Below are 144,179 nucleotides of genomic sequence, written 5' to 3'. Positions count from 1 at the left end.
ACAAGGAAGTACTATTAGGGACCATCAATAAGAATTTCAGAAACATATTTTCAACTACCTGTCGTGAGCCCACGTCCGCGTATCCCCATATGCTTGCTCCATACATAGCAACGCTAATGCATTTCGCTTTATAAATATCTAAGAGTTCCACCGTTGGGCGTCTACCCAATTTCCTGCTGAAATTAGATAGAGCAGATAGGGTCCTAATGTATAGCAGTCTCCTTGCTTTGATAGCCTGCACCCATGAACCCGTACGATCAAACAATATCCCCAGATAGGAAAATATCTTTGTAGTTTCTATCCGTTTTTTATCTACATAAATAGATTTTGTCTTTATGCACCCTGTCCCACAATTCATTATAAAAGTCTTAGAAGAATTAATTGTGAGACCTCTCTCAGACATAAACTTAGCAAAGCTGGAGACCACACTTTGCAATCCCAACGGGGTGCGGGCCATTAAGACCGCATCGTCCGCGTATAATAATGCGGGAATAGGGCACTTACCAACATTAGGTACGTCTTTACATTCTTGGACTAAAACTTTTTCAATGTTGTTTATATACAGAGTAAAAAGAAACGGTGCAAGGACACACCCCTGCCTAACACCACGTTTCTCATTAAAGTGTCCCGTGCATTCTCCAGCCGTCCCAAGCCGTACACGTGCCCTCGCCCTTGAATAAAACTCTCTTATAAAGGAGATTAAAACTAATTTGACGCCCAATTCCTCTAACATAAGCCACAGCCTATTATGGTTTACACAATCAAATGCCGATGATAAGTCGACAAAGGCCAAATACAAGGGCCCCTTTTTTGCCTTAATGTAATTATTCAGTAAAATATTTAAGTTTAAGCCCTGCTCAATAGTACCTAATTTTTTACGAAAACCAAATTGTAAGTCGCTTATCACCGACCACTCTTCTGCACAATCCTGGAGCCTGTTCAATATGACCGGACCTACTATTTTTACTGTTGAATCTAACAACAGTAAAAATCTGGTCGATAACAGGCTGGGTCGTTCCTATCCCCTTTTTTAAATATTGGGACAAGGATGGACTCATACCATGTTGGAATAAAACCATTCGAACTTGATGCATTAAATACTTTTGTCAATAGGGGGCCCCATAAGGCAATATTAGCTTTAAAAATATCAACAGGGAGGAGGAGCCTAGCGCGCAACCAAGATGGCCGCATAGGCTTACGGCTCTCGAGGGCCTCCGCAACCTCCCACGTCTATCCTGACTAAATCCTGGTAAACTTGATGGGCTTTTGCTGATACATCCGCGCTGAGGTGCCACCCGTTTTCCAAATTCAGATCGGACGCCGGGAACCCGAATGGTCGCCCTCCGAAGATTGCGGCCTGCTATTGCCTAGGTCCCGATCTCGAGTTGGTGAGGTGCCCGGGTACGAAGTGAACAACAGCGGCATGCTGAGCTTGACTTGCCGCGTACCCCGCACTTTCACTTTCGTTTTCAAGTCTGTTTTTTTTGGGATCGGCTGAGGGACCTCGGTGTTTCAGAGGAGAGCGGACGGCGGAGTGTCTGGCCTGATTTTCTGGCTATACACGGACTTCCTGCCTGCGACTGCAGTGTTCGACTGAATTGGCCAACTGGTCCCTGTCCCTGGCGTCGGCGAGTGCCAACCTTGGTGGCCTCCGGACGATGGCGGCTAGACTAGACGGTGACAAGTCGAAACCCAAGTCAACCCGGAGGGGATCCTATGCACAGGCCAACAACATGGATCGTTATGCGCAGCTGAAGGGATCCCCCAGTGGCTTGCATAAATCGCCTGAGAGGACTAAAGAGGTTTCGGGCCCATCGTCAGAATTGACCCTGCAGGACGTTATGGGCGCCATTGAGGAGATGAAGGCTGCTGTGGGTCAGCGGTTTGATACCCTGGCACATAAATTGGACGCGGTCCTGATTGATGTGAATTTGGTCAGGGCAGACCTGTCCAAAACCAACGATCGGGTCGACTCCTTGTCTCAAGCCTAACTGTGGATGTGGCCGCCCTGCAGACGGAGGTCCGCAGGTTGCGGCTTGCCAGTGACCAGACGGATCGTCGACTTGAGGACTCTGAAAGCAGGGCTAGAGGGAATAACGTTCGTATCATCGGAGTGCCGGAAAGATCGGAGGAATCTGCTGCGGATCTTTTTGTGGAGGATCTGGTGATCAATCGTCTCGCGCCCAAGGGATTGAGCAAGTTCTTTGCGGTGGAGCGAGCCCACAGGATTCCGGGTGGTGCGCCCAAAGTGGGTGCTCCCCCGCGGCCTATAATTGCCCGACTTTTTAACTTTCGCGATAGAGATGCTATCCTTCAGGCGTCGAGGGTGGCAGGGCCGCTGAAGTTTGAGAACTCCAATGTCAGCTTTTATCCGGACTTCACGCAAGCGGTCCAGAAACAGCGGCTGGGATTTCTGGGTGTCAAACGGCGCTTGAGGGACATGGAGCTGAAATATGCGATGTTATTCCCGGCGAGGTTGCGGGTTGAGTTCCAGGGTCGTTCCCACTTTTTTGACCGGCCGGAGGCAGTTGGAGACTGGTTGGATGCCCTGCCGCGGGGACAGGACCGAGACAGTCGGACGGCGGAAAACGAACGGGATGTGGTGGAGCGGGACTAGAACTTGGTTCCTGGCGATGGACTAGACTGGCGAGGTTTTGTACCTTGGCTCAATTGCACTCTAATCTGGCACATCATGCCCTTCAAATGCCTGGGGGTTGTGGGGAGCTTATTGGGGTCCTTTCCTCCTTCTGGGGTTCTTTTTGTGGTATATGTTAGGGCAACAGGCACACTGCAAGTTGGGGGGGCTGGTTGGGCTCAAGCAGGGGTGCAGGGAGGGGGGAGTTGTGGTTCTGGGATTGTGGGGGAGGGGGGTTGTTGGGGATGGTTGTTTTCTTGTTTTGCAAGGCAATGTGAAGTTTTCTGCTGACTTCTCCGGGTTGTGCTCTCCGGGATGTGGGTATCATGTGCGGGAGTGGGATGGGGGGTAGGGGATTGAGAATCCTTTCGTGGAATGTGAATGGACTGGGGGACAGGATCAAGCGCGGGGTGGTGTTGCAGTTCTTGAAGCGAACCTCGCCCGACATTGTTTTCCTGCAGGAGACACATTTGATTGGGAACTCCTTCCAGGCCCTAAATAGTAGGGGCTATCACCTTGCCGCTCACTCTGGTTTCACTTCTGGCTCTAGGGGAGTGGGCATTCTGGTTAGGGCCTCTCTCCCATTGGAAGTGGACGAGGTGCTTCACGATGATAGGGGGCGATATGTGGCACTGGTGGGGAGATGGGAGGGCAGGACTATGTCGCTCGTGGCTGTGTATGTACCTCCGGGGTTACAGACGGCTACATTTGCTGATTTGGGGCGTTTGGTCCTGGGACTCCCTGGGGGGGGTTCTGGTGTTGGGTGGTGATTTTAATGCCGTTGTCTCCGGGTTGGAGGACTGTCACCCCCCCCCCAGGGATCTCCCTAGGGATCAGGCCTGGTTGGGTGGCTTTTTGGACACTTTGGGACTTGTAGATTGCTGGAGATTGATGCACCCGGGACAGGCGCAATACACCTTTCACTCGGGGGTCCATGGGAGTCTCTCGAGACTTGACTACATGCTTATGCCGGCGATCCACGCTGGAATGATTGGGGAGGTGCGTCATTTAGCCCGAGGTATCTCTGACCATTCCCCTATATGGTTGCAGCTGAGGGTTATCCCTGGGGCAGAGGGGAGAGTGGCACCCATTAGCACCTGGTATCTTCGTAACCCTAATATCCGCGCGGAGCTGGTCAAGTCCACTGATCACCACTTTACTGATAACGTGGGGTCGGTGTTGTCGGCCGTCTCCCTATGGGAGGCTTATAAAGTGGTGGTCAGGGGGCAGGCCTTGTCCCTTATCTCCCATACTAAGAAGTGCGAGAGAGCAGAGGTGGTCCGCCTGGAAGCTGAAATAGCTGCAATGGAGGAGGACTTGGAGAGTGGAGTTACTGAGGAGAAATTGCATGTTCTCAGCCTCAAACAGTCAGATTACAGAGCGCTAGTCACGGAAGCTGCTAAAGGGATGAGTAGAGAGCAGCAAGGGCGGTTGTATGATGTGGGGGATAGGGCCGGAAAACTGATCGCTTGGTTGGATAGGAAGGAGAGAGCTAGCAGGGTGGTGCCCGTCGTGGAGAGGAGTGATGGAGTGCGTGTGACTGACCCGGTTGAGATCGTTGACTGCTTCGCGGCTCATTTCCGCGGAGTATACTCTCCGGTCTCGGTGCGATCGGAGGAGGATTCCCATCGCCTGCTTAGAGACATTGCATTGCCAACCCTATCGGAGGCAGATGCAGTATTGATGGAGGCGAAGTTGTCGTCAGATGAGATCGCTTTGGCCACTCGTTCGATTGCATCGGGTAAAGCGGTGGGTCCTAATGGTCTTCCCATCGAACTCTATAAGTTGCGTCCCGATAAGATAGCGCCGTATCTTCGAGACATGTTTTTGGCGGCACGTGCGGCGGGCTTCCTCCCCCCTGACCAACGCCTCGCCAGCATAGTTGTGATACACAAAGAGGGGAAGCCGCGAGATCGCTGCGCCTCCTACAGGCCCATTTCGCTGTTGAACGCAGAACCCAAAATTCTGGCTAAAGTGTTGGCTAACCGACTGGTTCGGGTCGTGGGCGACTTGATTCATCAGGATCAGTCTGGTTTTATACCCCATCGGAATACCGCTCTAAATTTGAGGCGGTTGCACGGCGTGCTTGCTAGAGCGGAATTCATACGTGAGCCGGCCATCTTGGCATCTTTAGATGCTACTATGGCGTTCGACACTTTGGAGTGGCCATATATTTGGGCCGTGTTGGCGAAATTTGGGATCGGCCCGGAGTTTATTGGTTGGGTAAAATTACTATACGCTGACCCACTGGCTCAGGTGGTGGTGAATGGTAGGGTGTCGGCTCCCTTCGCACTGGGGAGAGGTACGCGGCAGGGGTGTCCGCTATCACCCCTTCTCTTTGCACTTTCTTTAGAGCCTCTCGCCGCCTGGTTGCGTTGGGAGCCGTCGTTGCGAGGCATTAGATGGACGCCGGAATTCGAAGACCGTGTCTCCCTTTACGCGGATGATATCCTTCTGTATCTCACGTCTCCCCGGCGGTCGCTAATTGTATTGGTGGATGTACTGAATTCTTTTGGCCGCAACTCCGGCCTGGTCATCAACTGGGCCAAGTCGTGCGTCTACGTCCTCTCGGGGGATGCCCCCCTTCTGCCGCGGGATTGCCCAGTTCAGATTGATACCCTGGGGTTCAAATATTTGAGAATCTTTATCTCACTGGATCCCGCGGTTCGCTATGAGCGAAACCTTCTACCTCCCCTCCAGCGATTGAAGGCCGACGTCGCGAGATGGCGACGACTTCCGCTCTCGCCGCTCGGACGGGCGGCATTGTTTAAAATGATGTCGCTGCCTCGTTTTTTGTACGCTTTGCAAAATACTCTTGATGTCGTGCCGGCCCGTTATTTCCGGGAGGTGGAGGGTCTTCAGCGCCAACTGTTTTGGGACGGGCGGCCGCGGATTGCTCTCGCCAAGTTGACGCTCCCTTGGTATGATGGGGGGGTCGCCCTCCCCGATATTAAACGATACTATTGGGCGTCTCAGTTGGCGGCGGTGAACCACGGGATATATGGTCCTGCCTTAAACCCGGCCTTCGAGATGGATAAATTCCTGCTTCCGGGTGGGGACTATAATAGGGCGCTGTACTCGGTGACCCCGGACACGCGGTTGACGGGACCCACGCGGGTGGCGGTACGTGTGTGGCACGTGGCGAATGCTGCGATGGGGTGGAGGGATCGCTTGACTCGGGGGACGCCGTTGTATGCTTCTGGGCGGTTGGGCTGTTTGTGGAGATCGAAAGGCTTTGAGAAATGGGATATGATTGGTATATGTAAGGTGGGTGATCTGTGGGCGAAGGGATCTTTCAAAACGTTCGAATTGCTCAAAATTGAATATAAATTAAACGATAGAGAGTACTTCCGGTATGCTCAAGCCTACCATGCGCTTTGTTCGGTTTTTCCGGATGCTACTGCTATCCCCGAGTATTCCCCACTGGAGGATAGAGTGTTGGATGGCTACGTGCCCGACAGCACTATTTCCCTGATTTATAAGAAACTCATTAACGATCGTGCAGACTTGCTGCTCCGTTTGAGGGAGGCGTGGACGGGCGATGGCTTGGAACTGGATGATGAGGACTGGGTATCAGCGGTGGCCTCCCCGAAAGAGGTGGCGATCCCGGCCCGCCTACGGTTTGTACAGCTGAAGATCCTTCATAGAGTGTATGTTACGGGGCCCGGTTTGCTGCGTATGGGTTATTCGATGGATGGATTGTGTAAGCGTGGATGTAGCCTGCCGGGCACTTTTCTTCATATCTTGTGGGAATGTTCGGAGGTTGTGCGATTCTGGAACGGTATCCACACCGTAATGGAGGAGGTCACGCACGTTGCCCTGTTGCCAGAGGCTAGGAGGTGTTTGTTGAATGTCTGGGAACCGAATGATTGTAATGCGGCACAGACGCAGTGGGTGACCTTGGGGTACATGGTGGCTAAGCGTAACGTTGCACAGCTATGGGGCTCCCCGAGGCCGCCCACGATCGATGTATGGAAGGAGAATATGGACTGGTGTATGTTTAGGGAAAAGACGGTGTATGTGGCGAGAGGCAAGCCAGGGAAATGGACTAGGGTATGGGGTCCGTCGAATCTATATCGAGGACTTATCTGCACCCCGCCTCTGCCATTAGAGGTCGATATTGCTTTGACCCCCCTAGCCCCGCGTTCCGCGGGAGGGCGTGAGGTGTGTTCCATGCTTTGTTTTCCCATTGCCCCCCTCTACAGCTTCCGGACAGGAACTGCTTTGGACATTATATGTTATTCCCCGTCCTGGGAAGAGCACGCTGCTATTTCGGACTCTCATTGCCTTGAGTGTGTTTTATATTTAATACAAAATGAAACTGTTGTTTTCAATTGCTCCTGGCCTATGGCCACGGCCTGTTATATGTGCTTACGAACTGCCGGGCGCTTTGCCTCTGGTTCATTTGATTGTGTGGCGTTACATTGCGGGCCCTCGGGCTCTATAGCGGCCGGCCCTGGTGGTTGTAGGCCCTTGTTTGTCTTTTATTGTGTGCTAACGGTTTCGAATAAAAAATTTAAAAGAAAAAAAAAAAATATATATATATATATCAACAGGGACGCCATTCGGCCTGCTGCCTTACCTCCAGAACTTGCAGCAATAGCCAGTATTACCTCATTAAGCTCAAAAGACATTACTTTCCCCAGGGTCCCTAGGCAGTAAGCCTTGGTCCTCTGTAATGTCCCTTAATACTATGTCACAGTCACCCTCAATACCCTCCATTTCATGTGACTGTGGGGTTGTTGCATCATACAAAAGCGAGAAGTGCTCTATCCATCTGTTCTCAGGGATAGCCACCTCAATAGTAGATACACATTTTGCTGTCCTGAGGAGATGTTATTGCAGCCTACTTTCAAAGCATCATTGGTATCATCCTCAAAAAGGTACAGGTCTTCCACCTGGATTTGGAGGCACTTATTCAATGCAAAGTTGGTGCAGGAAGGCTGTGGGTCAAGTCAGTGCCAGATTGGGTGGGTGCTGTATGCAGCAAGTAGCAACTTATACTGCAGATATGGTGTGGACTGCTACTCAAGTGTGAGAAACACCGTTTCATTATCTCCTTGGCTTGAAGTTTGGTGTCTCAGGTACAGTGACATGATTTGTGGGGCCCCCGCCAAGGTGTATTGTGGACAACAACTTAGAATGTATTACCCTTTTTGGGTTCATTGAAGCCCTCGTAATGCTTAACGATATTGCAATTCATGTTATTTTTTTTAAACTTTTTTAACTAGAAACCACATGTAGCAAGCCCAAAATATGGGCGAATTCTGATACATTCGGTATATCGGTGTCCTGGAAGGGACATAAGCATAGACAATATCAGTTGGACACAGTATACAAAACATTTGTCAAGAACGAGTCATTGGTGTATAATAGTTCTGGGGAGCCGTCCCACAGCATCCAGGGCCACAAACAAAAATTTGAATTGTCCATTAATGTACAATCGATGGTAAAGTAGGGGCATCGGAGTCGAGTGTTAAAAGGAAATCTTGAAAGGGCTGCCAAAAATCCTGTGAGCCGGAGGTAGTAGGTTGCCATGTCTCATACACTTCACTTGTAGTGTCACACTATATCATACTGGTTAGCCAAGCCTTAACAGTTGGGTGAATACCGCTACCCCAGTGCAACGCTATCTCCCTGTTAGCCAACAATAATGCTATGGCCACAATCTGATTTTAGGACATCTGCGACATAGCCCAGAAGCGCTATGAGGGGGAACTCGGTCCCTGTCATTAGGGAGAGGTGCTGGAGTACCTCGTCCCAGTACATACTAATATGCAAACATGTACAAGTCAAATGTGCAAAGGTCGCAACAGGCGTGTTGCATTTCAGGCAGTGGGAGGATCTAGCGGGGTCAAGCAGGACTAGGAAGCTAGGGGTGACGTATGCCCTGAGCAGGAACTTAAAGTGAAGCAGTTTATGCCTATGGTTGGGTGAAACTAATTTAGACTGCACAGCAGTAATACCACTCCCTGTCAGATAGGTAATGGCCCAGGTCAGTCCAGCATTTCTCTTGAGTCTTCCCGTCGTGGGTGACTTTCATGGACATGCATGCCTTGTAGAGTTGGGAGATCAACTGCCCCTCTGAGTCGGCTATCAATAATGTCAATGAGGGAAAGTCGTCAGGGGCTAAGGAGTACGTGGGTATGCGTGCACTCAGAGTATCATGTAAGCGGCGCAGGAGAAAATGTTCCATATGTGTAGCATGTGCAACCCTAATGTCAGTATGTGAGAGTATATGAGAGTATATGACCATTGGGGAATAGATCACCCAGCATTTGAAAGTTATGCTTACTAAGTGTGCGTTGCACCACCCTCTCCTGGATCAGAGGAAGCAACAGGTTATTCACGAGTGGAAGTGTAGGTGAATATATAGGACCCGTCCCCCGGAGGCAGCTGAGTTTCCTCCATGCTTAGCTCGTGGTGGACAGGGTTTGTCTATCAGTGGGGTCAAATTTGATTCCTTGCAGTAGTATTGACGACAGCGAAATGTCCTCCGCTTGGTCCAGTTCAGGGATGACATATGGCAAACGAGTGTCAGCATGGAACCAGTGGGATGTGAACTGACACTGCTCCACTAGGTAGTAGATTTGAAAATCAGGGGCACTGAATCCAACCCTATCATAGGGACGCACAAGTGTATCCCACCTCACACAAGGTGGCCAACCAAAATAAAGCGCTGCAGCAGACCCTGGAGGGGAAAGAAGAAGGTATTGGTCAAAGGTATCATTATGTTAAAAAAAAAAAGATATAATGGGCATACGCCTGGGAGGCAGCAAAAGCTTGACGCAATGCAACACAGCATACGATCTACGAAATAGGGGACAAGACGGGTAGACTTTTGGCCTGGCTAGACAGACGGGAGAGGGCTAGTCGTTGGGTGTCCCATCTAGATATGATTGACGGCACTACCACTGCAGACCCACAACGAATAGCTGACACGCTTGCGGCCCACTATGAGAACATTTACACACCAACAGCAACAGCTACCATAGACAACAACCTGTCCTTTCTCTGTGACATTCGCTTACCCACTTTATCGCATACAGTGATGCAAGACTTGGAAACAGCTCTGACGGAGGACGAACTGACGCTGGCGGTGAGGGCACTCCATACAGGGAAAGCTATGGGGCCGAATGGGATACCAGTAGAATTTTACAAAAAGGCAGCCACATTAGTGGTGCCCCACTTGCTTAATATGTACAACGACAGTCTAGCCGAAGGCATGTTACCGAGGGACCAACGCTTAGCCACCATTGTAGTCATACACAAACAAGGTAAACCACCGCAGGATTGTATGTCATGCCGTCCAATATCCCTAATCAACGCAGAAACCAACATTTTGGCAAAAACTGTAGCGCTCCATCTGCAACTGCACCTTACCACACTCATACACCCGGACCAATCGGGCTTTATGTCGGGCCGTAACACTTAATCTCAGGTGTCTGAATGGGGTAATGTCTCGCATGTCTACCATACAAGAAGAGGCGGCAATCCTTTCCTTAGACGCACGTATGGCGTTTGACCTGGTCGAATGGCCATTTTTATTTGCGGTGCTTCAACGGATGGGTTTCGGCCCTAAATTCCGTGCTTGGGTTCAACTCTTATACACTAAACCCCTGGCGCACGTGGTGGCGAACGCGCACATCTCAGGAGAATTTCCACTGGGCCGGGGCACGAGGCAGGGCTGCCCCCTATCGCCACTCCTCTTTGCACTGGTGTTAGAGCCGCTCGCGGCATGGATAAGGCAAGATCGGATGATCCGAGGGTTGAAGTGGGAAATGGTCTCGGAGGACTGTATCTCGCTTTATGCGAATGATGTTTTGCTCTACGTAGCGTCCCCAGCGCGCTCAATCATTAGCCTACTGGAAGGTTTCCGGATACACGATAAATTGGGAAAAATCCTTGTTATATGCTGCTCCGAAGCTTCTGCCAGGCTGTAAGCTGCAGTTTGTGACCAGGGGATTCAAATACCTAGGGATATATATCACGCCCCAACAAGCACATTTCATTGAGGAAAACCTCACGAAACCGCTTACAAAGTTCTGCCGTGATGTGAAACACTGGAGGTCTTTGCCACTGACGTTGCTGGGTAGAGCCGCCCTCTTTAAAATGATGGTGTTGCCAAGATTCTTGTATGCCCTACAAAACACTCCGTTTCTGGTCCCCCCGGAATATTTTAAAGCAATTGATGTGGAAGTCACTACTTTACTGTGGGACGGGAAACCAGCCCGTATAGTGATGCGCAAATTGAATCAAAGTTGGTATGATGGGGGGATTGCTTTGCCTAATATAAAAATGTATTATTGGGCAGCACACCTCATGATTATAAACCAGTGGATACACGCATCACAGGAATAACCAGCTTTTCGACTGGACAGGTATATCCTACCAGCTGACCGCATTCTGAGAGCCCTATACACTAACGAAAGGAAAAACACCCTCATGAGTCCGACGGCACACATGATCAAAATATGGCATACTGCGCAGCGGGCACTAGGGTGGGATGGAAGGTTGACACAGGCTACACCACTTTAGGAAACACAACGACTAGGTAAACTATATAATACTAAGGGATTCAAACAATGGGACCTCATTGATATATCTAAAGTGGGAGACCTTTGGGTAAAAGGAGGGGTCGTTCCCTTCACAAACCTGCAAGAAAAATGCGACATGGCACCGACCAAAATTTTCAGATACACGCAGATAAGGCATGCGCTGCTAAACACTATACCAATAGACACGCAGCTACCGGAGGCCTCACCACTCAAAGACAGACTTCTCACTGACCACATGATCACAAAAGCCATTTCCCAAACCTACCGTAAAATTATAAACAACCATCTGGACCCCACGACGGCCCTACGGGATCGATGGCAGGACGACTCAGACTGGCAGGAGGCATTGTCTTCTCCACGAGAGGTGGCAATTTCCTCCAAACTTAAATTAATACAGTTAAAGATCCTTCATCGCGTCTATTATACGCGTATAATGATGCATAAATTGGGCTGAGCGTCCGACCCACTATGCCTACGACACTGTGGACTACCAGGCACATTCTTTCACATAATATAGGATAGGATAGGATAGGATAGGATAGGGACTTGTATAGTGCACGAATGCCGAAGCGTCTTTGCGCTGGTAAGCACAGAGGGAAGACACAATCCTTAAATGCGATCCTCTTGGAAGAGCCGTGTCTTTAGCAGTTTTCTAAAAGCTTGATGATTTTCTGTTAGCTTTAAAAAACAGGGAAGCTTATTCCAAAGTCCAGTGGCACACAATGAGAAAGCTCTAACGCCCCATCTGACTTTCCTGATCCGATTGATCTTGATAAGACTCCGAGTGCTGGACCTTAGCACACGGCCAGAAGTATAAGGGATAAACAATTTCTGAACATCCTTGGCTCCCCCCCCAAAACAGCCTTATGTACTAGGCATATAGACTTAAAGTGTATACGTTGTTGAACAGGGAGCCAGTGTAATGTTTTGATTCCCGCTGAGATAGATTGATCTCTTGGGACGTCCAGTAATAGTCTCGCCGCAGCATTCTGTAGAGTCTGCAACCTCTTTATCTGTGTCTTATTTATCCCTAACAACAAGGCGTTGCAATAGTCCAATCTGGACAGCACAAGGGCAACTACAACGGTCTTGCGAAGATCTGGTTCGATGAAAGGGAAAATCTTCTGCAGAGTCCTTATTAAAAAGGAACAAGATGACGCGAGGCTGTTGACATGCGCTGAAAAGTTAAGCTGGTTGTCGAACAGCACGCCCAGATTTCTTACTTTGGGCACGGGGCAGGGACACTCCCCGGCCCCAACCGGCCACCATAGTCCGTTCCACAGGGGACTCCCCTGGCCAAACTCGATAATCTCCGTCTTCTCGGTGTTTATCTTCAAGAAACTATCCCGCATCCAGCTCATAATTTCAGACAGGCAGCTATGGAATTTAAAAGCCATGTCATTGGATTGTTTAACCGCGGAGATTATGAGCTGGGAATCATAAGCATAGGAGACTATCGTGAAGCCATGCTTTCTAATGAGCTTGGCCAGAGGAGTCACATAGATATTAAATAGCGTTGGTGATAGCTCTGAACCCTGCGGAACACCACATGGCAGATAGAAACTGTCAGACTGCAACCCGTCCCATAGCAAACTTTGCTCCCTACCTTCCAAAAAAGAAGAGAGAAGGGACAGCAGAGACCCCTGAATGCCAATTTCCTGAAGCCTTCGGATCAACACCGCATGGTTTACGGTGTCGAAGGCAGCCGACAGATCCAACATCACAAGGATTGCCTTGCCTCCCCTGTCCACTATACTACGAATTTCCTCTGCTGCCACAAGAAGTGCTGACTCCGTGGAATGTTGTGCACGGAAACCGTGCTGAGAGGAGTCAAGCAAATTGTGGGAGCTTAGATATTCTGTCAGTGATCGATTTAATTCCCTCACCAAAATTTTGGCTGCAATAGGCAGTGCGGCGATTGGACGGTAATTCTTCAGTATGTGGGGGTCCAGTGTAGGTTTTTTTAACAGCGGTCTAATTATTGCCCTCTTCCAGCTTAGAGGGTAGCTACCGGACTCGATTACTTGATTGATTAGAGAGGATAGTTCTCCTGCAATCAAATCTGCAGCAAGATGCATAATTGAAGGGGGGCAGGGATCCATGGGTGAACCTGATTTTGTTAAAGTAACCAGCCTACATGTTTCCTCTCTTGTAATACGGGCAAAATTCCCTAAGGCCAATATGGTCCTTAGTACTGGTTGTCAGCCCCTGGCCACGACTCTCCGAACTAGGGTCCAAACTAATGAAATCCTTGTAAATTACCTGCACCTTATCCTGGAAGTACACGGCAAGTTTTTGACATGTTTCTTGGTCTGGCCGATAAGTGTTGTCCTGAAGGGGCTTAGAGAGGGTAGCTATTGTCTTAAAAAGCTCCTTGGCCGAATTCCCGGCTTCCCTGATCTTAGTCACGTAAAAAGCACTTTTAGCTGCGATTATTGCATCTCTATATGCTAGTAGGGCACAATTGTAGTTGCCTTTACCCTCAATGCTGTAGTCCACTCTCCAAAGGCGCTCCGCCCTCCTACATGTGCACTTTAGGGCCTTGAGTTCACTATTATACCATGGCGCGGATGGCTTGGTTCTCCTCGTGCCGAGCAACTTCTCCGGTGCTACTTCGTCAACGGCGGCCGCCAGCCATTTATTGAAGAGTAATGCCGCCTCAGAGTTATCCCTGCTATGGGTAGGACGTGAACATCCCAGCGCAGCAGTTAGATTGTCCGCATTCACCTGTGACCATGGTCTGATTTTTTGCTTCGCCGGTTTAGGGCAAGGGGGGGATACTAGTAATCCAGCCCTGATATTAAAATGAACTACAATATGGTCAGACCAAGGAAGAGTCGCGATGTTAACAATCTCCAGGTCCATATTATCCATAAAGATGCCATCTAAAGTGTGGCCCAATTTATGAGTAGAACCCTTGACTATGGCAAAGTCCACAGATCATGCCGTACTGTGAAAAAGTTATGGGTGTAATGTCGCGGGCGGGGGAAGCGGAAGTCCCACCAGAGCCAAAAAGGTGCCTCCTCAATATTTGGGAACCAACAGATTTGAACTTAAGGATGCAGGATTGGGCGGCGCTGGGGATGACAATTGCAAAACGTAATATAGCCCAGAACTGGGGCTCAGGACTGGCCCCCACAGATCGGCACTGGAGGGATGACATGGACAGCGCCATTGTGGTGGAAAGAGCGGTATACATGCACAGGGGATGCCCCAAGAAGTGGTCTAGAATATGGGGCAAATGGAATGAATTTAGAGGAAATATATGTGAGCCCCCTCGGGCAGAATCGGTCTCGGATGTCAGTGTATAACAAGTGTTTTCTACTAATGTATTGGCATTCGGCTAGGCAATTAACTGTTTTGCTGAGTGTGTTGCGGGGACAAAAGATGGTTAGACTTTCACATGAGCAACAAAGTTCTAGAGTATACTGTATGAGAAGATACCTGTACCTATACGTATTAAGCTGTAACGATGAAACAAGTGGATTATATTTTACTATTTTTGTAAAAATCAATAAAATGTTTATAAAAAAAAGATATAAAAAGCGGGGCAGGATCAGCATTTTAACAATGGCTATACGACCTGCCATTGAAATGGGGAGACTCAACCATTGTTCAATTTGGACTGTGAGTTTTTCGATGGCAGCCGTAGGACCGTAATTCATACGGATGATTTGCTCCTTGTCGCAGTGGAGCATGATGCCCAAGTATTTAGTGGCGTTCCCACACCACTTAAGCGGATATTCGTATGGAAGCAGCGAGGTCGCATCTGTGAGGTGGAATATCTCAGATTTTGTCCAATTCATATTGAGTCCCAAAAATCCTCCAAACCAGATGATCTCCTGAACGACATGAGAGAGATTTTCCGCAGGGTGGTGGATGAACAGTAAAATATCATTTGCATACATGGATATTAAGACCAAGTCCTGGGCACACGTTCAAGGATGATGATTTTGAGTGTCAATGCACAAATGTAGTACTTGAAACGGAAGGAATTACAAAGGTTGACACCAGTAGTTCCATATAATAGGTAATGTGTATACAAGTCTTGGAGTATGTAAAATAAGTACACCAGCCGACACGTGTTTTGTCACCTGGGTGATAGCCCGTGACTCTTTAGGGCTGACTGTTGCGCTTATAACGTGCGAGATTGCTAGACCGGTGATAATTCCAACCCGGTCGATACGGGTATAAATTAACCTCAGGGTACTGTAGTAACGAGCGATGGGGAGGATGGGTGGATCCTTATCCCATCAGTAATGGTTACAGAGAAAGAACAACGGGCGGGTGCGTCCGTGTTCGGAGGGTCCTGAAAAAAGCAGGATGCAAGCAAGGATCCATCTCGCTTACTTAATTTTCTGTGTGGGTCCGTACTTACATATATGCAGGGGTTATCCGGGTTTTTCCCCTGACCTGGAAGCACCGTAACCATATATTCTTTCTCACACTCCTCCGTTAACTAGCCTGAGCGCCATTCTTTCTGCCTATCCAAAACCCATCGCAGAACCGGAAATACATGGATTATAGCAGGGTGCCCGGGGGAAAGCAAAGACTGCTATGCACATGTTTTTCCTGGGGATAGAAAACCAATGGCTCCATGGCAATAATAAAAAGCAGCGGCGATAGGATGCAGCCCTGTTGCGTACCCCTGGCCACCGAAAATGACCCAGTGAGGGAGCCATTCACCCAAAGCCGTGCCACCGGTCAGGAGTAGAGAAGCATAATCGGAGAAATGAAGCCCCTAGGAAGCCGTAGTTTCTTCAATGTTGCTTGGAGAAAAGGCCATTCCAGAGAATCAAAGGCCTTCTCCACATCGAGAAGGGCGACAGACGCCGGTATCTCTGGGGAGATACTGTTGAGCACCGCAAACACGGTGCAGAGATTGAAGGACGTGGACCTATAGGGGACAAACCCTGTTTGGATCGGCAAGATGATCCAACCCATGAATAGCAACAATCGGGTGGCAACCACTTTGGCCAAGATTTTATGATCAAAGTTTAATAACGAGAGGGGCATGTATGAGGTGGCAAGGGTCTTTACCGGGTTTCAGCAATAGTGTGACAACCACTTCTCTCAGCGAGGGTGGAAGGGTGGCCTCCTCGAGGGCCTACACGTACATATCTAAAAGATGAGGGACAAGGGTATGTTTCTACACCTTGTAAAAGACACCCGTTTGCCCAGCAAGACCTGGAGCCTTTGAGCCATCCAATGAATCAATTGCCTGAACAATGTTCTCCATGGAGATAGGCTCTCTTAGGAATTGACGCTGCACAACAGTGATTCACCCCATTGCAACCTCCACCAGATACTCCGCTCAGGCGTCTGCTCCCGCTCTAGTATGGCGGAGTACAACTGAGTACAACTGTTCGTAATATTTGAGGAGTTCACGTGTAATGTCGATATTATCAGTGACCTGTTCCCCCCACTCAGCTGAAGTTCAGGTATAATGTCAGGGCCACGATTTGGACGGAGGAGGCAGGCCAACATATGTACCGGGTGCTAACCCTCCCCATACTGGTGTGCCCAAGCATATTTGCACAAAAAGGCGGTCTCCCTCTCAGCCTGGGTGCAAAACTCATCCATCAAAGCTAAGTGGCAGCTCAAATGGGCCCCACATTGCTGTTGTGCATCAGCCCTATCATTGTCTCTCAGTTCATTTTCTAGCTGTGTAATGCTATTTCAAATGTCTCTGAGGGCCCCAGTGTGTTTCGAGATACATACACCCCGAATATATGCCTTAAAGGCATCGCATAGGATGGTCTGACGAGCTACGGAGACGGAATTTAGCTGGACGTATTTCAGTGTGGATTCATGTAGGTCGGAGAGGAACACCGCATCCTGGAGAGCAGAACTGGGAAGGCACCATTTCCTTACGAGCCCCGTGCCATATGGGATTTGCAGTACCATTTTTATGCAGGAGTGGTCTGATAGTGTGCTTGGTAGATACTGCGTGTCCCCCAGCCAAAAGGCAGCATTGACCGATATGAACCAGTAATCTATATGCGTCCACACCACATGGGGTGCAAAATAGAATGTGTATTTATGTGTAGTGGCATTGTTATGACGCCATGCATCTTTTAGGGAGTATGTGATGCTAATATCTTGAAACACCAGCCTGGCTTGTTGTTTGCCAACGTTAGGGACGCCTGTGGAATCCCTCGTTGGGTTTTGTACCATGTTAAGGTCTCCCACAAGTATAATAGTATGTGTGTCAAATCGCACCATAACGGATGAGAGTTCATTAAAGAAAGGTGGGGGTAGCTACGTTGGGTGCATATACATTCACGAGCAGAATGTATTGGTCGACCAACCTGCCTGCAAGTAACACATAGCGTCCCTCCTTGTCAAGGATTCTGGCTGTAAGGTTGAAAGGGGCACTCTTTGAATGAGTGTACATACCCCCGGTGAGTATGTATTACTTGTTAGACCATCTGAATTGGGAGCACACAAAACAGCAAAAAGCTCAAACTCTTTTATTTGTACCAGTCAAATAGTACCAAAATAAAACAAGCATTGGCATAGCCAATAGGTCTCGCCTTTGGGACCTTATAAGTGTTTAGCCATGCAACAGTTGATTTTGCACCAAGGATATTGTGCTGCATAACTAAATACTTATAAGGCCCCAAAGGTGAGACCTATTGGCTATGCCAATGCTTGTTTTACAAATTAACCACTGGGAACTAGAGGGAAAAAAACAAGTGGCAGAGAAAGGGAGAGACAAAGTCGTGCACACGTACGAATGCACGCAGGGGTGCAGGCGACCAACAGGATAGACATAGAGAGAAGCAAAAGAGACAGAAAGTGCACAGGTTAAAGAGGCACAAGGAAAGTAATGACACTTTGCTGGACAGGCCCTTTATAGGACGCCACTCGAAATGGCATTTTAGCGGACAACCCATTTAAATGAAGTGCATGAAAGGCCTGGACAGCCTTACAAAGACAAGCCCCGTGTAAACACTTCAATGTGCACGCTCTTCCGTTCAGATGACTGACACAAAAACCACTCTGAACAACTTGTAATCAGTCAGTTTTGCATATTTAAATAAAATCATTGCATAGCAATAAAACAAATTCAAATACATTCGGAAAATAAAGGCACTCTAACAGCTTTAAAAACCTTTTACATTTTTGATATTAAAGATGCATTCCGAGATCGTGCAAATTATGCTGCAATTAAAATACTATTTTGTAAAAAATGATATTAAACGAGTGAACAAGTAAGTAAGCAAGTACTTAAAATACTGTGATGAATGCAAAATGCTACTAAATGAGGAAGCAAGAGTGCCAATCCTTTGTTAAGACCTGTGTGGCGCCTACACTTACTCAATGTAAAGGAAAAATGCAAGTGCCTTGAGTAGACTAATGGTCTAGCCATCGTCAGTTCTTTCTGATTGGACGTCCCCCTGGCAACGGGACAGTAACACAGCTCCTTTGGTCAATTCGCAAGTTAAAGTGCCGGTGCCTTGTGCAATCCGAATACTGAAGCATCTGTGAGGTAAAACTCCAGCATAGTTCATGACCAGAGTATGCTTACCTTGTGCAGTTCAGTACTTTACGATGTGGAGGTCCTTACTTCTTTGATTGCACCACAGAGTTTTTTTTGGTTTTTTTTGCAACAGGTGGTTGTCTACGCGGTTTGCTGGTCAGACGAATCTACAGGCTTGTTCGAACACAGACAAACTGTTTGTGATTTTTGTGTGGACCATGATCTTAAAGGTCGACAACTTAAAAGATTTCAGGGCGCCTGGCAATGCCTGGCCGTAAGATGTTGTATTGGAGAGTACTCCTGTCTTACACCAAACCCTGCTCCTTCTTTTTGGACAAATATTTAACAAGCAAAAGTGCAATGCTGGTTTAAAATCAATGCTGCTACTGACACTGACAAATACAATGAGTCACAGATGCCAAGCAGTCTTCAATCGCTAGAAATGTTGGTCTTGGAAAACAGAATCTTCGGCGGAAAATGTTCATTACTTCTCCAGCTGTTCAAAAACGAATGAACAACAAGCATTGGCCGCGCGCAGGGTCGCGAGACGCGATATGTGGTGGGGGAGGGGGAGAAGCGGGAGTTGTGTGTGCGCGTGCGTCATCGCGATCGTTCTGAAAGCGAAAGTGATCGCGATGACGCACACGAGTTTTCAAAGTGCTGCTTGCGGCCGGCTGCGCGCGTGCACGATCGCGTCAACGCAAGCGTTATGGCCAGCCAGCAGCACTTTGTAAATCCCACATACAAAATGTCTCTTCGAGCCAGCGCTGGGGCTCAGCGAGACCTAAAAAAAACACCTTGGTAGTAGTGGCTAACAATATCACCTCTAAATACACATATCTACGTGGATATATTGTAGTTTAAGCAATTAACAATTTTTTGGATTGGTGCTTCATAGGTATCACACATCCTACTACCAGGGGTGCAAAATCAAACCGGACCAAGATCTACTGTCTACATTAAACAGCAAAAGATACCACGGCACTCAGTAGGCAATCCATAGATATTAAAAAGTCCATAAAGGAGGTATTCGTATTGATGAGTCAATCATATGACTTATTGAAGAAAGAAGGATTTTGCAATCTTAAGTACATTCAGAATGAAACAACCAATCTTCAGTATGTTCAATAATGGATAACAGCCAACATGTGTTTTTTCATGCAGGGACTTTTTCAAGGCTGTAAAAATATTTTTACATACATATCAGTCTGGATCTGTAAACATACAGAGACAAATGAGGTAAGTATATATATATGATAATGTAACTTCACTAAGCTTATTAAACCACTACTCAACTGGAAGAATTGTGATAGCAATGATCTTCTGTGCACTCATCGTGATAAATTTCAAAGCAAATTATAAGTAATTAGTAGTTGAAATCCAATCCACAAAGAGACAAATAGCCACCGCGATCATCAAAAGAAGAGGAAGGGGGCATACGTCCCGGATATTTCGACTACAACGAGGCACTAGGCAGGGATGCCCTCTGTCCCCGTTGATATCTTCTCTCCTTCTGGAACCCCTGGCAGCATGGGTACGCCGGGATGGTATGGTCCGAGGGCTGCGATGGGCAGATGGAGTAGAAGATCGAATATCTCTCTACGCGGATGATATTCTGTTGTACTTAGCTTCCCCATACACCTCTATAAGGGTGGTGCTGGACATCTTAAGTCCGTGTTGTACATGTTGAGAGGTCAGGTCCCCCAGCTTCCGGCGAGCTGCTCAATTGTGGTGGCGGCAACGGGGTTTTGATACTTGGGGGTATTTGTTATGTCAGATCCATATCTCTTCTACGAGTCCAATTTAGCTCCCCCATTGGCCAGATTACGCGCAGATGTGAAACACTGGAGGTCCCTACCGCTGTCGCTGCTGGGACGGGCAGCGCTTTTTAAGATGCTGGCTCTACCCCGCTTCCAATATATCCTACAAAATTGCCCGCACAGGGTTCCAGACTCATATTTCAAAGCAGTTGACGGAGAGGTCCGTACGCTGTTACGGGATGGGAAAACCCCGAGGGTGGCACTATAGAAAATGACTAAAAGTTGGTATGATGGCAGCATTGCATTGCCGGACCTGCAACTTTACTACTGGGCGGCACAGCTAGCGACTGTTAATCTGTGGATATACCAACTTCCAGATGACCCAGCATACTCTCTGGACCATTATCAAACTGATAGGTCTGGATATCTGGGGGCTTTGTATTCTAGTGGCAGGAGAAACAGGGGGCGATTCTTTGGACCCACCCTACATACACTGGAGATTTGGCGTAAAGTACACTCTCGCCTGGGCTGGGCAGACATTCTCACAAAGGTAACGCCCCTCTGGCAGACGCAGAAACTGGGCATGCTGTGTTACCAGCCTGGTTTCGACAAATGGGACCTTATCGGCATATTAATGGTCAAAGATTTGATTAATCAGGGGGCTATAATTAAATTTGAGGAACTCCAACGGCAATATCACCTGGCTCGTGGGGAAACATATAGATACTTGCAAATTCAGCATGCTCTAAGGGCGGCCTTTCCGTCCTTTGTGGATATACCGGAATCTACACCACTTGAGGATAGGCTCTTAGATGGGCCCCTAACCTCGAAAGTAATATCACTTACATATAAGAAACTGTGTAATAATCTCCCGGATAATTTTTTGAGACTCAGGGAAAAATGGCAGGATGATCTGGGGTTGATGGATGACGAGGAATGGCAGGAGGCCCTTATGTCCACTCGAGAGGCAGTCATCACACAAAAAATTAGATTGATTCAGTTCAGGATACTGCATCGATCATACATGACAGGACAGACACTAGAAAAAATAGGTTCCAGATCGGATGATCTTTGCTTGCGGGGGTGTGGCCAGAGGGCCACATTCTACCACATCCTCTGGAGCTGCCCGGTGGTACGTGTCATATGGGAGGGGGCCTCGGGGCATATGCAGACAGCCCTCCATAAGGAACTTGTTTTGACGCCGCAAATGGGCTTATTGGATATATGGGAGGCAACGGACCTAACGGAAGCGGAGAAACAATTCACAACGCTAGGATACACATTAGTTAAACGGGAGATTGCTAGGGGATGGGGGGGAGGTAATGCACCACGGGCCCATGTATGGATGACGGAGCTAGATAGATGCATGCTGGCGGAAACGGAGGTTTTTGTAACTAGGGGATGCCCAAAAAAATGGGATCGGAAGTGGGAAAAATTGAACAAATATCGAGGGGAGCCTGTAGTATCCCCTATGGTGGAATTGGAAATGCGTAAACAGAAAGAAAGAGCAGTTTGTATGTAATGTATACTTTGTTTAATGATTCGTTAGATACGAAAGTGGTGTCAGACAAGAAAATGTCGTCAGTCTACAATGTATAATGATGTTAAACAAATTTAAACAAAAAAAGAAGAGGAAGGTTAAGAAAAAGTTAATAAAATTGGAGAAGAGAGTACAGCAAAAGGTTTAATTAAAACTCCTTACCTGTATCTCAAAACAAGTCACCAAGAGTGGAGTTCGAGAAATAATGCAAAACTAACCTAACAGTGTAAGTAAAAATGTAGAAGCGAAGGCTCCAATGTAGTGCAACCTGTAATAAGGCAATGTATCTACGATGAGCCAAGCAATAATAAGTAGCTGGCGAAGACGCCGGTCTGTATCTGTCAACATGAAGTGTAATGGTATCTAGAACGTGAACAGCAAGGTGATTCTCAGACTTATACTCTGGTCCAAATACAACTCATACTTATCCTCTGGTCCAAACACAACTCAGACTTATCCTCTGGTCCAAACACAACTCAGACTTATCCTCTGGTCCAAACACAACACTTTAAGATAAATCTGACTTATATGTGATCCTAGAAGTAGTGCGCCACCCTTAGTCAAATGCTGCAGCTCAAAGCAAATTCGTAACTATTGAAAATATTGCAAAGGTAAGTGGTCCTACTGGATGGAAACACATGGGTCAATAATCAAGGAAAGGGAAAGAGGAGCCAAAGTTCAGTTGTCCAAAAGGAAGGAAAATGAGCCTACCCTAATTATTCAGCAATAAGCTAATGTTCGCTCCATTGTGCGTACAAATCTTGTAGCTGAAGTAAGATGTCTATCAAGGAACCATATCTTGAAGAGAAATAGAACACAAAAAGTAACATTATGTAGAAAATAATGTGTAACAAAGTGTATACATGTCCAATTGACGTGGTATGGTAAATGACCCACCTGCCGTTGAGAAGTGAATTGGTGGCCCACCCGGAATAAGCTGAGTGAACACAGTAAATGACAAAACACTATGGGCCATATTATCAAGAATGGTGATAACATTATCGCTGCTTTAGCGGCAGGAAACTGCCGCTAAAGCGGAGATAAGGGGCTTGATAATATGCCCTTGAGATTTCCAATAGATGCCCAGGTTCTGGTGTGAAGGACATCAAACCTGGGCTTCTATTGGAATTCTCAAGGCCATATTATCAAGCCCGTTATTTTATTTATTTATTTAGCAGATTTGTAGCGCGCATAGCTTCCCCAGCAATGGGGCGTCCCAGCGCGATCAGAGACACGGGAGAGTGGTATGTCAGAAGGGCGTTTATTCAACAGGAGGGTAAAGCCAGGTCTTAATCGCCTTGCGGAAGGTTAAATGAGTCTGGATCTCTCTAGTAGAAAGAGGAAGCCGGTTCCAAAGTAGCGCCGCAAGACAACGAAATGAGCGCCCACCGGCTTTTGCTCTCACAGCCCGGGGGACAATAGCCAGCAGCTGATTGGACGATCTAAGGGATCGCTGAGGTATGTAAGGTTGAAGTAGCTTAGTCAATCCCAAAGGAGCCTGTTGATTAAAAATTTTATGGGCAACACATAGAGTTTTAAATTGAATTTGTTTCTCAACAGGCAACCAGTGTAGTTTGGGTAAGATGTGGGCAACCGACGCGGATCTCGGGAGTGCCACTAGCAAACGCGCTGCGGCATTCTGGGTCCTCTGCAAACGCATGATACAAGATTTATTAGCCCCGAGATATAATGCATTTCCATAATCCAGTCTAGATAGTATTGTCGCCTGGATGATGGTCTGATGAGCTCTAGGGGGAAAGAAGCCCAATATTGGCTTCAGGCCACGCAGTAGGCCAAAACAGGACCCAGCCACAGCTTTGGCCTGCCTATCGAAAGTCAGCCCACTATCAATCCAGAAGCCCAGGTTTTTAACTGCTTCTTTGGGCACAGGGGCTAGCTTAAGACTGTCAGGCCAGCAGTGATCGGACCATAAGTCCCGGTCTTTTCCAAATAGCAACACCTCAGATTTGCTGGCGTTTAGTTGTAGGCAATTGCTAGCCATCCAGTCTGCCACCTCTACCAGATCTTCCCTGAAACTGCCTAAATTGGCGTTGTTCTTTTTGGAGTAGGCAATCACCAATTGGGTGTCATCGGCATAAGACACCATTGACAGTCCCTTCTTCCGAGCCACCTGGGCCAGAGGTTGCATATAGATATTAAACAAAAGAGGGCTCAAGATAGAACCTTGAGGCACTCCCCGTTGTAAGACACACCGCTGGGATTGAAATGGTGGCATCCACATCTGGAAAGATCTTCCCGTCAGAAAAGCTCGGCACCAGTCAAGGGCCAGATCCCTCACTCCAATGGCGTATAGACGCTTCAGTATGATTTCTTGGGAGACCGTATCAAAGGCGGCACTTAGATCGAGAAGAACTAAGGCCGCCGAGCCCCCAACATCCAATATCCCTCGGATTTCCTCCGTCACTGCCAGCAAGACAGACTCTGTGCCATGTCGGGCTCTGAAACCGTTCTGCGACGGGTCGAGGATTGCGTTCTGTTCAATGAACTCCGTTAGAATAGTATGTTCATGTAGTTCTACAATTTTTGCTAGAAAAGGAAGTTGCGAAATAGGGTGGTAGTTACCCGGCTCAGCTGGGTCCAAAGATGTTTTTTTCAGCAGAGGGATGACTTTTGCATGTTTCCATGTTGCTGGAACTGTAGCTGATTCCAGAGAAAGATTCACCAATTCCAGATGACTGGTAAGATAGATGGCATGACTTGACAGAAAGATTTTGGGGCTAGTGGGTCAATTGGTGATCCAGATTTAATTTTATTAAACAGGATCTCCAACCTAGCTAAAGATAACCCTGGAAAAAATAGCAAACTATTTAGGCCTTGGGAGGCCGAGACAGTGGGCCAGATCTTCGTATCGGAATTGGCCGTTACAGGGAGATTTTGATATATTTTTTCCACTTTATTAATAAAGTAGTTGGCGAGCTCATTACATTGGCTGTTAGAGGAAATAGAAGAGGTCTTGGCCACATCACCGTTCTTCACAGTCTTAAGCAAGGAAAATATTGTTTTAGATGGATTAGAGCTCGCTAAGATTTTGTTTCCCACATACTCAGCCCTAGCTCTCCGGATTTGCTTATGATAATGATTAATGGCTGCTCCATAATTAAATTTCCCAGCTGCATCGTACGAGCGTCTCCACGTACATTCCAGCTGTTTGCAATGCTTTTTTGCCTTGGATAGCAGCTCGTTGAACCAGGGTTTGGATTGGTTCCGTTTTATCCTCGACAACTTAGCTGGGATGCAATTATCCAGGCCTGCTGTTACCCAGTCGTGGACTAACATATCCGCTGCCTCCAGATCTTGCGGTAATTGAGGCCTATGGCTCGACCAATATGCCGACAGCTTACTGCTATCTAACTTGTGCCACGGTCGTTTTAGGGCAGAGGTCAAACAATGCTCTCTCGACTGGCCCTGCCAACGTAATATGAAGGTCGCCAGAAAGTGATCTGTCCAACACTGTGGGGCTGGAGGATCTGTCATCAACCAGGTAAGATTCGAGAATAAAGGGTCCAGTAAGGGTCCAGCAGCATGTGTATGCTCCTGTACCCACTGGACCAATTGGAGTGCTTCTAAATCGGCCAGAAAACTCGTGATTTCGGCCTTCTGGACATCATCACAGTGGAGGTTCAAGTCTCCTATAATGCTGAAGTTCGCCGCTTGACTGGCATACAGCACGGTCTTATTTACCAGGTCTTCCCGAAAAGCCCCCGAAGGCCCGGGCGGGCGGTAAATAAGGAAACCGGAAATAGTGAGGTTGGCATTCAGCCTGATTTTAAATAAGGCACTTTCACAGCCCATCACATTCTCCCTAGTGAGAACACAAGAATAGGTGTTCTTTGTGATAATCGCAATACCACCTCCTCGCTTCCCCGGTCTATTTAGGTTCTTCATACAAAAACCTGGGGGAAGAGCCAGCCAAGATTCAGAAGTAGAGTCTTGGGTCAGCCAAGTTTCTGTAAGGAAGAGGACATCGGGGGATTCATCCTCCAAGAGTCCTTATGGCCAGTGGGGCATAGTTTTTGCAGCACCCCGGGGAGTTGGAAAGCACAGCCTTTACATTTAATAGGGCCTGCAAGGGGATTCCAAGAAAAGGGAGAGCATTTGGGTTGTAATCCCAACAACTCGGCGCGTGAGTAGCAAAGGAATGTAACGGGAGACAGCACAGGGGGACTGGCACCTGGCAACGGCCAGGCGCGGACGGGCGCAGACGGGCTTGCCTTTGGCGCACCTTCGGCGCGCCGCCGGCGTGCCCGCTGCGCGCGTCCGCTGCGCGGTCGCGTCTGTGCCCCCTGAAGTATCATTCCCTCCAGAATTACTAGAGCGCTGTCTGCAGTTACCCCCAAGATGGTGGTCGCAGTTCCACCTCCCAATTCCTCAGCAGCTTCGTTTTCCTGCCAGCACCCCTGCGCAAGCGGAAGCAGCTCTTCAACCCTTCAGAGTGAGCAGCAATGGAGATTTCAAGTAAGACGCAAAATTAAATGCAAATTAAATGCTGTAAGTGCTTTTAAAATGAGGACATGAAAGAAATGCTTAAGATCCTATAAAATGATGAATACGGCGTAGTTTAAACAAATAAGCAGCTCGGTATACAAATATGGCAGTAATTCGCGCACCAAGTAACACACTACCTGACTCCTGGCTCACGCCTCAGGAGTCTCTAATCTGCGCAGTCGCGTCAGTGCCCCCTGAAGTATCATTCCCTCCAGAATCACTAGAGCGCTGTCTGCAGTTACCCCCAAGATGGTGGTCGCAGTTCCACCTCCCAATTCCTCAGCAGCTTCGTTTTCCTGCCAGCACCCCAGCGCAAGCGGAAGCAGCCCTTCAACCCTTCAGAGCGAGCAGCAATGGAGATTTCAAGTAAGACGCGAAATTAAATGCAAATTAAATGCTGTAAGTGCTTTTAAAATGAGGACACGAAAGAAATGCTTAAGATCCTTTAAAATGATGAATACGGCGTAGTTTAAACAAATAAGCAGCTCGGTATACAAATATGGCAGTAATTCGCGCACCAAGTAACACACTACCTGACTCCCGGCTCACGCCTCAGGAGTCTCTAAAGTTTCCTGCCGCTAAAGCTGCGATAATGTTATCGCCGTTCTTGATAATATGGCCCTATGTATCTTCATTCAAAATGGAGGGGGGAGCAGGGAAAGTTGGAAAAGAAGGGCATCCTAAGTCCTCAAATGCCAATTACAATTACCTGTTTAGCTAAGGTTAAGGCAGCTCTCAGATCTCAGGTTTGAGATTATATTATTAAATCTGCAATAAATGGCCAGTCAGGATAAATGGACACTGTGCACCAGCACCAATGTAAGGAGAATAACACAGATAATTTTACCTTCAGAACCTTGTGCTAAATTCAAATGGTCCAGGGCATAGTGCTTCTATGAGAAGAGTTGGAAACTAAATATTGTTTCTACCTATGTTGAAACAATAATACAATGGTAAGATAGCAAACCAAACATCTAAGTCTAGGATAATAGTACCAAGGGAGTATCTTACCCATAAAACCGTATCACAGAGTACCTGTCAAGATGCCAATGAAAATTAAGAAGTTCCTACCCAAAGGGAAATCACGTTTCGATGTAGTTAGTAAGAAACTTTGGTTTACTAACACATAACCGATTCCTGCATTCAAGTTGACGATTCATTCAAGTTGAGTTCCACAGGTGTATGTCGAAATTCAAGAGGTGCTTTATTAAAGGCTCTAGGCTTTGGTAGTCCCGATGGGGGGTGGGTTAAACTGGAGAACTAATTGGCACGAATAGCATCCGTTACCACGCATGCTAAAACCACACGTGGCTTAACAACGCAGTGAATGCCATGACTGGGTCATTACCACGAGTTCCATTACAACGCAAGTCATTCCAACGACATGCTTTAGGGAAGCACTGGACTTTGGAATAGTTAAATTAATATTCCAACTCCAGTCGATGTATCAGTAGGTAACGTAATAGACTTGAAATCCAATACCAGTCCAACACCACATTCCCTAAAGCAAGTCGTTGTAATGACTTGTGTTGGAATGGAACTCGTGGTAACGTCGCAGTCGTGGTACTGACTGCATTGTAAAGGCACTACATTGTAATGCGTGCTTTGTAATAGATGTTTCCCAATTGGCACTGCTAAAGCTGACTATAGGGAAGAGAATCTGACTAAATTAAAAGAGGTTCTCATGCTGCGAATGTTCTGGAGGCCATCACATTTTAAATTATGAGGAGGTGCAGGACCTGCAACGAAATTCTATAAGGCATTAGCACCGCTGTTGACACTGATGTTATTGGCTGTGTTTGTGGAAGCGGTTACTTTTAAAGAACTTCGATCCTCAATGAGACATGCCAAGATTTCAGCAATTCCCAAATACATAAAGGACCTTAAAAGATGTTGATCATATAGGTCTTCACTGCTAATTAAGACTTGTAACATGATGCTAGCAGAAATGGCACCTCTAGGTTGTGCCTTTGATCAGTGACTAAGTGCATCCTAGTCTGGCTGGGTTCATGGCAGGGTGGTCAACGTCCACTAATCTTATTATTCTCAGCATCTGGAGTGGCTTGGATTAATCATTGTTTTCAACACTAGACACTGAAGAAGCATTTGACTCTGTATCATTCTGTAACTCTTCCAAATCTTAAGCCACCTAGGTTTTGGAAAATATCAAAAAATTCTAGCCCCATACACTGGTAGTACGAATTAATGGTATATACTTGATGCCCTTCAACATGCAGAGAGGAACGAGACAGGGGGGCCCAATTTCAAACCTGCTATCTGTCCTAATTATGGCAGTGGAGCGCAGGAGTACATTTGTAAGGAAGGAGATCAAGGATTGAGGTGTGTAGTCTGTTGTTTCACGCTGTGTTTCATGACATATTGGTCTACTTGGGTGAGCTATGGACACAATTGCAGTTGATGCTTAATGTGGTAAAATAGTTTGTTGAGATCTCTGGACTCTGAATCAACTAGTCAAAGTCTGAAGTATTCCAAATACAATCATGGAATCAGAATGTGTAGAAAGGCTATTGTTTCAATGGGCTCCCCATACCTTAAGATAGATTGGTTGAAGGGTGTACCAGAGGAGAAACGTCATGCTGGAAAGAAATATGCTACTCAAAAATAATGGGGAGAGGAATATGAAATTGGTAGCTATACCACCCTCCCTAGGTGAATTATAAATAAACAAAAGGTATAGCATAACCATGAGCACAAAAGGAATGAAAGGTCGTCTGCTGCTGTAATCCTCACCTACAATTTGTAGCCTTGCTGCTTCATTAGGTTTTGCTCTCAACCAGACACTAAATAGGTTAGGGTGGTCTCAACCATTTCAAACAGCTCTTTGATCTGAAATCACAGACGGGGTGGATTCCAAATGATGATAGAGATCAATAATATCTAGTAGAATGCTAAAATAATGTTTTAAGAAGTTAATATATTAATTCATCGAGGCCTCCTCCCGCTCAGCGATGACCAGGGCCCGATCAGTGCTGTTGGTGCTCACTCCCATGGACACCAAGCCCCTACAGATTGCCAGGGATGTGCAACTTACTGTGACTGGGGGCGTTGGTCGGTGGAACTCCCAGCACAAATTCAGGAGGCGGATGCAGATGAGGCCTGGCAGAGCAGTCTACAAGTGATGGATGGGTGCGGTGCCTACCAGCCAAAACATGGCTTTTGGACTTCAAAAGGTGAGTGGTCTACTCATTGGTAAACAACTGAACGTTGCGGCCAGCCCGTAATGGGCTGTAGGCGGCTTGCTGTGTATGTGACTTTCTTTATGGTTTGCCAATAAAAAAGATTTGATCATAAAAGGTGAGTGGTGCTGCTGTTCCCATCTACATTCATCTTCAATAGAGCCTAAAGACTCTCTTACCTTCTCCTGTATATGATGCATGGGCCCCCTGCCTACGTAGTGAGACCTCTTCCTCCTCAGCGATCGGGGCAGGGGCTGTGTTGGCACTGTTTGCCCCCAAGGACATCTGAGCCACTGCAGGGCTGTAAGGGAGGCACCAACCCTATTGACAGGGATTGAAGGACGCCAAACACAGAAAACAGGCTTCAATGACATTTGGCAGTGTGGCCTGCAAATCATGGCGGATGAGGCTTATTCGACCATGGCATGGGGACCGGATCTTGTTAGGTGAACAAAGCTGCTGTTTCTCTCCTGGCTCGCCTCCAAGGGCCCCTAGAGACTTTTTTCTTCTCCTGTGATGGGAAAGGTTCCCCCAAATTGGGTTAGGTGTTGTTCCTTACCTCGCTCACTGTGCTCTTACACATGGAGCTCTGCGTAGTCTATAGGGAGTCTGGTCCTCACGTGGGGCTTAGTACTACATCTGCAGTGTAGTCCCCTGCATTGATCCATAAACGGGGACGAAGTGGGTCACACATGCATGTCTGATGCCTGCTTAGTGCACTCGTCCAGGGACTTGCAGGTCTTCATCCTTCAAATACGGACCATTGCTGAATACTGAAGAAACTCTTTGTGGCCAGTGGTGCCTCCTTGCAGTGCACTCACAAGTGGGGCACAGATTTTACCTCGTACTATACACCTACTACCGCTGAGGACCTAAAGGTGGCATTCTTGCAGATCATCCCAGGATTTGTCTGATCTTCACTTTCATTGTACTCATGCAAAAGCCTTAAAATGAACGCAGCACCCTCACCCACTTACCCCTCAGCAATCATTTTATCGTTACTACTCCCACTTATCTATCTCTGAACCTGAATCACACACTGGTAGAAATCTCCCCACCGAACCTGCATGGGAGACGGGACTTACCTGCTTGGCTGCAGATTATTACTCAATACTGCAAGGGGGGATAATTGAAGCTCTGAGTGAGCCTGTCTGACACCCCACCTTATTTTCTCTAGTGGCCTCAGACTGAGATTGACATCCCTTCAGTGGCCTTCATGCATCCTTAACCCATCCAAGTTATTACTGTCATCACACACAGAGGAATGGACTAAATCTTCTTCAGACAAACTCATACTAATGTTTCCTGTCTGGTGCACTGGCACTAGCAGACTTGTATCCTTCCCCTGCTGACTGACCTTGGGCACTGACTACCTCCTGGAAATGGGTATGAACTCTTGAGGAATCTAATGACATATAGCTCCAAGCTGCCAGACGGTTGTGTTAACCTTTACAACTACAACTCCGGTCTGCCATAGCGACCCAGTCCACCTCCTTGTCAGGCCAACCACCCAAACTGGCCGCTGCTGTGATGCCTTACGCCTTGGCTATATCAACGGATGCCTCTGATGAACGAGACTCTATTTTGGAAGCTATCGAAAATGTAAAGTTTTCTTTCAAAAATAACATTGATGTAGTGGCAATTGAAGTAAATCTATTGCGGAATGATCACAGAAAGCTTGCTGACAGGGTCTCTCACACAGAGTGTACACTTCATGATCTACAACCCCTAGCTTAAGAAGTGCAATAACAACTGCTCTACTTGACAGACCTGGTATGCTTTCTGGAAAGCAGATCTGAAGACGCGAAGGGCCGGGCTGGCAGACATAAAATAAGAATAGTGGGCCTAGGAGAGGGCACAGAAGGTCAGAAAGCAGTAAACTATTTAGAGACATTAATCAAAAGATGTATGCCACGTCACAAACGAACACCTTTCTTTTCCATTAAGAGAGGCCACAGGGTCCCAATGCGGCAACCTATTACATGCTCTGTGCCCCGGCCGATGCTTGCTAAGCTGCTCCACTACAAAAACTGGGATGAAATCCAATCCGAAGCCAGGCAAGCTGCCTCTCTGGAAATTGACAATAACTGAATAATGTTGATCGTAGACTACACCATCTAAGTATAGCATCAACTGACCTCCTTCGCTGGAGTAAAGCGCAAGTTACATGATGCATTGGCTTGCATTTCTTGTTGCTGTCACAGGGCTCCCCTCTCTTTACACTGGTTCCTACATGTCTAATCCCAATAGGGGTTAATACACAGTAGCAAATTGTACCTGGCTCGGAGTAGCATCCCACTTAGTGCGACACGTATCTCATTCCCTAAAAGATGGTGCATCAAAGTTGTAATATGTTTAGATGGGGGCCATCTTCCCTCTGCCTCCGGTATTTTTGTTCTCTGTGTTGTTTCCACAAGAAGTGACACACTTTCCACTTAACTCACGTAGTATAAGATAGCCATTGCACCAACTTATCCATCACACATCCCTGAACAAGTGGATTGATAACCATAGGGCCATGCACTCTCTCTCATAACAGCACTATGAAGCCAGCGAACAATATTAATTTCAATACGTGAAACATTAGAGGCATGTCTACTGTGAGCAAATGCTATACCCTTTTCTCTTACCTTAACCACAGAGTGTCTCTCTTCTAAGAGTTACACATCACAGAGACAAAGGCGCTAGAGTTGGAGTTGGCAGGCCTTTTCATGTCTTTGCTTTTGCTGGGACAGTATTAATTTGAATCAAGGCTGTGGTCCCTTTTCTGCCCTCTATTATCATTCTAAATAAGGAGGTAAAGTGTGTCCTAGTCGTGGGGTGACTTGATATAATCCATTCGTCGAGGGGGGTAGAATATATGCTCCCAACGCTAAACGGGCCTCCTTTCTGAATGGGCTATCAAGTTATCTTGCACATCAGGTCATCGTGCACATTGGACCGATACCCCCGTACCCCCTGCAGTATTTGTGTACCATAAGTATCCTTAGACAGATTGTTTGCCCCTCTCAGGCAAGCACCAAAGGCACATAGCCCCAAACATGTTCCAGTTGTTTGGAAAATTAGACCCTGGCAGATATATGATGACAACACAATGCTGGGGTTATGGGTCTACTCTTTCTATTCTCCCCCACATTACCTTCTTATGAGACTCGATTGCAGTGTGTTCTTCTTCCATATGGTCCCTAAACACTCAAATAGATAACCTGGGCTATACCGTCTCCGACCACAATCCTCTTCTACCAGGATTTTACCGGGGACCAGTGTACCCCCCCCCCATACCAATATGGCGGCTCCAATCCACACTGTTAGGGGAATCCGCTATTCAAACCAGACTGTGCAACAAAATCACTGACTATTCAGCCTCCTCCGATGCCATGAAATAGTAAGCATGTAAAGTCACAATCATAGGCCACTGCACGAGTTTCGATTTGGAGCTGCATGTGGTTAAATCAAAGCTGTAAATGACATCTCCCACAAATGGGCTGTCACAGCTCCTTGCACCAAGCGCCCCACCTTACTTGAACAGCTTCAGTGTGTCAGCTATATTGCTCAAGTCGTAAAAACACTGTAGGTGACGAAGCAAGCACTTTGCTAGCTCGGTTGTGCAAACAGGAGCATGCCCGCTACCCCCTATTTCTTCTATTCGGCTTACACTAAACAACGCTGTGTATACACAGCTTGAGATGCACACTGGGGCATATTCTCAAGGACTTGGCACTTTATCGCAGCCAAAGTTGCGATAAATTTATCGCCCCATTCACAAGCTGGTGCTAACAGCCCATATCACCAGTTTACCCCCGATAGCAGCCGCAAAAAAACATCGCCACAGATGACCCTGGCAACTAACGCTAATGAGATGCAGAGTAGGTGTTCCTGTGCAAAAAGCAGTGACTACACCACTTCGCAACATTCTCAACGACCAGCCAGATCGGCTATAAGATCCCAAAACAGGCGATAAGGCGTGTTAGCAGCAGGAAATTAACACCTGCTCTTACCTGGTGTAAAGTCAGACGACAACCGGCACCAGACAACGGAGCACAGCCCAGAGCAACACATGAAGAACAATAGATGCCCTAGACCAACTGAACATGCAGCCCGGAGCCGCAATAGGGCAACAACATCCACCGCCACCACCCCCAGGACACCCCCGCCCCCGGGCCCAAACCCGGGAAGCCCCCCCCCACTCACCCCCTTTGGACAAAGATATTGCACATCAACTCTATGAAATCATGAACCAAAGAAATCCCCATAAGTCGCACAAACACAACAACTAACATACATGTGAGGTCAGAAAAAGGAGAATCAGACATTCATCTTAGAATAACCTAATAATCAGTTTATTACAGAATAAACCCAAAACAACAATTCTGAAGAGTCATGGCGGGTCTTCTCAGGTCATTCTGTAAATCACAGCCTGCAAGACAAAAACCTATATAAGAAGGTGTGTCATGCGCTCATCAAAGTACAGAGAGAGAGAGCGAAAGAGAGATAGAGATAGAGAAAAAGAGAGAAAGAGAGGGAAAGAGAGGGAGAGAGAGAGGGAGAGAGAGAGGGAGAGATAGAGAGAGGGAGAGAGAGGAAGAGAGGGAGAGAGGAAGAGAGGAAGAGAGGAAGAAAGGGAGAGAGGGAGAGAGAGAGGGAGAGAGAAGAGAGGGAGAGAGGGAGAGGGAGAGAGGGAGAGAGAAAGAGAGGGATAGAAAGTGCACACACTGCAGACCCAGGCCTCACTGCTCACCTGCTGCCACCGGTGTGTCTTAAACCACGTGCCAGTACACACTGCAGTCCCCCAGGTCCCTTATCTGAAACAGTTTCCAGAGACATGAATGGCAGAGTCCATACAGTTGCACAGGCCATCATCGCTTGCCCGCCCCTGCGCACACACGCTGCTGCACCCCAGCCCCTCCCGCCGCCCAGCGGTGATTGCCCACCCCTGCGCAACCAGGCCTCACTGCTCACCTTCCGCCACTGACGTGTCTCCAAGATGGCCCACCACGTGCCGGTGGGAGCTCCAAGCCCAGTGCCCGCGACCATGGCACCCTCCACATCATGCAGCCCCGCACCGCAGGCCACCAGGTCACACACTTGATTCTGGGTCTTGATTTGGCTATGGCAGACACCACATCAGTGCACATGGCATCATCACAGGCTGCACCCCCGCTCAGCTCTTGAGGTGCCACTAATTCTGTGAACCGCGAGGGGACGCCGTGTGGTGGTAGGCCCATACTGCCCGCTGGCTCAGGCCTACAATGCAGTCCAGCAGGGATCACACTAATCCTACCAGTCCGGACCGCCAGGATGGCGCATCATTGCAGGCTGTACACCTGCTAAGCACTTTAGGTGCCCCTACCTCAGTGCACCGAAAGACACCGTTCAGTGGCGGTGTGCCTGTGCCTGCCGCAGTGTATCCGGTGCCACCAAGTCTGTGCACCACAAGCCATGGACCCTTTATGATTGATTGATTGATAACCACACGGAGACACCCAGTTAGAGAGTGGAAATGGCGTCCGGCACGTGCGCCAGGCCCTTCTTATTGGCAGGGTCACATGTCCTGTGACACCTGTGCTGGATGGGTGTGGTGTGCCTAGACCTGTGAGCAGCAGATCCCGACGGGGTAGACCTGGGACATGTAGCGTTGTCGTCCCTCCCTGTGAGCGTAAGCGGAGTGGGCTGTCCTGGCGTATGCCAGTCCAGCATAAGGATGTGAACAATGACCCCGGGGCTATGGGCGTGGTCCCATCCTGGGCTGGACAAGGAAGTAACTAATGCATGTGTCTCCGTAGTAGTGTCGGTGCCACCCAGACCGCAATGGGCAATGTGTCACCCTGTGACCCAAGTCCCACAACATGAGCAACATGGACGTAAGGGGGAATCACTGACCCTACATTCATCCATACTTCCACACTTGAAAGATCATAGACATGACACATCTGTGTGAATATGAATGTTTATTGCACATTCAGTGTAGTGTTGCAGCTGGAGCAGTACAGGGCCATGCAAACTCCACTTTACAGTGTTGGCCCGTGGAGGGCCAGCCAGAGTCCTTCAGGGAATGACAAGTACATTAGAAGAGGAGGAGTTCAGTCCGCAGTCTGATAGGTGTGTCATTGGTGAGCAAACAGAATATGGCAGTCCATGTCGAGGTCTAAGGTGAGTTTCGCAGAGTGCATCGGGGGACAGTGGAAGGTGATGATGCAGAGGGCAGAACCAAGCAGAAACAGGCCACATGACGGAGATAAATGCTCTTGCGTCCTTCTGACCACGAAGGCAGATTCATCCGCATCTTCGTCCTCTGCTGTTGCAGGTGCCTCACATGTGGGTGGTGGTGTTATGTCCCCAGCACTGTGTGGCAGTGACACCTCAGGGGCCAGAGGTGGAAAGTCTGCCTCACTGTGAGGCACTGACACATCAGGGGCCGGAGATGTGGATGGGGTGGTAGCAGCAGCATGCATCAGCGCCAGGACTTGTGGCAGCAATGCCATGAGGAGGGTCTTTAGGGCATTGAAGAACCCAGCTACCTCTCGCTGGTGTGCAGCCATGGCAGCCGCTCTTTCTGCCTGCTTCCGCTCCATGTTCTCCATGATCCTCCGCATGTGTCCCAATTCCCGGGCGAGCTCGCTGGAGGCACTCTGACTAGACAGTCGTTCTTGTCGCAGAGTCAGGACTCTAGCGATGTCAGCCATGGTTGGTTGGAGAGCATGGAGCGGACTGTGGGTTTCCGTTAGGGACTGTGAGTGGCCCCTTATGGGACTTAGACACCCATGTATAGCGTCTAGTTTGCCTGCCATGCGGTCGAACCCCACCTGCACCTATTCAGCCAGCTTCTCCTGGCACCCCAACACACAGCATTGGAAGGCCATGTGTTCGTCGTGGGGTTCCTGGGAGGCAGCCGTGGTGGTAGGTGCTGCCTGCTGTGTGTTCTGTGCAGGGAGTGGGTTCTCCTCATAGCAGCAGGGAGGGCTGCCCTGCTCCTGGAAGTGGGCTGTGGAGGCGAAGGTGTGGTGGTCCTCTTTGTCATCAGAGAAGAGAGGTTCGGCCTGCTCTGTAGGAGGTGTTGGATTTCCCCTGCAATGTGAAGGGGAGATGCGGTTTAACATTGTGTTCACATATAGGTTGACGCATTGTACATGTTTACATTCAGACTGCATGACAGTGTACATTGCGACGGTTTGGGGGGAGCTGCCTATTTGATGCGGGACAGTGGACATTCCAACAACATCACAGATGTGTATTTGTACATGTACATTGTCAACTCACATTTCCCTGCAATTCCAAATGTGATTGGCCAGTTTCTACACACAAGCAGCACCAGTTGTGTCCTCTGTTCTGTTGTGGACGTGTTGCGGTTTGAACCACATCGTTGTCAATGTTGATGTGCTCTGGATGTAATGTGTGGGTGCTGCATTTTCGGGGAGTCGCCCCTGCAGCTCTGATTTGGCTGACCCTTATCCCTTCCATGCGGTGTGCCTCTTGCTTCTGTGCTTATACAGTGCTGAGATGTTGCATACTTGGGTACATTGGTCTCTTGGTGGGAGTTGGGGGTCTGGGGCATGGTTTGTCTGCAGATGTGCTCTTTTTAATTGTGCATGTGTGCCATTATGCCCATCTCCCCCCATACTGCCAGTCCCTGGTCGTTACTCACCCTGTTGCCATTGTGTCCGGTCATGTTGAGCAGTGTCCTGGCTCCCAACTCCTGCCACCGTCTCCACACTGATGACTGTGGACACCATTTCCTCCATCTCGTCCAGCTCCTCCTGTAGCGCGGGACTCCCACCTCCAGTCTGCATTGCTGCCTTCCAGTTGTTTGCGAATTTCTGCTTGGTTTTGCGCTTCACATCATTCCAGCGCCTCTTGAGCTCTTCCATTGACCTCCTCAGCACTCCGACTGCATTCACCTTGTCCACGATGGTCTGACATATTCCATTTTTAGTTGCCAGTGACACAGTGGAGGTGACGAACAGTAGTTGATGGTGTTCCACCACCTCCATTATCATGATCTTGTTTTCCTGCGGACTGAAAGGCGTCTTCCTCTTCTTCTTGTCCTTGCCCTTCCCTGACCCCAAGGTCCCAGGCTGGTCCTCCAGGTGGCTTGTGGGGTTCTGGTTGTCCTCTGTACTTGCTCCAGCTACCTCCATTGTGCTTCGCTGTTGTTTGGCTTTTGTATGGGTGTTTTTTTTCTACTTTTATGGTGCATGACGCGTGGGAATTGCAGGCCTGTGTCTGGTTTTCACGGATTTTTGTATCGCGATTGGCATCATCGCTACTATTTTTGCGGTTGTGTTTCGTGTTTTTGCGGGGTCGTATTGATTTTAACACGTTCATTTGACGCGTTATCAAGGGACTATCACATGGTACCGCGTGTTAGGAATACCACGTTAACACAGTGTTGATTTCCCGCAATAGACTTCGATGTGCAAAGAAGCGTTAAGCTAATTTTGCGATGTTTATCACACGTTCTTAAGAATATACCCCACTGTCTTCTCCCATTAGTATACATTGAATAGTACTGCTCACAGCAGTTCTATCAATAGCATTGCTGAGTTTCATAGACAATATACTGTTGCCTCAGATTACATTAATACCAAAGGGGATGATGGACGGAGCGTTTGAGCAAATCAAACACTCACCCCCAGTCAACTGATCTGGGTTTAATCCATCATCATTCTTTAGCTCACTCCACCACCCCAGTTCAGACATGGCCATATGCAAATCAGTCTGACCCTGTGCCTCATGGGAACAGTCCAGCCCGAACCGCCAAGCCATGTCTTCCCTGGACCGGAAACAAGCTTCCTGGGACCGGTTTCGGGTTCCTAACCCTCATCAGCCAGGCTATCTTGAATCCAGTGGCAAAGTGAGCAAGGGACCCACATCTGGGCATACCCTGCCAACTTAGGGCGAACACAGCGATACCAAAGGTGATGATGGACGGAGCGTTTGAGCAAATCAAACACTCACCCCCAGTCAACTGATCTGTGCTTAATCCAGCATCATTCTTTAGCTCACTCCACCACCCCAGTTCAGACAAGGCCATATGCAAATCAGTCTGACCCTGTGCCTCATGGGAACAGTCTAGCCCGAACTGCCAAGCCATGTCTTCCCTGGACCGGAAACAAGCATCCTGGGACCGGTTTAGGATTCCTAACCCTCTTCAGACAGGCTATCTTGAATCCAGTGGCAAAGTGAGCAAGAGACCCACGTCTGGGCATACCCTGCCAACTTAGGGCGAACAAAGCGATACCAAAGGGGATGCTAGCTAAGTTGCTTCACCCTTCGAACGGGCCAGTCTGGGGGTTCCACATTTCAAACACAGCTGCAGTGGATATGTCATTGGGTGTCTAAGCTTTATCTCGATAACACACCCACAACACTTGTGCCATGGCGATTGGAAAGAGTTCGGCAGCCCTTCTACCCATTAGCATGTATGGCTTATCCCCATCTGCATTTATTATGAATAGCCTTCAACTGTTTTCATTTGCGGCTTACTGCCCAGACAAGCACCTACACACCTGCTATTTCCTAGGCTTTCTGAGACACAGGAGCTTCCTAACATCTGCTGATGTAAAGCACTGGTGCTCCACAGGCATTTTGACTATGGCTGATCATTTCCAAGATGGGCATCTGCCGTCCTGTGACACACTTGTAGAACAATCTAACATTTCACTTCTTAGCATATAGGTTACTGACCTATGCTTGTTGTACCCATTGGAAAATTACATTGGAAGAGCCACATACACACACAGTCATTAAATACATCCAAACCACGAGTAGAGGCCAGCAGCTCATCAGCTGACTGAGCAAAGCATTTGGCAAACACACTCAAATCTTAGAGGATCTCCAAGATAAATGGGAAGGAAACAGAGCATGAGAAAGTATTCCATGGAAAGGAATGGGAAAGGATACTGCCCTACCTGGCCGTCATCTCTGTTAAGGGAGGTTCAAACTCATGCAATTTGATGTTCTTCATAGAACCGGACAAAATAAATTACTTTTTCCCTGAGGCAAATGCTTGTTGCCCTCACAGTAGTTGGCACTCAGCAGATTTGCTGCACATGTTTTGGAGCTGTCCTTCCTTGTCTCAATTTTGGTCAACTGCTACAGCTTGCTCAGGTTAAAGGATATACAAACTTAATTACCTGAGAGGTTTTTGCCGTGGGATCATTCAACTGCACAAAAAAGAATAAGCTATTTATCGGACATATAGACTTTACCCTTTTTACTTCATGATTGGAAAGATAACTTATCCCCTGAGGCACCCTGCTTGGCGTCAGCCAGTGACAGCATGTATGAGTGGAGCTTGGGAGCAGACCACTGAGAAGGAAGGAAGCCCGAGTCCTCAGGAAGCAACTGTCGTCGCATGGCTAGGATCAGCTTTTGTTCGGTTTTCAGTCAGGGGCCAAGGAAGACACCAGCCCAACTTGGACGTACTCCTACTTATGACGTGAAATTACTGCTCGTCGATGTGACGCACAACAAACATTGCCTGATCTCAATGATACCTAACTGTAATCTTTCCCTCTGCCAGTGGCGTAACAAAACTTGAGCCCTCCCCTGCATAGAACATGGAAGGGCCCTCTCCGGACTCACTCAGGAGCTCAGGTAGTATGTTGAGGGGTGTTGCAGTGGAACACCCACCGCAACACCCATTGCCCTCCCCTTTCACGCTAAATATAGCATGAAATGGTACCTTATTTACAAGGCAGCGTTAAGCCACGTCCTGAAAAGTGACATTGTGGTGGCGATAGGGGCTTTTAAATATGCCCAAAAATGTATTGGTGTAAATTTTTATTGTAAAATGTAAAAAAGGAGATGTTGAAAAAAAGAATGTCTGATCAGATTAAAAATAACAGTTAGTTGAGGTAACTATAACTGCTGAATTTCTATCGTTTTGTACGAGTGAAATCTGAGCCTAACTATAACGTCCCTGGAACCTTTTTTTAAAGTGAATTTATATATATATATATATTATATATATATATTACCTACTGGCGGTCGCCAGTAGGTAGATATAGTTAGGACCCTGTTTCCATAGGAAATCCGCAACATTCTATTTGGAATAACTTTGGCGCCGGTCGACGAATCCTCGCGAAATTTTCAAAATAGGTGGGGCGCTACGCTCCGCTCCTACCCTGAAAGTCTCGGGGGGATTCGTCAAGCAGGGGCCGAGAAAAAAGGGGGGTCCCAAAACGCGTTTTCCCCATGCATTTTTCCATAGGACCTTTAGACACAGCTACAGCCCGAACGGCTGAACAGAATTACTTGAAATGTGGCAGAGAGGTAGCCATAAGGTCAAGGAAGTGCCTTTTGCAGGTCTGGTGTAAATCTGTTCAGTATTTCCTGAGAAAATAGCATTTAAAAGCATATATATATGTGGGCGGAGCCTAACCACACATCTCATCCTGAGATCTGATTGGCTGTCAGCACTTCATCCAAGAAGTGTTGGCAGCCATCTTGGGACCAATATACATGATAGCACCTCATTAAAAAGCATTGCAGTTAATAGAAGGTTTTAAGACTTTAGTTACATTATAAATCATTTGTTGATGGTACCATACTCATTTTAGGAACTGTGGTATGTTCTAAGGTGATTTCACCATGTGAAAAAGCCTTCTGCTGGGATATCATGATTGAGAGAAAAATATTTTCTCATGCTTTTACCACAGAGGTTTGGAAGGTGATCTATAGGCTAAACTGAGAGCTTATTTTCTGTAAATTCACATTATCTTTCTCAGTCATGTGAGAATGAAGTCTGACATTCTCAGTAAAACATGTACATCCAACAAGGGCAGAGACTGTCAGTTGATTCCTTTGTGTTCTACAGCAGCTTCCCAGAGTGTTCCAAAGAACTACTAGAGCGCTAACAGTCCTACTTATGATAAACGTATGGCACACCTGAAGCCATCTTGCTTGGATTAAAGTGGTAACTCTTAAAACATTTAATTTAAAAAGGAACAAAATGAGGGGGTTCATTTTTCCATAAAAAGTATGATTAGTGATGCAGAAAGAAAAATTAGGGCACATTTTGAGTGACTTCTCAAATCCTCTTCTATTTCATTAAAAAATTCTGACATGCAGACTGAAACATGCACTTTCAATACCAGCAGCAGTTTTCCCTGGTGAGCAGTAGCTTTACTACAGTGATCTAATGAGCAAAAAGAGTGCTAACATTCTGAATTTATGACAAATGTGTGACACATCTGAATGCCTTCTTGATGGAATCAAAGTAAAAAACTGAAAGTATTTCCTACTGAGGAGACTGCAGTAAATGAGGAAATTAGGAAACTTCATAACAAATAAGTCTCCCAAGATGGCCACCAGAGACAAAAGAGCCCAAATGTAGCCCAAATATCACCCAGATGTAGCCCAAGTATAGCCCAATGACAGAATGTCCCAGAATGTTCTTAAAAACAACTAGAGCGCTTACTGTCTTCATTATGACAAAAGTAAGGCACACCTGAAGCCATCTTGATTGGAATAAACTGGTAACACTTAAAACATTTAATTTAAAAAGGAACACAATGAGGAGGTTCATTTTGCCATAGAAATTATGATTAATGCTGAAGAAAGAAAATGAGGGCACATTTTGAGTGACTTCTCAAATCCTCTTCTATTTCATTAAAAAATTCTGACATGCAGACTGAAACATGCACTTTTAATACCAGGGGCAGACTTCCATGGTGAACAGTAGTTTTACTACAGTGATCTAATGAGCAACTAGAGTGCTAACATTCAGAATTTATGGCAAATGTGTGACATATCTGAATACCTTCATGATGGAATCAAAGTAAAAAACTGAAAGCATTTCCTACTGAGGAGACTGCAGTACATGAGGAAATTAGGAAACTTCATAACAAATAAATCTCCCAAGATGGCCACCGGAGACAAAAGAGCCCAAATGTAGCCCAAAATCACCCAGATGTAGCCCAAATATAGCCCAATGACAGAAGTGTGCAAAACACTTATTATTTTGTGTTTTTGCAGTGTTATATAGTGCAGACTTGTCAGGTATTGGAGTGCTTTACATGAGCATTGGTTACATCACACAAGAACAAATTCATTTTGGTTGTAGACATGGGGAGACTAAGTGATTTGACCAGAATCACAGAATGTCGAGCTGAAGCAGAAACTTCAACCTGGTTCCCCAGTTGCAAAGTCTGCAGTTCTGGAAGTAACACCACATCCTCTCCCCTAAGTGCAACATTTAATCAAGTGGTCAACTGGATAAAAAAACATAAAGATAACAAATAATTTAAAAGTGCTTTGTCGCTATTTGAAAACTCAGAAAATATGTCCTTATTTTAGTCTTTTAGAGCACTAACCATAATTTTGATGCCAATAAGACCCTCTCATATATGTAATTTCTAAAGGAAATGCTCTAGGTATTACAGTTTTGATTACATCAAGATGATGTCAGGCGTTCCACACTTTTGTAATAAATATAGAATGTTAGCAATCTAGTTGTTCATTAGGATACTGTTGAGAGGCAGAGGCCAGGGGCACGGACTCTGAAAATTGAAGGCAGGTAGGAGGGTGCAAAGGCAACAATTTAACCACACTGAGCAGGCAGGAAGGGCCGTGGAAGCACAACAGACTATGGAGGGCAGTGGAAAGGGGGGCAGGGGCAACAAACCAACAATACAGGACTTGCAAGAGAGGCTGTTGGAGGGAAGATCTATTACGGGTCAAGGAAGCTAGGGGCGGTCCCCAGATCCCCGGGAGCCACCACAGAACTGAGCAGGAGAGTGAGTCAGGGACAAAAGGGGCACCTTAATTTGAGCCGGGGTGCCTAGGAACGCTTGCTCCAAAAATGAAGAAAACAGACATATGAGACATGGAATTGGAGGCAGAATACAATGGCAGTTTAATGAGAAGATGCAACTTCAAAGAAACCGCAGAATAGAGACATAAAGTACAAAATACAGAATCCAGATAATCATACAGCTGTCATAATATTCTCTGTATCTCAATTAATGTACTGACAGAGAGAGAGAGAAAACACATCTATAAATGCATCATGAGAAACAAGTTACACCAAGGAAAATGTTACCTAGGAACACTCACGTTTACTCTTAGAGCAAGCATTCCTGCAATTACAATACAAAATCTTTTAAATGCAAAAGTAAAGAGAACAATGGTTAAACATAACATGACATTTCATATAGGTAAAATAGAATAAGATACTTCAAGCAAAGCAGAGCAAGACATTTTAAGCAAAGGAAGACAAGAGCTCCCAGCTCTTGGGGAAAACCTGCACTGCCTGTTAACCTACATACAGACGGCGAGGTAGTCCGTCGATATCTGTGGGTGCTCCCTTTTTATATCATTTTGTGGGCTCCTTTGCACGCTACATCTACCTACGTATGCTACCCAAAAGCTTCGTCTGCAGATTTTACCAGACATTTCGTCATTTACCCACTTAATGCTGACAATGGACTGGGTGAAAAGGTCAGTCTCTCAGGCCAATCGCTTATCGTAAGTTCCATAAAGCAAGCAGAAAATAATGGGTATTGTACGGGAATTCAATATATTCATGTATAAAATCTCCTCAGTTCTCCTAACTTGACGCTCTGCGGTTGCCACTTCCTTAAAAGCGGGAAACCTGCCCAGGAAGCAAGTACCAGTCCAGGATGCAGCCTACTGTATGTCGACAGCTTCAGGGGGATGTTGAACTTTGATACCGAGCACGGAGCACTCGGGTAGGGTGGGGGCTACTAGTTTGGATCAGAAGGCCTCGCAGACCTGCCTTCAGACTGCTATACACTAAAATTGCAGAGCTATGGTCAATTTAACAAAGAGGCCTACATATTGAACAGAAGGGCCTACACAGGGGTTTTATGCTGGCTGAGTGGTAAGGATGTCTCAGGATAATTATATAGCAACACAGGACCCGCTGGTCAATTTAATACAGCCTACAAATGCAGCTGGCAGGGCAAGGACAAGGGTCTCATACTTCAGGTGTGGACAGAACGGGCCAGGGGCCCCCTGTGATACAAAATCTACCCTCCTTCAAGGCTATGGCAATGTAATAGACCATTGTGGGCAGAAGGAAGAGGCAATGGTAGTACAACCATACATGCCAACAGACCCGATTCAGCCAGGAAACGTCCAATGTTTTTAAGCTCAAATGGGCTTTATTTGATCTGTCTCCTGTCTACAATATCCTCTTTTTCAATGTAACTCAAAGGGGAAAATCAATACCCCAGTTTTTTTTTCAAAATCTCCCTCTTACCAAGTTCAAAATGTTCGCAAGTATGGTACATTGGATCATGGAAGGAAATGGGATAGGGACATGGACTTGGATAACAGAGGACAGGAGGGACATGGAGAGGTGCACCAAACTGACCCTGCAGGGCAGGCATCAGGGTTTGCAGCAGCACAATACACCACACAGGGCATGCAGGACGGGAGTGCAGCACAACAATCCATAGAAAGCAAGAGGGAGGGGACAGGACCATGCACATGGACAACAGAGAACAGAGGGGCAAGAGGCAATGGTAGCTAGCTGACCATAATGGACAGACAGGAGAGAAAGCTGCAGTATAACAGACCATAAAGGGCAGGAGGGACGGATCAGGGGCATTACAATGGAACAGACAAGCCAGGAGGGAGGGAGTAGGGCTGGGGGCAAGGGGGCAGGGCAGGAGCAGCAAGATAGCCATGGAGGTCAGGCAGGATGGGCACTAGAAGCAAGACACACCATGAAGAGCAACAGTGAGACTGTGATGGCATACACACAGACCATGGAGGGAAGGTGGGAGGGGGTCAGGGGCAGCTAACTGACCACACAGGGAAGGTGGGAGGGGCCATGGCAGCACAGAAGACCATGCATGGCAAGTGGGAGGGTTAGTGGCAGCACAATGGCTATGATGGGCAAGAAGGAGGGTGAAGGGGCATGCACAAAGGACGATGGAGGATAGAAGGAAGGGTCAGGACCTGTGCACAGACAAGAAAGTTCAGGGGAAGGGACCTCACAACAGACCACACGGGGCAGGCAGGAGGAGCAGTTGCAGCACAACAGACCAGGGAGGGCAGAAGGGTGTGGCAGTACAATGGACCATGTAGGACAGGAGGAAGAGGATAGGGGCATGGCATGTGGACAGGCAGGGTGGAGGTGGCAGGGACAGGTTACAGTCATCTGACAATGCTAGGCAGGTGGGAGGGGAGTGGCAGCTCAACAGAACACTCAGAGTAGATAGGAGTGGCAGGTCCATGGGACATGGTGGGCAAAAAGGATGGAGCAGGGGCATGCACAAAGACATCGGAGGGTAGGGGGAAGGAGAATAGGGGCAGCAAGCTAAGCACAGAGTTTAAGCAGGAGGTCAATGATGGGGCATAGAATTGGGCAATGGAGGGCAGGAGGAGTGGACTGGTACATCATACTAAATTGAGGGCAGTGGCAGCACATCAGACCATGCATGGCAGGAGGGAGGAGGCTAGTCCATGGATTCACACAACAGAGGATAGGGAGGAAGGGGATGGGGCAGCAAGCTAACTGTTCAGAGAAGGCGGGTATTAGGAACTTTATTGTTTTTAAAACATTGTGTCTGTGCGAACTACTTAAAATATGAACAAGTATGCAGCATAATCTCACTTTTATTCAGGAAGAAGAGGACGTTTGTGACTGTGACTCCGGGCTCACTTGGCAGAAACACCCCCTGACCCTCCACCCCCTATCGCAAAATGTAATGCCCGTGAAAAGGGTAGGTGAACACAGTGTTATATAGAACATAGTCCTGAGAGCACGATTGAAAATGAAAACTAGATATAGTGTATGGTATAAACTATGCACCAAAAAGTGTGATATAAGATGAACCGGGCGTGAAATATAATATGCAATACATTGTGCGCAATGACAGATTCATGGGAGAGCGCGAGATAGCACAGGCACTAGCGCGTGCTATGCGATATGCGCCTTGGAGTGTAATATGCACAGGGCAGTGTTGTGTAACCTAACTAGTCTCTAAAGTTGTAATATAAAATATGTGCTGGGGAGTGTAACGTTGCATATGCACTGTGACAAAGATATGGATCCCAGATTGTAATATGTATGGCATAGCACTGTGCGTTATAACATAGGCATCGAGAAAGGCACGTTAGATGGGGCAATATAACCCGTGCGAAGACAAGTGTGGCATGACATATTCACGGGGTGGTGTTACAGTGCACATGGGCTAGAGAGTGTCATAGCATATGCACTAGCTAGTGGAATACAACACAGAGGTGTGTGGCACTCGGCAGGCAATGGTGGGTGTAACACAGCATTGGGCTCTGTCAGGTGATGTTCGTCCCCTTTCCAGAGAGTAAAATAAAAAGTATTACACATCCGGCAGTGGATGTGTGTTTTATTAACCGTGAGGGGGGTTTCTTGCATAGTTTTGGTCGAATTTTTGTCGAATCCCCTTTGAATGGCTTGGTGTGCATGTGTATTAAATGTGCCCGTCAATAGCTACCCATGTTTGTATAAATAAACGACAAGGGTGTCTACCAGGATTAGGCACGGTAGGGCATCAGACATGTCAGAGCTTCACTAGTGGTGTAAATACATTCCACGTGGATTCATTGCATGCATAGTCGCCTTTTAATGAATATCACGCAAATCGTCACGGTGATAGGTACGTACGGTTTGAGTGACTGTATAGGACTGTTGGTGAATGAGTGGATGTGTATGTGGATCTTAGAATTACTGTATAGGTTGTTGTAACTGGTATTGGTATGTCCATTGTTTTTAAAATTTTAATTTCTATTTTTGAATGTGTGTATCAAAGGTTATATTAGGGGAAGAGGAGGTCTGCCACTCTATCACAAGGATGATGTCATCAGTGATGTCATCAGTGATGTCATTTGAGATGTCATCAGTGATGTCATGAGTGATGTCACTGACCATGTCATGAGTGATGTAATATGTGACGTCATCAGCAGTGCATTGCGGGCGCGCGAGTTATAGTTAGCTGAACTAACTATAACGGGGGAATTTCAATGGTTTTGTACAAGTGAAAAGTCCAGCTAACTATAACACCCCTGAAACCTATGGTTTTTTCAGTGAATATATATATATATATATATATATATATTCACTGAAAAAACCATGGGTTTCACACACGTTATAGTTAGGAATTAGCATTTAAAAAACGTTGCAAATTCAGTGAAAAAACCATAGGTTTCACACACGTTATAGTTAGCTGGACATTTCACTCGTAAAACACCATTGAAATTCCCCCGTTATAGTTAGTTCAGCTAACTATTTCTCGCGCACCCGCAATCCACTGCTGATGACGTCACATATTACATCACTCATGACATGGTCAGTGACATCACTCATGACATCACTGATGACATCTCAAATGACATCACTGATGACATCACTGATGACATCATCCTTGTGATAGAGTGGCAGACCTCCTCTCACCCTAATATAACAATTCATACAAACATTCAAAAATAGAGACTAAAATTTACAAAATATTGGACATACCAATACCAGTTACAACAATCTCTTCAGTAATTCTAAGATCCACATACACATCCACTCATTCACCAACAGTCCTATACAGTCACTCATACATGTACTCACTCATATGTACTCATACACCTATACATCCTGTTACACAATGCCACTCATCCATTTAGTTACTCACACACATAGTCACTCATGCTAATAAAGAATCAAACATACATTTACTTGCATATACACTTATACACACACCACCACACTTACTTCTACGGAAACTTACACATACTTAGTCTTTTAAACAATCACTTATAGAAACACATACTTATTCATACAGGAACTCTTTCAATCTCTCACTCTCACATATACTCACTTATATACACCAATAGTCACATATACTAGTTTAAAACATAAGTAGTTACTCATAAAGACACTATTGAGAAAGTCATTCACTCACTAACACACCCTTTCACATACTCATCCACCCATACAGTCCTGCACACATGCTGTCTTCAACACATACAGTGTGTCACTCATTCATGCACCTATGCACTACGTAATACCCCCCACCAAACCATGCAGACACTCAGACTGATACTCAAAAAACCAACTAATAACCTATATAGACACCCATGTACCTACTCACCAACCCATGCAGCCACTTATACACAAAGTGAGAGACTGATACAGATATTTACATATTTAAACATTACTCACTAAGCCATGTATTCACTATGATACACTTAATCAGTCAGTTACACAAGAATTTTTTTTTTAAAAAGTCATCCATTTAGACACTTATATACCCATTTATTCTTCCATCGACCTTGAGATATACATATATAAAACATATTTAATTTTCAGAAAAACACACATTCACTGGATGATGTCATCAGTGATGTCATCAGTGATGTCATTTGAGATGTCATCAGTGATGTCATCAGTGATGTCACTGACCATGTCATGAGTGATGTAATATGTGACGTCATCAGCAGTGGATTGCGGGTGCGCGAGTTATAGTTAGCTGAACTAACTATAACGGGGGAATTTCAATGGTGTTTTACGAGTGAAATGTCCAGCTAACTATAACGTGTGTGAAACCTATGGTTTTTTCACTGAATTTGCAAGGTTTTTTAAATGCTAATTCCTAACTATAACGTGTGTGAAACCCATGGTTTTTTCAGTGAATATATATATATATATATATATATATATATATATATATATATATATATATATAATATATATTACCTACTGGCGGTCGCCAGTAGGTAGTTATAGTTAGGACCCCTTTTCCATAGGAAATCCGCAACATTCTATTTTGAATAACTTTGGCGCCGGTCGATGAATCCTCGCGAATTTCTCAAAATAGGTGGGGCGCTACGCTCCACTCCTACCCTGAAAGTCTCGGGGGGATTCGTCAAGCGGGGGCTGAGATAAAAGGGGGGTCCCAAAACGCGTTTTTCCCATGCATTTTTCCATAGGACCTTTAGAACGAGCTACAGCCCGAACGGCTGAACAGAATTACTAGAAATTTGGCAGAGAGGTAGCCATAAGGTCAAGGAAGTGCCTTTTGCAGGTCTGGTGTAAATCTGTTCAGTATTTCCTGAGTAAATAGCATTTAAAAGCATATATATATGTGGGCGGAGCCTAACCACACATCTCATCCTGAGATCTGATTGGCTGTCAGCACTTCATCCAAGAAGTGTTGGCAGCCATCTTGGGACAAATATACATGATAGCACCTCATTAAAAAGCATTGCAGTTAATAGAAGGTTTTAAGACTTTAGTTACATTATAAATCATTTGTTGATGGTACCATACTCATTTTAGGAATTGTGGTATGTTCTAAGGTGATTTCACCATGTGAAAAAGCCTTCTGCTGGGATATCATGATTGAGAGAAAAATATTTTCTCATGCTTTTACCACAGAGGTTTGGAAGGTGATCTATAGGCTAAACTGAGAGCTTATTTTCTGTAAATTCACATTATCTTTCTCAGTCATGTGAGAATGAAGTCTGATATTCTCAGTAAAACATGTACATCCAACAAGGGCAGAGACTGTCAGTTGATTCCTTTGTGTTCTACTGCAGCTTCCCAGAGTGTTCCAAAGAACTACTAGAGCGCTAACAGTCCTACTTATGATAAACGTATGGCACACCTGAAGCCATCTTGCTTGGATTAAAGTGGTAACTCTTAAAACATTTAATTTAAAAAGGAACAAAATGAGGGGGTTCATTTTTCCATAAAAAGTATGATTAGTGCTGCAGAAAGAAAAATTAGGGCACATTTTGAGTAACTTCTCAAATCCTCTTCTATTTCATTAAAAAATTCTGACATGCAGACTGAAACATGCACTTTCAATACCAGCAGCAGTTTTCCCTGGTGAGCAGTAGCTTTACTACAGTGATCTAATGAGCAAAAAGAGTGCTAACATTCTGAATTTATGGCAAATGTGTGACACATCTGAATGCCTTCTTGATTGAATCAAAGTAAAAAACTGAAAGTATTTCCTACTGAGGAGACTGCAGTAAATGAGGAAATTAGGAAACTTCATAACAAATAAGTCTCCCAAGATGGCCACCAGAGACAAAAGAGCCCAAATGTAGCCCAAATATCACCCAGATGTAGCCCAAGTATAGCCCAATGACAGAATGTCCCAGAATGTTCTTAAAAACAACTAGAGCGCTTACTGTCTTCATTATGACAAAAGTATGGCACACCTGAAGCCATCTTGATTGGAATAAACTGGTAACACTTAAAACATTTAATTTAAAAAGGAACACAATGAGGAGGTTCATTTTGCCATAGAAATTATGATTAATACTGAAGAAAGAAAATGAGGGCACATTTTGAGTGACTTCTCAAATCCTCTTCTATTTCATTAAAAAATTCTGACATGCAGACTGAAACATGCACTTTTAATACCAGGAGCAGACTTCCATGGTGGAGTAGTTTTACTACAGTGATCTAATGAGCAACTAGAGTGCTAACATTCAGAATTTATGGCAAATGTGTGACATATCTGAATACCTTCATGATGGAATCAAAGTAAAACACTGAAAGCATTTCCTACTGAGGAGACTGCAGTACATGAGGAAATTAGGAAACTTCATAACAAATGAATCTCCCAAGATGGCCACCGGAGACAAAAGAGCCCAAATGTAGCCCAAAATCAACCAGATGTAGCCCAAATATAGCCCAATGACAGAAGTGTGCAAAACACTTATTATTTTGTGTTTTTGCAGTGTTATATAGTGCAGACTTGTCAGGTATTGGAGTGCTTTACATGAGCATTGGTTACATCACACAAGAACAAATTCATTTTGGTTGTAGACATGGGGAGACTAAGTGATTTGACCAGAATCACAGAATGTCGAGCTGAAGCAGAAACTTCAACCTGGTTCCCCAGTTGCAAAGTCTGCAGTTCTGGAAGTAACACCACATCCTCTCCCCTAAGTGCAACATTTAATCAAGTGGTCAACTGGATAAAAAAACATAAAGATAACAAATAATTTAAAAGTGCTTTGTCGCTATTTGAAAACTCAGAAAATATGTCCTTATTTTAGTCTTTTAGAGCACTAACCATAATTTTGATGCCAATAAGACCCTCTCATATATGTAATTTCTAAAGGAAATGCTCTAGGTATTACAGTTTTGATTACATCAAGATGATGTCAGGCGTTCCACACTTTTGTAATAAATATAGAATGTTAGCAATCTAGTTGTTCATTAGGATACTGTTGAGAGGCAGAGGCCAGGGGCACGGACTCTGAAAATTGAAGGCAGGTAGGAGGGTGCAAAGGCAACAATTTAACCACACTGAGCAGGCAGGAAGGGCCGTGGAAGCACAACAGACTATGGAGGGCAGTGGAAAGGGGGGCAGGGGCAACAAACCAACAATACAGGACTTGCAAGAGAGGCTGTTGGAGGGAAGATCTATTACGGGTCAAGGAAGCTAGGGGCGGTCCCCAGATCCCCGGGAGCCACCACAGAACTGAGCAGGAGAGTGAGTCAGGGACAAAAGGGGCACCTTAATTTGAGCCGGGGTGCCTAGGAACGCTTGCTCCAAAAATGAAGAAAACAGACATATGAGACATGGAATTGGAGGCAGAATACAATGGCAGTTTAATGAGAAGATGCAACTTCAAAGAAACCGCAGAATAGAGACATAAAGTACAAAATACAGAATCCAGATAATCATACAGCTGTCATAATATTCTCTGTATCTCAATTAATGTACTGACAGAGAGAGAGAGAAAACACATCTATAAATGCATCATGAGAAACAAGTTACACCAAGGAAAATGTTACCTAGGAACACTCACGTTTACTCTTAGAGCAAGCATTCCTGCAATTACAATACAAAATCTTTTAAATGCAAAAGTAAAGAGAACAATGGTTAAACATAACATGACATTTCATATAGGTAAAATAGAATAAGATACTTCAAGCAAAGCAGAGCAAGACATTTTAAGCAAAGGAAGACAAGAGCTCCCAGCTCTTGGGGAAAACCTGCACTGCCTGTTAACCTACATACAGACGGCGAGGTAGTCCGTCGATATCTGTGGGTGCTCCCTTTTTATATCATTTTGTGGGCTCCTTTGCACGCTACATCTACCTACGTATGCTACCCAAAAGCTTCGACTGCAGATTTTACCAGACATTTCGTCATTTACCCACTTAATGCTGACAATGGACTGGGTGAAAAGGTCAGTCTCTCAGGCCAATCGCTTATCGTAAGTTCCATAGAGCAAGCAGAAAATAATGGGTATTGTACGGGAATTCAATATATTCATGTATAAAATCTCCTCAGTTCTCCTAACTTGACGCTCTGCGGTTGCCACTTCCTTAAAAGCGGGAAACCTGCCCAGGAAGCAAGTACCAGTCCAGGATGCAGCCTACTGTATGTCGACAGCTTCAGGGGGATGTTGAACTTTGATACCGAGCACGGAGCACTCGGGTAGGGTGGGGGCTACTAGTTTGGATCAGAAGGCCTCGCAGACCTGCCTTCAGACTGCTATACACTAAAATTGCAGAGCTATGGTCAATTTAACAAAGAGGCCTACATATTGAACAGAAGGGCCTACACAGGAGTTTTATGCTGGCTGAGTGGTAAGGATGTCTCAGGATAATTATATAGCAATACAGGACCCGCTGGTCAATTTAATACGGCCTACAAATGCAGCTGGCAGGGCAAGGACAAGGGTCTCATACTTCAGGTGTGGACAGAACGGGCCAGGGGCCCCCTGTGATACAAAATCTACCCTCCTTCAAGGCTGTGGCAATGTAATAGACCATTGTGGGCAGAAGGAAGAGGCAATGGTAGTACAACCATACATGCCAACAGACCCGATTCAGCCAGGAATCGTCCAATGTTTTTAAGCTCAAATGGGCTTTATTTGATCTGTCTCCTGTCTACAATATCCTCTTTTTCAATGTAACTCAAAGGGGAAAATCAATACCCCAGTTTTTTTTCAAAATCTCCCTCTTACCAAGTTCAAAATGTTCGCAAGTATGGTACATTGGATCATGGAAGGAAATGGGATAGGGACATGGACTTGGATAACAGAGGACAGGAGGGACATGGAGAGGTGCACCAAACTGACCCTGCAGGGGAGGCATCAGGGTTTGCAGCAGCACAATACACCACACAGGGCATGCAGGACGGGAGTGCAGCACAACAATCCATAGAAAGCAAGAGGGAGGGGACAGGACCATGCACATGGACAACAGAGAACAGAGGGGCAAGAGGCAATGGTAGCTAGCTGACCATAATGGACAGACAGGAGAGAAAGCTGCAGCATAACAGACCATAAAGGGCAGGAGGGACGGATCAGGGGCATTACAATGGAACAGACAAGCCAGGAGGGAGGGAGTAGGGCTGGGGGCAAGGGGGCAGGGCAGGAGCAGCAAGATAGCCATGGAGGTCAGGCAGGATGGGCACTAGAAGCAAGACACACCATGAAGAGCAACAGTGAGACTGTGATGGCATACACACAGACCATGGAGGGAAGGTGGGAGGGGGTCAGGGGCAGCTAACTGACCACACAGGGAAGGTGGGAGGGGCCATGGCAGCACAGAAGACCATGCATGGCAAGTGGGAGGGTTAGTGGCAGCACAATGGCTATGATGGGCAAGAAGGAGGGTGGAGGGGCATGCACAAAGGACAATGGAGGATAGAAGGGAGGGTCAGGACCTGTGCACAGACAAAGTTCAGGGGAAGGGACCTCACAACAGACCACACGGGGCAGGCAGGAGGAGCAGTTGCAGCACAACAGACCAGGGAGGGCAGAAGGGTGTGGCAGTACAATGGACCATGTAGGACAGGAGGAAGAGGATAGGGGCATTGCATGTGGACAGGCAGGGTGGAGGTGGCAGGGACAGGTTACAGTCATCTGACAATGCTAGGCAGGTGGGAGGGGAGCGGCAGCTCAACAGAACACTCAGAGTAGATAGGAGTGGCAGGTCCATGGGACATGGTGGGCAAAAAGGATGGAGCAGGGGCATGCACAAAGACATCGGAGGGCAGGGGGAAGGAGAATAGGGGCAGCAAGCTAAGCACAGAGTTTAAGCAGGAGGTCAATGATGGGGCATAGAATTGGGCAATGGAGGGCAGGAGGACTGGACTGGTACATCATACTAAATTGAGGGCAGTGGCAGCACATCAGACCATGCATGGCAGGAGGGAGGAGGCTAGTCCATGGATTCACACAACAGAGGATAGGGAGGAAGGGGATGGGGCAGCAAGCTAACTGTTCAGAGAAGGCGGGTATTAGGAACTTTATTGTTTTTAAAACATTGTGTCTGTGCGAACTACTTAAAATATGAACAAGTATGCAGCATAATCTCACTTTTATTCAGGAAGAAGAGGACGTTTGTGACTGTGACTCCGGGCTCACTTGGCAGAAACACCCCCTGACCCTCCACCCCCTATCGCAAAATGTAATGCCCGTGAAAAGGGTAGGTGAACACAGTGTTATATAGAACATAGTCCTGAGAGCACGATTGAAAATGAAAACTAGATATAGTGTATGGTATAAACTATGCACCAAAAAGTGTGATATAAGATGAACCGGGCGTGAAATATAATTTGCAATACATTGTGCGCAATGACAGATTCATTGGAGAGCGCGAGATAGCACAGGCACTAGCGCGTGCTATGCGATATGCGCCTTGGAGTGTAATATGCACAGGGCAGTGTTGTGTAACCTAACTAGTCTCTAAAGTTGTAATATAAAATATGTGCTGGGGAGTGTAACGTTGCATATGCACTGTGACAAATATATGGATCCCAGATTGTAATATGTATGGCATAGCACTGTGCGTTATAACATAGGCATCGAGAAAGGCACGTTAGATGGGGCAATATAACCCGTGCGAAGACAAGTGTGGCATGACATATTCACGGGGTGGTGTTACAGTGCACATGGGCTAGAGAGTGTCATAGCATATGCACTAGCTAGTGGAATACAACACAGAGGTGTGTGGCACTCGGCAGGCAATGGTGGGTGTAACACAGCATTGGGCTCTGTCAGGAGCACGCTGTGACTCTCAAGTGATGTTCGTCCCCTTTCCAGAGAGTAAAATAAAAAGTATTACACATCCGGCAGTGGATGTGTGTTTTATTAACCGTGAGGGGGGTTTCTTGCATAGTTTTGGTCGAATTTTTGTCGAATCCCCTTTGAATGGCTTGGTGTGCATGTGTATTAAATGTGCCCGTCAATAGCTACCCATGTTTGTATAAATAAACGACAAGGGTGTCTACCAGGATTAGGCACGGTAGAGCATCAGACATGTCAGAGCTTCACTAGTGGTGTAAATACATTCCACGTGGATTCATTGCATGCATAGTCGCCTTTTAATGAATATCACGCAAATCGTCATGGTGATAGGTACGTACGGTTTGTCCAGCATGTCCTAGGTGTGTCTATAAATATATATTTTTTAAAAATAATAAAAAACAGTGGCCGGCCCTGGGGATTGGGGTCAAAAAAATATAATTAGGAGACTGGCCCTGGGGGATGGGGTCATCAGGGCCAATAAATTAGAATAAGAAGGGGAACCAAACAGCCCCCCTTCTTAAAAAACTAAAATAAATAAAAGACTGGCATCGTGCCGGAGGCCATGCCCCCTCCGTGCAGCACTCTGCAAACGCGCCCCCAACAGGCATCTCCAGTATGCGCCAGGGAGCTGCGCTGCAGCCAGGTGTTCTGAGGCCAAGCCCCTTTTTACACCTCTCTGCAACGCAGCTCTGTGGCGCTTACTGGAGGTACCTAGTGGTCTAGTTTGACCCTAGGGACCCTTAGGATTCAGGGGGACTCTCAACTTAGAACAGCCACAGGGCGCGTTTACACAGTGGTGAAGGGAGGGGACGGGGCCTGAGGTGACGTGTGCAAACACGCACTATGGCATGTTTTAAATTGGGGATATGATTTCCCTTCAATACTGAGGGCCCCTGGGGGCTAACTAGCCCACCAAGTGCTTCCAGTAAGCGCCACTGAGCTGCATTGCAGAGAGGTGGTCCAGGCCGTGCCACTTTTTACACCTCTCTGCAACGCAGCTCTGTGGCACTTACTGGAGGTACCTAGTGGGCTAGTTGGACCCTAGGGACCCTCAGGATTCAAGGGGACTTAATCTCCCAACTAAAAATGGACACAGGGCATGTTTACACAGTGGTGAAGGGAGGGGACGGGGCCTGAGTTAATGTGTGCAAAAACGCCCTGTGGCCTGTTTTAAGAGGTAGTTTTAATCCCCATGCCCTATTATACACTAGGGGCTTACAGAGGAGGTCATGCTAATCACAGGGGGACCCCAACGCATAATGTTCCCTAGTGTATGTAGGTGTTTTCACTGTATTCTAAGTGTCTTTTAACATAGCACTGGCTCTAGGACTGGTTAGTCAGACTCAGTTACCACCAGTATCCGTCTGAAAAAGTTGAGGGTACAGGATGATTTTGCAACAAGGCTTCTTTCTGCTCTTCTTTTTGTTCTTTCTGCACGTTATCCTTCTTCCTGCACTTATCTTCGTATTTGAGGACTTCTGTTGCTTCTTTCTGCACTTCTTTTGTTTCTTTCTGTGCATTTTTTCTTCTTTCTTCACATGTCCTATCTCTGTAGGCATAGTTAGAAATTAGCATTTAAAAAACCTTTGAAATTCACTGAAAAAACCATGGGTTTCACACACGTTATAGTTAGGAATTAGCATTAAAAAACCTTAGAAATTCAATGAAAAAACCAAAGGTTTCACACATGTTATAGTTAGCTGGACATTTCACTCGTAAAAAACCATTGAAATTCCCCCGTTATAGTTAGTTCAGCTAACTATAACTCGCGCGCCCGCAATGCACTACTGATGACGTCACATATTACATCACTCATGACATGGTCACTGACATCACTCATGACATCACTGATGACATCTCAAATGACATCACTGATGACATCACTGATGACATCATCCAGTGATTGTGTGTTTTTATGAAAATTATATATTTTTTATATTTATGTATATCTCAAGGTCAAAGGAAGAATAAATGGGTATATAAGTGTCTAAATGGATACTTTTTTTTGGAATTTTTTTGTGTAACTGACTGTTTAAGTGTATCATAGTGAATACATGGCTTACTGAGTAATCTTTAAATATTTAAATATCTGTATCAGTTTCTTACTTTGTGTATAAGTGGCTGCATGGGTTGGTGAGTAGCTACATGAGTGTCTATATAGGTTATTAGTTGGTTTTTTATCACTATGAGTGTCTGAGTTTCTGTATGGTTCGGTGGGGGGTATTACTTAGTGCATAGGTGCATGAATGAGTGACTCACTGTTTGTATGTGTTGAATACAGCATGTGTGCAGGACTGTATGGGTGGATGAGTGTGTGCATGGGTGTGTTAGTGAGTGAATGACTGTCTCAATAGTGTCTTTATGAGTAACTACATACGTTTTAAACTAGTATATGTGACTATTGGTGTATATAAGTGAGTATATGTGAGAGTGAGAGATTGGAAGAGTTCCTGTATGAATAAGTATGTGTTTCTATAAGTGATTGTTTAAAAGAGTAAGTATATGTAAGTTTCTGTAGAAGTAAGTGTGGTGGTGTGTGTATAACTGTATATGCAAGTAAATGGATGATTGATTCTTTATTAGCATGAGTGACTATGTGTGTGAGTTACTCTATGGATGAGTGGCATTGTGTAACGGGATGTACAGGTGTATGAGTACATATGATGAGTGAGTACATGTATGAGTGACTGTAGAGGACTGTTGGTGAATTACTGTATGTGTATGTGGTTCTTAGAATTACTGAATAGGTTGTTGTAACTGATATTGATATGTTCATTATTTTGAACATTTTAGTTTCTATTTTTGAATGTGTGTATCAAAGGTTATATTAGGGGGAGAGGAGGTCTGCCACTCTATCACAAGGATGATGTCATCAGTGATGTCATCAGTGATGTCATTTGAGATGTCATCAGTGATGTCATGAGTGATGTCAGTGACCATGTCATGAGTGATGTAATATGTGACGTCATCAGTAGTGCATTGCGGGCGCGCGAGTTATAGTTAGCTGAACTAACTATAACGGGGGAATTTCAATGGTTTTTTACGAGTGAAATGTCCAGCTAACTATAACATGTGTGAAACCTTTGGTTTTTTCATTGAATTTCTAAGGTTTTTTAATGCTAATTCCTAACTATAACGTGTGTGAAACCCATGGTTTTTTCAGTGAATATATATATATATATATATATTCTAAACGAAACAGGATATCACGGAAGCAAATCCACGAGCCTACTCAATCAGGTATGCAGAAGTTTATGTTCTTGTGACAAAAGAACGCGTTTCGACCACGTCCGTGGTCTTGATCACCTGACCCCTTCCTGGGTAGTACAACTTTTAAAAGTTTTACTCGTGGTCAAACATACCACGTGACAGTAAATATAAAGGAAAAATGTGTTAATTAAAATAAGTGAAGATTGCAACATTACGGATTTCATCAATCAAAATAATGCAGATTTTTTAAATGTTAAATTAAATTGAAGAGGATATTCAATCACATCTGGTGTGCCGTAAGTTTAAAGAAAATTGTGAGCTTTGTTTACGATTGTCTGGGAATGCCAGTTTCCCATGTTACCTGACAGGGGTAAGTTATTGGAGTGTGTCCCCTTGAAAAGGGGAGGACAGGTTTGCATATGGGGTCTAGTACCTAAAGGTGTGCGCCCTGTCGTGTGACCAATGCAGTAAAATAAGGGAGGCTGTTGTGTTCACCAATGATGTGCCGTGGGTCTTAACCAGGGTCAGTGCTTTTACAGTGTCCTAGATGTGCTGGTCTCACATACTGTGTGACTGAGGTGTGGTATTAAATTGTGTCCCCTTTGAAAGGGGAGGACGGGCCTGCATGTAAAGGTATAGTACCTTCGTGTGTGCGACTTGCCTTTTGACTAATACAGATTGGGCAATAATCTCAACAAGTTCCGGTATAGTACTATTGTTACAGTTAAGCTAGTAGACTGGTACGGTCTGGGTGATCTCTAATTGTGACTAGAGGTCAGTTTATCAAAGGTAGGAGGATGTCAGGTTCGTCCATCAACTCCTGGTGCGCATACGTTTATTGTAGGTGAGTGAGTCCCTCGAGCACCACCAAAGTTGTCTCCCTGTAATGAAGAATATAAAAACGCATGTTTTCAATGGTCACAAGAATCAACCTACCTAAATACAGCTAATTTCTCTAGCATTCGGTAGGCATTTTAGACAAACAATAGAATAAAGTTAAGGCTTATTATCCAACACATCCAGACTGTCTCAACATTAAAGTGATATATGTATATACACGTGATAAACTGGTGGGTAAATGGTGAATTGGGCAGCTGGGAAAGGGGAGAGGAAAGGGAAAAGGGCAATGGGGGTGCGTGAGGCTTGTTGTGACTGTTTCTGATTCTTACTAATCTATCAAAGATGTGCATGCATCTCCTCATCTAAATTCAACCCTCCTGGGAATTTACTACCGGCTTGTAAAATAAAGCGTGACTCTAGTCTTCAGAGGGCCCCTACTATGTTGCCGATAAGGGTTTGAAAATATGCCCCAAATGTATTGGTGTAAATTGTTATTGTAAAATTTAAAAAAGGAGATGTTGAAAAAAAGAACGTCAGATCAGATTAAAAAAAACAGTTACTCCCTGAGAATATTAATTATTCCCACCTCGGTGCCAGTCTATATGTGTCAGCCACATTTCAAGGCCAGAGGGATATGTAGCGTAAGTTATAGATAGCTCAGGTAACTATAACTGCTGAATTTCTATCGTTTTGTACGAGTATTTATATATATATATTTTATTTTTATTTTTATTATTATTTTATTTTTATTTTTGGGGGGGAATCAAAGGTTAAAGGGATGTTACAGTTAGGTGAGGTGAAAATGTCAGTTAAAACGTACTGTGTTAAATTAACAAAACCACTGAAATTCACTAGTTACATTTAACTCAAGTGACTTTATCTTGTGCCTTAAAGTAACTATAACTTACAACCCTACCGTGCACAGTGTTGTCATCAATGACATCATTTCAGATATTGCAGTCATGTATAGATCATGTCATGAGTGATGTAATATGTGGGGTAATTAGCAGTGTATGGTGAGGGAGCGAGTTATAGTTACTTTAGGGCTCGAGTTACAGTCACTTGAGTTAACTCTAACTGGTAAATTTCAGTGGTTTGGTTAGTGTAAAACAGTATGTTTTAACTAACCTTTTCTCCTAACTATGCCGTCCCTTTAACCTTTATGTTTCTTTCAGTGGATTTCTACGTGTTTAAAAAATAGCTAACTATAACTCTCACTTTAACCTTTGTTTTCTTTCAGTGGATTTCTAGGGCTTTTTCTTACTGAAAAATAAGTTTATTACCTTTACGTAACACCAATCCCATGCCCCGCACGACCGTCTCCAACCCCTCGCAGGCAGCCTACCCCATGCAGTGCCCAGTAAAAGGCCATGTGCAGCTTAAGGTTGGACATCGGCCACACCCTGCGCTCAACCCCTGCTGGAGCCCAACCCCGTGCTGCACATAAGCCATGCGCAACGCGGGGGTGTGCACAGCTGGCTCTCGAACGTATATGGACACACATGGCTGAATATAAGGGGTATTATTTTAATAAGGCGGAGCTGCTGACTTTGGCTAAGATTTAAAACATCAAAATATATAAATTAGGCCTATTGGTTGGATTGTCAACATAGACTCGTAAGTACGCAGGGCCACATCGCTGTCAATTGTTATTTTGCACCAATGGCTGCAATAAATTCAAGCATTCCATCCATAATTTTTTTTTATGCTTTAGTGTGTCACCCTAAGTAGAACCAGTATGCCAAGACATGTGTCCCATGCACATGGCTGCTTAGCTCTAACTAGAGCAAAACTAGACCGTAATTGCTTGTGTTCTGCTTCAGGGAGGACCTGGCTTTGAGGCTATGATCATTTAAAAACCTTTACTTTGTTTATGGTTCCCCCAAATATTGTACGGTTTGGGATAGGAATATTAATTGAAATCCCTCTGGGTTTTGTGGGAGGTAGAGAGAGGGAGTTGCAAGAAACCGTGATAAAGTTATCAGTGATGAAAAGCTGTGCCTAAACCTCAGGATGCCAAAGACACACAATTGATGGACGGAATGCAGAACAAATCAAAACATTCACCCCCAGTCAAGAGATCTGGGTTAAATCCATCATTTTTTTGCTCACCATGCCACCCCAGTTTAGACCTGGCTATACGCAAATCAGTCTTGACCCTGTGCCTCATGGGAACAGTCCAGCCCGAACTGCCAAGCCAGGTCCTCCCTGGACCGGAAACAAGCATCCTAGGACCGCTTTCGGGGTTTCACCCCTCTTCAGCCTGGATAGCTTGATTCCAGTGGCACAGTGAGCCCGGGACCCACATCTGGGCATACCCAGCGTACTTAGTGTGAGAAAGCAAAAGACACACAATTGATGGACGGAATGCAGTGCAAATCAAAACATTCACCCCCAGTCAAGAGATCTGGGTTAAATCCATCATTCTTTTGCTCACCATGCCACCCCAGTTTAGACCTGGCATATTCGAGGTTGGGATGCCAGTTGCAAGAAAGATTCGACAGGAAGATAGTGACACATGGAAACAGCACAACTCTTGAGGGACAGATGTTCATGGCAGGAGGCCTGGATTTTCCGTCTCTACCCTCCTCCTGGATGCAAAGCTTAGCAAAAGACCATCAGTCTAGCTTATTAAAAGCACGTGGGAGGCTAATGGCTTTGGGGTATAGGTGAATGATAACACATTTCTCTGTTGTTTTGCAAGGCGGGGGGTGTTGTAAGCGGAATGTGAATTAAAAGTTATTTTTGAACACATGCAAGATTCTTGGCAACTTCCTCCACACAAAGTAATGTTTCATTTTAACCTGGAAAGGAGGCATGAAACAAAAGAACCGTTGTCTGTTGCCTACGCCCCGCCAGCCAAGCATGGATCTCTACAAGGAACGGGGTGGGGGTGGAGGGGTGTTTGGGTTTGCCAATGCTCCTAGTTATAAGGTTAATCATTTTAATCATTCGAGAAGTACACCAGGGCTAGCTAAGGGCGTGAAGCTCTGACTGAGAGCCAGCAGGGGCACTGGAACAGCTGCAGTAGCGTTTTTGTGGACTCCATTTTGTCTTGGAAAATATTCATTCAACTCGACACATTTTTTTAAAATGCAGGAAAATAATGACCCATCACTAGCCTCATCGAGTTAGTCCATTAATTAACTAGATGAGGCTGCTAAAGCCAGAGAGCCTTACATAAAAACATCTTACGTATAAGTCAATTTTCTTAAGGATCTCAGTGGGTAGCTCTTTCTCATCCAGGCTCCTAGCGGTACCTCTAAAAAATTGTCTTGTTTTGCTCAGCCTAACAAATTGTGTTTTACTGCGTTTAAGCTGCGCCACTTTAAAAAAATAAATACAATGCGGGATTCTGTGAGTCACCAAGCCATACTCCACTCCCCGGATGGTGTATTTGAAAGAATTCCCTATCTGGGACCATTTTGAAAATATATTTAATCCCACCCTATTAACTTGTTTAAGGACATTTCTGTTAAATATCCAAAATAGTCCAAATATTTTGGTATAAAAAGTGAATCCACCAAAGCAAAATAGGAAGCGCCAATGTGGATGGCATGAAAAGAACTGTACGTCAAGCCCTTCATTACAGCTGGACATGTAAAGGAAACCTGCTATGACGTTGTAGGCAAAATGGCAACAGCGGGAATCCTCTGAGTGGTCCCTGACGCTCCTGTCCATCTTCAAAGCTAAATCCATACATTCTCAGGTGCTCCATAAGGAGATCTTTCTTCCCACTGATCCTGTGTTGGACTATCTCTGTGTCAGAGCTCTGTAGTGCTGCACTACTTCCTCGACCTGTCGAAAGGCAACAACTAACTGGAAACCTTCAGAGGTGTTGGTGGGACAGTTATGTAAAACTACGCTCTGGTATTACTAAAACCTACATTTTGAAAGCACCATTTTATTGTAAAACTATTCGCACGTTTTGCAGCATTCTATCTTACCCTGTGTGTAATGCAAGTATAAAAAATTGGCTTACATATTCACAGTGCTTTCCGTCACAGGCTGTGACTTCTGGCACTAAAACTACACATCACTATCCTCCACTACACCAATCAAGATTAAATTATGTGGTTCTCTGGTTACACACAGACCTCTGCAGTGCATTAACTAATATAGGTTTCATAATGTACTACAGTTCATTTCCCACTGAGAAATAACTTTTTAAATTTATTTTTAATTTACGCTGCCCATTATTCTATATGTAGATACCTGAGGTGAAAGACCTAAAAACGTATAGCACATTTTGGGCTTATTTATGAGAGGCTTGCATCGCCAGAGCATCACTTTTTTTGATACTCCGGTGGCGCAAGCATCTCAACCATACCTATGAGGCAGAGCAAAGTCACCCTGCATGGCTTTGCATTGCCTCATAGATATGGAGTAAGACATAGCAGCGCAAGTCACTGCGTTGCCTTACTCTGTGTCAAGGAGGTGTTCCATGGGCGTTGTGTGGGGTTCCCACGCAAAGCCCATGGATTTTGATGCCGACTCATATTTACAAAATCATGTTAACCTGGGGCAGCTCCAAAAACTGACGTCTCTCCAGTGGAGGTGCAACGAGGAGAAATGTTTTCATTTCTCCTCGTTTTTTCCTCTTTCCATGTGTGCTGCATTATGCAGCTCACATAGGAATAGGAAAACGCCCCTCAGGATTGTTTTGGTGAAGGAAGGTGCCTCTTCCTGTACAAAAACAATCCTGCCTACGTTGGTACTAGACAGCAATTTGTGAGGGGTAAAGGACTGGAATGCACCGTATTTCATAAATACAGTGCATTCCTGCTCTTTAACATTGGCATAGGGTAGCTCCGCAAGAAGACTTGCAGCCCTGCCCTATGCCAATTCCTCATAAATCAGGCCCTTTGTTTTTAGCTACACCTTTTGCTACACCCCCCACGCTCAATGACCTTGGGTTTGCTAAACACTGTTTAATATCATTTCCCCACAGTAAAAAATATTTGCTGTGGTAATTGGGGGCTGTTAGAAATGGGGGTCTCTAGTTGGCAATGGTTTGCACCTTTGTCCAAGTAGGGACCCTTCCTTCTAGTCAGGGTCAGAGGGATACACTACTGAAATAATCCCTGCTCACCCCCTTGGTAGCTTGGTAGAGCAGTCAGGCTTGTGTAAAGGATTTGCAAATAACCAACAGTAATACAGTGAAAACACTACAAAAGGATACCACACCAGTTTAGAAAAATATCCAATACTTTATATATTCAAAACAAGACCAAAACGATAAAAATCCAACATACAGTACTTAAAAATATGCGCTTTGTGGGGAGCTGGCATCGATCGGTCCGGACTGCAGTGTGGGATGGGTCAGTGTGTCGCAAGACTTATGAGCAGTGCCCCCAAGTCATGGTGCGGTCACGGTCGTAGAAGTCAGCAATGGCGTCAGTGAGACCAGGGCGGCGAAGTGAAGCGAGACGGTGCGGAGTGCGGTGCCTACAGGTCAAGGTGCAAGCAGCAGCTCGGCGGCCATCATCAGTGAGACCAGGCTTGCAGTGCGAAATGCAGCGGTGCCCTCTGCAGTGCCTTTAGGACACTGAGCCAACGGCAGAGTCGGTTGCTTTCCCCCCTCTGTGGCAACTGAAACCACAGTTCCTGAGGCGATACCCAGATGTCAGTGAGGGTCGAGGCGGTCCCTGAAACTTCAGAACAGGAGGCATGCTCTACTTCAAGTTCTTGGAGATACTCAGCAACAAGGAAAGAAAGTGCAGTCCAGTCCTTTCACTGCCCAAGGAAGAAACAGCAACTGCAGGCCAAACCAACAAAGCAACAACACAGCAAAGTTGCAGTACTCCTCTTGGTAGTTCTTCCAGCTCTTCTTCTTGGCAAGTTCCTTGAATCCAGCGAGTTCGAAAGTTCTGGGGTCTGGACCCCAATATTTATACTCAGTTTATCTTTGTGCTTTTGGGCAGAGAGTGCCTGTGCCCAGCTCAAACCAGTTCCATCCTTTCTGGCACAGCTTCCTGGCAGGACGTGGAGACAGCATTGTCCAAGGCAGACCAGGCCCATTCTGGTGCAAGGAAATCTCCTCCCACTACTATGAATACAGCCCAGGTCTATTCATCCCAGTCCTGACTCATCCAGGAAAGGCAGGACACACTTTGACCCCCCCAGTGGCGGTCTGATGAGAATGCACATCCCCAGTCCCTTTCACTCCAAAGCAAGACAGTCAATCCACAAACCCAGCAGAGGCACACAGGATGGCTAAGCAAGAAAATACCCACTTTCTTAAAGCGGTATTTTCAAACACAGAACATATCAATTATCTTTACTAAAATATGAATTTTTATATTCTGAGTTCAGGCATACTAAGCCCCATTTCTCTATCTTGTCCCAATGGGAAGATATGCTTCTAAGATGTTATAAGTAAACTCCCATTCTATCCTATGGGACAGATAGCCTTTCCATAGTAAAAAATGAAACACACTGTAATTAACTACCAGGACATGTGACACACACCAGTACATGTCCCACCTTCAATATACACGGCACCCTGCCCACAGGGGTACCTTGGGCTTACCTTAGGGGTGACTTGCATGTAAGAAAAGTGAAGATTAGGGCCTGGCAAGTGGGTGCACTTGCCAGGTCGACATGGCAGTCACAAACCCCGCAGACACTGCAGTAACAGGTCTGATAACCCTTTCCAGGGCTGCATGGGTGAGTGGCACACACAGTACTGCAGGCAATTCAGCAGCATTTCATTTACAGGCCCTGGCACCCTCAGTGCACTTTACTAGGGACTTACTAGTAAGTCAAACATGCCAATCATGGAAACACCAATCCATAGCACAATTTACAATAGGAGCACTTGCACTTTAACACTGAACAGCAGTGAGGAGGTGCGCAGAGACACTGAACCAGCAAAAACAGAATCAAAACTAGGAGGCCAGAAAGGAAAAAACAGGGGAAACATGCCAAAAGATGCCAGATCTAACGGGCATTGATGGTTGTCGATAGATGTTGATGATGAGAAGAACCAGGTTCTAGAGAATTTTGTCAGAAGGGGTCCTCACGCCTAAAAAGGTTTGCTAAGGGGGTCTCGACATCAAAAAGTTTGAAGACCACTGCCTTAGAAGCAGTAGCCACACTCTGCCTAGCCATCAAAGGCGACCTCATCCTTCCTTTCTTCCCAACGGGATACAAAGTACCTCCCAGTTGCCTGGGATCTCTAGCTTGCTGGTGCACACACTTCATTATTCTGCACACACTCCGTACTTGAGACCTTGTTTCCATGCATACTCTCTGATACTCTGTGGAAGAGGCTCCTAAAAGAGGCACCCCTTAATTCGACCTATAAGGGAACTGGGATACTCAAGCTTACTAAAAATAACCCAGAAGCCACGTCTTTGGTGCAAGTCAGAACGTTGCTTGGGTACAGTTCCATTTGTCTTCTTTTCATGGCTTAGAAGGGGGGGAATCAATGTACTAAACCCAGAGAAAACAAAAATATTTCTTAAGAAGATATTTAATTTGTAAAAGGTACACCAAGATTGCCCCAACCCCTGGAGGTGAGATTCAGAGTCATTGATTATTAAGCTAAACTTAAGAAACTTCAACGTTGAGTAAAACTGATGGACTAGTGAATCCTTTGCAAATTATATGTCAGAGTTGGCTGATGTCAGAAGCATTTACAGGCGGTTTGTTTTAAATGATCCTTCTTGGCTGGTGTGAGGATCTGGGTGTATTAAATGGTATGGCTGTGCAGCCTTGCCGTGTAATACACTCGCAAAAACTGTTCTGAATCCAGTGAGGCTCATTTGTAAATCTTAAGATCAACACTGGGTAGCAATGGCTTTGAGCAGCAAGGTTCTAGAGTAAACCATTTAACAGTACCAAAACAAAGAAATTAGAACGCACGAAATTTGACAGCACGAAAGAAACCAGACACCAATTTATAAAAATACATTATATTTTTATGAGTTTTTAGAGACGAAGATAAGCAAAATCCACTGGAAATACAGCTTTTTAAAGAAAACGTGAATCTTAGTACAACCACCAACAAGCATTGGTAACCGTAAAGTTTGTAAACTTTCAAAAAGTTTGTAAGAGTTGTGTTCGACTATTGCGGCCCAACTTCGGTGACCAAATCGGACACAATGGAGGTCTGGGGAGCCTATAAGGAGTATTTGGATAGTTACCTGGCCACCAAAGTGTTTTCCAGTCCAGTTTCAAACTTTACAGCACAACTGCAATAGACTTCATTGCAGTGGTCCTGATGCTGTGGATGCTGAAGATGGAAGATGCGCAAGGATGCTATTGGTGCTGCGCGTTCGACGGGGATGCCTTTGCTGTCATTCCTCGGTTCACAGGTCAGGTGGAGCGACTTCAACCACAGAGGTCAGGGTCCCTCAAAGTCCTCTTTAAGACAGTGGAAGGCAAGTTACAACTGGACTACTGTTCTCCATACATAGCGGTCTCAGCGATATCCTTTGGTGGAGGCTGGGGCAACCAATTTGGACTAAGATGGCACCTCCGGGTCCGGCTGACTCAGGTACAACATTGGGCCCTCTTGAGGTGCCCAGCAGCAAGCAGTCAGTCGAGATTCTTCTGAAATGGGTACTGACTTGCCAAGTTGGGCTACTTCAGCTTTGATTGCCCTGATTTCTAAAAGTTGCATTTCTTTAAAAGTGACATTAAATTTGACTTGGGCATCAATTTGAGTTTAATGCCATGATTAATTTGATACCTTTCAGTGCCTATCTGGGTAGTCCCATTCAGAAGTTAGCCTGACTCAGGGGTCAGACGGTAACCCTGTGTTAGCCAATGGGGCTACTGAATCTCCCACAGCAAAATGACAACTTAGAACTGTTGCGACATATATAAAATGCTACATGTTCTACCTAATAATATACAGCTCCCTGCCTCAGAGCTCGAAAGACCTTCCTTATGGGAAACTTACATATATTGTTAAGGGAAGTGGGGGTTTGCTATATGGTTGAACGGCAAAGTCGAACTAGCGGTGTTACCACTGCCCTTCCAGTCTGCAGTGGCAGGCTGGAAGCCATTTTGTACCTTGTTACACCCAGAGTGGCACAATCAGTGCTGAAGCCCTGGATTGACACTGCCTTACATGCCCTAGGTACCCTGGGTACCATATACTTTAATACTTTAAATAAACTTTATTTGGCAATGAATGCCATAAAAGTTAGACACAGCACAATAAAAATTATAAAATATACACATTTTAGAAATAAGAAATCATTCTGCCATTAAATGCCTATGTTAAAACAACATATACAAGTAAAAAGAAAAAAAATCAACCAATTGAGACAAGATTCCCTTTTCACCGGTACAATAGGATTGTCCCAGGATACAGTACATAGTAGACGTGTTTGGATTCTATCTTCACTCCAGTTAACATGCTAAAATAAAGCCCATATAGCGGGTTCTACAGGTTCTTTTATAAAATGTATCCAATCTAACAGGGAACCAATTTCAAATATAATAGACATGACTGTGCAACCCTTGTCTATGACATAAAGTGCAATGTGCAATCTCAACCAGAAAGAGCACAGTGCAGTGATACAGAAAAATAAAACCTCTGCAATATAACATTACTCTGTCTATTACATTCTAAAATGCTAGAAATCACAGTTATAATCTTGAGTACATAGCCAGACACCCAATTTGCATGTCGATTACCATCCCCTCAGGCGATAATTTTAACTGCTTCAAATATCTTTATACAATCCTGTGGACAAAAAAACTGTTATTTCACAAAGCTTGGCCATCGAACAGTATTCTCATTTTAAACCCACTCTGCAATGAGAAAAATCATACAATCGCAAATCAACAGCAGGGTTGCAGTTGCTTAATGTTTATCCCCCCTAAAAGGAACACATGGCAATTTAAGTTGTTAGCTTTACATTTGAGTTAGCAAGGCTTTTCACCCTATAATCCACATCCTACCCAAGAATTTGGCAACAGAGCAGGCATATAAAGGACTAGAATCTGATCTTAGTATTCTTAAGGCTACTAGATGATTCCGTATGCCTGTCTGAAGGAAGGCTGGCTTATTCCACATTTGTCTCGGCCATGTGTAAGCCGTACAGGCAAAGAGAACATTGGCTACAGTTTCATTACGTGTTGTGCATGCTGGGCATTCTGTTGATGGCATGGATGTAGCTGAACATTTCGGTGTAAACGCCACAAGAGCTAAGGATTCTATCCTAAATTTTAAGTATAGTGTCCTATCAACAGGATTGGTGATTGGTAGACCTGTCATCCTTAGGGTGGTCTCCCCCCAACTTTTTGCCTGCCTCCCTCCACTCTGTGCTGTACCATTTTGTTGGCCTTAGGCTTCTGGGCACTTTACCACTCCTAACCAGGACTACAGTGCATGTGGCTCTTCCCTGAAACTTGTAACATTGGTATACACCTGATTGGCATATTTTGTTTGTAAAGTGGTATACCATATACCCAGGGCCTGTAATCTAAATGTTACTAGTTGGCCTGCACCACTGATTGTGCCACCCACACAAGTAGCATTTAAAACCACTTGCAAAGCCTTAAACCCCCCTTTTATTACACATATGTTACCCCAAAGTTAGACTCTATAAGTGACCCTATGGGCAGGGTGCTGTGTAACTAAAAGGTAGAACATGTACTATTACGTTTTACAGGCCTTAGTAGTGACCAACAGCTACATTTGTTTTTCACTACTGTGAGGGCTAATCCTTTCATAGACTAGCCTTGGGAAAAACCTTAAAACACATTTAAGCTGTAATTTCTTACTAGGAGGGAGTAGCTACTTCATGTTTCAAATCTTTGTAATGGTGGTTATAAATCCTCTCTAGTGGTAAAGTTGGATTTGACATTACCATTTTAGCAATGCAACTTTTAGAAAGTGGATATTTCTCTGCTCTGTGTAAATGCAGCCTGTCTCCAATACACGTCTGGGCTGCGTGACAACTCCACTTTGGGTATTCCCTCTAGACAGCCACAAACACAGGAAGGGCTGGGCGTGACAGAGACTCAACTTCCTTCTGAGAGCCTTTCTGGGCAGGAAGAGGGAGAGGTGGCTCACACTTACATCTGAATAGGATGTGTCCTATCCTCACACAAAAGTGTTGACTAGCCCCCCAACAAATTGCCAGGCAGACAGGACTGAGTTGAAAGGGATCCTTGTGCACTTAAGAGAAATCCTTTGAAGTCACCTCCTTCATCAAAGGCACTTTGGGTATAAGTACCAGGGTTCTGGCCCTACCAAATCAGTACACTACAGGACCTGGGAAGACGTCTGCTGGAGTAAAGACGGCTGTGCTGTAAGGATTGCCACTTTACTGTTGCTGACTGTTCTGAGAAACTGCTTCTCTGCTTTGCGGAGTTGACCTACCGACTGCTGAGCTCTGCCCTGCTGAGGAGAAGTATTGCAGCCATCTCTCTCGAACACAGAGTGACTCCAAGGGCTTGCTGGCTTGCCTCATGTTTTCAGAAGTCTCAGGGACACAAAAGACTTTCTGCAATCCTGCTGGTGCTTCTGTGAGTCCTACCCTTGACTGAGGAACCTCTCCAGTCGTGGGCCTCAGAAACAGGTTCTGCAGCTGATTTCTGCAAAAACTGAAGCATGCCTCGACTGCATGAGAATTTCTGCAGCATCAACAACAAAGAATCCACAGCCTCCGTGGCTCAACAAAGATACTCTGTGCAGTTCAGTGATGACACATTGCATTCACTTCAAGCGGAGCTCAACGACGATGCAGAAGACTCTCAAAGTCGACAAAAGTTCCATCCAATGTATTTCTTCAGGGAGACCTGTCTAGGTCCTGTAGCTGGACTACCCTTCATCATGGTCGGCCTGAACTTTGAATTTCTACCGGTCCCGCATGACCTCAAATAACCTTTTGACCACTAGTGACTTCTAAGCACTGTTTTCACATTTAATATTTAAACATTCACATCTCGACTTCTACTAATTGGACTTTTTTTGTTTTGGTCTTGTTTTACTCAGATAAATATCATTTATTTTTCTAAACCTGTGTGGAGTCTTTTTGTGGTGTTTTCATGGAGTTAGTGTAATTTGTGTTGCACAAATATTTTACACATTGACTCTTAAGTTAAGCCTTACAGCTGTGTGCCAAGCTACCAGAGGGTGAGCACAGATTAATTTAGGGTATGTCTGACTTACCCTGACTAGAGTGGTGGCCCCTAGTTGGACAGGGTGCAAACCTTTGCCAACTAGAGACCCCATTTCTAACAGTAATGTAGTCCAAATAGTGTGTGTTTATACTAATCGTCTTAAATTCTGCAAATTAATTTGACAATGAACCCCTATTAGTGTTATGAGCTTCTGTCTGAGCCACCACTGCCAACATATTTTCTTTATTTGTTCTTTAATGGGAAGGGGCTCTGTCCTAGTGGGTTTCCAGATCTCTTGCAGGACCAGGGTATTCAGCAATTTTTTAATGTTGTTAAACTAGTCAAATTTGCACAATTTATCCTGCTTTCCTACATTTTGTAAAATCTGTTAAATTGTAAAAAAAAAAACAGAAGATAAAGATAGCAGTTGTGGTGGGCGTTGGCACGCGCCGCGAGAAGGTGGCGGCACGGCTCTGAGCTCGGCTCATACGCGGAGCTCTTTTCCTGAATTCAGCCTGCTTTCTGTCCTCGGCAGCGGATGAATTGATGGAATCTGCAACCTGAAGGGTCGGAGCGGCTGTTGGAGCCGCTCTGACTGTTTTGCATTCTTTTATCGGAGCAGCGGCGGTGTTATCTCCTCAGCCAAATGCGAGCGGCCACCATTTTATAACTCCGCTCACTCTAATCAACCTCAAGGTAAACCGGCGTTTCTTTAAACGCACGGCAACGTGTTTTTTATATGCCATTTGCCCTCATTGCATGGAATTTTGGCTCAGGACTTATATTTCTACAGCAGTAATGTAATTGCTAGATGTATTATGCCCTCTTAACATTCTGGGCCAGACATGTAGAGCATTTGCATTTTATTTTTACTTCTTACTTCAAATTATCAACACACATATCTACTGCTTTATTAATTTGCATGGATACACTTCAAGATGGTGCTGCTCTCTACCTTTTTTGATCATCTGATCCTTTTGCTTCGCAAATGACTGTTCTAACCTTTTTACTCTACCCTTGTCACACCTTCTAGCCTCTTGATAGTTGGCATTTGACCGGATAAATGCTAACAACGTCGTCTCATCTTGGTTCCTTCTTAAATAATGTCAGAGTGCAGACGGAGGGTGACACAATTTTTCTTCGGATCACATTCTTATTCTTGCCATCTTTTTATCTAGAGTCTCACCGATTAGTGATGTGTTTTCAATAAGCTTATGGGCAGACTGAAATCTTTATTAAAAATTACGTCTCGCTCTTCACATCATTTCAAGATGGCTAATGAAGCTCCAACTGCGGTGAGAGCCTCGTCTTCAGGTACCAAGCCCAAGAAAGCCAAAAATGATCCTCCCTCACCAATCCTATCTTCTCAAAACCCTGTTCTGGACATCATTTTGGATGAGGTGAGGGGGCTTAAGTCTTTTATGTCAACAACCAACGAGAAACTTCAGCAAATAGAAGCTCGCTGGATTAGTATGGAAGCTAAGGTGCTAGATATGGAGCAACGCATCAGTGACCTACATGATGTATCTACTAAAATTCCGATTTTGGAACAGGAAATTCATCGTCTCAAACTTCACACCGAGGACCTGACCTTGAAAATTGTAATAAACGCAACAACCTACGTCTTTATGGACTGCCAGACAATCTTGAAGGTCTGGATATGCTTCTTTTCCTAAAGAAATTCTAGCCAGAACTTTTAGACCTTCCTTTAGTACCTTCATTAAACATCCAACGAGCACATCGACATGGATGTCTTCAACCTCATGCCACCAAACCTAGAGGAATTATTATGTTGTTTTTGGAATTTACTGATTTAATGCGAGTCCTCTATGCAGCCAAAGCAAAACGTCACCTCAAATGGTCTGGTCATAACATCTTCATATCACAAGATCTCTCTAATGCTGCTAATGCAAGAAGAAAGGAATTTTTGGCTCTCCGTCCTCAAATGAGACAATTGAATATTCGGTATGGTATCCTTCATCCTTGTCTGTGTAAAATTACTCACGATGGCTCCACACGTTCTTTTGATGATCCTATTAAACTGAGGGCTTTTCTCCAGAACCTTTCCACAAATTCTGCAACTGGTTCTTTTCCTCATTCTTAAGTTTCCTGTCTCTTTTCTACATTTTATTCTCTATGGCTGTTTATAACTATACTCTTTTTTATCTTCCTCCCTGTCGTTTCATCTCTCGTCAGTACTGTTGCGCCCCATGCCTCAGTCATTGCTGTTTCCTCTTAGATCTGGATCTCTTTCCTTGATCTATCTTCTTTTTCTCTTATTCCTGTTCCTTTTTTCTTTTTCCTCTTTTTAGTTTTCTTTTTTACTGTTTGTTCCTTCTATTCGATGATGTTCAATTTGTTGCATGTGTCCATTTGTGCTGTTTGTTGTTATATAACGTATTTTTTCCATTCATCTCATATGTGGTGCTTTTTTCATTCTAGTTGTTTTCCTGAAGTGTATCATTGCCTTACATGTATTACCCCACCATCCCCTCACCATGTGTAACTTTGTCACGTGGAATGTTCGTGGTCTTGGACACCCCGTTAAAAGACAAAAAAGGTACTCTATCATTTATCAAAATTAAATTCTCAGGTTGCTTTTATTCAAGAAACACATTGCAATGAAGCTGAATCGCTTAAGTTAAAGAGACAATGGATGGGTCAAGTTGTTTACTCTCCTGCTTCTAGTAAAAAAGAAGGTGTTGCTATTTTGTTTCATAAGTCATTATCTGTACAAATTGTATCTATGCAAAAGGATGCTGATGGACGATGGGCAATGGCTAAGGTTGTTATACAAAATAAAGAAATGGTTTTATTGAATATATATGGCCCAGTCAGACCAGATCCAGAATTTTGGAATGACATCAAGATTTTACTTTCCTCCATTGATTGTCCGAATATTATAATTGCCTGTGATTTTAACCAATGGATAGACCCCTTTTCTGACAGACAATCTAAGTGTAAGTTTAATCCAGATAAATCCCACAAAGCATTTCAATCTGCCATTGCCTCTCGTTCATTATATGATGTTTGGAAGACTTGTAACCCTGATTCTCTTGAATTTACTTTTTTTTTTCCAGTGTTCATCAAACACGGTCTAGAATTGACTATATTTTTAGTAAATCCCTACTCCCATCTATTCAATCCTCGGAGATTGGGTCTATTTTTATCTCAGACCATGCACCAGTCCTCACCGTTTTGGACCTTTCCTTAAGCTCCCCAAAATCCAGCCGTTGAAAGCTTAATAACTTTTTATTATCAGATATTATTTTCATTAAAGAAGCCACTGCATTTATTAATGAATTTTTCAAGTTCAATAACCCCTCAGATACCTCTATTTCCAATAATTGGGATGCCTTTAAAGCCTCTTTCCGTGCTTTTACTATTTCATATGTTGCAAAAAAAAAGAAAATTACTCCAAACAAATATACAGCTTAATTACAACAACTTATTGGAACATAATTATTTCACTTCCAAATCTTCTTCGGCTCTTCATGAACTGATTAAGGCCAAGTCTGAATTAAACAAACTTGCTACAATTGAAGCTTGCAATGCCATTCTTAAAATTAAATCTAAATATCATGGAGGCCAAAATAAAGCAGGAAAGATGTTAGCCAATTATTTGAAAATCAAATCTGAACGTAAAAATATTGGACCCATTTTAAATGAATACACCAAAAGTTCAGCGTCCTCAGATGAAGATATTGCTACTATATTTAATGAATACTACCAAACGCTTTATTCTGATGACACAAATCCCTCTAATCAAAACTTCAATACTTTCTTCTCAGGCCTCACCACTCCTCCTTCCCTGCCTGCTGAATTTGACTCACTGGAGGGAGAGGTTACCATTCAAGAGATAACTAATGCCATTAAATCCTTAAAAAAATCGAAGCACCAGGGCCGGGTGGCCTTTCCGTTGAATTTTATTCTACTTTTTCCTCCATTTTTGTTCCCAAACTTCTGGCTCTTTTTAATTCCTTTATTGTTGATTGTAAAGCCTCTGGTTCCTTCATGGACGCCTTGATAATTCTCATTCCTAAACCAGATAAAGACCATTCCCTTTGTAAAAATTACCGCCCCATATCATTAATTAACTATGACTGTAAGATTTTTGCTAAAATTCTGGCCTCTCGTCTTGAAAGTATTATCCCATTATAGGTTAAAACTGATCAAGTTGGATTTGTTAAGGGCAGGTTGGCTGCGGATAATGCTTGAATGTTTGCAAATGTTACTTCTTTCGGGAAAAGATTAAAATCCCCACTTGCAGCGTTGTCTCTAGATGCCGAAAAGTCTTTTGATCGTATTAATTGGCAATATATGTTTAACACTCTTCAATGATTTGGTTTTGGTCCAACTTTCATTTCCTATGTTAAATTGTTATATTCTTGCCCCCGTGCCAGTATTTTTGTAAATAATCATTTCTCTAGATTCTTTTCTTTCTCTAGAGGTACACGTCAGGGATGTCCCCTTTCGTCCTTGTTATTTGTTTTATGCCTTGAACCCTTCCTTGAACGTATTTGTGTCAATACACATATTTCAGGCTTCACGCATAATTCCATTGAAACCAAAATATCAGCATATGCTGATGACATCTTAATATATATGTCCAACCCTCACACTTCCCTTCCTCCATTTTTGGATCAGGTTCAGTTATATTCCACTATTTCTGGTTATAAATTAAACCTCTCTAAAACAGAAGTTTTGCCTCTGAACTCTCTGTGCTATCTATATAAGTTTAGTGACACCAACTTCACTTGGTGCCCCATAAAAATTAAATATCTTGGTATTTGGTTCTCTGCTACTCTGTCTTCCACAATTAGATATAAGTTCAATGCTCCAATCACCAAAGTTCAATCACTCCTTCTTACTTGGACGCCTCTTTGTCTCTCTTGGTGGGGTAGATTCAATACTATCAAAATGATGATTGTGCCTCATGTCCTTTATACACTAACTATGCTACCTATTTGAATTCCCATTTCATATTTTTCACAAATTAATTCCATTTGTGTAACGTTTTTATGGAATAAGAAACACTCACGAATTGCCCTTACAAAGCTTAAAAGCCCCAAATCTGAAGGTGGTGTGCGTTTTCCTGACTTTAAAGCTTATCACTCTGCATTTTTTATTAAACAATCCTTTGCTTTATCTTATGAATTTGCTGATATCCCTATACCCAGATGGATTGTTTTTGAACGCTCCTCATTAAAATATTTTTCTTTTCATAATGTAATATATATGTCCAATTGTATTTTCATATCCAATAACCCTATTTTAAAATACTCCCAAAATGTATTGTATAATATATTCACTGATGGTCTTAATCCATTTCAATGTTTTTTATCTTCTACTATCTGGTATAATACATTTCTCAAATATAAAGGTAAATCATTCTATTACAAACATTGGGAGGAGAAGGGAATTATTTTTGTTTATCAATTGATTCACCAGAATTCTGTTATTCCCTTCCCTGAATTACAATCACGCTACCATTTACCTAATACATCTCTTAATGAATACATCTTAATTTCAACCGCCTTACAATCACAATTAGCTTCTCATGACCTCCCCAGTGTCTCACCCTCTCTTATTCCACCTACACCGTTATACAGTTTCTCTCAAGCGCACAGACCTAAAGCCGCTCTCGTTTATAAATTATTGTTGCAGCATGTTACTGAAAGACCTAAATCTTTTATTGAAATTGCATGGGAAACAGACTTATCCTTATCACTCTCTGTCTCTGTTTTGGACAAACTACGGTCTAAGTTATTTAAAGTTTCTGCTACTGCTCGTATAACCCAATCTCTGTATTTTATTTACAATAGAGCAGTTATTACTCCTGTTTGTATATCCAAGTTTTCCCCTTCCTCTTCTCCATTATGCTGGTCTTGTTCTAATTATATCAGCACTTTAAAACATCAACTTTATGAATGTTCTAATGTATTGACATTTTGGAAATCTCTTTGGTCTACATGCATGAACATTTTTTAATGTGACATTACATTATCATTACAAAATGTTATTCTAGGTTCATCCTCACCTGATTTAGTTGACTCCTCTCCTATTTCTTTACTGTTGACCTTTTTATTGCATTAGCACTCAAAGTAATTTTGTCTTGTTGGAAAGATAATTCCAAAGTATCTTCATTGACTTGATGGAACTTTATTTGTGATGAACATAGAATTGCTAATGTCTAGTCTTCTATTCTTTCTCAAAAAATCAAATCTGATCTTCTCTGGTTACCATTTACAACTTATCTTTCTACTCATGCTCCCATGCCTTAAATTTATTTTTCTCCTTATTCTCCTATATGCTTTTCTGAACATTTTATATCTTCTTTGTTTTTTATCCTCTTTTATATTTACTTTTCTTTCCCTTTCTTTCTTCTTTCACCTTTTTCTTTCTTTTTCCTCTGGTGTTTTCATATCCTGCACTTGTATACTAATTGTTCATCTATTATCTGTACTATGTATTTTGACTTTGAGAATGTTTTTGCTTTTTGTTTGTTCTTCTTGAAAATTCAATAAAAATTCTTAAACAAAAAAAAAGATAGCAGTTGTAGTATTTCGCCAGGATATTCACCCACACGTCAGGGAATTACTTTTCATTGGCTACCATGCCTGGGCTGGGACCCCTTTGAAACAAGATCACTAATTGGAAATTGATTTAACCTGAAACCCTGACCTGTGGGTGAATATCCTGGCGAAATACTGCAATTGCTATCTTTATCTTTGTGAACACACTACCTGACATGCAAGCCCTGATTAAGTTCTTAATGTAATAAGAACAAAACGCGTTAGCTGATGGCTGATCTTAATCTATTTACAAATAAAGAATAATATATGGATTGAACTTGCGATTTCGACTCCGTTTCTGGTGCACCTTCCATGTAAAGCAATTTATCTTCTCTGGATTCCAGAGGCGCTAAACAACGGCAAGGGCCGGAAGTGGATGCACAGGACTATACAACATATTATGACAGGGACTGAGGTGCTGAACCTGTGGTCAGCTTTTGGAAGCTTTGTGTTTAACGATTGATAGAATGTTCGGGGGCATCCCATCTCCCTTAATACTTGCCACAGCTTCTGCCGGAGTACCAGGTCAAAAGGAGACTTCAAATCGACAAAGACCACATATAATTGACTCTTGCCAATTTGCACTATTTTCTAATATAGGAGCAAAAAAATCGAAAGACCTGATCTATGGTATCAGTCTTGTTCCTAAATCCAGCTTGAAATAGGGTGAGTATTTTTTCATCGTACTTCCACCTCTGTTTTTTTTTACAGTACCACTAGACAAAAGACCTTCTGGATAGAATCGATTAGACTTTTTGGTCTATAATTAATAGGCAGCTTTCTATCTCCCTTTTTATAAATGGGTACAACCTCAGCTCCTTTCCAAGAGCTGGGAATGGGCACTTTCTTACTGAATATATTTAGACCAGTTTTCTTTGTCATGGGTGAACATATCTCCTGGTATGGCATCAGGCCCTGGAGCTGTCCCCTGAACAAAGACATTTATAGCAATATTTACATCACTTAAGTCGAATACCACAGCATCTTGGGCCAGGGTTTCGTGGACATACTGGGCATCATAATCTAAGGCTTGTATTTACTCAGTATATAATGCCTTACATTGGTTAACCCAGTCAAGAGGCAAGATGCAGTTTGTAGCTTGTGATAAAGCCACATTTTCCCCCATGTCACCAGGGATAAAAATGTGCACAAATCTTTCTTAGAGCATGTTTTTAGGAGATCTTGCCACCTCTTATCATCACAGTCCCTTTTACCTTTATGTTGGGCCTGCTTGTATACTTTCCTCAGAATGTTTATTTGCCCTAAATCCTTTTTCCTCATAGCTAGTGTTAACTGCCTTCTGCCCTGCCTGCATTACTTGTTGACCCTGGTACTATTATTACAAGAGTTCCTTTTACTGTGTGTGTTAGGCACTAAAAAGTATAAGGCTATATGTTCAACAAGCATTGGCATAGCCAATAGGTCTCGCCTTTGGGACCTTATAAGTGTTTAGTTATCCAGCACAATATCCTTGGTGCAACAACATCAACTGTTGCATGGCTAAACACTTATAAGGTCCCAACGGCGAGACCTATTGGCTATGCCAATGCTTGCTGTGCTATTGTGAATGGAATGGCCACGAACTGAATCTGAAGGAATCTATTTTTAAGAAAAGAAACGTCCAGACTGACATATCGCATTTAATGGATGTAAAACTTCATAAATTTTCATCCACAATCTCTCGGCAGAGTGGTTTTTTCAAGTGAACTCTATCCCCCCCACCCCGGTTTAATCTCATCTGTCTCTGCTAGGAAATGAAAATAAAACGCCTTTCAGTCTGGATGTAATGGTAATTTATTACCGTGGAATTGGCCTTGTCACTGGAACATCACGCCACTGCACGAAGATGTGTGGAGAAAACCCATAATGCAGCAAAGCTCTAGGTAGCAATGCAAACGTTTCTAAATGCATGCATTCTATTCCCCTGGTTACAGTGCCTCCCGTGTCATTTTTTAATCTTGACGCACATAGTATTAAGTGGCGATGCTTTTTATGAACTTTGAAGATGCTGGCAGGGACTAAGCTTTTGCGGTCTGTCCATACACATGCAACTGTGGCACACAGTGCGTTGGTGGTTATGCCTAGTAACTACCATAGCGCTGACATGAAAAATGTGTTTCGGTCTTTACTCTCTAAATTATAAGGAGGCGGATGTGAAATTTGCCTTCTCAGAAAACAATTCCCACTGCATTTTCCGAGAGAATTGGACTGGTTTGTGGGTTAAAGGCTAACCAATGGCAAATGTGGGGATGATCAAGGCCACTGGAATTATGCCATTCAGCGGCTCTGTTTTTGCATGATTATTGGTTTGCCGCATGTGCCACATAATTATCATCTGCTGCATGATCTGCAGATTTGAACACAAAAATTTTTTTCTAGTTTAAATGGATCAAAACTTACTACACAAGCAGGAAGTGGGATAAGGGAGGGGGTAGGGTACGTCGCGCGCACTAAGGCGGAGAGATGGCACGCAGGCTGGCAAATGGTGTGTACTTTTGCGGCCGCCTTGATGTTCTCAGTGGCCCCGAGGCTCACTGAGAACATCAAAGCGGCCTCAAAAGTGATCACGCAGGCTGATAAATGGTGCGCGCCCGGCGCACATTCACTGTAACTGGAGGCCTGAAAAAAGCCACTTGTTAGCACTTCCAAAACCCGCTTACTAAAACTCTCGCCAGAGCAGCGCTAAAGCACTGGCTCAGGCAAGACCTAAAAAAGCATATATGTATACTTGTTGCTTTCAATATATTATCATTTTTAACCATTATAGCATCTAACTTCATTGTTGCACTTGCTAAATCGGACCCAATGGAATTCAAAGTATCGTGGCGCACAGCTAGCTGGTACCATTTTAGGTGGCGTTTGTTTGTAGCGAGCTGAACATCCTTTGTTATGCAGTTCAGGATGCAGTAATGAGGCAATTTCCCCCAGAATGACAGCATAAAAAGACGTAAGGGGTTATTGTCGCTCTCAATTCTTTCCTTAACTACGATATACTCCACACTTTGCCATAATCTAAGGTCAATCAATATATAGTCAATGCGACTTTCTCAATAAGGCCTATTATATGTATTGCCCCCTACTAACCGACTTTGTTCTGCCATTCAGTCAGTCACTCAGTCAAAAACATTATTCGATAAAATATGACCATAAAAGCAACAAAAAAAAACAATTAGCAAGTCAATTAGTCAGAAGAATATTAACTTGACAACATTGAGTGAATGTTCTAAAATACACAATTCTTCATTACAAATAAACAATTTATGACAAAACAGTTAAAAAGGTATAAATATCAAAAAAGCGTGTTTTACATCCAGGCATTGATCACTTATTAAACGTCTTCACATAGCATATTTCCTCCTCAGCTTTAAGGTGAAAGAGATAACATTTATAACAGAAAAACATGGTGAGGGCAAATTTAGGCGTTGTAAGTAGTACAGACCTTCTTGATGTGCATTAAAATTCATGTCAGGTAGACCTAGGGCGCACTTCTGATCCCATTAGGAAAGCCCACTGAACTACTCAGTTCCGGAGAGCTTTCCAAGAGAATCGCGCTCCGGGTGTCCGTGCCACCGATTCTGATGCATCCGTATAGTAACGGACTCTGTTCGCTTGGACTCCCATTGAATTCTATGGGAGCCTGTGTACCGATCGCGTACACAGGCTTCCATTGCAAAAAGGGGTGGGAGGGGAAAAGCATGCACCCTTGGTGCCCAACACACTGTACATGGTTGGGTAAAGGGGACCCATGGATACTCTCACGGGACCGATTCGGAGTGCCCCGGGTGAAGGGGGGACAGCTACAGGCCCCCAAAGACCGATTCCGTAAGCCTTTTTGATCTGGGCAAACCGAATTGGAGAGGCTGTCCGCATCGTTCATTGTACTTTCTCGCCTGGAAAACCTAGTCCATAGAGCTGTACGAATCGGCTCCGGGGGGCTCTTTCTCTCCGAATGCCTTCCAGACCGATTCGGTCAGCGCTAAGGCCTTCCAGGCATCGTACTTGGTCGCTCGGAACTGTGAACGATTCGGACGGAAACAAGGGCTCCGGATTGGTTTAGGCAATTCCAAATCTGATTCGGTGCTTTTCCTACCATGATTGGAATCGACCCTTAAGTGTTATAATATGCGGGATATACTAGACTAGAACAAGTCCTTGGATGTAATACTATGTCTATACTAGATGTGTTTCAGGACATGATGATACAATTATGGTATTCAGAAGTCTTCTCTCTTCTTCTTTCCAGAGTTGAAATTTCAGGACCACTCTGGACGAAGATATGCCCCTCAGGATGAAGAAAACAAAACAGAGGTAAGTGTTCTACATTCGAAATATGTTTTTTTTTAGCTCTGAGAAGGTGTGTCAGGGAGACCCAAAAATCACCGGTTGCTTCCTATACCAACACCATGTGTAAAAAAGTGTAGGGGGGAAGGTCACTAATATTTCACTAGTCTATTTACTGAAACTCAGACTTTATCAAAATTAAGCTTGGCTCCACAGCCCAAAAGAAACAAAAACTCTCAGAGTTATTATCCTCTCAGTGTGGAATTACTTTATCATAAAGGGTAATATTACAGAATTATGAACACCTTGGTGGCATTGGGCGAGTACGGGCATATACAGGGGAACCTTCTGACTGTTGGGACCCTCTCCCTTCGCTATTGTCAACCCTCTACTTTCCATCATTTGCTAGGAAATGGTGACGTACCTGGGCTAGCCACGTCCCTCCTGGGAAATGGCGGGGTGTCAGTGGTCTCTGGGGTTTTTGCAGGCTTCTTCCGCGGATGTTCACTCATCTGGCATCATAGTACTTCAAATTGGGACAACGTACTCATCTTCCTTCTGTGCCCCGCAGCCTGTCTCTTGCTTCACTTTTCTTTCCTCCACTGATGCTGTTCCCGGGCCGCTCTGAACACCACGTAAGGTAATGTCATTGGCTGGGGTCCCGCTCATGTGATTCTACGGCCCGTAAAAGTTAAAGGGCACCTTTGCTTTCTCTAGGTTGTATTCTCCCCATGGGCTACCGTAGATTTAGAAAGTCAGTAGGTTGTCTGTAGTGCTACCCTCTGTTTTATGTTGGCGTTCTGAAAACACATAACACCAGTTTCAATGTTCTTTCTCTCAAGATACCATGGCACATCACTGGTGTCTTCTTCCAGCCCTCCATCTTTAGACATTACTGTCTGTCACTAAGACATAATAAACAAGATCTTAAAGTGCAATACAATGTGCAAAAAAGCATAAAGTGCTCTGTGGATTGAATAGAGACCTCATCACCTGAGGCAGCTCCTCCATTTTGAACAGAGGAGCATCACCCCGCCTGCTATGAGCGCAGCAGTCACAGATGAATAAGTAAAATGGCATGTCAATGCCATTTTACTTGAACGCCACAGTGCGAAGGCTGGGGTGGGGCTGAATCCTGCAATTGCAGGATTACAGCTGCCCCTGCAGTCAGCGTGTCGGGTAGGGCAGCTCTATTGCTGCGGCCAGCCCGACGAGCACTGTGGGATTGCTGTCACGGGCACCCAGCCTCAAAATGAGCTCTGGGTTTGCCTGCTCCTTCTAATCCTGGGGCTCCTCTCAGCATGAGAGGAGCTCCAGGATTGGTTGTCTCAGTGCCCACTGAACAGGAACAGAGTCCTTCCCGTTCCTGCTTGTCATGGATGCCGATTGCGAGAGAGGTGTGCACCAGGGGAGGATTAAAGGTGAATAATGCCGTCGCACCACCCCATCTGTTTATACTTCTAGCCACCACCACTCATCACATGGGCAACACGGTAGTGAAGGAAACCAAGAACCCATTTGCGGGAAAGCTACTAAAAAGTGAATAGTACTTAATCTTAACCGAGTAAGGTAAAATCTATGTTTGGAATTCTCTGTTCAAAAAAGGTACAGTTCCAGACCCGGAGTGGTAGAGAGAGGAACATATTGGAGAACAGAAACCATTAAGAGAGATTTCGTTATTCTTGCATAGAACCTCCGTATTTAAACCAGCAGGCCCAGTAGTCGAACTTTATAAAGCACAAGCTCGGGATGCCAAATTGTATGGGGAGGTATTGTGGGGACACTGCTAGACTTCTAGCTTGACTAAGGTGGAGAATAACTTCATGAGACAGCTATTAGGCCTTCCCCTCAATACCCCTCTTACTCCACTTCGTATGGACCTGGGTATGAGGCCAATTGACAAAGAAATTGCCCTTAGACCTGTGACTTTTTGGCGCCGGCTCTGTGTGACCCCGGAACTGGCCATCTATAGGGCCGAGCTCAACAAGCTCTTGTCCACCCATGCTTTCTCGATAATTCCCTGGTTTCACCACATAAGGGACCTCTCCTTAAAACTAGGCAAGCCGGACCTATGGAGGACACCGGAGGCATCTTGTCCCACGATCTCCAGGTTGGAACTAGTAAGACACTATAGATCACTCAACTTATTGACAACCCAGGAAAGTGCCTCCTGTGGTAGACTGACAGCAGAGATTTTCCAAGTCAAAGATGAATATAGTAGGCAACATTTTTGGACCATATCCAACCTACTTTGGCCAGGAAACTGTACGTTCAGCTCAGATTTGGGACCCTACTGCTTTTTATGCATTTTAATAAGTGGGCCAAAACACATCCTGGTGAATGTCCTGCTTGTAACTATGAAGAAGAGTCTGAAAAACATGTTTTGTTCCTCTGTCCTGCCTACTCATCGCCGCGTAAGCGCTGGCCTATACAATTATGCAAGAATTTAGGTTTTGCACGCCGTGCGGAGGCAGAGTCCTAAAATATGACACTCATCCAAATATTGTCATTGCCGTATTCCGGTTCTTAAATTCTATGTGGCATATCCGGCGGGACTTTTTAAAGTAGTTTCTGTATAGATAATGAATTTGTCTAATCTGTATATGGCCATATTTGCCCATTTTAACTTGGTTTTATTGTCGTACTTCACTAATTTTTATCTTAGCAAATTCCAGGACGTGTCTCTTTTCCATAGAGGACTGTTTTATTGTACTTTAATTCGGCCTAGGCCTTTGTATTAATTTTAAAATGACACTGTACTTGAGTCCCCGTCAATCTGTTTACTAGCTCCGCCAACTTTGTACATGAAGCTACTTTCAGGTTGTGTAATTTATAGTTGAAATTGTATATATTTTAACGTGTCTCTTTTTTTTGTGCAATGCACTTTTATGGCCTGGTGGCCGAAATAAAGTTATTGAATGGATTTTGGATAGACCCAAATAGTCTATAAGAATAGTCAAGTTGCGATTGATTAAAGGAGAAAATTACAACAGACCTAACCTAAGCAGGCAACAATGGTAGAGATTTTAAAACAATAATGATATGTGAGCAGTATTAATCCGGGGACCAAGAATTAATATGCCATCAATTCAGTTCTGAAAAATGGCCTGGGAGTTGGCCAGCCCCTCTGACCATATATAATGTTTCCATCCTTCTGTGCTGCCTCTTACAGTTAGGACTTCTGTTTGGTCTGCACTGTTCTTTTAAAAAATGTGAAAAGCATGTAGGTATTGATGGAGCAAGGTTTTGCATAAAAAGAAACATGCTCGTATGCAATCCTCTCGAATAACCTGTAATACTATAATCAACCTGTCCATGAGTACTAACAGTGCACCACATTCAACATTAATGTATCTAGGGGACGCTTTTCTATGTGCTTCACTAATAAGTAATCCGAGTGTCCTAATATGGCCGCTAAAACGCGGGAATTCTTCTGCGCATGCGTCTACTACATCTACATAGTATGAAGTTTTCTGTCGCTTGGGTGGAAACTTTGCAGCTGCGCAATAGCTTCTAAATGGCCGATTTAAGGTAAAGCACTAACGCGCATGCTGAGCTGAAACTAAACCATGCAAGTTCTACTAAGCTATTAATGCAAAAAGATTTATTAAGTAAATGGGGTTAGAGTAGAAGTAAGTGGTATAAAGTGAATTCATTTAAGTTTGTATTCTAATGTGTTCTTCTTTGACTTTATTAATAGTTCCCATTTGGGCCTTGGAGGGTGGCCGCGTCTCTGTTTCCATGTGACTTCTACACATGCATAAAAACGTCTGCTTGCTCTGAACAAAGGAACCAAAATTGACTCGCTGCCAAACTCAAGCCCAACAAGGAAATTGAAACCCAACTTTTGAATCTACAAGAGGAAGGAGAAGGAACATTGTAAATTAGACTTACCGATCCACATATGAAATATCTGTGGGAATAAAGCTTGTGGGTATTAAAATTAAGGGGCGGAGAATTAGACAATAGACTAAAGAAAAGTATTGCACTTGGTATGGTGTGATGTCCTCACCCTACTGCTTGGCCCAATCAAAATTGCGTGTGAACATGGAATTGAAACATTTGGGGGTGGATCAGACATTTGAATTGGTATAACAGAGGTAAGTTCTAGATAGTTAGACACACTTGATGCTGAGATGCTGATGCTATGCTGGGATGCTGCCTGATTTTGCTGCAATCTGAGTGAAGAATCCAACACTAGGGAAAATCCGCGGAACAACCGAGGAGGCACATTTAGGAAGGGGTCCGGACGAGCCTGAGCCAGAGAGAGTAGCACCAGAGAGGGGTGTAACGCTAGCGTTACACTAGAAGAGATCACCTTTCTCTGTCCCGAACCTGTCCTGAATCCTTGACTTTCTGATGTCGGGGTCCTCACACCATTCTAGGTAAATAAATCGGTAGGGTAAATGCTCCGTACTTGCTCTCTGTCCTTTCTCTCCTCAGGTGCTGTCATTGCAAGAATCTATTAATGCAAACTGATTATAAGCTAACTGTACTATTTTCCTGATGGAGATTTCTGATATATTATTGTGTATTTTGATTTGATTCACAAAATCCTTAATTCAGATACACTTTTAAAACTCCTTCTGAGTCTGTGGTTCTTTAAAATAAAGATACATGCATTATTGTCTTTCCTCCCTATTCTAATCTACTACTAGATCTTATCGAACGTTCATTTACTCAGGAGATAGGAATGGTAAGAATACTGGTGTAAAGGTTTCCTAGGGTAAAATAAAATTGATGACCAGTGGATATTTGCCAGCTCATTGCGTGTATGAATGTATATGGGCCCAAATGAGTGTTGTGTGTATGAATGTGTAGAGCTGGTAAACTCCGCTGCATCAGTTTTACTTGGTAGCAGAGGCATGGTTAGTATAGTTAATTAGGTGAGGAGTGTATTTGAAATTTGAATTATTGATTTATGGTTTAACCAAAACATGTTATGTATTGTTTAACGTTGTCTGGAAATTCCTGGAAATATTGAATAGCGGGTGGTGAATGGAAGCCACACTGTAGTGAGGTTATTGGTCTGGATCGAGAAAGTGCTGAAAGTTACGCAGGACTGAAAGCATTAAGTTAGGGAAAATTTATTGTATGTTAGTGAGAATAATTGATAGCGAGGAGTTCGCTGGTGAAATTTTGGTATTATATCACCTAGAAAGGGTAATACTGAAAGAGTAGCAGGTTCTCTGATGCTTGTGTGAAGAGTAAGCGGAAGGGTTTTACTCGCAGTGAAAGAAATCTTACTATTCTTTGAATTAGTGGGTCAGACACAATAGCGAATGTTTATACGTTGTTAATTAATGAAATTGTGTGAAAAGTTTGTGAGAAAATAAGTTTTCGCATTACCTTGTGAAGGAGGGGTCAGTTGCGGGTGCTGGACTGACGTCACTGAGAGCCGCGATGGGATTGGTTGAAACAGCAGGCGTGTAGTTGATGCAAAATTGTAAAGGAGGGGTCAGTTGTAAGGAGTGAGACTGACGTCACAGAAAAGCTGCGCAAGCATTGGTTGAGTGAGCGAGCAGAGTAAAAGTTGATTGGTCCGCAGACTAGAAAACGCGCTGGTATTGGAGAATTATTAGAATTAAAGAAAGTGTTTGATTGGTCATCAAAATAGAGATCCCGAGAATAATAATAGATAGTGGAGTTTGCATGTACGATCCAACCTTAACAGGGACTCAACCAGATAGAAGATGTGTGGGGTTTGCTTACGAGCAGTACCTTAACCAGCACGAGCACGCAATGTACGGAGAAAAGAGAAAAATGACTTTCATGCAAAAAGTTAAGAATTATTTAAAAAAGGACAAACCCATTAAGAGTAGAGAGGGGATTCTCATTCCTCCTCCAAATACTCCTGCATCATACATGATGGTGGAAAGAGGTTATCATACTTGTGTGTGGTTAGAAAATTGGGTAGAATACACAAAGGATGATGGTATTTACTTATTTATTTATTTATTTTATTTATTTATTTAGTTTTGTATAGCACTGGCTATTAGCATTTCCTGAGTACGGAAGTTTTAATGGAAGAATATTGTACAATTTAAGAACACGAATGAATGAATTAGAACCCAGACCTAGATTGACTCAATATGAGGCTTTAGAAGAATGGGAAATAGAAGGATTTGAACGTGACAGGCCCCGAAGCAACAGGACTCTAAGCAAATATTACCCGAAATTTCCCCGAGAGACTAGAGATAGTCAAATGAAACAATGGAGACAGGCCAAGGTGGTAGAAGGTTTATATCCTATGTTAACATCAGAAGAGCAGATGGGAAGTAAATGCACAGAGAAAACCAAGCACTTAACCATGATAGATAGCGGAGAAACAGAAGAAGGGTATTTAGAGGACGTATTGATGAAAAGTCCTACACCTTATAATGACGGATTCAATAGAATGACCCCTAGTGCCCCAATGATAGGAACACCTTTGGTTCCACAGATAGTACATGACACCACAGACAGGGTACTTCAAGGAAAGGAAAAGGAAGCAATAGATAAAAACAGACATGAATTGATCCAGAGGATAGCTCAGCTAAACGCACATCCTGAAGCATTGACTATACCAGTGACAATAGGTCCGGTAGTTCCATTATATGGAGAAAAATCAAATTGTCCTAAAGTTCCTGTAATGCCTACTCCAAGCATATAACCTAGAAAAGAAAAGGTAATAATAGATGATCAAAAGATGATCAAGCCAGTGAATGTGAATCAGTAATATCATTGATGGATTTGCCTATAAGAGAGCCAATAATGGAAACCCCGAAAAGAAATTTGCCCAGTTGTTCAAAGGAAGTTAGATTAGAGACATCATTAGGAACTAGACGTGCCACAAAAGTAACCCCCGAAGATATAGAAAGATGGGCTCAAGAAATAGAGAAGACAAAATCACAGCCTAAAATATTAGACATATTTAAATTGAGAGTGGAATTCGAAGAAATGGTTGCCGGAAATGTGGGTCTAGACCGGCTAAACACAGACAGTGAAGAAGAATTACTGTTTATTTGTAGAAGCATTACACGAAATACAAAGGCATTTCATGAAAAGCTTACTAATTTGGCATCAGAAATGGGAATTGACATACGGAAATCAAAGGTGCTGCAGAAACCATATAGAGCAGAATTCTCTGATAAGGATTTGGAATACATGAATGTGTCTGGAAGAAAGTTGCAGATCAGAGAGTTGTTATTTCTGTTACAAAAATGGGGAGATCTTGAAAAATGGAAAGTTAGATGGGCGAAGAAAAAGGAAGAAGCACAGGTAAATCGAACGACATCTGAATATGTCATGAGAGAAACAGAAAAAGCTCAGAGGTTGGATCCGATGAGAGAAGTACCCGGAGAGGGGTACATGCATGTGCCATGGACACTAGACAGGATATTTTGTCTTTTACGAATGATTTTCCAATATTGAGAGAAAAACCAGTAGGGTGGTACAGACAAGTTGAGAGGTTTGTGAAAGTTTCAAAGGTTTTATTTAAGGATCTGGATGGTCTGTTTGACATAGTAGTACCTGCGGATTTGTGGACAGAGTGTAAGATTACTGTGGATTGGCCTAGTGAGGAATAGCCAAGAGACGCAAAGACAGGAGCCCCGTCAGAGGATGTAATGAAAAAGTATCATCAGGTAATCACCTTTCTGAAGAGTAAAATTCCTGATTGATTATGATCAAGAATGACGGTGCCCGAGGGGGAAGGAAGGGGTGCGTACTTGGCGCATGCCTACCGGTAGATCAGTCAGGGCCTTACATAGAGGGTAAAGTAAAGGGAAATGATATTACCTTCTTGTTAGATACTGGCGCTACCAGGTCTACTGTGAGAACAGCAGACATTCCTAACCTGTCACTCGGGAAAGAACAGCCAAGTTGTAGGTGTTTCAAACAAACAGATTAGCACTCCAATCACAGAACCAATGGAGGTGCGAATTGGTAATTTTAAAGAAATGCATACGTTCGTGGTCTGCGACTCAAACCCTGTAAACTTGCTTGGAAGAGACCTGTTGTGCAAAATGAACTGCACTATATTTTGCACACCGGATGGTGTTGCAATACAAACCCCAGATGAAGATGGAGTTTACAAGTTCATGTTAGCTAAGCAGGGAACAGAAGTAAATGAATTATATTCAATGATGACGCAAAATGAGTTACATACAGAAGTCTAACTGACTGTAAATGCAGAGATATGGGATTTTACTGGAAAAGAAATAGGATTATTGGCAAATGTAGATCTAGTAAAAGTGACTGTGAAAGAAGGTGCTGTTTACCCGAACACCCGACAATACAAAATGAGTCTAGAAGTAAAGGCAGGTGTCGCAAAAGAGATAGAGCGATTGGTCGAACAAGGTATCCTGGAAGAAATAATGAGTAGCCCTTGTGACTCACCCATAATTGGCATTAAAAAACCTAACGGGAAATATAGGGTGGTTCAAGACCTCAGGAAAATTAACAAGATTGTTGTACCATGCTGCCCAGTAGTGCCTAATCCAGCTGTGATTCTTTATCAGATACCATGGAAAGCAGGGTGGTTCACAGTGATCGATTTATGTCATGCATTCTTTTCTATTCCATTGCATCCAGATAGCAAGTTTTTATTCTCGTTCAAATTTGAAGAGCATGTTTATGTTTGGAATTGTGTGCCTCAAGGGTACATAGAAAGCCCTTCAATCTTCAATCAGATTCTCAAAAGAAACCTTGAATCTCTTGTATTGCCCAGAGTGTCAGTTCTGGTGCAGTATATTGACCACTTATTAGTGGCGTCAAACACACGAGAGGACTGCGTTACTGATTCAATTGCATTGTTAAATCATTTGGCAAAAGGTGGATATAAAGTGTCCCCTGAAAAACTCCTGTTTTGTATAAATTCAGTTAAATACTTGGGACATCAAATAGAAAGAGGAGTTAGAAGGGTGACCTCCGAAAGAATCAGAATAATAAGACAAATGCATTTGCCGCGAACCCAAAAAGAAATAAAAATGTTCCTTGGAGTTGTAGGGTATTGTAGACAATGGATTGTAGGGTTTGCTTTACAAGCCACACCTTTGATACAAATGACCAGAAAGAGAGCAAAGGATCCTATAGAATGGGATGAAGAAAGTATAGGATCTTTTAGGAAATTGCGCAAATGTTTATGTGAAGCACCTGCTTTGGGCATGCCCGACTATTTAAAAGAATTTGCATTGTTCTGCTATGAGCAGGGTAATTGTGTGCTTTCAGTTTTTACACAGAGACATGGATTAATGAGAAGGCCAGTGGCCTATTTTGCTGCTACCTTGGCTCCTGTGGCCTGTGCGTAACCAGGTTGCCTGAAAGCTGTGGCTGCAACTTGCGTAAGCATAGAACAGAGTGAGTCAATTGTGATGGGACACCCTGTCAAGGTGTATGTTCCTCATGCAGTGGTGATTTTACTGACCAGGACCCGAACACAGTACCTAACTCCCAGTAGGCTGACAAAATATGAAAGAATAATACTTGGAGCTGAAAATGTGACAATAATGAGGTGTACTGTTCTTAATCCAACTACCTTACTACCTGATCCATATGAAGAGGAAGTGAGAGATGAGGTTGAGCATGAATGTATTGACGTGACTGAACTTAGTACCAAACCTCGTCCTGACATATAAGAGGAACCTTTGAAACATGCAGAACATGAGCTGTTTGTAGACGGCTCATGCATGAGACACGAGGAGGGAGGATTAAGTGCTGCTTACGCTGTATGTAATGGAATAGTTGAAGCATCCTATTTACAAGAGGTCAAATCTGCACAAGTTGGGAAAAATTAGAGAGTAACCATATTTACTGACAGTCAATATGGTTATGGGGTTGTGCATGATTTTGGCCAACTGTGGATGCCGAGGGATTTCCTGACTTCTTCAGGGACTCCTATTAAAAAGGGAATTTTTGTGAAAGAACTACTGGAGGCAATTCAATTACCAAAAGAGGCAGCCATGGTTAAGTGTGCTGCTCACCAATCAGGAAATGACTATGTGACAGCCGGTAACCGATATGCTGACCAGGTTGCCCAACATTGTGCAAGGCACAAGATTGCCTTAAACCAGAAAATCAAAACTTGTGAAATCAGCTGCCAACTTATGCTACTTGCAGGAGTGGGAACCTGGGAGGAGGTGAAAGGTCTGCAGGATGCAGTAGACATGAGAGAAAAGGAAGAGTGGGTGAAAATAGGATGTCAAAGAAGGGCAGAATATGGTGTGTGGGTTTGTTATGATAGCAGACCAGTCATGCCAGACAGCATGCTTGTGCCAATGGCTAGAATGTACCATGGAGACAAACATGTGGGCAGGGATGCAATGATTCGACTCTTTAGGCAAGATTGGTTTAACGCAAAGTTCAGGAATGTAGCAGAGAGCCTTTGCCAGAGATGTTTAATATGTCAACAAATTAACCCTGGCAGGATAACTGTGGTCTGCATGGGAAAGATTGGAAAGGCAGAGGGACCTTTTGTGAGACTCCAGTTCGATTTCATTCAACTGCCTGCTTGTCGAGGGTTAAAATATGTACTTGTCATAGTTTGTTTATTTTCAAAGTGGGTGGAAGCATACCCGACCCGAAGAAATGACAGCTTGACAGTGGCCAAACTTTTATTAAGGGAACTCATGCCTAGATTTGGTTTTCTAGTAACGATTGAATCAGATAGAGGGTCTCATTTTAATAATGAAATATTATTAATATAATTTGACTAATTAATTCAAAATCGAACAGAAATTGCACTGCGCTTACTGTCCAGAGGCTTCTGGAGTGGTAGAACAATTGAATGGGACAATCAAGTCAAGACTCGGAAAGGTGTGTGCATCCACCCCACTGGAATGGTCTGAAGCTTTGCCTCTTGTTCTGATGGGACTCAGAAGTATTCCAGACAGAAATACTGGATTGAGTCCCCATGAAATACTCATGGGAAGAGCAATGAGACAAGCATGTGTACCAGGACACAAGCTGTTCAATATAACTGATGACTTGGTTTTGGTGTATTGCAAAGAGTTGGCTGACAGAGTGCGTTCTATATCTCATCAGGTTGGGGAAGACGCTTTCAACAGACAGCTGAGCCACTCACATGATCTGAATCCCGGTGACTGGGTAGTTGTGAAGAATCACAGTCGAGAATCGTGCCTAGCACCAAGGTGGGATATACCACATCAAGTTATTCTAACTATCTCAACAGCTGTAGAGTGTGCAGGGTTGCCTAATTGGATTCATGCAAGCCATACCAAACGGGTACCAGCTCCTGAAGAAGAAGAGCTACAATTGGAACCAGAAATCGGTGGTGCTGAAGGTTGTGCAGCTGAAGAACTTGCTATAGAAGATACTGAAGTAGCTGCCCAAGATCAACCGAGCACTTATCAGGACGACTGGATCTCAGTGGTGGACATACCTGAAGTACTTATAAGAGCTAGAAGTCAAACACAGTTAGATAGACAGGAGGAGAGTGAGGACCAGACAGGTATAGAAGAAGTCGCTCAGGAAAGTAGGGACACGACTGTTAGGGAGTCTGAGCAGGAACAGATAAGGAGAGAACAATATACTCAGACAGAAGAAACTCAAAGCACTGTTCCAGAGTCTGAGGAGGGACAGTTAGGACTTAGAGAAAACGTTCAGGCAGAAGAAGGTAAAGAGGTAAAAAGAGCTGAACAGGACCAGATAGGCATAGAAAACAGAAGAAAAACCAGACATCACTAATCCTGAACAGGGTCAGATTAAGGTAGATGAACCCATCCAGGCAGAACAGGCTGAAATAATAAGCCCTAGACAAGGTCAGATAGTGGGGAAATCTGAAGACGAAGCTGATCAAGTTGTGCCAAAGTCTAAAGAAAATAAAAGGAGTCTTGAAGAACCTGGCAGTGAAGTTTAAAAAGAGTCGAAAAGGTGATAATTGGGCAAGAATTATCAAGAGACTGAGATATAGACTTAAGACAATCAATGAAGAACCTGATCAAGTAAATGAAGTAACTAGTCAATCTGGACCTTCCAAAGTAATACCAAAGCGAAGGAGTCAAAGATTGAAGACATTGAATAACAAGTTCAAGGGTCCTGAATGGACATATGTTATTCTTGAAGACTTTGAATATCTCGACTTAAATGAAGAAAGTGATGAAGAACTGAATATTGAGCCAATCAAAGAAGTGATACCGACCAGAAAGAGAAAAGGCACCTAAGGTGTTATCTCATACAAGGTTCTGAAGTTAAGAAGATATCATCTTCTTGCCCAAGATGTCTGATAATAATGTTGCTGGAAAACCAAAACAAAGTTGTATAAAGAAGTGTTGTAGGATCTGTATATGTAGTTTAATAATAGTCCTCATAATATGGGTGACATTAGCAATAGCTATTCCCTATCTGATGGTTACTAACACACACACAGAAGTTGCAAACATTAAAGGAGATAGAGTAGACTTAGAAACACCAGATGAGCTAGATTTACACCACACTGTAGATAAGAATGAAACTGATTTAAAAGTATTTGCAGATCTCTTAGTACATTATGTAGAAACTATGGAAGTTAGTGATTGTTACGTTTGCATGAAATTGCCAAGCTCAGTAGCTGAAGGGGTAACTTTTCATCATTTACCATTGACATATGGGATTTCATGTAGTATACTAGCTAGTTCATTCTATAGAACTGGAAAATTGGAGTATTATTACTCAAATGTAGATGTAATATTTTCAGAAGTTCCCATGCGAAAGAGCATGAACCCTGTCCTTAGTACTAGAGACTCACAATTCATGGGTGAATATTTCCTAACAATGAAGACAATAGATAGCTGATGCACATAAACACAACTTAACCTGTAAATTACATGAAGAAGAAAAGATATTTTTGAATTCAGTAGAGAGTAGGAGACAGGATTTCCAAAGAAGAGCCTCTGAACCGAAACCTCAGATACTTAAATGGGCTGAAAGGGAGGACCTTTTAGTAACTGGCAAAACTCATGCTGCTATGTCTTTGGACTTTGAAAAGAAAGGGAAAATCTGTCTCCATAGACTTAAAACAGAATATAACAATGTATTTATTGGTTCCAGTGAATGTGGACATAACTTCCTAGTATTTGGGGTTTGGGGACTAAAAGAAGGAACTGATCCAGTATTTCCTGGAATGTATTATATTTGTGGAAACAAAGCCTATTTTAGGTTACCTGATCACTGGTATGGGAATTGCTATTTCGGAATAGTATTCCCTAAAGTCTATCATGTTCAAAGAATCACTGGAAACTATAACAACAGTAGTGGACTAACTAGATATAAAAGAGCTTGTTTTTCTGAAATAGTAGGTGATATATTTGGTGCATTGATACTTTTAGTGGGGGGTCTGCTAAATTCTCGAAAAATGTGTCAATTGTCAACAGTAGTTGATCGGTTATCTACTGACACTGCGGGAGGGTTCCTACTGATTAATACAGAATTAGTTGCTGTCAGATCTATGGTTTTTGCAAAATCGACTTGCCCTTGATATCTTATTGGCAAAAGAGGGTGGAGTCTGTAAAATGCTGAAAGCGCATCATTGTTGCACGCTTATACCTGACAAAAGTGTAGAGATTGGAAGATTTTTTTAAAATATTACACATTTGGAAGAAGAACTCAAACCACTGGAGGTTGACAGTGTGTGGGGAAAAAATAACAAATCGTTTTTCCACCATAAGTAGTTGTTTTTCTAATATAGGTAAAGGTATTTTAGGTCAAATATTATTGTCAATCATGGACATAACTTTGCTAGTTCTGATTATAATGTGATGTCGAAAATGCAGTGAGAGCAAAAGAAAAAGGTACGAAGTGAATGAGAAAGGTAGAAAAAGAAAATTAGAAGAAATACGACTTGAAGAATTGAAGGGAAATATCTACAAAAGAATGAAAGAATCACAATTTAAGAAAGATAAGGGAAAGAATAAAAGATTTGAAGACATCAAAATGGTAGAATGCTAAAGTTGGCATCTGGTTTAATGGAATTTAGTGATGGCATAAAATGCCATCAGAGAGGGGATTGATGGAGCAAGGTTTCGCATAAAAAGAAACTTGCTCGTAAGCAATCCTCTCGAATAACCTGTAATACTATAATCAACCAGTCCGTGAGTACTAACAGTGCACCACATTCAACATTATTGTATCTAGGGGACGCTTTTCTATGTGCTTCACTAATAAGTAATCCGAGTGTCCTAAAATGTCCGCTAAAACGCGGGAATTCTTCTGCGCATGCGTCTACTACATCTACATAGTATGAAGTTTTCTGTCGCTTGGGGGAAACTTTGCAGCTGCGCAATAGCTTCTAAAATGGCCGCTTTAAGGTAAAGCACTAACGCGCATGCTGAGCTGAAACTAACCCATGCAAGTTCTACTAAGCTATTAATGCAAAAGATTTATTAAGTAAATGGGGTTAGAGTAGAAGTAAGTGGTATACAGTGAATTCATTTAAGTTTGCATTCTAATGTGTTCCTCTTTCACTTTATTAATAGTTCCCATTTGGGCCTTGGAGGGTGACCGCGTCTCTGTTTCCATGTGACTTCTACACATGCGTAAAAACGTCTGCTTGCTCTGAACAAGTGAACCAAAATTGACTGGCTGCCAAACTCAAGCCCAGCAAGGACATGGGAACCCAACTTTTGACCCTACAAGAGGAAGGAGAAGAAACATTGTAAATTAGACTTACCGATCCACATATGAAATATCTGTGGGAATAAACCTTGTTGGTATTAAAATTAAGGGGCGGGGAATTAGACAATAGACTAAAGAAAAGTATTGCACTTGGTATGGTGTGATGTCCTCACCCCACTGCTTGGCCGAATCAAAATTGCGGGTGAATTGAAACATTGGGGGGTGGATCATACATTTGAATTGGTATAACAGAGGTAAGTTCTAGATAGTTAGATACACTTGATGCTGAGATGCTGATGTTATGCTGAGATGCTGCCCGATTTTGTTGCAATCTGACTGAAGAATCCAACACTAGGGAAAATGTGCAGAACAAATGAGGAGACACATCTAGGAAGGGGTCCGGACGAGCCCGAGAGAGTAGCACCAGACAGGGGTGTAACGCTGGCGTTACACTAGAAGAGGTCACCTTTCCCTGTCCCGAACCTGTCCTGAATCCTTGACTTTCTGATGTCGGGGTCCTCACACCATTCTAGGTAAATATATCTGTAGGGTAAATGCTCCGTACTTGCTCTCTGTCCTTTCTCTCCTCAGGTGCTGTCATTGCAAGAATCTATAAATGCAAACTGATTATAAGCTAACTGTACTATTTTCCTGATGGAGATTTCTGGTATATTATTGTGTATTTTGATTTGACTCACAAAATCCTTAATTCAGATAAACTTTTAAAACTCCTTCTGAGTCTGTGGTTCTTTAAAATAAAGATAAATGCATTATTGTCTTTACTCCCTATTCTCATCTACTACTAGATCTTATCGAACGTGCATTTACTCAGGAGACAGGAATGGTAAGAATACTGGTGTAAAGATTTCCTAGGGTAAAATAAAATTGATGACCAGTGGATATTTGCCAGCTCATTGCGTGTATGAATGTATATGGGCCCAACTGAGTGTTGTGTGTATGAATGTGTAGAGCTGGTAAACTCCGCTGCATCAGTATTTAACACCAACAGATTAAAGTGTTAACCTCTTGCTCTGACTCAGTTTATCAGTTTGCAATAAGATTTGTGTATCATTTACATTGGTAAAAACAGGGCACACCCTAGGCCTAGGGTTACATAAGGTCTGTCTGAGGAAGAGCATCATGATTGGACAACAAAGGGTTGAATGAAGAGCCCTGTGGTACACCATAGAGTAAGGAGGTTTGATCAGAGTAGAACATGAAAATGGCAGGCATGGAGTGCAACCCTTTAGAAAGGAGGAACCTAGCCAAAGGGCTAAGTCTCTATCCCTGCAATCCAATGAAATGTCATGGTCAGCTTTGTCAAATGCTGTTAATATAATAAGAACCAGGTAACTGACATCACTGTCTTCTGACAGGACAGGGCTGTCTCCGTGGCCTAAAGCTGGCTACAAACGGATGAACAAGGTAATTTTCTTCAGTAAACTCCTGTAGATAAATGGTTGCCATCCTACCAGGCAATGATTTTGGACAAAGTAGCTATGAAACTGGATGGCAGCTACCATTTTTGGTGTGTTCTCTTTTTTGGATATATATGAAAACATAATACAGATTATTTGAAAAAAGTCAAGGGTGTGGTAGAGCTGTTATGTCACTTCCTGTGTCATCTCGCATTGTCAATTCACATTAGAGCGTCACGTAGGGTCAGACTGGGACACAAAATAGGCCCAGGCACCAAAATAAAGTGCCCCCAACCCCCCAGCAAACCAGATAGCTTAAAAAGTGCCACTTTCTGCAAATCATGCCAGTTTTTAGCTTGTAAAGACACCCAGTATGAGTATTTTGCAAGGTATGGGAAGCCTGCATGCATTTATGTTTGCTGCAGGCAATGTTTGTCGTGAAATCAGGGAAATCGTCAGTGAAAGCCGGTGCACCTGATCATAAAACAGATCCACAAACTGCTCAAAACCGGCCCACACGCAAATCTGTGAGACCAGCCCGTCAGGCACTGCCTGGTTGCCCCCATAGGCCAGTCCGACCCTGCCCCACCCCTGATAACGAGGGAGATGGGCAGAGGGGTGAAGCGAGAGACAATGTGCCCCAATATTGTCTCTTCGTTCGAGATGTTAACATAGCGCAGGTGACATTAGTTTTACACAGGTACCTGCAGAGTGGCAAGCGAAATAAACTCGCAAAACGAAAAAGCTTAGTGGTTGGAAAAGCAAATGCCCCAAGACAGAGAAACACAAAACGCTTTGCGGCCTTATCAGAGGTAGAAAAGCTACACAAAAACTTCAATCCAATAAAGTAGCTTTCGGCACACCCACTTGGGACAATACCCAATTAATCGTGTTCAGATGAGGAACTAGCAGGGCTTGTAACGAATGTGAACAACTGTGAGTATTGTTTGCATCATAGTCTTTTGTGCTTTCGGGTGGGGCGGGGAGTGATTGGAGGTACAGAGTCGGCTGTTTTCTCCTGCAAAGGTGACAAGATTCGAATGAAACTATATCTTGAGTAATTGTGCATAGCACACGTCTCACCCTGGAAAGTACCCTAGCCCCCAGCCCTCTTGATTTCCAATTTAATAGGCTGTGAAATGGTTAATGCGTGGGTTTCATAAATAGGATTTAAAATGTACTTCCTCTTTCTGCCATCTGATTACAGGGAGAAACTGGCGCGAATATGTTTCTGAATAAACACTTTAAAATCAAGAGATCTAGCACTGCTTTTTGTTGAGGATAACAAATATTGTCACCCTTTGGCCATGCCCAAAAGCATTCTTCCAAAACAACACATAACATGCGCCTAAAACTATAAGCCTGGGCAATTTACTAGTTCTTTCAAGATGGAGGTCTGACACTGCCCAGCGTTATCCGACACAGGTTTCCTGAAAACCTGTTTCAATTTATTCGACCTGCATGGGTGTTGGATTCCAAATATATACAATAATTATCATTGTATATCTGTACATTTGGTTGGAGGTAAATTTGTAAAGAGTGTTATGCCCCTGATGAGGCGCCATCTTGTGTACCAATCAAGTGAAGTGTGTTGTATGTGAAGTGCTTGTGTCTCATTCATGTGACCACAGTCCACAGTGGTGCCCATATCACGTTGCATGTCAACGTGCCTCGGTGTGCAGTGGAAACAAAATGAGTTAAAATAGGGCGTTTAAGCTAATAACGTGGTTGGTTGGAAGCGTGTGGGAATGCAGCAGCATTGTGTGGGAAGTATTTTGATGCCATGCAGGATTGTCATTGGGTGTGAGCAGTTGCTATACAGGTGTTTGTGCCTTCTAGGTGTCGCTTCAGATGCGAATCAAGGGTTCAGCGCCTCTCTCCCAGGGCTCCATACAATGTCATGGTCTGAAGGCAGTTTTTTGTCTTTGTGGGGGCTCTGGAGATGCACAGCGTGATAAAAATGCCTACGAAGGGATTGGAGGACATCCTTGGCAACACAGGTGTCATCAATGTGGATCTGGCCAGCGACAAGCAAATGTAGGATCTGAAAAGAGCAGCTGGCAAGACAAAGACAAAAACAACAATTGATGGACAGAATGCAGAACAATGTCATACATTCACCCCAGTACAGAGATCTGGGCCTAAATCCATCGTTTTTTTGCTCACCATGCCATTCCAGTTTGAACCCAGTCATAAGCAAATCAGTCTTGACCCTGTGCCTCATGGGAACAGTCCAGCCCGAACTGCTAAGCCAGGTTCTCCCTGGACTGGAAACAAGCATCCTAGGACCGGTTTCGGGGTTTCACCCCTCTTCAGCCAGGATAGCTTGATTCCAGTAGCATGGAGAGCACAGGACTCACGTCTGAGCATACCCGTCCCACTCGGGGTGACAAATGCAAAAGCAACAATTGATGGACAGAATGCAGAACAATGTCATACATTCACCCCAGTACAGAGATCTGGGCCTAAATCCATCGTTTTTTTGCTCACCATGCCATTCCAGTTTGAACCCAGTCATATGCAAATCAGTCTTGACCCTGTGCCTCATGGGAACAGTCCAGCCCGAACTGCTAAGCCAGGTTCTCCCTGGACTGGAAACAAGCATCCTAGGACCGGTTTCGGGGTTTCACCCCTCTTCAGCCAGGATAGCTTGATTCCAGTGGCATGGAGAGCACGGGACTCACGTCTGAGCATACCCGTCCCACTCGGGGTGACAAATGCAAAAACAACAATTGATGGACAAAATGCAGAACAATTTCATACATTCACCCCAGTACAGAGATCTGGGCCTAAATCCATCGTTTTTTTGCTCACCATGCCATTCCAGTTTGAACCCAGTCATATGCAAATCAGTCTTGACCCTGTGCCTCATGGGAACAGTCCAGCCCGAACTGCTAAGCCAGGTTCTCCCTGGACTGGAAACAAGCATCCTATGACCGGTTTCGGGGTTTCACCCCTCTTCAGCCAGGATAGCTTGATTCCAGTGGCATGGAGAGCACGGGACTCACGTCTGAGCATACCCGTCCCACTCGGGGTGACAAATGCAAAAACAACAATTGATGGACAGAATGCAGAACAATGTCATACATTCACCCCAGTACAGAGATCTGGGCCTAAATCCATCGTTTTTTTGCTCACCATGCCATTCCAGTTTGAACCCAGTCATATGCAAATCAGTCTTGACCCTGTGCCTCATGGGAACAGTCCAGCCCGAACTGCTAAGCCAGGTTCTCCCTGGACTGGAAACAAGCATCCTAGGACCGGTTTCGGGGTTTCACCCCTCTTCAGCCAGGATAGCTTGATTCCAGTGGCATGGAGAGCACAGGACTCACGTCTGAGCATACCCGTCCCACTCGGGGTGACAAATGCAAAAACAACAATTGATGGACAGAATGCAGAACAATGTCATACATTCACCCCAGTACAGAGATCTGGGCCTAAATCCATCGTTTTTTTGCTCACCATGCCATTCCAGTTTGAACCCAGTCATATGCAAATCAGTCTTGACCCTGTACCTCATGGGAACAGTCCAGCCCGAACTGCTAAGCCAGGTTCTCCCTGGACTGGAAACAAGCATCCTAGGACCGGTTTCGGGGTTTCACCCCTCTTCAGCCAGGATAGCTTGATTCCAGTGGCATGGAGAGCACGGGACTCACGTCTGAGCATACCCGTCCCACTCGGGGTGACAAATGCAAAAACAACAATTGATGGACAGAATGCAGAACAATGTCATACATTCACCCCAGTACAGAGATCTGGGCCTAAATCCATCGTTTTTTTGCTCACCATGCCATTCCAGTTTGAACCCAGTCATATGCAAATCAGTCTTGACCCTGTGCCTCATGGGAACAGTCCAGCCCGAACTGCTAAGCCAGGTTCTCCCTGGACTGGAAACAAGCATCCTAGGACCGGTTTCGGGGTTTCACCCCTCTTCAGCCAGGATAGCTTGATTCCAGTGGCATGGAGAGCACGGGACTCACTTCTGAGCATACCCGTCCCACTCGGGGTGACAAATGCAAAAACAACAATTGATGGACAGAATGTAGAACAATGTCATACATTCACCCCAGTACAGAGATCTGGGCCTAAATCCATCGTTTGCTCAGAAGTGAGTCCCTTGCTCACTTTGCCACTGGATTCAAGCAAGCCTGGCTGAAGACGGCTGAAATGCCAGAAACCGGTCCTAGGAAGCTTGTTTCCGGACCAGGGAAGGCATGGCTTGGCAGTTCGGGCTGGACTGTTCCCATGATGCAGAGGGTCAGACTGATTTGCATATGGCCATGTCTGAACTGGGGTGGCAGAGTGGGCTAAAGAACGGTGATGGATCAAACCCAGATCTGTTGACTGGGTGTGAGTGTTTGATTGGTTCTGATGCTCCGTCCATCACCACCCCCTTTTGTACCGCTTTGTTCGCCATAAGTTGGCAGGGTATGCTCAGACGTGAGTCCCTTGCTCACTTTGCCACTGGATTCAAGCAAGCCTGGCTGAAGACGGCTGAAATGCCAGAAACCGGTCCTAGGAAGCTTGTTTCCGGTCCAGGGAAGGCATGGCTTGGCAGTTCGGGTGGACTGTTCCCATGATGCACAGGGTCAGACTGATTTGCATATGGCCATGTCTGAACTGGGGTGGCAGAGTGGGCTAAAGAACGGTGATGGATCAAACCCAGATCTGTTGACTGGGTGCGAGTGTTTGATTGGTTCTGATGCTCCGTCCATCACCACCCCCTTTTGTACCGCTTTGTTCGCCATAAGTTGGCAGGGTATGCTCAGACGTGAGTCCCTTGCTCACTTTGCCACTGGATTCAAGCAAGCCTGGCTGAAGACGGCTGAAATGCCAGAAACCGGTCCTAGGAAGCTTGTTTCCGGTCCAGGGAAGGCATGGCTTGGCAGTTCGGGCTGGACTGTTCCCATGATGCACAGGGTCAGACTGATTTGCATATGGCCATGTCTGAACTGGGGTGGCAGAGTGGGCTAAAGAACGTGATGGATCAAACCCAGATCTGTTGACTGGGTGTGAGTGTTTGATTGGTTCTGATGCTCCGTCCATCACCACCCCTTTTTGTACCGCTTTGTTCGCCATAAGTTGGCAAGGTATGCTCAGACGTGAGTCCCTTGCTCACTTTGCCACTGGATTCAAGCAAGCCTGGCTGAAGACGGCTGAAATGCCAGAAACCGGTCCTAGGAAGCTTGTTTCCGGTCCAGGGAAGGCATGGCTTGGCAGTTCGGGCTGGACTGTTCCCATGATGCACAGGGTCAGACTGATTTGCATATGGCCATGTCTGAACTGGGGTGGCAGAGTGGGCTAAAGAACGGTGATGGATCAAACCCAGATCTGTTGACTGGGTGTGAGTGTTTGATTGGTTCTGATGCTCCGTCCATCACCACCCCCTTTTGTACCGCTTTGTTTGTCATAAGTTGGCAGGGTATGCTCAGACGTGAGTCCCTTGCTCACTTTGCCACTGGATTCAAGCAAGCCTGGCTGAAGGCGGCTGAAATGCCAGAAACTGGTCCTAGGAAGCTGGTTTCCGGTCCAGGGAAGGCATGGCTTGGCAGTTCGGGCTGGACTGTTCCCATGATGCACAGGGTCAGACTGATTTGCATATGGCCATGTCTGAACTGGGGTGGCAGAGTGGGCTAAAGAACGGTGATGGATCAAACCCAGATCTGTTGACTGGGTGTGAGTGTTTGATTGGTTCTGATGCTCCGTCCATCACCACCCCCTTTTGTACCGCTTTGTTCGCCATAAGTTGGCAGGGTATGCTCAGACGTGAGTCCCTTGCTCACTTTGCCACTGGATTCAAGCAAGCCTGGCTGAAGACGGCTGAAATGCCAGAAACCGGTCCTAGGAAGCTTGTTTCCGGTCCAGGGAAGGCATGGCTTGGCAGTTTGGGCTGGACTGTTCCCATGATGCACAGGGTCAGACTGATTTGCATATGGCCATGTCTGAACTGGGGTGGCAGGGTGGGCTAAAGAACGGTGATGGATCAAACCCAGATCTGTTGACTGGGTGTGAGTGTTTGATTGGTTCTGATGCTCCGTCCATCACCACCCCCTTTTGTACCGCTTTGTTCGCCATAAGTTGGCAGTGTATGCTCAGACGAGAGTCCCTTGCTCACTTTGCCACTGGATTCAAGCAAGCCTGGCTGAAGAATGCTGAAATGCCAGAAACCGGTCCTAGGAAGCTTGTTTCCGGTCCAGGGAAGGCATGGCTTGGCAGTTCGGGCTGGACTGTTCCCATGATGCACAGGGTCAGACTGATTTGCATATGGCCATGTCTGAACTGGGGTGGCAGAGTGGGCTAAAGGACGGTGATGGATCAAACCCAGATCTGTTGACTGGGTGTGAGTGTTTGATTGGTTCTGATGCTCCGTCCATCACCACCCCCTTTTGTACCGCTTTGTTCGCCATAAGTTGGCAGGGTATGCTCAGACGTGAGTCCCTTGCTCACTTTGCCACTGGATTCAAGCAAGCCTGGCTGAAGACGGCTGAAATGCCAGAAACCGGTCCTAGGAAGCTTGTTTCCGGTCCAGGGAAGGCATGGCTTGGCAGTTCGGGCTGGACTGTTCCCATGATGCACAGGGTCAGACTGATTTGCATATGGCCATGTCTGAACTGGGGTGGCAGAGTGGGCTAAAGAACGGTGATGGATCAAACCCAGATCTGTTGACTGGGTGTGAGTGTTTGATTGGTTCTGATGCTCCGTCCATCACCACCCCCTTTTGTACCGGCAAGTCAAAGAGGCTATCTTTGGGGAAAAGTAATTTTCATATCCTCCCAGATCAATAATATGCTACTCTGTGATGGAGCAGGGTTTCGCAAAATGAAACCTGCTCGGATCATGTAACCCCATAATTCGTACTAACAGTAAGTAGACGTAGTACGTCTAACATGCACCCACATAAACACAGGGGAACTGATTTGTGCATGCTTTAAAATTAACCCGTAATCACACTGTATTGTAACAATTGATGTGTTTTTTTAACGAAATGAAGGAATTGCATGTGTAGGCGGCAAGTGCTTCAGTATTTGCATGTCGCTTTTTGCTTCTAAAGTAATGATTAATGCTGCTTGTTCGCATTATTTTCAAATGCTAGGTAACATTAACGGGAAATAGTGGATGGTGGGAGGTAAACAGTGATGGTTATATTACCTCATAATTAATAAATGTTCATTTTTAGCCACTTTAGTGTGCTGAGTGAAGACTCCATTTTATTCTAACTTGGCAATGGAGGGAGGAGGGATTGCTAGTAGCGAGTTCATTCTGCCATGAGGACAGAAGGCTGTGCAATGAAGATGACATAATGGAGTGAAGGCCAGTGCGTGCATCGCCTGCCAATTACTGTTCATGAGTGTGGGACTGGAGGTATCCTCAGCAAAAAAACTGTATTTTAATAATAAAGAAATATACATTAGTAACTAATTTGTGAACATGTGAATAAAGTTGAAATTCAAACCCTGGGAACACTTGTGCACAAAGAAGTGATGAAGAAAATGTAAAGTCATGGTGGTGTGACAGTACCACCTTCCCTACTCACCAATCACAGTGCGAGATAGAGCGTAAATGCAACATTGTAAGGGATGAACTTGTCGATTTAGACTATATATATTTGGAACTTTAGGGATGGGGGAGGAGTTGACAGGGAAAGCTGTTTGAAGAGAGAGGAGGGAGATACGCCGCTGTCCGTCGGTTTCCCTGAGAGGCCTAGCTGATCCATCTTGCCCTGTACCTGTCCAGAGTCTCCGTGTATTGCTGATTATCCTTTGGGGACTCTTGGGCATCCTTTGGGACCAGGGGTGGTCTTCCTATTTCCCTTCATACCGTTAGGTCCGTATGTAGCGTAGGTGTCCTTTAACCTTCTTGGCATTAATATATCTGTTTGAACCTTTGTCTCTCCACCTATCCACTCCATCAACAATGAATGGTTATGTATATTTCTAGATGAATCTATTGTCTCTTCATCTATCTTTCTGTTAGGTATTATAAATATATATTGTTTGACTTATTCATTTTTGCTGAACCCTTATGTCTCTACTCTATCCACTCCTTCATTGGATATTTGTCATTGAAAATCGAGTCTGTAATCAATGTATGAGGTCCCGGTCATGAGATTTAGTGTTTATGTAATTGTGACCTAAAAATATTATGAGCATTTTATTTTGAATTTAAGATAAACCTCATATATTAACCTTACCAAGAGTCTGAAGGTTATTTAATCCAATGTTCAGTAAAATCAGTCTTTTATCATTGCCATCAACTATTCAACAAATTGATCCATTGATCAAGTAGAGGAAGAGTTGACAATAAATTAATAGGAATGATTAAAATAACATAAACGAACATTCGAAACAAATTGACCCCTGGCGCAAACAGGGATTTCTGGGTTGAATGTGTATGGGCCATTGAAGTGATTTGTGATGTATTGATCCCTGATTAATGGGTAGTATTGGCGCCGGATCATCTGCAAAGGAGACAAGCACCAGCTTCTCAAAAACAGAGATAAACGTTCTAGGTATGGAGGCTTCTATGTGGCAGCGCGCAAAATTCTGGGGGATGTTGGATGGCATTATTCCAAGACTTCACCCAGCCAGAGGCTGCCCATGATTCCTTGAATATGTTAAATCAAAGAAGCAACATAATAGGAGAAATCTTGCACCTCCCATTTTATTGTGTCTCAACGCTAGTAAACATTACATATATTGCTCTGACTCATCCCAATCTCCAGACTGGTAGGACTTAGTTTGAGGTTTCTTCTTCGTCCACTCGCACACATCTTCATGCTGTTTGGTTTCAAAACGTGAAACTGAGGTGGAGTCCACTGATATCCCAGCGCATTCTTTCTCCACCCTGGTGGGAGACATTGATTTAAACTAATTGTCAGAGTGTTAGCTATTTTTGGAAGATGGAGGAACTATCCACCTTGTGTTCTAAGGCCTTGCCATGTACAGCAGCATATGCGTTTCTACCAGCTTTTGTTGATATTTTTGCTTTTTAGGTTAGCCAACCACCCAGTACACATGACTCAACACTACAGTTTAAAGCACTCTACCAAGAGCCTCTGAATCCTTGCATTAGTCTACCTTGTCAACATGGTTTCAGGCTGGCAGAAAAGTGGCAGACTTTTCAGTGCAGGTCAGAGCTCACAACCATGCAAGACCACCAACCTTCTTGGCAAGGCCACCTAGCTTACTGGCACTTATTTACAAGCATTGCCAACCCCAATAAGTCTGGTCTTTCATTATGGGAAGTGTTTGGTAATAGACAACTGTGGGGCATATTCTCAAGGAGCTATCGCCGAGTGATCGGCACTCTATCGCAGCCAAACTCGCAATAAAATTACCGCCCCATTCACAAGCCGGTGCTTACAGCCCACACCACCAGTTTTACGGCAATAGCATCCTCATAAAACATCGCCACAGATGACCCCGGCAACTATCGCTAATGAGATGCAGAGGAGGCATTCCCATTCAGAAACCCGTGACAACACCACTCCACAACATTCTCAACGACCAGCCAGTTTGGTGATAAGATCACAAAACCTGCGATAAGGCACGTTAGCAGCAGGAAATTAACACCTGCTCTGACCTGGTGCAAAGCCGGACGAAAACCTTCAGCATAAAAAGGAGCCAAGCCTAGAGTAACACTTGAAGAACAACAGATGCCTAGGAGCTACTCATCATGCAGCTCGGAGCCCCAACAGGGCCATCACACCCACCGCCACGCCTCCCATGACACCACCCCCCCGATCCCCACGGCCCCCCCCCGGACCACCACAGAGGCAGAGCAGACAAAGACAGCGGACCTTCAGGAAACGCACCAGCCTCACAGACTTTACACCAGAGCATGTCATTGCCCACTACAGACTCAAAAGGACAACCATCCTCCGCATCCTGAACATCATTGCCCAAAGGCTGACGGCACCAACACAGCGGACAACCAACATCCCTCCGCAGACAAAGCTGCTGGCTGTGCTGCACCTGTTGGCCTCTGGGACATTCCAACCAACACATGTCCTACTTGTGCCCCCTGCCGACACTGCACACAATTACCGCAACAGAAAGCACACGCATTCCATCAATGTGCAGGCAATAGTGGACCACCGGGGACTCTTCAACAATGTCGTCGCCAACTACCCTGGCGGTGTGCATGACTCATACATCTTCTGACAGTCCATCATCAACCGGGCCGAACTGGCCGTAGCGGGCACCGGGCGTTTCCCCGGTGGGCCGCTAGGGTGGGGGCCAATTTGGGGCCCCTGGGGGTTGTTTTTGTTACAGGGCCGTTTTTGCAGCATAGCTGCAAAATCAGCCCCTGTAACAAAATCGGCCGAAACTGGCCCTGGCAAACAGCTCGGCCACTCCCAGGGGGGCCGGCCAAGCTCTTTGCCAGGGCCAGTTTTGGTTCCCAGTCTGGCCCTGATCATCAACCGGCGCTTCCAGGATGGCATCTATGGAAATGCAGAGCTCGTTGGTAAGGACCAAATGAACACACCACACACCTCAACTCCACAATCATGCAACTCACAACTCTGGCAAAACACACGTCACAAACACACATACAAAATACCAAACAACATGACCACCCACCAGACACTATGAAATAATGGGGTAACCCATATTAGTCCAAGGACCTGGGTAATAATCGGTATAGAAAAACAGCGGTCCTAGACTTCTTCTAGTTAGGACAGAATTCAATTAGATCAGAAAATATTAGGTACACATAGAGATCAACTGTAAAGATAAGGGGCCCCCTGGTACTAATGTGAAGTTCACCTAGACAGGGAAATACATACTGTAAATATTCTAGGGTAACTTCAATTCAATATATAAACCAAAATCAGAACATGTCAGATGATGGTAGTGACACTAAGGATTTAGGAAAGTGCAAAAATATTTATTATATAAGATTTCGTTGAAAAATTTAAAAACATGATGGGCATAAATTTACAGAGACAATGATTTATGCAACATGCTCACTACATCCATCCATCCCACATACATCCCACAATACAATGTTTGTCTGAATTGTCAATGCTAATGATAATACAATTCATTGCAAAAACACTTAGTATCCGTGAATGTAAATGGATACATACCTTTGACACGGTATCTAGGGGCTTGAACGAATACGAGGAGATTGCAAGGCAGGTGACCACCCTTAACAATGGCTAGAGTGTCTCTTCTGAATCCAATTGCGACTGCGCATGCAGAAATCCCCAGCCACTGTATATAATATCCACTACGTTCTGTACATATTTCTTGCAACTGATCACGTGCGTTATCCACCTTTGTATAATACACTGTACTTTGCTATAATGGTTTTCCCTTATTGTTCTTTCCACCGTGTACCATACACTGTAAATAATTATTGTATATAGTGCCTTCATGTACATCACCCTAGCAAAGCTGAGATCCGTGGAGGCGACGAGAGACGTGGGACCGGCTACCTGGGAAAATTGGCTACTTGCTTCCAGCGCAGCTTCTGAGGCATTCTCGAAGTTGTGCTCTGGGGATTGAGAAGACCCAACCCCGAGCACCATCTGCACCGAAGATCAGCCCTCCACACTCCACGAGTTCTGCGTGGGGCCCTTCTGCATTTTCCTGCTCGACGCATCTGTCCGGCTGCTTTCCCGTTGGCTAGTAGCCTTTGTGACGATGAACCCTTGACTTTCCACCGCTGGTTTGGCTCCTCCAGACTGGCCCTTGCTTCCCTGTGAAAGAGAAGCACCTCAGGCATTTTTAACATTTCTAAATGCATCGCGGGAGGAGTCCATTTACAATGAGAACATGAGAAAGGGCCCCGGAGATAGTCAGTAGGTGGACAACTCTTACACAGGGCACCCGTCTTAGGGCGTAATGCTAATAGGGCCTTATTGTCAGACCTGATGGTGTGTGTCTGTTGCCTGGCATATCCTGCAGCTGGCGCAGTCCTGGCGCGGACGGGCGCTGACGGGCTTGGCTTAGGCGCGGCTTCGGCGTCCGGCGCGCCCGCTGCGCCAGCCCGCTGCGCCGTCTGGCTGGTTTGCACATTATATAGGGAGAAAGGAGGACGTGAGGACGGTGCGACTAGAGCGCTCCCCCAGCCTCACCAAAGATGGCGCCCACCGCCGCCGAGTATCGGCTGAAAAGCGGCTATACAAGGTGGCAGAAGGTGGAAAGATGGTAAGAGTGTCAGTGTGCCTGGCTTACAAATTCCCCTTAACGCTATTAAAAGCCCCCCAAAGATGCAACATAACAATGTAAAAGCGTTTTAAAATACAATCAGGATCGTAGCAGATAGGGAAATTGTCACCACTTTAGGTAACACGCAGCTCGCAGCCCCAGTTACCCTCACTAGGGAGAGCTCCGTAAGGCACCGAAATCGCTGGCAAACCCTGTTAAATATTCCAGGAGGACGTGAGGACGGCGCGACTAGAGCGCTCCCCCAGCCTCACCAAAGATGGCGCCCACCGCCGCCGAGTATCGGCTGAAAAGCGGCTATACAAGGTGGCAGAAGGTGGAAAGATGGTAAGAGTGTCAGTGTGCCTGGCTTACAAATTCCCCTTAACGCTATTAAAAGCCCCCCAAAGATGCAACATAACAATATAAAAGCGTTTTAAAATACAATCAGGATCGTAGCAGATAGGGAAATTGTCACCACTTTAGGTAACACGCAGCTCGCAGCCCCAGTTACCCTCACTAGGGAGAGCTCCGTAAGGCACCGAAATCGCTGGCAAACCCTGTTAAATATTCCAGGAGGACGTGAGGACGGCGCGACTAGAGCGCTCCCCCAGCCTCACCAAAGATGGCGCCCACCGCCTGCCGAGTATTGGCTGAAAAGCCGCTTTACAAGGTGGCAGAAGGTGGAAAGATGGTAAGAGTATGAGGACGGCGCGACTAGAGCGCTCCCCCAGCCTCACCAAAGATGGCGCCCACCGCCGCCGAGTATCGGCTGAAAAGCGGCTATACAAGGTGGCAGAAGGTGGAAAGATGGTAAGAGTGTCAGTGTGCCTGGCTTACAAATTCCCCTTAACGCTATTAAAAGCCCCCCAAAGATGCAACATAACAATGTAAAAGCGTTTTAAAATACAATCAGGATCGTAGCAGATATGGAAATTGTCACCACTTTAGGCAACACGCAGCTCGCAGCCCCAGTTACCCTCACTAGGGAGAGCTCCGTAAGGCTCCACATCTGTGTCCGCCCTGTCCTTACCATAGGCCTACACACACGTGGCCGCCCACCTTCAGCACACAACATCATTGTCGTAGTCAGGCTTGTGGACATGCGCAGACGGGCATGACAATAGTGTGCTGTGGAGGTGCAAGTGATGCAACCCTGCTGCGCACACTGGTGAATGGGCTCGGGGGAGGAAGGAGCAGCAACGAGGCTACGAAATACACACTGATGCCGCACATTTGCAACAAGCACTACATGTCATACAGGAATCACACGATCACTCATATCACACACCAATTATCCAGTGAGCCGGACAACACATCATGCAGGAAAAACGATTGACTCATGTCTCTCTGCACTGTCACAGGTGACCAAGGATATGCACTCTGCAGTTGGAGGATGACGCCCCTCCGAGCCCCGAACACACAGGCCAAGAGGCAGTACAATTTGGGCCACAAACACACCAGGGGCATCGTGGAATGGACATTTGGCATGTTGAAGTCACGTTTCAAGTGCCTAGACGTCACAGGTGGCAGGCTCCTGTACAGCCCAGACATTGTGTGCAAGATACTCGTTGCATGTTGTGTGTTGCACAACATATGTGTATGCAGCAAGGCACCATGGATACCAGTTCCAGAGGCACCAGGCACGATGATTATGAAGAGGAGGCAGGTGGACCACACCCCACTGCAGTCGCAGCAGGAATTGCCCGCAGGGACACCATCATTACACATTTCTTCTGATGAACACGTCACATTGTCCTTGGCACTCATGGGACAGTACAGGATAACCACATGCACAGCATGTGTAAATAAATGCATTCCAAAATAACATTCCCTAAGTGCATGTCACTCATCTGTTTGGGCATATCACTCAGACAGGTGTGAGTGCGACATGTGTTGATGACGAGTTTATGATGTGTTCATGGATGGTGGGTGTGTCACCTCTGTGCAGAGGGGCTGTTTGGGGTGTCACGTATTCGTACTGCCAGTTCTGTGTGTCACAGTTAGTAGTGTATCCCACTATTCGGCATTTCACGTGTGTCCATGTTCATTCCATTTTGGCTGCCATTTGTGACCTACAGGTGACGAAAGTGCTCCTTTGAGGGTCCTTTGAGGGTCAGTTATGTGCCAACATGATGCAGGGATGCCCCCTGTGACTCATGGGCAACATGGGCAACATGTTCGTAAGCGGGAGTCACTGTCCCTACATTCGTCCATGCTGTCATTGTTGATTGATCATAGCAATGTCACGTCTGTGTGCAGGGGGGTTGCTTGTCCCACTGCAATGTGAAGGGGAGATGCGGTTTCACTGTGTGTTCCATGCATGTGTCTGCATTAGGGCAGTTTACATGCAGACTGCATGTCAATGTACATTGTGACTGTGTGGAGATGCCTATGTGATGCGGGACAATGGTCAGTTGTCCTAAGTCACAGATGTGGGGCTGTGCTCGTACATTGTCATCTCACCGTTTTTGTACTCTGCTTTTATGGTGACTTTTCCCGCATGACGCGTGGGACTTGTAGGCCTATCGCTGATTTCCGCTGATTTTTGTATCACGGTTGGCCACATCGCTACTTTTTTGGCGTTCATGTTTCGCATTTTTGCGGCGTCGCGTTGATTTTAAAGTATTCATTTGTCGCGTTGTGATGGGTCTATCGCATGGTACCGCCGTGTTGGGAATACCACGTTAACACAGTGTTATTTTCCCGCGATAGACCGCGATGTGAAGAGTTGTGTTAAGCTAATTTTGCTGTAGTTTTCACGCGTTCTTGAGAATATCCCCCTATGTGTTTGTGCTATTCTTAGCTGTCCTGGAAGAAAATCCTGTAGTGAAGAAACATAATGGTCTACAACTATAAAGAAGCCGAGAGAAGGGCCTTTTTGTTGAATAGTCTGTATACAAACAGCAAGCTCTTGATAAATAAAATAGCTCCGCAACAACATGTTGCATCAGCAGTTTAACTAATGGACTTCTTGGTAGCCCCATCACCAAAGGCAAATGGGAAAATATAAGGGAAAAAGTAACCATCCTCAAAATGTCATGGCTTTGATGGACAGCCCATACAATATCTGTCTGTTGGGACGGAAATGTCCTTTGCATGGTGAGGGACGTGAAACCCTGCCCGGAGTGTCCAACTTCATTGTGGTCTGAATCCCTAATGCTGATATGTTGTCAGAGGCGAACACTGATCATGCGTGTGCATCATGTCATAGGCCTGTCTCACGGATTGCAGTGTTGGACCAGGAGAGGCATCCAAAGTGCTACCCTTATAGTGGTGGAAGGCTACCGCCTTTACTAGGAGTTAAACAGCACAAATGTGGTGGTGGTGGCAGCATACCATGTAGTGTTCAATAGTTGTGAACAGGCCCTTTTTACACTGTGTCACTGGAGTGAGGCATTGAGGCTCACTCACCTTTTTTAAAAGTTCAGCTGCTGTGTGTTTAACACCCCTAGCCTACATTAGGTTGATGTGGAAGTGGAAGCGTGATGTAAACATGTGCTGAGTGCATGTGTGCTTGCAAGGAATATACTACACCTTGGGTGAAGTGTGGTAAAGTGCTCACATGGTAAATGTGTGGGGGCTGGCAGGGTGTGAGTTTATAATAACACACTGTGATGTAGTACAGAGAAACTGCAACACTGAACAGTGTGCGCAGACTGAGTGCATGTGCTGCATTTGGGAATGCTGATGGTAGCATAATACATGAGGAAAGCAGTACTATACAGTGAATGTGATGTGAATGTACCTTCAGTGCATAAGTGCCTGCACTTGCACATAACAGGGAGGACCTTGGGTTACATTTTAAGAAGCCCAGGCCTACCTGGTGAAAAGATGAGGATTCGTAGAATTCTGTTAGAAATGGGGTTTCTGGTTGTCAGAGTATGCACCCTGTATAAGCAGGACCACCACTCTAACCAGGGTAAGCTAGACTCACACTAAAAGATAACCTGTGCTCACCCTCTGGTAGCTTGGTACAGAGCAGACAAGCATATCTAAAGAGGCAATGTGTAAAGCATTTCTATAACACACACATACATAGTAACACAATGAATATACCACAAAAAGACTCCGCACAGGTTTATAAAAATATATTATATTAGAACATTGGAATGTGGAGCACTCCATTGAAGACACTGGAGTGCTCCGTGCTTCTACGGGTAGGTAAAGGCCGGCAGAGCAACATTCCAATGTTGCTTTTGTTCACAGCTATTGCTGTGAACAAAGGCCTCTCAGAGCTCGAGGGAATTTAAAACCCCTCGAACTCCGAGAGGCCTTTGTTTAATTTGTTAGAACATTCTGCCCTCTAGTGGCAGAATGTTCTAATAGCCTTTTAGCCCTTCGTAACTGGGCTATAACGGCTATTAAAGTACCGCTCCCTTGTTAAAGTCCCTCGCCTTCGGCTCGGGTCTTTGACGCTGAAGCAGGTCTTTAATAGCCGGTATAGCGCGCTACGGCAGGCTATAAAGGGTATATTATAAACAAAACAAGACCAAAATGATACAATACAATATGTGCTCTGGGATATGTAAGGATAACTGTCCTAACCTGCTCAAAACTAGGTTAAAATGATCAAAATTGGATAAGTATTTTTCAAGGCATGCAGTTGTAAAACCTCTCTATAGCCACCTTATTTAAACAGCCCTCGTGCAATTGTGGACTTGCGTGACAACTCGGGGCTATGTGGTAATTTCCTACTGGGGAGTGCTGTAAGAGCACTCAAGTCTCTGGCGTGGGGCAGCCTTCCCATTGAGGTGGCTAATCAGGATTACTCAGGGTGATTGGGAACGCCTGCAGTCATGCTGGACCTCTTACTGTGGTGGCAGCTCAATCCCCATAGCTGTGTCGTCAAGGGAAAGCCTGGTAGCTAAGGCAACGCAGGTGCGGCATTAGTAGTGTTTCCCTCAGCTCGGCTTGTTTCTCTTTGGTGAGTGCAGCACTGAGACACACACTGCTTTGGGTGCACACGAAGCACTGAACCCGTGCTAAGCTTAATGAAAGAGGAAGCACACAGCATGCACTGGGCTTAGTGAAAGAAATTAGGCGCTCACCACGCACTGGGCTTTAGGGAAATACCAATCCTGGAGCGGTTGATCACAGCTGCTAGCCAGGGTGCACTGCTACCAGACTCACAATTGACAGAGTCCCACAGCAGCAGTGTGTAGGCACAATCTTTGATGGCCCTGAGATTTCAGAGAACATGGGGTAAGCCAACAAGCCCTTGGAGAACACAAGTAGTTGCAAATGCGGAGGAAGCAGACAGCAGGCAGCACAGCTAGGCAGGTAGAAAAGTGGGAGCCCCTCCTGCAAATTAACAAGAAGCAGGCTAACAGCAAAGCAGTGAGCAAGGTGGCAGTCCCTCCTGGCAGCACAGCAGTTCCTTCTGGCAATGTGCAGATGTAGAGCCAGCAATGTCTGGTTACAAGTTCCATGCAGTGTCTGATTAGATAGGTTCCGAGCCCCAGTACTTATACCCAAAAATGCCTTTGATGAAGGAGTGACTTAAAAGAACCCTTATACGTGCACAAAGATCCCGTTTAGCCCAGCCCTGGCTCCAGACACTCAGTAGGGGGTACATCAGCCCTTTGTGTGAGGGCAGGACACAACTAATTCAGTGTGAACCATCTCTCCCTCACCCTCTTCCTGCTCAGGAAGACCATCAGTATACAGATGTATCGCCTGTCGCATCCAGCCCTTCCTGCGTTGTGGCTGTCTAGAGTTAATGCACTAAGTCTAGTTGTAACCCAGCCCAGATGTGTATTGGAGACGAGCTGAAAAGCATAAATAGTTATACGCACAGAGAAATGCCCACTTTCAAAAAGTGCAGTTATAAAATAGTGATGTGAAATCCAGCTTCACCACTAAGTAGGAATTATCACTAACATTCTAAACATACCAAACATGGCAACGCCACTCCTTTCTGATCAGGAATTACCACTTAAAAGTATATAAGGGAATTTCCAATCCTAGCCTATGAAAGGAGTAGGCCTCACAGTAGTGAAAATAAAATAGGCTGTTTGTCACTATCAGGGCATGCAAAACATAAAAGTACTTGTCATACCTTATTTACACAGCACCCTGCCCATAGGGCTCCCAGAGCCTACCTTAGGGGTGACCTGTGTGTAATAAAAGGGGAGTTTAAAGCTTGGCAAGTAGTTTTAAATGCCAAGTTGACATGGCAGTAAACTGCGCACACCAGCCCTGCGGTGGCTGGCCTGAGACAGGTTTGAAAGGCTACTTCTGTGGGTGGCACAATCAGTGCTGCAGGCCCACTAGTAGCATTTAATTCACAGGTCCGGAGTATATGGTATACTACTTTACAAGGGACTTGGAAGTGAATCAAATATGCCAAACAGGTATAAACCAATCATACCATGAGAAAGCACATGCACTTTAGCACTGATTAGCAGTAGTAAACTGCCCAGATCCCTAAAGCCAACAAAAAGAAGGTCCGAAAAATAGGCGGAGGAAGGCAAAAAGTGCTGGGATAACCCTGTGGAAAGGGCATTGTCCAAAAAAGTCCTTTCAAACAAAATTGTGTATTCCTGTAAGCTGAGTGGGACACGCACTGGATGAGGGGAGAGCCAGGCTCCCCATGTGCATTTCAAAGGGCTCTTTGTTTCAGTGACAGATCACAAGGAAGTGTCATGAACACATCTCAGGAAGAAGGAGATGGGGCTGATAAGAGAATCATGAAGAGGAGGGCTGAGTGCTTAGGATTAACCACTGAAGCACATATCACTTTGGCTGACAACCAGGTATGAAGACTGGTCACTCCCATGAATCTTGTTGTGGGGTAATCACACAGCATCGTAGTCTTTCCTGCTGTGACAGATATCCTTCAGGAGAAAGAAGAAAGTGGAGATATGTCCATTTCAAAGAAGCAGAACCTCAACATAAAACATCAAAGGTCTAGACCCTAAATTACATTTTGAGACCCCAAACTTTGTCATCTGTCGAGCAACCAGCTGGGCTGTGTGAGGAGGGGAAGCTCTGCAAGAATTCTGCCTGTGACCAGGACTAGGGGCTCTGCCTGATAGTTTCCCTACTGGCTATGGGGACATCACCCAGGGAAGCCAAGATCACCTGCACTGGAACCTGATGCACAAGCGCCTGAGCAAGAGAAGACCGTTGGAGGGAGAGAGGTCCGGAAGACACCTCTCTGTGCGAGGTGTAAGGAATCCAGCCCTGCACCGACCAGGATGTAGCAAAATGCATAAAAGAGGGTCCCTTACAATATAGTAAATAAGGCGGGGAAACAGCGAGAGAAACAGCAGTAAACACTAATGTACCCCTTATCTAGTTATTTATAAAGTTCTGTAATGAATCAGAAATAAACAATGTCCCACAGAAATATATTTTACTTCATTTATTATCAAAAATATAATTTTTTCTTTTTTATATAAATACTCTCATCACATAAATATATACAGTAGCTGTGACATTAAATGTTTCTGTATGGAACTCATACAATGCACAAGAGCCCTAATCTAGTACAGAGAGAACTATATAATTTCGGTACATGTCTCCAGAAAAAACAAACAAAAGAAAAACATGTAGGGGTCCATTAGGATGTCGGGCGGTGGCACCACTGTGGTGCTGGCAGTGCGAAAAAATGCCTTTATCCACCCGCGAGCAGCGGTCCTCATGCCTGCCACATTAGTATGGCCAAACACAGCCCATTTCCCGACCACCGCGGTGCGACGCGCACCGCCATCAAAGTGCGCCCGCCACCGCGGTGGTGGGAGCCAATGGAGACTCTCCGCCGTGCAAAATGACATCCGCCCCGCTCCACAAATTAGGATGACCCAAACAAGCAGACGCACCGCAGCGGAGAAACCGCCCAACCAGAGACGGCAGAAGCACGGCAGCGGAGCGCGAAACCAGAGTCCTGGTCCACATCACCCGGTCACGACCGCCATGGATCCAGCCCTACACTTCTTTCCGGTGCTGTACCTGCTACATCACCAGGAACTCATGGACCGCCGCGGACACCGCCGCAGGTACGCAATAACACAACACACGGGCTAACACAGGGTCCAAATCTACATCAGACACCCTGGTGGGGACAGGGACACATCCACAAAGGCACCCACACATCACCCACCTGCCACCAAGTCACCCCTCTGCATCCTGGACACACATCTTCCGCAACCATGCAGCAATGTCCTGTCACGTCACCGCAGCGGTGAACACAAGGAAATACATGCGCACAATGCAGAAGACAGGACCAGTGCCAGGCATGCGCAGGGCACAAAGACCACAGGGCCACACCCCCTCCCACCACACACTAGCACACCCCATGAAGGCACATGCCATGTGCCCCTCCTGTGCACACCATGCACAACAACAAGCCAGGTCAATACACACCCTGCACCACACAACAAGCAACCAGGGAGACAGACACTGCAGGAGTGGCTGCACAGAAACACACAGCACAGTAGCACAGGGCCAGGGAAACACACACACCACAACACTCAGGGAAACTAAAATGAGGATATGCACCAAATGAACACATACAAGGAACAAACACCCAAATGGACACACAGCCTGCATAGTCACACATACATACCACAGACTGACACACAGACACATACACACCCCACATGCCAACAGCAATGGAGCACAACAAATAGGAAAACCGAAATGGGAAGCACACAAATGGAAGGCCAAGGAGACACACAACAAGCATGTGTACATCACATGCAAGACAAGGAACAGAGAACAACACCCTCACACCATCAAAGCACACATAGCTGGTGCAGGCAGTGTGGACAAACCACAGACATTACAGTGCAACAACACATGGAGACAGCAAGGCAAACCATGTAGAGGCACAAGGATGAAAGGCAGGCCCTGAAGTCAAACTGTGAACAGCCACACATCTATACAACTACTTCACAGGAGTACACCAGCAGCACTACACACAAGGACCATTGATACACGCCATGACTGACAAACACCAGTAGGAATCCACACACATACCCCCATCACACCAGCAGCACACAACACCAGTGCCAAACACACTGAAGGCTGGCAATACTTGCCAGTCAACACACACACAAACAATCACACACCCTGGGGGTAGCCGCAAACATCACACACACACAGGGATGCCAAGACAAATGTCTGCACAAAAACAACACACAAACACATGACCCAACAGAAACACACACAGAACAACAACAAGAACAGACATGCCCCGTGCAGCTAAACTGGGGAAAGGCAATGGGAGCACAGACACAACAGGAGGGCACAACATCATCATTCAGGAACAATGCACAGACAACATACCACAACACACACAATAAGTGCACCATCACAGAAAAACACAGCCACATCAAACAAACAACAGATGCACAGGTACAAAAAACACACAGCAAACACAGCAAGACATCAGGGGATGCACACCAGGCCATGACAAGGCAACAGACACACACAGCACTGCATGCACAACAAGCAGTGTGTGCACGCCAGGCTTACCAGCCACACACAGACATCAATGACAGAACAGCAACCTACACACCACCATACAGCACAGCACTAAGACAACAGCACACCCAGGAAGTGAAGCAATAACACAGACAACACACATACATCCAACAAAACACCAACAGATACACAAGTCCGGGATACAAAGGTGGAAACAACTTGACAAGAGGACTGGGCAGCACACACAGTTGGACTGCATAGCAGCAACCATGACTGACAAACAGCACCAGCACATCACATACAACCCACTGGGGAAATGCCCTGAGTGACACATTGACCCTGGACAAAGAACTGCACCACAAAGCACAGTGGCACAAATGAAGTGATGGGGAGGCACACACACGGAAACCAAGGGGACAGCTGACACCAAAGTGAAGTGTACTGCATGCCAGTGGGGGACATGGCAGGAGTGTACCATACACAAAGAGAGGGAATGCAGACCCACAATGGGTAGGCATCTGAAGCACAGATAGGGGATGGCATTACAATACACACAACATGCCACACTGGAGGCAAGAAGGCACCATCTGACAGCAAGGCATGAGAAAACACAACCACAATGGCAGTGTGGAACAGCAGGTCTGCACAGTCCCCACAAACAGCAACCAGACACAGGGATGTGCAACAAAACACAACACTGACTCGCCAGTCACACACTCTGCATACTCACAAGTGACAAGTAGGAGTCGGACAGAACTGCAAGGACACACCAACACACTGTACAGTGCACTACATACAACTCACACATGTGGATACAACCACATCCACAGGGCTGAACAATCAAAACAACAGGCATACAACTCCTGGGTGACACGTGTGTAGTTCACATTGCAGGGGCATGCATACATCAACACTCCCCACAAACTCACCCCCTTCACACCGCACACCACCTGACCATCCAAGACCACATATGGAAAGTAAGCCATGGGACTAGGATGACTGGCCATCACAAGATGACCACACACATACACCACTGGGCACACATAAAGGAAGAACACACATACATGATGAGCCTGGAAAGCCTGCCTGCACAACTGTGTGCAGAAACCCATTCTGTGCCGGCAGTGCCCCCCAACCTAACATGTGTACAATATAGCCAACATGAATTAATCAAGTAAATGACAACTGCTGTTAGACCTGGCACCTTGGCGTGGGTCTCCCTTCCACTTTTTGTTGCTGTTGCCTCATGTGTTTTGCTGGTATTAGCCGCTCAGGGCTCTGTGCCACTGCCACTCAGTGCCACAGTGCAAGTGCTCCCTTGATAAAATGTATCCATTGATTGAATTCCATGATTGGCTCATTTAGTTTACTGTCAGGTCCCAGTAAAGTGCACCAGGAGTGCCCAGGGCTTGTAAATCCAAATACTGCTAGTGGGCCTGCAGCACCGGTTGTGCCACCCACAGACGCAGCCTTGTAAAATGTGTCTAAGGTCTGCCATTGCAGAAACTGCGTGCAGTCTGGTACTGTCATGCTGACTGGGCAAGGGCACCCCCTTGCCAGTCCCTAAACCTTCCCTTAACTTCATATTAGTCCCCCCTATGGTAGGCCCAAGGGCAGGGTGCATTGTAAGTGTAAGGAAGGACAAGCCCTGATGTGTGTGGCATGTCCTAATGGTGAATTACAGCCATTTTCGTTTTCACTATTGTAAGGCTACCTGTTCTCATAGGCCAGAATGAGCTGCTGGAATTATTACACTCTATAATCCTAGCAGACTCAGGGAAAATGGTAGAAACTCGAGTTTGATATGCCTGAACTCAGAATAATAAAATACATCTTGTAGCAACGTTTATTTTAATGTTGTGTGTTTGCAAATACCACTTTTAGAAAGTTGGTATTTGCTTGCTTAACCATTTCAGCCCGCCTCTGCTCTGATGTGTATCTGCTGTGTGGTTTGTGTGAGTGACAGGGCTGGGGGATTCCAGGAGACAATCTGGGCAGCCAGGTGGTGAATAGAAACATTACACCAGGATGGGTGGGAGGAGGCGGTGTGCGGGAACTGGAGGAACATGGCGGTGGCAGGCTGACGCCCGTCGCAGGAGTCCCGAGGCCGGCAGGCAGGCACAGCATGTAATATGCGCTATACGATCAGGAGTTTCCTACCGTATAGGTGAGCATGTATTATCTGTCTCCTACCTCTTCGGTAAACGGATAATTTGCTTTTATTCTATTTTTCCTCCTTGGTTGAGACGCCGGGTGAGGAGCTGATCGCTGATCTCATCGCGCTCGGAGGCACTAGGACCCTGGAGACGCGAACACTGACACTGACACGGATGTTCTTTGCCGACGCAGAGGTAGCGGTAGCGGCTGGGAGAAACGAACGGCTTCGAGAAGCCCCCCAGGAAGTGAAGAAGATATCTGTTCAGCGGCAGCCTGGAGGAAGCAGGAGGACGCTTTGGTGTAAGGCACGAGCTGCTGTGATATCTGTTCAGTTCCGCGGTCCGGTATGCCGTATTTCCTTTCCTTCTTGCCAAACAGCAACAACCTTGGTAAGGAGCTTCCAAAGAGGGAAGGGTGGTTTGCATGATTTTATGGATCTGATTTCCACGGAGACTAACTTAGATACTCCCTGCTGTGTGGTGGGCGCGGTGGGAGAAGCAGAGAAGCGAGGAGTTGTTGAGGTGCAGGCCCTTGACCCTTTGAGGAGGAAAAATTCTAGAGACCCCCCGTTTGTACATAGAGCGCTATCAGTATCGCCTTTAAGAGGTAGAAACAGATATCAATTGAGGTCTCAGCAAGAGCTTATGTCAAACGGGGTGTTAGATTCCGGTACACAGGAGGGTCCAACTCCTCTTACTCCCTTTAAGAAGAAGAGAAAGCAAGGAGACATCAAGAAAACAAAAGCCCCTAAGGGTCCACAACCCCAGAAGAATATACCATCACTTAAGACTTTTTTCAAAATTATGCAGCAGGTTGGGGCTGGGATGGGGGGGGCTGTACCAATTCAGGGAAGCAGTAATCCTCCTTTATAGTTGATAAATCGATATGCACCCTTAGAGAATACACCAGTCCCGGAGGGTGATGGTGAAAGTGAAAGTGGGGACCAGGCCCCCTCGGTAGGCAGTTCATTTTTATCCCAAAATCCACATCCCTCATCAAGGGCTTCACCTACTCCGCTTGTAGTTGGTCTGGCTGGGCAGTGTCAAGTTCAAACCCCGATTCAGAAGGCTCCTCAGTTGTTGATGGATAACCCGGATGGAGAGGGGAGTATGCTAGGTTCCCTGTTAAAGTCCCTGAAGGGGGACCTCATGGCTAAATTCGAGATCTCTGAGAGCATTCAAAAGAGCATCCACGATAGATTTGACACTCTCGAGTCCAGGCTGGATGATATTTGTGCTCGAACTGGGTCTTTGGAGATTAGAGCTTCTGCATTGTCAGAGTCGGTTCAAGAAAATTCTAAGGTAATTAATACATTAAAAACGCAGAACCGGTCTCTTGAAATGGACATGGAACGGTTAGAGATGCAAGCTCGCAGGAATAATCTCAGAATTTTGAAGATTCCGGAAGGCAAAGAGCGGGAGGATATCAAGGGTTTTGTCTGTAAACTTTTGAGGGAAGGGGTTCTGAAAGACCGCCCTGATATTGTTTTGGAGAGTGAAATTCAAAGGGTGCACAGGGACCCTTTTAGATTACTTCCAGACAGGAAGGCACCAAGAAAGATCCTGGTGAATTTTCAAATGTATAGTGTTAAAGAATTAATTCTAGGCAGATGTTTATCTAGCACCAGTCTCCTCCATAATGCACATCCATATCAAATTAGATCCGATATTGGGGGGAAAACTGCGCAGAGACAGTGGGAGCTGGGTTCTAGAATGCCAAAGTTAAGATCTTTAGGTGCACAAGTTCAGATGAAGTTTCCTGCCCTTTTGAAAGTGATGTGGAGGAACAAAATGCATAACTTTAGCCAGCCAGAAGATGTCGACATTTTCTTATCCCAGATAAAAGAGGAAGGGGGTAAGGGGAATTGAATGTGAATGTGAAATAAGAGAGTAGGGAGGAAAAAGTTTCTGAAGGAGAGGGGAATGTGGAGGAAGGTGAGTGGGGGGGGGGTTAATTTTCTTTTTTAAGGAGGGGAAAAAAAAAATACATATAAAATAAAATAAAATAAAATAATATGGAAAAGTAGGGGGAAGAGATAGGCGTATATAAATAAATATTTTTGTTGTGAGCACAAATGGTATATGATGAAATATGTTTTGTGGATGGTAACTCCTATTTTCTTAGGGTTTAGATTTGGCGTGATATTTACATGCCGTTGCCACTGTGGTCTGGGCTCCTGAAAAGGCGATTTCAACGCCAGGTATGAAGGGGGGGCTCCTCACGGGAGGGTGTGGGAAGGGTTATAGGGGGGTTAGGAAACTTGTAAAATTGTCCTTGTATTGCGCAAGACTGCTTTTTCGCGTTAATTGCTCTAGCTGTTTGGTAAGATCAGTATTGTATGAGTGGATCAGTTAGCATAAAATTTCTCTCCTGGAACGTTAATGGTTTAGGATGCAGCAGGAAACAATGGAGGGTCTGTGAGTATTTAAGGTGTACGGAAGCCCACCTCATTTTAGTACAGGAAACACATTTAGAGGCAAAATTATGTGAACAAGTTTTTTGTAAATTGGGGTGGGTTCCGGACGTATTATGTTCACATCAGACAGGTTGCACTAGAGGTGTTGCCATAATTATTAGATCGAACAGAGGGATTAAGGTCCAGAAATGGGAAACAGACAATTCAGGTAGATGGCTAGTGGCGGCTCTCTCTATAGCTGGTTTGGCCTTTAAGTGTGCAGTATATAACGGCCCGAATGAGGATGATCCAGGTCCCATTCTAAAATTGAGTGCATGCCTCTTACAGTACCCTGCCACGGTTATCTTAGGAGGAGATTTTAATTTGGTTTTCGACGGGCAGGTAGATCGGACCTCCAGGGCTAAATATTGTGTTCCAACTAAAACTTTAATATCATTGAAGAACATTATGAAGGATTTTAACCTATTGGATCTTTGGAGAGTGAAGAATCCAGTTCAAAGAGAGTATTCCTTCTACAGTAAGAAATATAAGCAATTTTCAAGAATAGATTTTTTTTTGACGGATCAAGCTTTGCTTTCTAATATTGTCTCGGCCGCTTATACCTCGGTGGGCCTTTCCGACCATTCAGTGGTCGAACTCGTTCTTAGTTTAAGACTTACGAACACAGTAACTAGATGGACACTCGATAGATCTCTCCTTACGGATGACAAAGTGAATGTCCTAATAAGAGCAGGAATAACAGATTTTTTTCATTTTAATCTTGGTTCCGCCACGGTACAAATGGTTTGGGAGTCCTTCAAAGCTTATTTAAGAGGCCTGTTAGGCTCGCATATGTCATATAGGAGGAAAACTCGTAAGAGAGAAGAATTAGATGATATTAAAGTTATAAAAGATAAAGAATTGGATTTACAAAGGGCTGCTTTGGTAGATAGAGAGAGGATTCCTAAACTTGAGAGAGAACTGCTGGAATTACAAGCAGCGTTTAGCGCGAGGTGCAATAAGATTAATAAAGAAAAGTGGGAGGCCAGCAGGCTGAAAAATTTTGAGTATGGAGAAAAGTGTGGAGCTCTCTTAGCCTGGAAATCAAGGGTGGATAGGGCTCGGAATAATATAAAGGCGGTAGTACAATGGGAATCTGGCTTATTAACTTCGGAGGATGAACTGATTAGAGATGAGGCCATGGGGTTTATGTCCACTTTATATCAAGAGGATACTAGAGTTGGATTGGGTGAGGTAGATGAGTGGCTCAATTCGGGCAATTTGCCCCAATTGACAGAGACAGAGAAAACCTATTTAGCCAACGAAATTAAAGAGGGTGAAATACAGGAACAATTAAAGAAAATGAGCAGAGGGAAAGCCACTGGCCCAGATGGGCTACCGATAGAAATCTACTCCGATAATTCTGAAACGGTTGTTCCCGTCCTTAAGACACTTTTTAATAGTATTCTTCTACAAGGAGAGCCTATCCCCCCATCCTGGTCGGAGGCTACTATAACCCTGCTAGTTAAACCAAACAAAGACCCACAAATAATGGAGTCGTACAGACCAATTTCATTGTTAAATTCGGATCTACATTTTTTTTCTGGGATACTGGCTACTAGATTGGCGAGATCCATCAAAACAATTGTACACCCTGACCAGAGAGGGTTCATACCAGGGAGGCAGCTTAACGAACTCCCGTTTCAGGCTTTAGGAGCAATAGATTATGCTGAAGTGAAAGGGCTGCCGCTTGCTATTATAGCAATAGACGCAGCCAAGGCCTTCGATCGGGTTAATTGGGGGTACCTTTGGGCCTCTATGAGGAAGTTTGGCTTCCCCCCATTGTTTATAGAGGCTGTTAAATCTTTATACTCTGGACCTCGTGCAAAAGTCTTAGTGAATGGGGGGCTATCAGAGTGGTTCAACATCACTAGAGGTACAAGGCAGGGTTGCCCCTTATCCCCATTATTGTTTGATGTTTATATAGAGCCTTTCGTTTGTACACTTAGAAGAGATAATACAATCATTCCTTTTAAAATCGGTGAGCTGGAGTTGAAAACCGCATTGTATGCTGATGATCTTTTATTGTATACTTCTAATCATGTTGAGGCAATCCCGCGGCTTTTTGAATTAGCGGAGGAATTTGGAAGAGTCTCGGGATATAAAATTAATAACGAAAAAACGGATATAATGGGCTGGAACAATTTAATCCCGATAGAAGGGGCCAAACAAAAAATCAGATACTTAGGAATATTCTTAACTCAGAAATCGGCTGATATTTCTAAAACTAGTTGGTTGCAGGTTGTTAAGGAAGCTTGTAAGCTAATGTCGAGATGGGGAAGTATCCCGCTTAATATCTATGGGAGAGTAAATCTCGTTAAAATGATTACCCTCCCAAAAATTACTTTTCTTTTTAATTCTATCCCATTATTATTTAATCATAAAGATATCACCTCTCTTCAAGGAAAGATAGGTTTGTTTATATGGGTCACTAAATCGCCCAGGATAGCGTGGAAGAAATTGAGGAGGGGTTTGAATGTAGGTGGACTGGCTTTACCTGACTTGCTCATATACTGCCATGCCTTTCACTTTAAGAATTTTAGAATTTTAGTTAACAAATTGGACTCTTCCTCACAAGGGCGCCTTTTTCAGGCTCTATTACATGATCAGCCACAGGGTCTCGAGTGTTTCCTTCTTAAATTCGGGGACCAAAAATTCTTTAAAAAGGTCCGCCTTAAGATTTTACAGGCGGCACTTAAGAATTGGGGATTTATCCGGAAAACTCTCGGGATTCCTTATTTTAACCTATACGCCCCAATCTGGGATTCCCCAGGCACTCCTGAATGCCTCCTAGATCAACTATCTCAGCCTCTTAAATTAGCGGGGGTCAAAATATGGGGCGACTTGTGTTGTGAGTCCAGGCTTATGGATTGGGAGTCTCTAGTAAATCTAACGAATGGATCCCTAACTAGGTTTAAGTTCTACCAACTGTCTGCGTGGTGGGTTAGACAATCTTGGGGATCGACAGAGGATTTCCCAATCATGGATTCTATTTGTAGGGTGGGAGTCTGGAAACGGGAAGTCTCTTTTTGGTATCAGACACTGGTTGGTTTTGGGAACAGTTTAACTTCAGAGGTAGGGAAACTTTGGGGCAATGGCTTAATAGGGAATACGGAGGAGATACAAAAAATTTGGAGAGACTCGTTTTCTATGTCTCAGAGAATCATTAAACCCGCCAATAAGAGGAGAAACCATTTGTTTACAGCTTATAGGGTTTATTGGACTCCGGCTAAACTGTCTAGGGTATCATCAGACAGTTTCTTTTGTCCAAGATGTAAATTTCCTGCAGCAGATGATACCCATATGTTTTTGGATTGTCCTAAGATCTCCAGTTATTGGGGGTCTGTTTGTTGTTTCCTTGAGTAGGTCTAATACGAATATTGTTGCACAACTTGTGTTTTATGTGATTGTCATTGCCAGGAGAGAAATCTGTAGACAATGGAAGTCTGAGAATCCTCCTAAATTTGCCGAGAAATATTATGTGGATTAGCCAGTCAGATATTGCATGTGATCAAAGGAGTACGGAGAGGATCTGGTCTCCACTTTTGGCTTGGATAAAGAAAGATTGATGGGTCCAATGATTAAGCCAGGGGTTTGTGGTCCATCCTTTCCTAGTACCCACGGGATTCCCAGTGGTAAACGGAAATGGGTAAGGAGACAGCCCTCCTCTGGGGGAATCCAGTGGCTGCACACAGTCCCCGAGGGCAGGAAACGAGATGGCCTGTGTGGAGGGCTTGGATAGTTCCCATCGAGAGCAATCACAATCTGGCGTATGTATGAGATGGGTGGGAGGAGTACACCTGGACTCTGAATAGGGCTGTGCTCTGCCACCACAATGCTGGCTCCCCCTCCTGTGGAGCGTCTGATGTCTCTGCCCTGCACACTGAAAAGACAACCTAGAGTCACCACAACAAAGTGCTCAGAAACCGGACTGAACTAGGCAAAGGCCCCCTGGCCGCAAAGAACAAGAGAAATGTAGTATAAATATAGGAGCCCTGCTCCTAAGAAATCAGATCCTGCTTGAACCACGAAGAACCTCTTCCCGACTAGAAGGACCTGGGAAAGCTGAAGGAGGAGTACTGTCCCTGACCTGGGGGATTGGCCTGCAGTGGGTGCCTTGCTGAGAAAGGAGAGGAAAAGACTGAAAGAGACTTTGTAGAACTTGTGCTTCAACCTAAATCTCCAAGGGCTTGTGGGTGAGCTTGCCCCCTGAACGGAGTCCCAGGAATATTGGACTCCTCCTGCCTCAAGAGCCGCTGGACATTGCCTTGAAACTTGCCCCGCCGCTGCAGCCGCGATCGAAGTGCGACCCGAAACCCTGTTCGTTCTGCAGCCGTGTCCGTGGCCGCCCCGCACCGTGTGGCTCTGCTCTGCACGAGCCGTACCCGCACTGTCCACTGCCGGGCCGCCCTCACCCTGCTGTACCCTCCCCCCGTGAGCCACACTGCTCGCCTCGCCACCCCTGCTGCTGGCAGCTAAGGAACAGAGCACCCCGCATGGAGAGTCCGCCCCGTACGTCGAAGCGTACCGACTGCCCCGTACTGCGCCGCTGGGTTCGAATTGGCATCCCCGCTCCAAGGCAAGCCGCTACAACCCGGACCGTCCGCTCCGCCCTGCAGCCCCGCCCAGACGCCCCGAACCGGGGTATCTAACTAAGCCGGGCCGCACCGGAGGAGAGCCAACGCACGCTCCTGGAGCCCTTCACCTGCAGCATCATCCGCGTCGACCCCTACGAACTGCAAAGGTACTGTGAGAGTCGCCTTGACTATGTGCGCATCGGACCCTCGTGTCCGCAACGTTAACTAACTCTTTTGGGATACGATCTTCCCCGAAACGAACCGCACAGTCAGCGCGAAGCGCACGATACACAAAGATACGCATATCATTAACCCGAAACGCTCCTTTCTAAGATAGTATTGTGGCCTCCTGTTAAGAAACGTTATTTGGGTCTTGTACTAAGCCTTTATATATAAAGAATACTTATTTTTATACAACCCTGGTGTGGTGTCCATGTGTCATGTTGTCGTGGAGTTGCTGTGTGTATTTACAAATGCTTAACCCATAACGCTGTGAGATCAGCTTTGTCTGCTCACGCCACGCAACCTAGAGGGTGAGCAGGGGTTATTTTAAGGAGTAAGTCCCTTGCTCTGACTGGAGGAGAGGGTCCCTGCTTGTCACAAGTATTTCCCTGTGCCAACCAGAGACCCCCGATTCTAACATTGGAGGCAGCGGTGAGGATTTTCGAATTTGCATTTGTGATCTATACACAGTAATTGGTGAAGCACCACGTAGTGAGTTCAGACCAATAACGCAGCCACATACTTGTGATTTTTGTTTTGCTGAGAAATCTCCATTTTTTTAAAGAAAAGTCATGCCTGGTTCACTCAATGGAGGAAAGGCAGCATCTATCATCCCTGACATTGAAGGAATAGAATGAGAAGAAGAGAGGCTGGAAAGCTACACCGTAGCCCAACTGAAGGGCTTCTGTCTCAAGTTTAGAGTTTCACAGTCTGGATGCAAAACAAGTCCCACTACCAAAAGGCGCTGAGGGCTTGGATGGAGCCAAGGGCACCTGAGAATGCGGTGGAAATTGAATTAGCAGAAAGCCTCTATGATTTTAGCAGAGTCCTGTCGCCAGAGGAGTTGGCAGACAGGAAGGAAACACGGGCACATGAAATGGAGATGGCAAACATTAATGGACAGCTGGCAATGGAAAGCAAAAGGCTGGCTATGGAAGAGAGAAAAAGCTAAATGGAGCATGAGATGAAATTGAGGGAGTTGGAGCTGAAAGCTAAAAGTTTGGACAATCCTCCCTCTGGTGGCAGCGCAACGCCAGTGCAGGTAGAGTCAAGGGTGTACATACCTAAAGAGGTGGTAAAAGAGTTTTTTTTAAATGATGACATAGGGCAGTGGTTCAAAGCCTATGAGGTAGCATGTCTTCCCATCGGGTCCCTGAGAGAGTTTGTTTAGCAGGGTTTGTTGGGGCGGTTCCTTAGCGAGGGGCGGGACACACTGCTAGATTTGCCTTCTGACGTTCATAACTCTTACCCCCACATGAAGGATGCTTTGATGGCCAGGTATGGGTTAACTCCTGAATTGTATAGACAGAGGTTCAGGAGTTGTGCAAAGATTCCTAATAGTACCTATGTGGAGTATGTAACTTTTTTCTGCAGAGCACAGGATGGTTGGGTGAAGGGTAGCAAAGTGAATGATTTTCAAGGTCTCTTTGATTTAATTGCATGGGAGCACTTGTCTAGTAATTGTTTTCCTGAGCTACGCCAGCACCTCGTAGATAGCAAGCTGACTAACCCTTGGAAGCTTGCTGAGGAGGCGGACCGCTGGGTCAGCACCAGGGTCAACAGGGGTCAAGTGGGAGACTCCACCAAGGGTGGGCAGGCTCCCCAGCAGAGGAGTGGGGGGGACAAGGGTAACCAGAAGGAGTTTCAGAAGAGGCCCCAAAGTAATACCCAAGGGAACCAAGTGAAGGGTTATCAGCCTCCCCCGCCCCAGAAACCACCCGGGGCCCCAACAGGTACCCCTGTTCAAAGAGGGCCCCTCAAGTGTTACAAGTGTGGTGAGTTGGGTCATTTTGCCAATGATCCAAAGTGTCGCCAGTTTGGTAAACCTGCACCCCCGAGTGCAGCCCCCCGACATATGGCTAGTGTAGCCCTGGGTGAGGAATGGGTTGTCCAAGGGAGGGAAGGTCCCGCAGAGATGTCCCTTGTCTCATTAGGAGACTATGATATGGTCCAGGAAAACCAACTGCCCAACAACACTAAGAAATATGGGCAGTGGGTGACCATCAATGGCAAAAAGGTGGGGGCTCTTAGAGATACAGGAGCCAGTGTGACAGCTGTCAAGCATCACCTGGTGTCTCAAGAGCAGGTGGTCCCACATGGATTCTGCCGAGTTGTGAACGACGACAACACTGAGACCCATTGTCCCATGGCTCAGGTTCTCTTTGAGTGGGAGGGGGTCTCTGGTACTCTTCAGGTAGCTGTGAGAACCGACATGCCTAAGACTGTTTGTTGGGGAATGACTTGGAGAGCTCACCTTGGTGAAGGTGGAGAAACGCACTCACCTGTGGATGGTGGGTCTGCCTGACTTGGCGTGCATGACCACCCGGTCAAAGGCAGCCAGTAGGGGTGCTCGAGAGGTCCTGGAGCCTGAGGGAGAGGCCCAGGAACCGGCCGTAGAGAGAAGGAACAGGAGGCGCGGGAAACCTGCCCCTGAAGTTCCCACAGCCCAGGAGGAAGCAGACCCTGAGGGGGATGCCCTGGAGCCTACCGGGGAACAAATAGCTGAACTGGGGGACCTGCTTGAGCTGACCCATTGGCAGCAAGAAGGAGACCCCACCAGGGAGGAATTCTGCAGGGCGCAGAAAGAATGTCCTTCTCTTTTAGGTCTGTGGCAGCAGGCTGCAGACCAGGCCAACGGTGATCAGTCCGGAACACATTTCATTTATTGGGAGAATGACCTCCTGTATTCAGAGCCTAAGGTTGCTGAGCTTGGGTCAGCCCGTGCGCTGGTGGTACCCCAGCGCTTCAGAGCCTTCCTACTGGGGCTGGCTCACGATGTGCCATTGGCAGGGCATTTGGGGCAGATCAAGACCTATGAAAGGCTTGTCACCCACTTTTATTGGCCTCAAATGCACAGGAACTCAGATGCTCACTGTAGGACCTGCCAGACTTGCCAGGCAAGTGGAAAGAGTGGGAAGAAGCAGAAGGCTCCTCTCCAGCCATTCCCTGTGGTCAGTACCCCATTCCAGCGAGTGGGGATTGACATCGTGGGGCCACTGGACCCCAGGACAGCCATGTGCAACAGGTTCATCCTGGTCCTGGTGGACCATGCCACCCGGTACCCGGAAGCCATCCCTCTGAGGACAGTGACGGCCACCGTGGTGGGACGTGCACTGATGGAAATTTTCTTCAGAGTGGGATTCCCTCTAGAGGTGGTGTCTGACCGGGGTACCAATTTCATATCCAAGTATATGAAATCCCTGTGGCAAGAGTGTGGTGTAACTTACAAATTCACCACACCTTACCACCCCCAAGGAAATGGGTTGGTTGAGAGATTCAACCGTACCCTCAAGGGCATGATTGTGGGTCTGGAAGAACCCATGAGGTGTAAGTGGGACGTCCTCTTGCCATGCCTTCTCTTTGCTTACCGTGAGGTGCCACAGAAGTCTCTAGGGTTCAGCCCCTTTGAGCTCCTGTATGGCCACCCAGTAAGAGGACCTCTAAGTCTGGTCAAAGAAGGCTGGGAGCAATCTCCCAGGAAACCTCCCCAGAATGTATATAGCTACATGCTGGCCTTCAGGAATCAGACTAGGCATTTCAGGCAACTTGCTGAGGCAAATCTGGAAGCCAGCCAGGAGGAGATGAAGCGGTGGTACGACCAGAATTCCACTCTGGTAGAGCTTCAGCCTGGACAGAAGGTGTGGGTCTTGGCCCCAGTGGAGCCTTGTGCGCTCCAGGATAAGTGGACCGGCCCCTTTGAGGTGGTGGAGCGCAAGAGTCCTGTCACCTACTTGGTGGACTTGCAGTCGCCCAGGAACCCCTTGAGGGTCCTGCACGTCAACCGCCTGAAGCCCCACTTAGAGAGGTCTGAAGTGGGCATGCTCTTGGCAACAGATGATGGAAGCGAGGAGGAGACTGAGCCTCTTCCTGACCTCCTGGTAGCCACAGAGCGAGATGGGTTAGTGAATGGAGTTAACCTCTCTCCCACTCTGACCCCTGAGCAACAGAATGACTGTCGCCAGCTGCTGGGACAGTTTTCTGACCTGTTCTCTCTGATTCCTAGTGTCATAAATTGGTGAGTCCATGATGTAGATACAGGAGACAGCTTACCTGTGAGGAAGAAGGCTTACAGAGTAACTGACAGGGTCAGGGCCTGCATCAAAGAGGAGGTCTCAAAGATGCTTGCTCTTGGGGTTTGTTGAGTCCTCCAGCAGTCCTTGGGCCAGCCCAGTGATCTTGGTCCAGAAGGCTGCAGCGCCGGGAGCCACACCCGAACTCCGGTTCTGTGTGGACTACAGAGGACTCAATTCAGTCACCAAGACTGACGCGCACCCCATCCCCAGACCTGATGAGCTCATTGATCGGTTAGGGGCTGCCCGGTACCTCGGCACGTTTTACTTGACGTCTGGGTACTGGCAGATCGCCTTGACTGATGGGGCCAAAGAGAGGTCAGCATTCTCCACACCAGATGGGCATTACCAGTTCCGGGTTATGCCATTTGGATGCGTTCAGCGCCGCCTACCTGGATGACATCGCAGTGTTCAGCATCACATGGGAAGAACACCTGCGCCACCTCTGGGAAGTGTTGATGGCACTGCGCAAGGCAGGCCTCACGATCAAGGCAAGCAAGTGTCAGATCGGGCAGGGTTCAGTGGTGTACTTGGGACACCAAGTTGGGAGCGGCCAGGTGGCGCCCCTGCAGCCCAAGATTGAGACCACCCTGGCTTGGGAACCCCCCAAAACCCAGACAGAGGTGAGAGCCTTTTTAAGACACACAGGGTACTAAAGGAGGTTTGTCAAGGGTTATGGCAACATTGTTGCACCCTTGACAGAGCTGACTTCCAAGAAGCAGCCAAAGAAAGTGATCTGGACTGACACCTGTCAGAAAGCATTTGACACCCTGAAGTCTGCCATGTGTACGGCACCCGTGCTCCTGGCACCCGACTTCTCCAAGAGTTCCTTGTACAGACAGACGCTTCAGAGCATGGAGTAGGGGCGATTCTTTCACAAGTGACTGAGGAGGGCTTTGACCAACCTGTAGCCTTCATCAGTAGGAACTTACTTCCCCGGGAACAAAGGTGGAGTGCAATTGAGCGGGAAGCATTTACTGTGGTCTGGGCACTGAAGAAGCTATGGCCCTACCTGTTTGGGACTCACTTCCAGGTTCAGACAGACCACAGGCCCCTCAGATGGTTGATGCAAATGAGGGGTGAGAATCCAAAGCTGTTAAGGTGGTCCATTTCCCTACAGGGTATGGACTTCACGGTGGAACATCGTCCTGGCACAGATCACGCTAATGCTGACGGTCTGTCCAGATTTTTCCGCCTTAATGATGAGAACTCCCTGGGGTAGGGTAGTTCTCCCCACATTTCAGCTGGAGGGGACATGTGTTAGACCTGGCACCTTGGCGTGGGTCTCCCTACCACTTTTTGTTGCTGTTGCCTCATGTGTTTTGCTGGTGTTAGCCGCTCAGGGCACTGTGCCACTGCCACTCAGTGTCACAGTGCAAGTGCTCCCTTGATAAAATGTATCCATTGATTGAATTCCATGATTGGCTCATTTGGTTTACTGTCAGGTCCCAGTAAAGTGCACCAGGAGTGCCTAGGGCTTGTAAATCCAAATACTGCGAGTGGGCCTGCAGCACCGGTTGTGCCACCCACAGACGCAGCCTTGTAAAATGTGTCTAAGGTCTGCCATTGCAGAACCTGCGTGCAGTCTGGTACTGTCATGCTGACTGGGCAAGGGCACCCCCTTGCCAGTCCCTAAACCTTCCCTTAACTTCATATTAGTCACCCCTATGGTAGACCCAAGGGCAGGGTGCATTGTAAGTGTAAGGAAGGAGCCCTGATGTGTGTGGCATGACCTAATAGTGAATTACAGCCATTTTCGTTTTCACTATTGTAAGGCTACCTGTTCTCATAGGCCAGAATGGGCTGCTGGAATTATTACACTCTATAATCCTAGCAGACTCAGGGAACATGGTAGAAACTCGAGTTTGATATGCCTGAACTCAGAATAATAAAATACATATTGTAGCAAAGAACTTGTGCTTCAACCTAAATCTCCAAGGGCTTGTGGTGAACTTGCCCCCTGAACGGAGTCCCAGGAATATTGGACTCCTCCTGCCTCAAGAGTCGCTGGACATTGCCTTGAAACTTGCCCCGCCGCTGGAGCCGCGATCGAAGTGCGACCCAAAACTCTGTTCGTTCTGCAGCCGTGTCCGTGGCCGCCCCGCACCGTGTGGCTCCGCTCTGCACTGTCCACTGCCGGGCCACCCTCACCCCACTGCACCCTTCCCCCGTGAGCCGCACTGCTCGCCTCGCCGCCCCTGCCGCTGGCAGCTAAGGACCGGAGCGCCCCGCAGGGAGAGTCTGCCCCATACGCCGAAGTGTACCGACTGCCCCGTACTGCGCCGCTGGGTTCGAGTTGGCATCCCCGCTCCGAGGCAAGACGCGCATCCCGCACCGCACCGTGAAGCCGCTACAACCCGGACCATCCGCTCCGCCCTGCAGCCCTGCCCAGATGCCCCGAACCGGGGTATCTAACCAAGCCGGGCCGCACCGGAGGAGAGCCAACGCACGCTCCTGGAGCCCTTCACCTGCAGCATCATCCGCGTTGACCCCTATGAACTGCAAAGGTACTGTGAGAGTCGCCTTGACTATGTGCGCATCGGACCCGCGTGTCCGCAACGTTAACTAACTCTTTTGGGATACAATCTTCCCCGAAACGAACCGCACAGTCAGCGCAAAGCGCACGATACACAAAGATACGTATATCATTAACCAGAAACGCTCCTTCCTAAGATAGTATTGTGGCCTCCTGTTAAGAAACGTTATTTGGGTCTTGTACAAAGCCTTTTTATATAAAGAATACTTATTTTTATACAACCCTGGTGTGGTGTCCATGTGTGATGTTGTCGCTGAGTTGCTGAGTGTATTTACAAATGCTTAACCCATAACGCTCTGAGATTAGCCTTGTCTGCTCGCGCAACGCAACCTAGAGGGTGAGCAGGGGTTATTTTAAGGAGTAAGTCCCTTGCCAATGACTGGAGGAGAGGGTCCCTGCTTGTCACAAGTATTTACCTGTGCCAACCAGAAACCCCCGATTCTAACACTGCACATTGTAAAATTACACCATTGCCCCCACAAGTATCTGGCACAGGAAGAACTGAAGATCCTGCCACCCCAGAAAACTGATTCGTAAGTGAGCCCAAACATTGACCGTGTTGAAGTGGCACGTAGAGCATGTGGCACAGTAAACCATATACACACAGCAAAATAACTTTATTCAGTAAGGATACTGACAACATAGACAACAGGAGCAACTGTCTTTATTCACATATTGCACAGATAGGCACCATGACAAGAGAAGAGCAAGGCACAAAATGCAGAGCATGTCCATGAGAAGCTGCACAGGCAGGGGGCACACAGCAGTGAACGACAAGGCCAGTGGCCAGGACAAAGTGCAGACTGAGTCCATGAGAAGCTGTACAGGCAGGGGGCAAAACACAAGGCCAGTGGCCAGTCCAAGGTGCAGACTGAGTCCATGAGAAGCTGCACAGGCAGGGTGCAAAACACAAGGCCAGTGGCCAGTACAAGGTGCAGACTGAGTCAATGAGAAGCTGCACAGGCAGGGGGCACACAGCAGTGAACGACAAGGCCAGTGGCCAGGACAAAGTGCAGACTGAGTCCATGAAAAGCTGCATAGGCAGGGGGCACACAGCAGTGAACGACAAGGCCAGTGGCCAGGACAAAGTGCAGGCTGAGTTCATGAGAAGCTGCACAGGCAGGGGGCAAAACACAAGGTCAGTGCCCAGTCCAAGGTGCAGACTGAGTCCATGAGAAGCTGCACAGGCAGGGGGGAAAACACAAGGCCAGTGGCCAGGACAAAGTGCAGACTGAGTCCATGAGAAGCTGTCAAGAATTCCTGTCATACGAGGGGAGGAAAACGGTAACCAGCGAAAACGGACTACATCTCCCAGGATGCTTAGCGGTTGAGAGGTTATGTAAACAGGAGAGCTGTTACATAACTCAAGGGAAACACGCCCTTATGTAAACAGGAGAGCTGTTACATAACTCAAGGGAAACACGCCCTTATGTAAACAGGAGAGCTGTTACATAACTCAAGGAAAACACGCCCTATAAAGGGAGGAACCGGGAGGTACAAGGCTGTCGGATATTGTGTTTACACCGACGTACCTGCTTCGTGAAGAGCAGTGTTCCGGAGTGGTGCTCCAGTAAGGCAAGAACGGAGGTAGGTCGAGTCGTTACTCCCTGGGCCGTGTCTTGCCCCATCGTCACCTGTGAAGGACCCGGAAGCTCTACCGGTCAACCATTGAGCTTCGCTTTTTGACTCGGCTGAGTCCAAGCGCAGTGGCGCTTTTGCTGGTTGGAGTCGTAACTCCCAGCCCGACCAGAGACACAGGGACTGCCAGCTGTAACGCACACCAGGAGGTGTTTGCCGCGTTACAGACTCGGAAGTCCACAGGATCGATCGAGCGGCTGCTCTCGGTTCAGTCTTCTTGCTTGTGATTGGGGTATCGGTGACGCATCACCAGGAGGTGACTCCGCGTCCCGGTGCAGTCTGAGGAAGAGGTTGAGCGGCTGCTCCCTTCAGGTAGAGACCCCGGCTGGGTGTTTCCCTGACTCCTCGTTTCTCCCCAACACTCTTCGTGCCCCTCACAGCCTACCGATTGGCATTGTCGGCCATTTCATTTCTGCCCTCTGTTGGCATACGCCGGGATCGGCGTATATGCAGAGGACGGTTAGGACCATCCGTGCTGTGGGCTGGTAACGTACTTAGCCTGGAGGATTCCAGTGACTATAACTTTTGTTGGTTCTTTGTATTTTATTTGCCTTCATTAAAAGAACTAACCCTTCACAAGTGGTTGCGTCCTCATTGTCGTGTCTGGTAAACGATCCTGAGACGTTCAGGGCGTTACAAAATATCCGACCTTAATAACACTAACTGTCTCCCGGTCGATAACAGACATGGCAACACTTGATGATGTGCTGGCTGCTTTAGCGGCCATGCAAGTTGAAGTGGCTGCCTCTAGGCAAGAAACAGCCGATGTAAAAGCCAGACTGGATGCTATCCAATTGGACCCGCTCACGCCCAGCACCTCCCTCACGAACCAGACCCCTGCGGTAGTAGTGGAAATGCCGGTAGCCATCCCCTTGGCAACACCAGAGAGGTACAGTGGGGATCCTAACACAGTGCAGGTATTCCTCACACAAGTGGCGCTACATTTATCGTGCAAACCAAAGGCGTTCCCCACGAGTCAGGCTCGTGTGGCTTTCCTTATATCCTATTTGGCTGGAAACGCGGCACAATGGGCCGTACCTCTGGTGAGCAGGGACGACCCCCTCTTATGTGATTGGGGTGCTTTTCGCGAGGAATTCCTGAAGGTATTCGACAGAAGGGCTGACTCGTACACGGCGGACCGTGAAATGCTTGAGTTGAGACAGGGATCCAACGACCTGGTGCAGTATCTCAACGCGTTCCGAAGGCTGGTTGCGGAAACCGAGTGGCCTGTTGCTAAACAGACGGCGCTCTTCCATCAAGGGCTGTGCGATGAGCTCAAGGACGCCGTGGCTCATATTGACCCTCAACCCAAGACATGTGAGGGCCTTATCAACCTGGTATTACGGCTGGAACATAGGCTAAGTGAAAGAAAGGGGGATCATGGGAGAAAAGGAAAATCCCTTCCATCCTATGTGACGGTGGGAAGTCCTGAAACTTCCACCGCATCCAAGGGAGAACCCATGGACATCAGCGCAATACGAGCGAGCCTCACAGCCACGGAGAAAGAGTCACGCCGTAAACAAGGATTGTGCCTATATTGTGGCAAAAAAGGCCACTACGTACGTGAATGCCCTGCCAAACCGAAGACGTCACGTTATCGGGCCAACCGGTCGGTAACAGCCGTGGTGGACATACCGGCGGAAAACTAGAGGACTCCAAGACCAGAGAAGGGGCATCTCGGAGTCACTCATCCATCCCTTCACTTTCCAACTCGGTCACTAAAGGACAACGACACCTGTTTATCACGGTGCACGTGGGAGTGCATGACCAGTGGATACCCGTTGTGGCCATGGTGGATTCAGGGGCCACTGGCATGTTTATGGACCACAACGAGGCATGCAGGCTAGGGCTAGTGCTTCTTCCCAAAGCAGTACCCGAAGACGTCTATGCGGTAGACGGAAGGCGATTGGTGACGGGGCCCATCGGACAGCACACGGGGGTCCTTCCGATGAGATATGGGAGGAACCATTTGGAACAAATCGATTTTAACATCATCCGAGCGCCCCAATATGGCGTCATATTGGGATTGCCGTGGCTACAGAAACACAACCCCTTTGTGGATTGGCCAACACATCGCATCGAAATGACGTCACCGTATTGCATCCTGCATTGTGGAATAAGAACGGAATCCCTTGACGCAGATGAGAGCGGGAGTCAGACGGTGGCTACAGCGGCAGAAAAAGATGTGGCTCTCCCCCAGGCTTATCACAGTTTTGAGGATGTATTTGATGAGGTGAAGGCGGAAGTGCTACCACCACATAGACAGTTTGACTGCCAGATCGACCTGGTGCCAGGGGCCAGCGTTCCCAGCGGCAGGCTGTATGCCCTGACGGAGCCTGAAAACGTGCATCTCCGGGGGTACCTGGATAAACTCCTCAAGCTAGGATTCATCCGCTCGTCCAAGTCTCCGGCCGCCTCGCCACTCTTCTTCATCCCGAAGGCTAATGGGGAGCTGAGAGCCTGTGTGGACTTTAGGGCATTGAATGCGATAACCATAAAAAATCGGTACCCCTTGCCTCTCATCAGTGTACTTCTGGAACAGGTCAAGAAAGCTCGTATCTACACCAAGTTGGATTTGAAAGGGGCATACCATCTGGTGCGCATGAGGGACGGAGACGAGTGGAAGACCGCCTTTAAGACCAGGTTCGGCCTTTTTGAGTACCTCGTCATGCCGTTCGGTCTGTGCAACGCCCCGGCAGCCTTTCAGTACTTTTTGAATGAGGTATTCAGAGAGGAGTTGGATATCTACGTGGTCGTATATATCGACGACATCCTCATCTATTCGTCCAGTGTGGAGGAGCACGTACACCACGTCAAAGCTGTGCTCCAAAAGCTGAGGGAAAACATGCTGTTTTGTAAACTCAGCAAGTGTGACTTCCACGTCACATCCGTGGAATTCCTCGGAGTGATGCTGAGTCCAGAGGGACAGGAGATGGCAGAACGAAAGATCAAGGCGGTGAAAGAATGGCCGGTGCCCCAAAGCGTGAAGGACGTCCAAAGTTTCATTGGCTTCGCCAACTTTTACAGGCGGTTTATAGATGGATTTTCAGGAGTGGTGGCCCCAATCACACAGCTACTGAGGAAGTCCAAGGAGTTTGTCTGGTCCCCTGAAGCGAACAAAGCCTTTGAGGCCCTGAAAAGCGCCTTTGGTAAGGCGCCGGTGTTGGCTCACCCCGATCCGGATCTCCCCTACGTGGTGGAAGCGGACGCGTCGGATGTGGCGCTGGGGGCTATCTTGTCCCAACGCAACCACGACACAGGGGTGCTTCATCCCGTTGCGTACATGTCCCGCAAACTCAACGACGCCGAACGCAACTACCATATTGCGGAGAAGGAGCTTCTCGCAATCAAGGACGCCTTCACCGAATGGAGGCATTGGTTGATGGGGGCAAGACATGTGGTATCGGTGTACACGGACCATCGGAACCTACAGTTCATGACGGCCACTAGACACCTTTCTCCCAGGCAGCTGCGGAGGATGATCTTCTTTGCGGGGTTCAACTTCCGCATCACATATCGGCCGGGGACGGAAAACCGGAAGGCGGACGCCCTGTCCCGTCAATCTGCAGTTAAGGAACCATTGCCTGCAACCGAGCGTTCCATCATTTCCCCGAGGATGGTATTGGGGGTTATCCAACCGGATACTTTCCTGAGGGGAATAAAGAGAGGGATCAGGTCATTCGCATGGCGGAGGTGGCTCCTCAGTCACAGAGAATGGCAGCTGAAGGACGGGATACCCCTGAAGGGCAGGTGCCTATTGATACCCACGCCTAGGCTAAGGAAACAAGCATTCATCTGGTGCCATGACTCTCCATGCGCAGGTCATTTGGGCTTTGAAAAAACGGTGGCTAGCATGGGACGGCATTTCTGGTGGCCAACCATGAGAGTGGATGTCAGGAGGTGGGGACAGGAGTGTCCTACGTGTGCTACCATGAAGGCCGACCATGGCCGAACCCAAGGGCTCTTACATCCACTTCCGACCCCGGATAGACCATGGGATAGCATATCACTGGACTTCGTGGTGGGCCTACCGGTAGACCAGGGGATGACGGCAATACTGGTGGTGGTGGATTACTTGACGAAAATGGGGCACTTCATCCCCTGCAAGAGAGTCCCTACGGCCGGGGAATTGGCGTCACTACTCCTAAAGAATGTGGTACGACTGCATGGATTACCTGGGGTGATCGTGTCGGACCGGGGGTCGCAGTTTACTGCGCAATTCTGGAAGACTTGGTGCACTGCGCTGCATGTTAAGACCGCCCTGTCCACCAGCTACCACCCTCAAACGGACGGCCAAACCGAGCGCCTGAACCAAACGCTCAAACAGTATCTGCGATGTTTTGTGGACCAGGGCAGGGAAGAATGGGTCGACTTGCTATGGGTTGCAGAGATAGCCTATAACAACGCCACTCACAGCTCCACACAGTCATCTCCGTTCTATAGCAACTATGGCCAACATCCCAGGTTCTTGCCATTTCTACATCCGTTCAGAGAGGACAGGATTCCCGCCACAGCGGACAGGGTGGCACACATAAAAGACACGTTGATGCGCTCAAGGGCTGTCCTAATAGAGGCCAAGAGAAGATACAAGGCTGCGGCAGATAGGAAGAGAAGGCCCGGGCCACTGTACCGCACTGGAGACTACGTCTGGATATCCACAAGAAACATGAGGTTTCGAAAGAACAGTGTGTTCCATCCCAAGTACATGGGCCCCTATCGAATTACCAAGTGTATGGGTCCCGTGAACGTGAAGGTGTGCTTGCCCCAGTCATTGCGGATACACCCTGTCTTTCATGTATCATTGCTCAAACCAGCACCCTCCAAGCCGTCTGGGACACCTAGGTCGGTATGCGTGGAGTCGGAGGTGGAGTATGAAGTGTCGGGCATACGGGCGTCCAAATGGCGCAGGGGGAAGCTGTGGTACCTGGTTGCGTGGAAAGGCTATGGCCCGGAGGAGCATTCATGGGAACCGGCTGAAGGGGTTCATGCTCCGCGCTTGGTCTCCTTGTTCCATCGGCGTTTTCCTGCCAGCGCTGGACCCGTGGGGAGCCGCTGAGAGGGAGGATGTACTGTCAAGAATTCCTGTCATACGAGGGGAGGAAAACGGTAACCAGCGAAAACGGACTACATCTCCCAGGATGCTTAGCGGTTGAGAGGTTATGTAAACAGGAGAGCTGTTACATAACTCAAGGGAAACACGCCCTTATGTAAACAGGAGAGCTGTTACATAACTCAAGGGAAACACGCCCTTATGTAAACAGGAGAGCTGTTACATAACTCAAGGGAAACACGCCCTTATGTAAACAGGAGAGCTGTTACATAACTCAAGGAAAACACGCCCTATAAAGGGAGGAACCGGGAGGTACAAGGCTGTCGGATATTGTGTTTACACCGACGTACCTGCTTCGTGAAGAGCAGTGTTCCGGAGTGGTGCTCCAGTAAGGCAAGAACGGAGGTAGGTCGAGTCGTTACTCCCTGGGCCGTGTCTTGCCCCATCGTCACCTGTGAAGGACCCGGAAGCTCTACCGGTCAACCATTGAGCTTCGCTTTTTGACTCGGCTGAGTCCAAGCGCAGTGGCGCTTTTGCTGGTTGGAGTCGTAACTCCCAGCCCGACCAGAGACACAGGGACTGCCAGCTGTAACGCACACCAGGAGGTGTTTGCCGCGTTACAGACTCGGAAGTCCACAGGATCGATCGAGCGGCTGCTCTCGGTTCAGTCTTCTTGCTTGTGATTGGGGTATCGGTGACGCATCACCAGGAGGTGACTCCGCGTCCCGGTGCAGTCTGAGGAAGAGGTTGAGCGGCTGCTCCCTTCAGGTAGAGACCCCGGCTGGGTGTTTCCCTGACTCCTCGTTTCTCCCCAACACTCTTCGTGCCCCTCACAGCCTACCGATTGGCATTGTCGGCCATTTCATTTCTGCCCTCTGTTGGCATACGCCGGGATCGGCGTATATGCAGAGGACGGTTAGGACCATCCGTGCTGTGGGCTGGTAACGTACTTAGCCTGGAGGATTCCAGTGACTATAACTTTTGTTGGTTCTTTGTATTTTATTTGCCTTCATTAAAAGAACTAACCCTTCACAAGTGGTTGCGTCCTCATTGTCGTGTCTGGTAAACGATCCTGAGACGTTCAGGGCGTTACAGAAGCTGCACAGACAGGGGGAAAAACACAAGGCCAGTGGCCAGTCCAAGGTGCAGACTGAGTCCATGAGAAGCTGGACAGGCAGGGGGCAAAACACAC

This window comes from Triturus cristatus, chromosome 5_2 (genome assembly GCF_964204655.1).
Source record: "Triturus cristatus chromosome 5_2, aTriCri1.1, whole genome shotgun sequence".
NCBI lineage: Eukaryota > Metazoa > Chordata > Amphibia > Caudata > Salamandridae > Triturus > Triturus cristatus.
Note: the sequence above shows the minus strand (reverse complement) of the source record.